Raw genomic sequence first — 144,179 nt, 5'->3', positions numbered from 1 at the left:
TGTATTATGTGTGTTGTGTAGCCCGAAAGCAAGTGACTGTTTGGCACCCTGACATTGTGAACTATGTGAGATGTGGGAATTGTAGTGGGGTAGCAGTTGTGTGTGTGCCTGATGTGGAGGTCTCTGCTGCTTAGGCAGAGTTCATTTACAGCATCTGAGTATGTGTATGTGTGATAATGTGGTTTGCGAGCTGTAGCCAGAGGATATGTGAGACTGATATGTGGTGTGTGTGGTCATCTTAACCACCTGACAGACTATGCCAGTCATGGGTTGAGAGAGTTCAGCACCCTGTATGTCTGTATAGGTGCATCTCACACGTATATCTGGGTTTGTTGTGAGGAGGAGAGTCTTGTCTGTGTACATGAGGCAGACGTGACATTGTGTCTACATCACAATGTTCACCAGCTGGACTGGAGAGTGCACACAAAGCCGACCCATGGACATGTCAGAATATCATCATGACATACACTGTAGCCAGATGACAAAGAATCAGTAGGGTGTTAAGTGTGTAAAGGAGTATATCAGGGATTAGTGCTCAGGTTTGTTGGTGTTCTGTAAAGAGTAGCTGAGAAGGAGTCCAGACTGAATCATGACACCTCTGACAGCTATGTCATATATAGCAATGTACACACATATATGTCATGAGTCAGGGCCAACTGTACCTGACTGACAATGTCAACATCCTGACAGACAGGCCCATATATACATACCCACCTCCCACCGAAGATAGTCCATATCATCATACCAGGAGATATCACATGTAGAATGGATGAACAGCTACCCCCAATGCTAAAAGCATGGCATCAACTGGACTACATTGATTACCAATATGTGTCATGCATAAACAACAGAACAAACAGATCCTGCACCTGAACAGTCAGCTGAACCTCCCCCCCTACACAGGATGTGGAATCGGTGAATGTGTTACAGCAACATATGGCACTCCACACAAGTGTTGGTGCACAACACACCATGGGATGTACAGTCCAGTATGCCTATGAAGTATGATCTGCAAGCCATGGAGTACATCATGGTTGAAGTCATAAACCAAGCTATTGGAAGCTGACATACACACAACCCTACTAACCGTGGTATGTTCATGCGTGGATCATGATACCCAAACATGCTAGACTGTTTGCAAGGCAGCCACACAGGACATACATCACTGAACACAGCTACACATGTTTCACATACACTTTGAATAGCCCTTTATCAACATCCCAGTCACATGTAGAAGCCACAAAACCAACAAGCTATGCATAAATATGTGTTGACATATGAAGGAATGTCGATGTGTCCACAGATAGATCACACAAGGTAAGGATTATGATTTCCTATTCCAGCTGTTGACAACTGACGACCCACATGGACCATTCCTGGAATGGCATAAAACAAAGTGTACACACATTACCATGTCCAGTCTGATGCTGTCAGCACCCTAGAAATACAGACGGAGAAAGGAAACCACCCTGTAAAGCGAATAGTGCGCCATGCTAATGCATCTCTCTGTAGTATCATAACCTAGTTAGGTAGGTGTTTGAATCCTGCAAACACCGACTATGTGTGTGCAATTCTCTATAAAAGGACTAGCCTTTTTGAAAACTGGGAAAACACACTACAGATGTACATTCCTCTTTGGAAAGACTGATGATGTCAGCACCCTAGAAATACAGACGGAGAAAGGAAACCACCCACTAAAGCAAATAGCATGCCATACTAATGTGTCTCTCTGTAGTATAATAACCTAGTTAGGTAGGGGTTTGAATCTTGTAAATGCTGACTGTGTGTATGTGTGTTTCTGTGTGGGGGATGTGTGTGCAATTCTCTATGAAAGGACTGGCCTTTTTGAAGACTGGGAAAACACACTACAGATGTGCATTCCTCTTTGGAAAGACTGATGATGTCAGCACCCTAGAAATGCAGACGGAGAAGGGAAACCACCCAGTAAAGCAAATAGCTCGCTGTGGTAATGCGTCTCTCTCTAGTATCATAACCTAGTGAAGTAGGGGTTTGAATCCTGCAAGTGTAAACTGTGTGTGTGTGTGTGTGTCACTCTTGGTCAATACAGTCTGGGTCTTGCTTTTACTATGTTATGGCATATTATGATTACAACAGTAAGTGCATTGCACACATCAGGTATATGCATTGCAAATATATGTGTACATGTTGCCTTAATCAGTACATAGGTGTGAATCCTGCATACTACATGAATACATTTATTGCCATTGACAGGTTGTGCCGCAGCTTCTCAGATCATAGGTCACATATGTATGTATGTGACAGGCCCATCCACTGTCGTGATCCGTGGCCAAGGTCATCTGTGCCACACACACCAATGACAGTTACTTTACAGTAGTGTGAGTGAGGGTATATGCCTGGGGTATATGTCAGGCATGTTCATACACAACCATGACTGCCAATAATGGACAGTCTTTATAGGTGTACAACCGCCTTGTGTATATGCATCCAGGCCTCCAATGTGTCATCTGACACACCTTGGAACTCCACAATACCTATGGATATGTGGATACCAAGGCACACATGACATAACATGAGACTGTATGTACACATTGGTACCCAACATGCATGTTGAGGGCTACCGCCAATGTGGTACTGATGGGATAGGAAGTATAGTACATGTGGATGACTATGCCATAGTCGGCTTACTGTTATACAGCAAGTATCACATGACAAACATCTGTCTGTATGATACCCTTGTGTAGGATATGTGTCCCATCCAGGGAATGGATTGTAGGCCACTGCATGCATTACCAGATGTGGATGGACACATCCCTAGTGTGTTTGCATCTACCAAAGGGGGCTATATGCCAAACAGGTGTGGACACAGGAATGGATGGCGGTAATTACCACTGGTTAGTGTTATTGTGTAGCACTGGAAGGATACAACTCTTACTGAGTTCCCTATGACTGTGTGTCATTTGTCAGGACAACATCCAATGATTGCTTATAGTCATGCTGTTGAGGTTATGTATACTACCAGACCGCAAATCATTGACAGATACTAACAGTATCACCCACAGCATGGTGTCTACCCATGTCATACACACATGTCTACCCATGTTAGTACATAACTGTAGTAGAATGCATACTGGCCATTGAAAGATACTGTGACATGTTCACTGTGTGTACAACAGGGTATGCCACATGTCCCATGTGTCTACTATGCACGTACATACAGACAGTGCACACCCACCATGTTCACAGATGTACACTTGCTAATCTGTACTGCACACATCACACACATACTGTCCATTCACTAACACATGCTGGCAACACATTACACGTCAGCCAAGTGGCACATGGGTGGACAATACATAGTAAGACCTAACAGTGGTGTAAACAATGCTACATTGACAATCAGAGCTTTGATGAATAATGTCTGCTGAGATATACCTACAAGGATGTCATTACACTTTCCTGTTGACAACTTGCTAATATTGCTACACTGCTATAGTGTCACCCTGTGCATCAGCACCATGTTAGCCTGTTCTTCCATCAATGTTACAGATGACAGGAGGTGACACAGGTATCATCATATGCATGGGGCATTTTGTTGTTTGCCAGAGCCTGACATTGACCCATCCAATCAACATGTCTGTGTGTGTGTATGTGTGTGTGTGTGTGTGTGTGTGTGTGTGTGTGTGTGTGTGTGTGTGTGTGTGTGTGTGTGTGTGTGTGTGTGAGGGACAACAGTACAGCATGGGCCAATGTTGATGTAATGTGTGTGTGTGTATATGTGTGAGCCCTAGTTGTTTGGTTAATGTGTGTGCATCTGCATGCACACAGCTACACCATGTGGCTGCCATATACAGTAGTTTGTGGGACAGCCGCAGACTGTACCTGCTAGGCCATACAGATTACTGTCTCCGGCCATGGACACAGCACCTGTGCCTGGCAGGGGTGCTACAGACAGTATCGGGTACCAACCCTGACTGGGTACTGTCCTCGGATGCAGAGGTGGGATGACTGGACCCATGTCTCTGCTGGGAATGGCCAGAGCCACATGCATGTGGTCTACTGGGATGGTCAATGTACAGGCCAGCTGGGGCTGGTACTGCCACTACGGGAGCGGCTGTGACCTGGGGGCCATCTGCGACCACTGCCAGCTGTTGCTGTTGCTGGCATGCATCCGCGTCGACGTCGCAACAGTCCCGCACGGTCCTGGCTCAAGGATGACATATTGTGGAGGGCATCTATTGTCTCCCCCCAACATCTATCAATGACCTCGGTGTAAGTCCAGATGGCACCGGCAAGGTCACGGATGCTGTCATTGATAGTGGTGCAATGTGCCCTCTGCACCCTATGTCCCTGCTTGGTGTACCGTTCCATATGTGCCTGAGCCTGCATTACAGCCTGGAACATACTGGATGTCATGAGACCAGTGAGGGCACGCCTGCCAGGGGCAATACGACCAGTGGTGCTCCCCCGAGAACCCCTGGACATCCACCTATGTGGTACCATTCCAGGAATATGGCTATGGCTGCTGTGAGGGGATGCAAGTGCCATGGGTACCACACTCTCCTGGTCAGTGCCAACTGTATGCTGTCCCTCGCCTATGGCCATTGGTGGTGAGGGATGTATTGGCAGTATGATCGTGCACATAGATGTGGTTGAACGCTGTGTACTGTTGTTTGGTGGACCAACGACAGACCCTGTCAAACCTCCCTGTGTCAAAATACATGTCTCATACTCAGCACTATTCGTGGCAGTGGCTTCAGGTTCCCTGCTGCATTCGGCCAGCCCTAACTCAGCACCTGTGAGAAGAAGACAGGAAACACACTTTACGGTCTACACATGAACACATGCACCCATGCACACTTGCACACATGCACACATGAACACATGAACACATGCAGACATGAACACATGAACACATGCACACATACACACATGCACGCATGAACAGTAATACACTCCTCACTACAGCACATGCACACACACCAGCAATCCAACACATACTCTATAGTGGGTGAAGGTAGGTGTCAGTATCACAAGGTAAGCAGTCACCACATACGTGTCAGTATGCAGAATATATGTTGCACAAGACCATACAGTGCTAGTGTAGATGACCCAATGTAATGGCAGTACACATGGCTTTGTTGCAACTGTGTCATTGTCCCATGATTGGCTACACCCGGGAACACAATTTGTGCATGGACACCACCCAATGTGTGTCAAGTGACCTATTCACCCACTAGTATTCCAGGACATATATGTGACACTTTGTTCAGATGGCAACTGCTGTGCATATTGTGTATACTGGCATATGTAAGCACACACACAACATGCTATGCATATTGTGTATAGGTGCATATGTTTGCGCACGCACAACATTGAGGTGCAAAGCAATGACTGCTATGAGTATAGCTTGTTTTCATGTACTGCATATGATAAACATGTTCTGTTGTGTACAGCTGTAGCAACTATGCATATCTAAGGTGCAGTACAGTGCTGCCACACTTGTGTCTGCTGCACTGTGCAGTGTATGTGCTTGAGGCAGCTACTGACTTTAATGTGATGATTAATTTCTCACAGCAAACATGGACAGCATGCATTATGCGTAGGTGTGTTACGTGTACATGGTCTACACCTCACCTATGACATGCACATTTCATTACCATTATTAAAGTGTTAACACACTCAGCTGCATGTACCATCTACCCTGCTGTCACACCAGAGGGACCTACAAGAATATGACACAGTTTATCAGTGGCCACAACTGTGGCATTGCTGCCATGAGTGAGTGCGCTAATCTACAGTGGAACAACAGTCAACAGTCACAGGTGTGGAGATACTATTACAAATATCAGTATTGCACGCGAGAGGCAGCACAACTGCTAAACAGACAGTGCACATCTCACATAAGCATATTCTAACAATACAGGTAACAGTAGTCTACAGCTAGGGCATATTACCTGCACGCTCCATGTCATCCTGCTGGGTAGCTCCGGCCTCCATGATGACACATGCATGATGTTGCTGCTGCTGTACACCAGGAGCCACCATGCTTAGGAGCAGCTCCTCCACTCTGGTGAGGGGGGATGTATGGGCGCCCCACCACCTGTGGCAAGCTGTTGCCTATGGATATCAGATGCACACTGCCAGACATGTCTGATTAAATCACTGCAGTGATGGCATACCTGCTCATATGTGTGGAGATGCCTATGTCATTTACCCGGCGTACAAGATCTTGCCACAGTGCAGTGCACTCATGCTGGTGCTGGCTGGCCCTGGAAAAAAGCCGTGCATAGTTTTGATACAGGCTGGTCTGTATGACCTCCTCCTCTGCAGCTGTATACACAGGATTGCAGCGATGAGCCATAACCCTGGAAGACAATTAAACAATATGTGTGAGCAAGTCATGTGGCACACTTAACATTATGAAATACAGATATCACTTAATTGCCAGATATAGCATATGTCTGTCTATCAGAGGATACACACCTTCAATACCACTTATCAGTGCTCAGCCCACAACTGCCTGACAGTGGCTGCCGCACTCCATACAACAAACCAGTATACACCAGTACTTGACACACTGTATTGGATACAATGCACAACCTCACACTGGGGGTATATATCAAGCTAATGCATGACAAATATTGTCATCCAATGCAATGAATGTAATGTACAGTTACAGTATTAACAGTAAACCACCCTAGTCTTTGATGCCATACCCCTACCTAACATATGTGCACAGTTGTTAATATAGCTGGCATACTGCTATAACAGAGTATACATGTTGCTAGGTACACACACATACCCTGTAACACACATGTGATTGCGGCCATGGTACAGGCATCATTACACACACATTAGTCAAACATACAACACACAAATGTATGCCAACACAGATGAGCATTGCCTGTGTACCTTATAGTACTGTGTGCCCCTACTTACAGATACCTATGCCTGAGGAATGTAATCTGTGCAGACTACAGGAAACACACAAGACAGTGATATCAGGGAATGTGAACATACACCATACTGTGGTGTTTAGGCCTACAGCTTCAGGTAGTACAACAGTTCATATGTGACCTGGATTCACCAGCAGTATGACTTACTGAGCATGCATGTACTGCTACAGCCTACAATGGGACACCACAGTCGTACACAAGGTACTATGTCACAATATATGCCATACTACTATGTCTGCATCCCAATAACTGATACATCTTTCTCTGTCCTCACACCTAGGACACAAACTACCATGACAGACACAACCTCACGCTAAGCTATCACACCTTTACAGACCTTGCACACAGTCAGTATCACACTCATTCCACCTCACATAGGTGGTATTGCACTGAGTACATGTGTGTGCGCATTGTGTCATAGGTAGGTACTACACTATTGGCCCAGGGCCTACAGCAGCCTAGCCATATGCTACCCTGCCATTTGACACACATGTAATGTGATTACATTTGCTACTGTCAAACGGATACACAGAGGTGACTCACAGGGCATATTACCTATCTCTCCATAACATTCATCAGGGGTATGTATGACATCTACTAATGATAAGCCATGTTTATTAATGCTGGGTAGTTTAGTCCAGAGTATGGCATATTTGTGTATAGGAACCTGTACCTCCAGCATGTGCTGTTCAGTGCATTGACATGGATTAGGGCCCTAGGTCATGTAGCCCGGAGGGATTGTGAGGTGTTATCATGGTGGTTGGATGACTGCTATGGGTGTGACATACCTCTGTATGTCTGGTAGTGGTAACCTCTGTGTATGATGTATGCAATGCACTCTAGCTGTGATTTTGTGAGTTAGTCTGCATAGGGCATGTGTTTGGGGCAGTGTCACTCTTTGTTAGGTATGTCTGTGGCCTTTCCACTTGCTGTGGTTATCATGTGAGGTACATACCACATGGGGCATTGTGAGGAGTAGGGGGTACACTGACATATATTTCCCTAGATGGCACACCTTTTGTGATGACACGTACCACATAGAGGGATTACAAGGCTAGTGTGGAATTGTGATTATCAGAGTGGAGGCTACTGTACACCATGTCCCATGTTCCCTTCTGACACCTTCAGTGTTGGGCAGGCAATCACCTATCTGGAAGTTAGTGTGTAAAGTGTTTTGGAATGGGGTATGGTACTGCGGTATCAACACTGGTGTTCAGTCAATGCGTTGGTCACCAGGCACCTGTTACAGTATGTCTGACCCCGTGTCTCCCTCTCTCACTCTCTCTCTTTATATATATACATACATACATACATATACATATATATATATATATATATATATATATATATATATATATATATATATATATAATCTCTCTCTATATGTGTATATATATATATATATATATATATATATATATATATATATATATATATATATATATATATATATATATATATATATATATACATACATACATACCTATATATATCCAGATATATCCAGATATATCTGTATATATCTATATATCTCTACATTTATTTATATATGTATATATTTATATATCTACATATATCTATATATCTACATATCTATATATCTATATATCTACATATCTATATATATGTATATATCTATATATATATATATATATATATATATATACATATATATTATACTCTCTCTCTCTCTATATATATGTCTATATATATATACATATATACAGGTATATATACACATACTTGTAAACATTCATTGCTGTACATATACATGCACATACAGGCACATATACTGGCCACCTTTCATGTTGGGAATATGAATCATTAAACAGTTGTGAGACATACAATTTTGTAAAAATATTGCACAGTGTTGTGTAGAATGCATTTTGCTGTCCTCAGGCCATATAGCTGTAGCAAGCCTCACTGTTTCAGTCCCACAGCATTTAACCACCACATGACATATACCTGCACTCCTTGCTGTTTTCAATGCCACACACTACAACCTACATAGATATGCGCACATAGCAACCTTCAACTACATATATATATACATATATACATATATATCTATATATATATATATATATATATATATATATATATATATATATATATATATGTCTAGCCTTCACTAACAGTTGCAGTATGTACCTTGCCCTATGCACATCTGCATTTAAATATATATATGGACTGCATACACATATGGAGGGTTCACAGTATGTACATTACCCTTCATACACATAATTCGCATCCCACCAAATACATATCTGTTACGTACCTTACCTTTGTATTTCTTACCACTGTCTGTTGTACCTGTTGACATTTATTTTTCTTTTTAAATATTTTTTTTTGGTGTCTATAGACACCTCTGTTTGTTTGTTTGTTTATTTGTCTGTCTCTCTCTCGCTTGCTTGCTCTCTCTCTCCATATGCTGCAATGATATAATTGCATGTGTGGACAGCAAGTACAGGCTGCTTTTGTAGGTATCTGCACATGTGCATGTGATGGCCTCTGCATCAATTGGTGCTCACCATTTAGTAATTGCATGCAGCCTGCTGTGTGGTAATTGCAGTTCTCACTGTGATTTCAGGACACTGCTATAAAATGATACGTTAGGTAGGCGTAGGCCTTTCAGTTTTGCAAGGTGGGGACCATGCTTGTTTGCTGTGGACACTGTTGTGTGAGTCAGAAGGTTGGTATATGTCTCATATCTGAAGCTGGGTTGTACCCAGTGAAATGCATGTTGTACTGAAACCTGACTGTTGCTTCTTCCAGTACACTATTCTCAGTGTGTAAGTTTACTCACACCTCCTAATGCTAACACTGGATACATGGGAGTATGTACTTTCTTTTGGAATTAGGAAATTAACTAGCATACAACAGTGGTTATTACAATGTATTGCTCTGGCTTTCCTATATTCCCTTCACATTCACTCCTTGTAATGCATGTTATATTTCTGTCTTGAAATGTATTGCACTGGCTTTCATATTTCCCCTTTACATTCACTCCTTTTAATGCATGTTATATTTCTGTCTTGAAATGTATTGCTCTGGCTTTCGTATTTTCCCTTTACATTCACTCCTTTTAATGCATGTTACATTTCTGTCTGTCTTGAAATGTATTGCTCTGGCTTTCGTAGTTTCCCTTTACATTCACTCCTTGTAATGCATGTTACATTTCTTTCTTGAAATGTATTGCTCTGGCTTTCGTATTTTCCCTTTACATTCACTCCTTTTAATGCATGTTATATTTCTGTATTGAAATGTATTGCTCTGGTTTTCAGATTTTCCCTTTACATTCACTCCTTTTAATGCATATTATATTTATTGCAGCACCAAGTTATTGTATATCTGCTGTGGCTTAGTGGTATGTAATGCAGACTGGTGAGTCCAAGGTGTGGGGTTAGAGACTGATAAGGATATTTTATTTTGCTGCTGAGCAGTACAAGGGCCTTGTCATACAGAGTGACTAAGGCACTTTTAAGCAGTTGTAAGTGGGTTTGCGTGAGTTTGCACAACTCTTAGCTACCCTTATCTACGCTTAGCGAAGCGCACACATGCTTACAACTGCTTATAAGTGCTTACTCCTGCTAACACCCATGCTATTTTCTTTTAAAGAAAAGAAAATGGGGAAATAGGAAAGTGGTGAAAAATGGGGGACAAAGAGGATAGGACAGTAGGAAAACAAGCTCGGGATGTGCAAGAATGATGTAGGGAAGGCCCATAGCTGCCCAATTCTTTACCAGCAACAGCTGTGCATATGTTAGAAATTTAGAGTGAGATTTGAAACCTTCCACCCCTGAGAGAGGAGTGAGGACAACAAAGTATGTTGTTGAGCCAGTTGTAATTATCAGTTTACATGTCCAGCAGACATGTGTGCGAAATTGGCAGCTATGTATGGGGCGTAATTTTTTGTGGGAACAGAGTGCCCTTTTTTTTTTTTCAGGTGAGAGTGGAATGTGAGGTACAGGAAGTAGGTATATTTGGGGAGGTAGGTTGGGGAGGTTAACAGACAAGACAAACAAGACGCATACAGGGGTGGAGTATGACACATGTGGGGGTAAACACAATTGACGGGGATGGATGTTTGGACATCGCAAGTCCATGAGCCCACAGATGGCAACAGTGGAACTGAGATCCCCACCCATGGGCAGTTACCACTGCACCTTCACAGCCCAGACCGGGGCTGTGCTGGGGGCTGGATAGGATGGGCAGGCCCACCCATGAGTGTCACCACTCTCGCCTCAAGCTGGCGTAGGGGATCAGTCACGGAAAGCCTGATCTCACTACGCACCACAGACCAGACCCTTTGGAGGGTGAGTGGAGGCTCTCCTCCGGCCAAGCTTGCAAAGGGGGGGTGAGCCCCATCCCCTGCAGCGCTTCCACCCGAAGGTGGCACAGGGCCACCTGAGGAGGAGGTCCCGGCCTGGGCATTGGTGCCAAGTGCACTCGCCATCTGAGGTGGGAGAGGTGGGTCTGCTGGCACCCTCCTTCCCAGTTGTCCTATGTTTAGCAGTATTTAATGGCATTTTGGGTTAGTAACAAACAACACCATTCCAAATTAGTTGTAACAGCATGCATTAGAATTCCCATTCACCAAACACACATGGATTCCAAAAGTTGAACAGCAAGCATGACACATGCATATTTAGGCCAATAGTGGACATTCCAACAGCATGCAGGGCTGATTAGTGGCAACAGATCATCAGGTTTGGATATGTGAACAGGGCACATGCATCAACGTACATGCAGATGTGTATAAACCAACAGGACAAATGTCCATAGGAATTAATTGTGAATACACTTACCCAGTTTGGTGTGGAATAGCATCATTTGTGAACATAAGGTAGGGTGATAAAATATTACATTAACAACTTAAAATACCTATACGTATACTATACATTCCTACTAGATGCAGCTATATATCCCCTACATGTATTACTACAGTTTCCTGTATGCAACCTTACAAATGTTGGTGATGGAGATGTTACTGCTGCATTAATATACATTCCATTTGTATTCATCCTGCTACATTTGAACAGTTATGTACAGTTCTAGCAACACACTGACATTTGTGGGATCACAAGCACAAGCTGCTCATGTACCGGATTAACATGTACATACTATACATGAAACAGCTGAGGACTATAAATATTCTTCTGACATACTGGCATTCCCATCAGCCAGTTTATATGGGCCTAGACAACTGTGGATGTTCAGCATTTCATACAACCATACTATCTCCATAATACAAGGGTACAACAACATATCCGAAATGTGGGACGGACACCGTCCAGGTATTGTACTTTATTAAAACATTTCACTCTTTGGTTGTGGCTGTCTCATTCATTTCATTATGTTGTGCATGCAGTATACCTTTATTACAGACTTCAAGGTCTTTCTCACACTCTCTCACTTATTTTATATTTACATTTCAGGATGGTACTTAATTCTAGGCTTTATTAACATTTATTACTGGGTTACAACAATCCTTTCCAGCTGACTCACTTATTTCATATGTCAGTATATACAAGGATGTATTCATGACTTGTCTGTCCTTTATTGATAGATTAGAACACTCATTTTCAGGCTGAAGCAGTTATCTGATATTACAATACAGGTGGGAACTGTATTTCAGACTTGTTTATTCTATATTAATGGATTACAATACTCCTTTTCAGGCTGCATCACTTATCTGATCTTGGAATACTAGCAGAAGCTTTATTCTAGGCTTATTTGACCTTTATTACTGGGTTACAACACTGAACTCTTTTACAGGCTGTCTCACTTATATTCTATAATAATACCAGCTGAATAATTACTAACCTGCCTGGTGGTGCAGCCTTACCAGCCTATCAGCATAGGCTTGCTGATTTGCGGAACGAACACCTGCAGCTGTAATATAAATGAAAGGATATTGGAACATACTTATCCATACTATAGGTTAGGATAGCATTTCTTACATACTTAATTACATGTATGCTTACTCAGTAGTGGGGCATTGGGCATTTGACGGGCCTCCTGGATCCATCGGTTCAGTTGGTCCTCCTTTCATCACTTCAGGTCCGCATGGTGGTAAAGGACCTGTTCACCAGTCCTTGGAATGCCTGTGGCACTGGTGAGATCATGTGCCAACTGGTTCCACGCCTCTGCCTTATATGCACCCCATTGAACCTGGCCTTGCATGAGTGGGCCTTCATGATGATGGACTAGGAGCCAAACCATATATTTGGACTCCTCAATGCCCCACCTTTGCACTCTAAAGTGATTTCCCTCTCTGACACCTGCCATCCTGACTGCAAATGGGTACCACAATCAGTTATGGTGTGTATTCCTGCCTATGGAGCTTATATATGCCAGTTTTCATGCACTTATTTGTGATTGGCCGTTTTGGAAATTTCTCAGCTAAGAGCAAACCTGCTTTGTCATGGTTATATTTTCATTCATTCCTATATGTATGGTAATAGATTTCTAGGTACAAGTGTCATGGCTTAGTGGTTCAGTACTTTGACTATGGTGCACAGTATCCTGGGTTCGACCCTTGTCATTGCTTTTTTATTTTACTACTGTCTAGACAGGCTAGGAGGTGTGTCTGTGTAAAGGCAACTTTACTACACGTTGCCCAACGTTGCCCGACGGTAAGCTGGTTGGCGCACTGCGCAGCAACGCGCAAACGGCTTATGCTGGGTAAAGCGTTTTTAGTTATGTGCAGTCATATTAAGCTGGGTTCAGTGCTGTTTGGTTAGGGGCACTCATTTTAAGCTGGGTAAAGCACTGCTTGGCTACGGGCACTCATATTAAGCTAGGTACAGCACTGCTTAGCTATGGGCACTCATATTAAGCTTGTTAAAGTGCTGCTAAGCTACAGGCAATTATGATCCTTTTTATATATACGTAATATAGGTTTTGTTCTCAAATACATGGGCCATTTCATTACATTTTACTTAAATTAAATTTATATATATCGGGGAATTGTTTCATTCTTATGTAAAGAAAAATGGAGGAGGATGTTGTGTGGCTCGAACCATGACTACCTATTCTTTGGGTGACGTCTCTACCGCTATGCTTTTGCTATTTTGCTTAATTTGCATATGTAGATCTTATATGCTTTTCAATGTCATATCTGCTAACTGTAGTTGAGCGAAGGGCATACCCGCGCAAACGAGCGCAAATGCGGGCAAACATATTGGAAATTATAAAAAAAAAAAATGAAATGGTTATTTTACTTTTTAAACACTTTCACTAGGGTTTAGTCTGTGGGGAGGTGTGTTCTCTTTCTTGACATTTCGGCGGACTCGCTCATGGGTGTTTACTATCAGGACTCTAACTCTTCTGGGGGCGTGTCCCTTTGCAGTACTCGGCAATCGGACATGCCCCCTACTTTCCTATACGGACCGTGTTAGACTAGAATATGAGTCAGCATGCCCTCATGAATATGCATGGCATGCTGACATCATACCGTTCAACTGCTGCTTCCGTGTAAGACTTATTTAGTCTTACACAGAGGATTGCTGAATCCAGGGGATTGTTTTAGTCTTTATTAACAGTGAATATAAGTTTTACACATTTTTCCAGCTTTTATTAACAGTGAATATTTTATTAAAATATTACATATTTATTTTTATTTTTATCTAATCTTTATTGAAATAAAAATGTACTGTTAATGTTGTGCATACATAGGAACAAACCATGGTGGTTTGTACATTTCCAGTCTAATGAGACTAATGAGATATGCTGGTTTAACATAAAACATTGTAATGCATTTGAAATTTCTGTCTAATATAGATTTGGCTACAATACTGTCCTGAAACCACTCTAGTCCTTCTGTTATCTTTGTATATAACTACTCATGCTGTAATATATAGTAATGGAATCAGTTAATGACAGAAGACAGCATTTATTACTTGACATTGTTTTTTCCTTAATATTTCTGACATGACTACTACTACTAAGCTGCAACAGTAACAGCAATGCCATGCAGATTAGTACTAGTAGTCATGTCAGAAATATATATATATATTACAGTGTGAGTATATATAGATATATATATTATATATATTAGAGGAATGATATACCTGAAGAAAATACACAGTGTGCTACCAAACACTGCAACATAATTAAGCAAAGCATAATGATTGAAAGTAGAACCTACAGTGAAAGTGCATGGTAAGATACCTACCAATGCCATTCTCCCAAACAGACAAGCTGTGTACACATATACAAGTGTAACAATTTGAAGTAGGATGCACTCCTATTATTTCAACTTGCATGAAAGGAGATATTAGCAGACAATGACAATATTTTTGTACTTCAGCTATGAAGAAATGTTTAGAGAAATAAACAGCTATACTTTTATGCTTGTTTTTATATGTATTGTCGACTTATGTTTTTGATATGTTGTATTACTGTTATTGCTGAAAAACTGAATAAAGAGATTTTGGAAAAAAAACAGCTATATGTGTATTTTTTTCAGGTATATCATTTCTCTAATGGTAGTGCTTAAAACTTATGTAAATTTGGAAAGAAAACTGTATGTCCTTGTATAAAAATGTAGTGATTTACACCATTACTCCTCTATGCATTATCACTGTGACAGTTGACAATTGCCTACAACTTAAAAGCAGTAATACACAAGTATTCAGGCAAACACTAATAAGAAAATTAAAGATCAAAATTTGTATCATGCCAACATCCACTACTGCCACTTCATTCTGTTTTTTGTCTCAAAGGCAACAAATTAATTGTGTATGATAAAATAAAATAACCTGATGTGTAGTGCCTAAACAAAGAACATTGTTAGTTGAAATAACCAATAGTTCAAACTGAGGAAGCATTGTATAGTATAAAAACAATATGATACATTTTCATTCAATTGTGAGGTAAGAAATCATTTCTAATACTGAAGTAACACTTTATGAATTATACTGCTTCAGGACATACAGTATGTTGATACTTAGGAACACTACCTCATCACAATATAATGGGTAAATAGTTAAAAATGTGATTGCTGTTTAAATGATGCCTTACAATATCACTTAACAGGAGTCAGTGAGGAATGAGAAATGACTTTTATGATGAATAATATGAGTACCTGTTCTGAAATAATAAATTATTATTTAAAGATGAGAGATGAACAGTGACAGTAGACCATGCACCACACAGCAGAGAACACAGATATCACTGCATGCATCGGTTATACTCTGTGTTTTATTACAAGAAAGGAAAAAAAATGTAGGAAACACTAACCTGAATGTCAAAGCACTTAGTTTTGGACAAGACTCCACCTCTTTACCTGTACAACTGAAATAGAAGCTGCAGTGGCTGCATGAGTCACTTAATCACCAGCATTATCATGTTGTACAAAATACAACATGCAGTAAATATCCTGCATGCAGTTGTTGGGTCATACTGAACAGCACCCCCAGGCTCATTCAAGCACCTAAAGCAACTCTACAAGAGGCCAAAGACCCTCTCACTGACAGCATTGCTCTGGTACATGGCTATGTTGTCATTTTCTTCAGGAGCTCCACTTCAATTTCTAACCAGTGTCATGATCCATGGCTCTAGATGGATATCCAGTGCTACATGAATAACTTCTTAAATAAATAAAAGCTATATGTCTTTTTCCACTTACCAAGAAGATGACTACTGGGCTTCTTATGATGCAGAAAGAGGTGGTAGAATGAGATAGTTTGCCAGATTACTGCAAGGATGTTAGGTATGTACTAAATGTGGCCCCAATTACAACATGGCTGCATTCTATTGCACTGAGTTCTTCAGAGTACAATGCCACCCCATAAAAGGCACTCACAGTCCAGGCTTGCTGCTGAAGTGACACTAGGAATAGATTTACTGACTGAAATGTGCCAAGAGAACAACCAGGAACTTTTATAGTATTCTCGAGGCAGAAGCCTGTAATATATCAAGCATATCTCCAGTTCATATATTTTGGAGTGTTTGGCGTTTTGGATTATAATAAAAGGCTGTATGATATTTTTTGGTGGCATGGACTGGTCTCTGGAGTGGCGAGTGGTTCCATCCGTTTATCTGCTGACTTTTGAGAGAGTTTTATATCTCCAGTCCTTCCCTAGAAGGTCCTTGTGGCAAGTATAGTGTGAGAACGCATACCTTTGTATCCACAGGGATAGGAATTTCATGCATCACACAAGTGCCTCCATGGAGTTTATACATACTCACTAATTCCCTTGCAATATCCTTGTACTTTCTGAACTTATCAAGTTTCTCTTTGATTGACAAAACTATAGTGAGTTATGCTCTACCTATATTTTCTCCTTCTTGGCCAGTGAGTACCAGTGGATGCAAGCAGTTTTGTCTCAGCCAAGACAAGAGCTCATGCGAGGAAACAGCAAGGCTATCAGAAAGTGATAGCATCATCACAGATTGTAAAGTAGATAGAAAACACACAACTCCACCCTTCTTAAAAATCTGTAGACAGAGCAGAAAAGGGGGAAAGTATGGTTATGAATCACAAATAGTTGGAAGAAGGTCTCATTAGGGTATATCATTTAAATCATTTCTCATTTGCATCTCATTATTACTTAATTTGCTTAAGCCTTTTCATGATCATCATGTGTTAGAGTAACTTGCCTCTATGAATCATGTCATTGCTGTGGAAATGCACGGGCAACATGGATAGCCTTTATGCATCTAAGTATTGACTATGAATACCACCCATAGTGTTCAAGTCATAGATTCTCCTTTCTTTAGGAAATGAATGTTCTTATAATTGCCCCAGTTATGGGAACATTTTAATAGCAATCCCTTTTCTGATGATCATTTTCCAAAGGATTGTTTTCGGATTAATAACTATTTGTATTTACTTCCTTTAGTACAAATACATGAATCATCAAGAGTTTCACAGTCTTAATACATTTTCAAATAATAATAGTGGTGGTGGTGCTGCGGTAGCGTTTGTCGCCTCACAGTAAGACGTCCTGTTCAATTCTCAGCTAGAGCATCTTCTGTGTGGAGACATGTGTGAATGGGCGTACCTTCATTGAAGGTTGTGTGTCAGGGCCAGCAACTCAGCACATAAAAATCTACTGCCAATCATTAGCGGACTGCAGTTCCACCGTGGTGACCCCTAACCAGGAAAAGCCAAAAGACACAACATTAATCCAATTAATAATATATAAAAAGAATTTTAAATTGAGTTCCATCCCTCAAAGCCAAAGTAACAAACACAGCTTTCATTTTCATACCATATAAAAAGAGCAAATCCAGTACTTTTATGCAAAAGGCCAGCGAGGTTACATATTCATATTTTATCTTTTATATTTTCTTCTCTAAAGGGAACTGAAAGATACACTTTTATTTTCAAATGATGATTCTGCAAATTTGCACTTTTATCCTTTCTTACTCCTTTGCTTCTCCCTCCCACCCAGGTTTAAATTTCCCCCTCTACACATCATGATCCAAGATGTTCTACTCTCCATTCATCAGTACGTGCTTGTCCCTATCCAGCCATGTTAAAAATCCTTCTTGTGCTACTTGCTGTATCTTTGTTTCCCTCCTTTCCAGTCATACTCTTCGGTCTCATCAGTTAGAACCAATCAAAATACTGGTTTACATGCATGCCATGTCATTAACTACCCTCTGCCCTCTTGTTATACTTTTCTTCCCCTTTATTAGTTTCAGACTCATAATAACACTCCTAAAAGATATACATATAATAAAAAAGCAAGAAAATGTAACAGCTATATAAGTTCTGAGGTTCATAGCTTGTTATTTAGCTAATGACCACTAGGGCCCTCACATGACAAGCCATATACCACAAACCGTCTGGGTCCAGAGTATCATGCATGTCTATATAGGTGAGGTTCTTGTTAGTAGAGAGGTAACTAAGGATTTGTGGGGGGTAGTATTAGTTAGGATAACACTTTTCTTATTATTTGTATTTGTCCAGAAGGGAGATGGGGCCAGTCTGGGGGTAGAGTTACAATTTTTCATCTAATTGTCAAGTTTTTGTTTAAATAGGGTCAGAGATGAACTCTGTTTTACATGTATGGGGAGGCTATTCCATAGTGTGGGGATCCTTTGGGACACATATCTGTCTTTCCAGCATGTTCTGTTTATGTCATAAGTAAAGTTAAGATTCCTAGATCTACTGTTTCTGGGGCTGTTTGTTTTGTGCATGTATGACATATCCATCAGGGCAGCATCTGAAGAAGCCATATAAGCCAGGCAAATATCACCTCACAGGAGCCTGTAGGATAGTGAATACAGAGGCAGCACCTTTAGGTGATCAGTGTAGGACAGGATATTCATGGCCTGAATTCTCCTTGTGAGAAACCTCTGTGGATGTTCCAACTGTTGCAAGGGTCTGGTTAGATACATGACAAAGGGGGCATTGTATTCAATGATAGGTCTGATAAGGACTGAGTGAAGTGGTGCTATAACTTTCTTGGACCTGTATGCTTTATCCTCACCAATAAGTTGGACAAAAATGAATGATTTTCTTACGATCTAAGCATTATGCTGGTCAAACACCAGGTTGCTCTCTACATATGTTCCCAGATCCCTTAGTAATGGGTTGACTCTTAGACTCATGACTTATATATTCACTCATTAATCCTGTGTCCACATCAAAATAGAGAATATAACAAGCTTTGAGTCTTACATTCTTATCTCTTACCTCAAGTAAGGCAGCATCTTTGGCCCAGTTCATAACACCTTTCTGTTTAAACTTTATTTCTTCAGTTTAAGAGTTATAATGCACCAGGTAATATTAAAGTCATTCCCTGTTCTCATATAAATGTTTTGCATAAAACATGGGGACATCCATAAGCCAAAATAATACATAGAAAACTGCTTTTTCACATTTTTGCCCCATATATTTTGCCTGTGAGATTGGAAGGAGTCTTTCTGTAGAATATTCCATGTTGTACAAACTTAAGGCTTTATTGCTTCAAACAAGCTGGGTTTGTTGATTAGTCTTTAAATAATGCAGCTCTGAGCAATGTCCAAGACTTACAATTAAAATACATCAAGGCTGCCTTCCAAAAAGTACAAAGTTGGTTATTTATTTCATTTTTTTTTTATTTTTTTATTTATATTGTTTAGTGGGGTACATCACTGATTAGAGAACGATAATTTGCAGGTTCAACCCCGGCTATAAACAAGCAATAACTACAAAGAACAGGTAAAATAAACAAAAATACGCTGCAAATCCAATGAAACATTGTGCATGCTAGGGACGGTGTAACAACTGAATATTGTAAGGTAAAAGGTAGTATCAAAGACTGAGAAATAGATAATACATTGTAAGCACATATTTATACTAAGGAGACTCTATCAAATAACAAAGAAGAATTTAGATAGCTGTAGTGGGAGATGAACGGCATAACATTATGGCAGGGCTGTGTTGCTTTAATGACATGCCCTGCAATCTGGCAGTTACAATAGTGTTGTTGCCTTTGGAATTATTTAATTTGAGGTCCAAAATTAGAGTAGTTTGTATTGCTATTGAGATCTGTGGTTGGAGAATGCCAGGGGTTGAGGGCAAGTGTATTGAAACTGTGGTCAGTGCTATGTAGACTAGTAGAGAGGGCTTGGAGAATAGAGGGCCTGTGACTTAGCTTCTGAGGTTGTATGCAGAGGTGGCTGCTGTGACTTTGTGAGGAGCAAAGGGGTGTCTTGTTAAAGCAGTCTGAAAAGTATGGATCCAAGTAGAGCATTGGCTCTAGCCTAAAGTTGTAACTAATTTGCATTGGAGAGAGTAAGGCAGTGATTTTTGTTTTGGGGTACGTCAAGGTGTGAATCTGCCATTGTTTAAGATGGTGTGTAAAACTGTAATGTTTTATTAGAGGAGGTGGCAAACAGTGGAAATCATATTCAAGTAGACCAAGTAAGGCACCCTTATCTATAGCTGCCCTGACTGGTTGTGATAGCAGCTGAGAAACTCTGAACCAAGAATAGAAAGTAGTTAATTTTGAATCCATCTTTTTGAATGTGTTCTACCTATGTGAGGGATTGATTCAGCCAAATACATTGGCATTTAAATTAAGTGGTTGCATTGCTTTTGGTATGGTCCTGGCCCACTATGGTAAGGGAATTGGGTTCTTTGGTGGGTCTTTTCTTAGAAACCACACTAAGCAAACTTTTGTTTTTCTTTTTCTTTCCATTTTTGTAGAGGGGTTGAGAAGAAGCTTTGTGGAGAATACCCACATATTAAGTTTTAGGGGGTCTAATTGTAGTTGGCTTTAGATGGCATAATATGCAGGATTTGATCTAAAAATTGTCATGTCATCAGCATGTAGGAGAAATTGAAGCACACAAGGAAAAAGCCAGTCTTGACTGTGATGGATCTGTCTCAAGGGAAGTCCTTGAATCAATCAGTGGCTTTTCGGTTGATATGTACAACAAGGAGTTGACTGGACATTTTACTATTCCCAAAGCTCTTGTTAGCTGAATGAGCATGACTCCATTTAGATATTCATTGCCAATATTCATCATCCATCAAAAGCAAGGGTCTAGGCAGACTTCAGGGTGTTATTTTTAGCCCTAAAGTTATGTTGTTGTTTGTATAAGAGTAGGAGGTATTTGTCTAGGTAACTAATAAGGCAGATTTGTTTTTCAAAGATTTTTACCAAGAGCAGAGATTATGGATATGAGGCAGAAATGACTGACAAATAATGGTTTGGGATCTTTAGACAATGGTCTAACAAAGGCAGACTTTCAAACTATGGGCACAAGGTTTGTAATAAAGCAAATGTTATCAATATCCCTGCCGTGATAAATTAGCAAATCCAGTTGGAGAGTCAAATTCTTCTGGTAAAGGTTCAATTTGCTTGCCTATGGTTTTAAAGAAGTAGGATAGAGGAGTGCATTCAGGGATGAGTTAAGATCATGGGAAAAACAAAGGTTGTGGTTAGAAGAAGTTAGAGAATTCTTTCAGGAAGTCATTTGGTGAAAGGAACCAGTTTGATTTGGAATTATTTTTCCTTTTTTTGTTATTGTTCTTTGGTGAATCTTATCAGAGATAAGACTCATTTCTTGCTATAACTATTTGGCAAATGTTGAACAGAAGTTTATGTGAATTCGATATGTTTGTTTGTTTATACTGACTACTTATTTAGTGACATTATACAACTTCAGTCATGAGAAGAATGCAAGAAGGGTCTTTTTTCCAGGCTCTACAAGCTTTATCACAAAGCTTCATTAGTATCTTTAGATAGTTTGTAAACCATTCTTGTATTTGTATGTAAAGTATGCCATCCTTTAATGGCATAAAACTATGTTAATACCCTATTTTTGCATATGGTTGTGGGACTGATTTGTTCATGAGGGTACCTGTAGTGTGAATAAATTAAAAGTTGCCATTTGGATGAAATATGAATTAACACCACTCTGTCATGGCATATAACTATTAAACTACAACTTCTGTGTTGTGTCCTTTTCTGTTTTTCTGTTTTTTTTTTTATTTATCTGTTTCAAACTGTTTTGTTATGATGCAGATAAACACACACACACACTCGCGCGCACACACACACACACACACACACACACACACACACACACACACACACACACGCACGCGCACACACACACCCACACACACTCTGTTTCGCAGGTTTAAGTATTTTTTGCATTTTAACATGTAGATTACTCTGCTAATTTTGCCACTCTAAACTATGCTAAACTATATGAACAAATTGTTATTTTAGAAGGACAGTGCATGGACAAAAAGCATATAACATTATTCTTGTACATCTGTTTTATATAACATTTTTAATAATAGACATACTTTTTTATTTTTGTACATATAGTAGTCTTAATTTTTTTTCACTTTCTTCATTTATTCTTTATATCATATGATATAGCTTAATTCCCCTTTATATCATAATATTATTTCTGAAATTGTGTCCTTACTTTCAAATAATAATTGCATTGCAGTAAAGAATGTTAATATTAATGTTGTTTGTTGTTGCATTGTTTTTCATTCTTTGGATAGGCTAGAGACTTTACAATGCATGGCCATGCCTTTAAATTTGGTGATTTTTTTTTAGTACGTTGGAAATGTATGGCTTGAGCCGCAGTACGAGTGGTTGTCATAATTAATATAAAGGACTGTGATAAGGTCTTCAATCATAACTGGCTTATTATGCATTTGAAACATAGATGCCAAACTTCAACTCAAGATTGAAGCTTGAGAGGTGGATTTTGGCACTGATGCTGATAATACATAATAAGCCAGTTATGATCGAAGACCCGATAATAATTCTTTGTATTGCTTGGAGCTTTATTGGCTCCATGTATTACTAGTTACAACAGAAAAAAAGCTCTAAGTATTTTCCAGCTTTCAAATCCATAAAGTACTTAGTGAGCAATTTCTTATTTAATGAAAGCCAGGGACAGATTACTGGTACTGGCAGGCAGAAAGAAACCTGTTTTTAATTCTGCCACTGCCATTTGCCATCAATTACTAGCATAGTAACTGCCTATCTTGAATACCCAGTCTTAACAATACAAATAAAGCAGGGCTGATTAACAATTGCTAAGTTTTGGCCTCACTCTATAGAAGCGCTTAACTGGTTTGTCTTTTTTTGTGATATTAGAGCATATTCACCATGACCCATGTATTATATAAATGTTATAACTTTATTTGAAAAGAAAAAAAATGACAGATTTGGCCTTAAGCCCATTTGTGAAACTATGCATCATGGCTGAATTACACAAGTATTGAAAATCTTTGCTGTCAATAAAGTCAGATTTGCAGTTAAAACTCTCATTAGATGTGTTATTTTTTATTTCAGCTAATTGTCTCATTTACTTTGTATAATATATTTCACATTATGAATGGAGGGTGATATACTTCTGCTGTTGAAAGTGAAAGTTACCTTGCCTATTTTGTCCTCAGAAGTTTTTAGCTTTTGTACAGTGCAGTTCTTAAAGTCGTAATATCATTATGACATTTCGAATACAGCACACATAAACAAAAACAAAAAAGAGAAAACTACTTTTAGCAGCAAAATGTTTACTCAACTAATCAAATTTTTACTCTGGGTGGCTTTTAAAATCAAAGTGTTTAGTTGTTAAAGTTTGCGAAAGTGAAAAGTTTTGCTCTTACAGCAGTTTTCTGTTTTTTTTTTTTTTTTATCATTATGATATTTGCAGAACAGTAGGTGGAACAACTTTCAGCTAATGCCATATACTCAGAGGTCAAGGAAGGTGGAACAGGAGGCAAATGAAATGCATTACCAGGATTAAAAATAACTTGTGCATTCATTTATTCATTCATTTTCTAGAAATATCAAGCCAGATATTATTGCAGCAATGCATTTTTAATATGATCAATTTCGCACATCTGACTGTTTAAGCTGTTGCATAAATGTAATTAAAAAGACATAAGAAGCATTAAGGCTGCCATATCTTGAACCATTTTAATATTAGAAGTCATCTTCAGGCATACTTTCAGGAATTATTTAATGATCTATTGCTAAAAAAAACCCCTCATTGGCAGATAACCTGCTCATATACTTAACCATTTGAACAATGTAATTAAATAGCTGCCTGAATTAAGAAGTTTCCAAAATGCTGTCATTGTTTTAATGTCCTGCTGCATGCAATACATTGCCAGCTAAATGTCTTAAAGCACTGACGTAGTTTCAAGCCTGTATCACAATACATCACAATCTGAGATTCAATACTTCATTTTCAGAAAAGATGCATGCACAAACACACACATATACACACAGTCACATACACTCATAAACACAGTACTTGCATTTATTTTCTCAAATACTCCTTTAGAATGGTATGTCTACGTCTGCTTATTTATTATGCACATGCAAGACAAACTGATTTACTAAAACTGAAGTACGCTATAAAAGCAATCAGACAGTGATTATCATGAATGCTAAATTAATATTTGGAAACACAGGCTCATTTACTAATTCAGAGTAACTGTTTCCAATGCACATCCATCCTGGTATATATATATATATATATATATATATATATATATATATATATATATATATATGTGTGTGTGTGTGTACTTCTTTGAGGCACTAAACATTACTGAAGTAATAAACACAAAGCACATACATTTAAATGAAAGTGGTTATACATATTTCAGTTTGATGACTTAAAAAAGTTAACCATGTTTGAAATGAGCCTTAAATTGTCTTACTGTGTGGCAATGTTGTAGCTATAGTGCAATGAATGATTAAAGTTAGTAAACCTTGACATGCTGCCATTGCTATAAACATCTGTCAAAGTTAATCCCACATGTGGCTTCCTATACACATGCTTTGCAACATAACAAGTTCTTGGAGGTCTTTTGCAACAGTTTCTTTAAACTGTTTCCCAGGTGCACAGAAACTGTGATACGTTTTGGAAAAGGTTGTTATGTTGAAGCTAGAGATAAGCTACACCAGACTTAAACCTCATGTTGGTCATAATATATATCATGAGTTACACCTGGTAATATTTTTGTTGCTTGATGCAGCAATGAAATGTTTGCTTTGCATCCTATTTATGGAAAAGCATTCATATTATCCCTCATGCTTTCTATACTGCACTTTGGTGTATATATTATTCAACATGGTGATTGTACATTGAAAATCAGGCCATGTGAAGATAATTGGAGGTAATGAAACTGGAACTCAGTTTCTAAGCTTCTCTGCACAGATTGTAGAAATAAGCCATGCTTAAATGAAGCATGATTTATCGTTATCATATACACTCCTGTCAACAAATAGGAGCACAGAGAATATATTTTAAAGAGTAAAAATTACTTTTAGTAAGTGCAACTTTGGCATATCAGTGGTCACATAATGATTCAGATAAACGTTATATATATTACTTTTCAAGGTATTTCTCAAGTAAACCAAATACTCCCTGCAGTTTTGGGATGTGTGTTATTTTCTTTTCCTTCCTTTTTTCATTAGAACAATTGATTGCACTGTAGATAAGAACCAGATGGGCCACAAAGATCCTATTTTCTTAACAGTTTATTTTTATAAAAATATATTTTCTGTTTCGTCATTGGGATGTCAAGCTAGGTTTTGCCTATTTTCAGTGGAAGTCCAATGACAGAAAAGCTCCTACCTAGAAAGAAAGTTAAATTTTACACTTGTAAAGTCAAAACCATACTAAAACCCATTGTCTAGAAAATGACCTTATGCCTATCTTATGCATGTTTAAATCTCTTATTGTTTCTACTTTACTAGATCTTTATGAAAAACTCTCCACCCTTTCTGTAAAATCATGCCTATTCATTCCTTTCTGATTTGCCCACATTGCATACATATGTGAATCTCTTGTTTTGAAATATTGCACCAGAATAGGCTCTATGGACTCCAGTGAGGTACTCAACATTTTCTATCCTGTCTCTTCTTCCAGTTTTCCTTAAACCCTCTATGTTAAACGTTTTAATCATGCATTACACAGATATATTTTATGAGCCATACTGATGTAATGATTTGAAATATGTTTATCTTGTGTTAGTCATTATACTGAAGAGATCTCCAGAACTGTTTTGTAGTATCAGAAGCGGTCTTTCCTAACAGTGTACAAAAGCAATTACAAATATTTGCTCAGTACCACTGGCCATACGTCCTGCACAGTCCAGTAATTTGTCATCCTAGATATCCTGAGTCCTTAAACTCTCTACTAACTCTTATGTCACTTGATGTGACTATTCTTGCCTAGTTTCTCTTTCTCTGTCAGTTTGATCACACAAACTATTATGCTATTTAATGCTATTTAAGTTATTTTATTTTTTTATTCCTGTGAGAAGGCGTTCTCTGCACAAACCTGTGTTCATTTCTCTTCTGTTTTCAGTCTCCATTATGAAACTGAATGTCATGTCGCCTTCATGCTTACATATGTGCTCTGTTGTATTTTTCTCTTCTGCTACAAATAAAGTTGCATGTCTTCCCTTTTGCCTACTTACTCCATTAATGGTATATCTTAATATGTTTCCTGAATTGAATATAGCAAAAAGGAGTATCTGACTAAGCTGCTCAGGTGAGAAAAACAACATAGTCTGCTTCTCAGAGATAAAAAGAAAAACAGGAAAGGCAGGGTGGTGTAAGAGCTCACAGAGAAGAGAAGCAGAATGAAAACAATATATTTGGATAAACTGTCTTCTCCCAAATTACTAGCAAGACATACACAAAAGTAAAATGTTGTATCTACTATTAAACTGATATGATCCTTAATTTACATACTTCCTGCCCAGTGTGGGGTCAAGGAGAAGTGTCTGTCTTGGGCGCTCAAACACACACACACACACACACACACACACACACACACACACACACACACACACACACACACACACACAAACAAGAATTTATGAACTCAAGAACTCTTTAAAATGAACGGAGGATGGGCCAGTGATATATGTCATGTAAGCCATGATATCTTATCACCCACTATAATGCTTTTTCACTGTCATTAATTTCTTTCGGTAGCTTTTTTATAATACAAGAAAAAAATGTGCTTGGGTATAAGGACAGTTGCACCAAATTTAGTCAGTTTGCAAGAGCATGCATATAAAGAATCAGAAGAAAGCAAGGTGTGATGGGCAGGGTAAAGGAGAAGATACATGTATCTATCTACAGTGAAAACACTGGGTTGTAAAGATAAACCATGCGGGAATGGAAATAAAGGAAGTGACATCAGAAGGGAGCTAGAAGACGAGGAAGAGAGTGAAGTGATCCAAAAACATAAAAAAGTGGAGATGAGGGTGGCCTAATGGTTAAGTTGTTTACCTTATAGACACAAGGTGCAGGGTTTGATTCTCACATGGGGTAATTGGCTAGACTTAAAATGACCCACAAATGCAGTTAGCCTAGTAGTAACCTATGAGATGAGGAACTAACAGTGACTTATTTAGAAGGATAGCTGGATGAAGCAGGTTATTCAGGCAGTAGATACAGAATTGGGAAGGGAGATTAAAGGAGAGAGAAAGCAAATATTTAGGGGAAAAAGCAAAGATGCAACCAAGAGACACAAGGAGGATGCGAATGAAAGAATATCCACAAGTAGAAGTCAAGAAATTAGAGGACAAGGGGCAGGGTGGTGGACACCACTCAGAAAAAGTTTAATAATTAAAAAATGACAGAGAAGCACAATGCAGTAAGAATAGCCTACACTCGAATAACTATAGCTACAGCAAGCATTGTTCTGTCACATTTTTTTAATATGGTTGGCCAAAATTACATACACTTAAACTGTGTTAGACAACTGTACGTTGTAGTGGAGTTTTGTACTTTTTTGTATTGTTGTTCAACTACGGAGTTTGTATAAGTAAAAAAGGAAGTCTACCAGGTGAATTGTTTCATGTGGATGGTGTACGGGAGGATATGCATGGTTGTTTTTACTGCAGTTTCAAGGTAATTTTTCTGTAAATGGAAAAATTGAGAAAGTATAACACTCAGTGTGTACTGATTCAAATTTACACAAGTAAAGCAAAGCTTATTATTATTTTAATAATTAAGAAGTGGATGAACAACTGAAATGCAAGAAAATAAACTTGTCAAAATAAACTAGCTCATAATAACGAGAAGTGATAAAAAAGTGGAAAAGAGAGGGAAATAAAATCAGCAGAAATTAAGAACAGGAAATGAGACTGTTAAACTGACAGACATGAATGGAAAAACATATAGAAATAAGGCAGATCAAAAAAGTAGTTGGTCCTGGTTTCTTGCACTAAAACATGGGAGTAAACAGAGAATATCAAGACAGAAGAAATAACAATGTCTGATCACATTCCAATGACAAAAAGGGAAAAGACATTTAGTATTGAAGCAGTCATACATAAAAGCAGAATACCGAGACAGGGGAAAAAGAAATAGGGAAGCAAAGGGAGAACGTGAAAGCTTAGGGATGGAGCCACAAAAAACAGAGAAATAACTGAAGTCGACATGTGAAAGTAGAATGGGGAAATGTAATGAAAGTGGAAGTTTGTATGTTTGAGTCATGACAGAAGAATTCTAGAGAAACAGAATGAAGGTTGAGAAAACAGTAACGTTTCTAGGAGAATGGTTGCTTAAGATCCAAAAGAAGTAAAATTAGTTTATGGATGACAAGGAATCGAGTGTGCATAAGTTGTGACTTAAATGTGAAATGTAATTTATAAAAAACACTTAGCTTGAGGTGGAGTATCGATGTGGACAGGAACAAAAAAGCTACTTCTATCTTGTAAAATAAAGGAAAGTGGGTACAACTGTAGCTTTAGATAGTGAAAAGAGCAGGTGAAATAAGGTACATTAAGAATTACACAAACACTGTTTACACTGTAGATCACAATTTGTTTGTTTTTCTTTTGGCTTTTCCCAGTTAGGGGTCGTCGCAGCAGCACTCTGGTCTGCTAATGATTGGCAGTTGATTTTTACAGTGCCGAGGTGCCAGCCCAACACCCAACCTTTAACGAAGGCGTGCCTATTCATGCATGTCTTTTGAACAGAGGGAGGACATGCAGACTCCACACAGAGGGCACTACCACCGAAAATCTAATGGGAGAACCTGTTTCTCTGAGGCAACAATGCTACCGCTGTACCACCGCGGCTTTGTAATTTACAAAGTACAAATGTGGCACATTATGGGTGGAAATGAGAGAGAACAAAGGAAAAAAAAGAGAGAATGGCCTGAAAATAGACATATCAAAAGGAAGAATAAGCAAAGCTTTAAAGAATAGATGGACTTCAAGCACAGTATGATAAAATAGTGGATGAAGAGGCCAAAATAGATGTGTAAAAAGGAAAAAAAAATAGACAACCATCAAGATGCTTTATTTTGAATGAATGTATCTAGCTGCTTTTAGGCCTGTATAATTAATAAACTTCTGTGTCACACATTTAGGCAAAATACTGGCAAACACATATAGAAAGTGCTTCCATACTACATTTAGAAATTGATGCAGTATTTTTAGATGAGGAATGTCAGTTGATAATTAATGGTACCCACTACCATTCATGAACAGACACAAGGAATTAAGGAGGGATATAATAGGGCTTGAGGCGAAAAAAAACATTTTACTCAGGGGGGTCTAAGTATCTTCTGAGAATCTTGGGATCTTAGGGATGGGAAAATATTATGTAGAGAGTATGTGGTCATGGAACTAGGCCTCAGGTTCAGTTCTGTTGATAAAGAGACTGCTGTAGTTAAGATGCAATGAGGTACCAGGCATGAAGGCCCACTGTCTCCAATGTTATTAATAATCTTAATGGAAGTACTAGCATGAAGGGATAGAGAGAACTTAGAGAATATGGAGAAGGGTAAGGCCCATTTTACCTGGGTTGCAGATTATTGCATACTGATGGTGGACAATATCAAGAGGTAGAAAAGTAACTAACATATTTTGACAGGTTCACGGGGGATGTGAGGTAGGAATGCAAGTAGAATACAACTATAGGAAATGTATGCCGTTACATATTATATTCATCAGTGGATAAGGGGAAGGTTGAAAATAAGTTTAGAATTGATAAAATGTAATAGAAAAGAAGAGGGAATGAGGACAGAAAATAAGGAAATGCTGCAAATGGAGCATGACAGCATAGAATGGTTAAAAAAGACAGGAATTATAGGATGAGAATTACAATTAGAAGAAAACGTGGAAAAAAGAATAAAAATGGAGGAATGGCTCAATATTTACTTATTGATAACTAATTTAATGCAGCCCAAATGTCTGATGTTTCTGCCTGATGTTTCCAACTGACTGATACTGAAGTAAATGTGTTTTAAAATTGACTTTGTATGGTGGTTGTGGTATATGATGGTTGTGGACACTGTACTTCATTATTAAGATAATCTGACTTTTGGACTTTCTTTCAGGCAAGGAACATATGAAGAATGTTTGAGAAGAGCTTCCTCTCCTTCCAAAATTAAAGTGATGATTTTGATGCAACATGATCAAAACTGTCAGTATAGATACATCTTTGATGTCTGGAGAGAGCCCAACATTTGCAGTGTGCACAATGACAAGCTTGTGCATGAGCTATGCAGCTGCATTCAAGATGGGTATTTATTTATTGTCAATGATCTTTAACACAACAAATAACCAGAATACAGGAGGAACTTTGTAGAGATTAGTAGATCTTTGCCTTCTATTTAATTATATGTAAGTAGTTGTAAAATGTCTCAACACATAAAGAGAACATCTTGGATGTGGTGTTGTTTAAGGATCTCATTATTTTAACAGGTTGTTCAAAGTTTTTTTAACATTGGTAATTTAGATCATTAAGGTATGGGATGGAATTTTTGTTGTCAGTTTGAGCTCTCTAGAAAACCATGTGTTGCATTAAAAATGTTATCAGGGTAATTGCCTTCTTATGGAGTATGACATAACTAGAAATGTGTAGAAATAATATGTGGGAATTTTATTTCAGAAAAATGGAACATATTTTTATGATGCTGTTGATTTCCTAATTGACATAGTTATTCTTGTAGAATTAGGTCACAAAAACATATATATATATATATATATATATATATATATATATATATATATGTATATATATTACCCCCAAAGTGACCACACCCACTTCAAAAACATCTAAATAAGTATTTTTTTTAGACAATGAGCAGTAAATTTCCACCTCAGAAGTAAAAAAATAAAATAAAGCCTCAAAAATCTACAAAAAAAATCTGATAAAAAAATATATTAGAAGACAATGTTTTATGAAAAGAAAGGAACATTGTGAAGTATTCTTTAAACCTATTCACCATTTTTATGGGTAGTCTAGCAATAGTGAGTTATTGGTGGATAATTCAATGGTTGTTAACTTCACCAATGTTTTACATAGTCTGTGTAACTATTTTTACTATATTTAATCCAAAAAGCAATATAATATATAGGAATATGGATAGTAATATTTCAGCCTATTCTGGCATTCAGGTGGAAGTACATCATCCCTTAGATTCCATTTATAGACATTGTTTTATATGAATCTATTAACCCAGTTGAAGTACAAGCTTTATTTGTAGACCTTAAACTAAAATACATCTTGGTTACTGGGATGTCAAAACTACTAAAAGTGTAATTGATCTTGGAAAGTCTCATTTAGGGACTTTTCAAAGCTTTATTTAGTAAAGAGAATATTTTAAAAACAAAACTGACTATTATGTCTCTGTTTGCCTTTTTAGCAAAGATAGTGTAATTATCTCTACAGGATTTGCTGAGATTGTAGCTATTTGGTTTACAGTAGGAGATACAGTAGATAGTTTGCAAATTAGTAAGGGACAAAAATGACTCTGGAGAATGTATTAAAAACAAAGATTTATTAGCAGTGTTACTGTATTGTGGAAGGGTCATTGCATTATGCACTCTTTCTTTATATTAACTGGGAAGATTAATGGATCGCATTTAAAGAAAAATATATGTCAGATATTTAATTTTGGAAAATTAGCAGGTGAATTAAAGTATAATATGCTTTCTGGTTATATAACAACATTGAATAAAATGCTCTACAGCATTTATCTTTAAAAAATATAGTCTGAGTGTGATAGAATAAAGGTCATATTGCAATGTCAGATATTTAAAACACAAGACTGGAAAGAATGTGTCTCACCATTTCTATGAACATCTTTCTATTTGAATACACAGGTCATGATTAGTACAAATGGGTTTGTCTTGCATGTTTACAGAAGATTTATTACTTCTGTTGGAAACAACTGGCAACAAAGTAGTGATATACAATGATAATTGACCTTTTAAAACATTAAATGTAAACCAGCAGGCACAAATGAATACATACCGTACGGCTCCAGGAAGCCTAAGGGCTGGTTAGTGTTAGCCTCACTGACCAGTTGACCACCAACTTTTGATTCACATTCTGCAAACTTTCTCTCTAGATTCTAAAGCCCTTCAATGGTTTAAATCCTACCTAAATGGGAGACAGCAGCCTGTTCTCTGGCAGAACAAGCTCTCTATCTTACTACCTAACACCCTTGGAGTACCACAAGGCTCTATACTAGGGCCCCTACTGTTTTTCATCTTTATTAATGACTTGTATACTGCCATCCTAAATGTTAGCTGTATCCAATATGCTGATGACTCCACCCTGATTTGTTCTGCTACATCTCCTACTGATTTGTGGTCTGCTACCCAGTCCACCTTTAATGCTATTGAAAACTGGCTCTCTGAACGTCAATTGTTACTAAATCCCAAAATATCTAAAATGCTGTTATTTTCACCAACACAACGGTCTGCTTCTTTTACCTTTACCATAAAGGCAAATGATGGCACAATAATCTCCCCCAACCCCTCTACAAAACTATTAGGCATCATTATTGATAATAACCTAAAATTCAACCTACATGTAAGCCAATTGATCAAAACCATAAATAAAAAAACTAGGGTCACTGTACAGAATAAAAGCCTTCCTAACCCCTCTAGCCAAAGTTGGTATAGCCGGCTCTCACCTACTTTCAACACTTCTATATGCATTCCCCTATTCTCTAATCTAAACAAGACTGTACTTAATATTCTGTCAACCTGTTATAATCACATTGCCAGGTCTGCCACTGACCTGCCTTTCAGGACACACCACTACATCACCCTTAACCAGCTTGGGTGGCTTGAACTTCCCAGTATAATCCAATATAACCTTCTGATTATGGCTAATAAAATCCTTTATAATACAGTTAATACTCCAGCACTCAAAAATATTATCACCCCCTATAACAATCCAAGACTGCTTCGATCCTTAACTAGACTACTAATTCAGACAATCAAAATTAACAATTCAGGTGGTGACTCCCTCTTTGCAAATTCTGCAGGCAGAGTCTGAAACTCACTTCTAGCTGATATTACTTTGCTCTCCTCCCTACACCAATTTAAAACTAGACTCAAACAACATCTGGCATAAAACTGGCTTTGCCACTCCAACAAGCCTGGATAACTCTCATCAAGAATGTGAACAATCTATTAATCAAATTATTGTTTAATATATCCCTGACTGTCACCAGGGAATAACTCTAACCTGTTGAACTTCTATTCATGCTTTCTTATGTATTCTTTGTCAATACCATATTTTTAATATGTTTTCATTGTTTTTTTGTATCTGTTACCTTGGAGCTTTTCTCCTTGGGCCTCCGCTGAAATTGGACATGGATCCAGTCGGACTATTCCAGTCAACAAACGTAAAATAAAATAAATAAAAAATGTTCCAGTTACTTTATCAGAATTGCATGAGTCACCATTGCAGCCCCCAGGGTTCTGTGCTGGGACATCTCCTGTTTGGCATCTACTTTTCTTAAGTAAATAGTAATAACAAAGAATCTTGCTAACTAAGTCTGCAGATGACTGCAAGCTAGGAGCAGTCATTGAATCCCCAAATGATGTCAACATCCTACAGGAAGGTTTACCTCAAATTGATAACTGGTGTCAAAATCATGGCTTGGAATTACAGACTACTAAGAGGGTATCTCTGTCTGGCATACAAAGTACTTTCTGATTCATTACTGATGGATGTACTGCACATCAACAAGTAAAATTACATCAGAAATCCTCAGTCTAGGGATCTAAACCTTTTCTACCACATCAACAGAATGGTTTAGAGGGACAGACATATTTTGTAGAAGACACTGCTGCTATGGAACATACTCCATATCTACATAAAACAAAGTTCATCATATTTTCAAGCACAACTTAGATCTATGGAAGGAAAACAGGAAATTTACCCATGACTGCCCAGTGCAATACTAATGGCTAAATCAGCTCCTAAATGCTTTATCCCATGCATGATTTCCCTCAAATTATCTATGGTATGATTCCATTTATTCTCATTAGGGTTAATATATAATTATCAGTAATAGGATGGGTAAGCCCAATCTAGAACCAAATGGTATTGGTTATTATTGTGTGGTGCTGAAAAGTTTTTTAAGGTTTTTATAATGTAATTTATCTACTGTCTTTATTCTGTCAAGCTAACTATGATATTCACTTAGTATATAATATAGGTATATATTGCATTTTTCCATTCACGCTGTGTATAATGTCATGTAATTATTGTATTTTCCCTGGACTGAGACTGAAATAGTTCCAGTGGGATATGTGCTGTACCCTTGTTAACAAATTCAAAATAAAAATAAGTAAGTTTATAACGTTCATCATCTTTCTACTTTGAACACTTTAAAAGCATATTGTATGGCAAATATAATATATATATATATATATATATATATACATATATATATATATATATATATATGAGATCCTCACTTTAAAAAAGTAGTAAACAGATGGTTTGGGTTATCAATTTCTATTAAGAAAGGTTTTAGTAGTATTATTTTCATACTAATAATAAGTGCCATGATGTCTAAAGAGCCTAGGGCTTATGACTTTGTAATGTGTGAGATATGAAAGACATTGCATATAGGCTACCATATAAATCAATTTACTCTTAGTCACTGAAGACAGTTTAGGTATGCAAAGAGAAATCTTTCCTATGAGTAAAATTTAAAATTTGTTGTTTTATGTCTTAGAGAAAAGTAAACGAGCAACAATTAGGATGAGATGAAGAAACTGGGGATTTTGTTTATCAAAATTATACATTGAGGTCCTAAGAATTAGATTTGGGACTTAAGAATGTGGTATACTGCACTAGAAAAATTATTATGTGCTATTTGTAATATGTGTTGCATCTGGCAAACTCTTAAACTTACCTGCAGTTATTCTAGGAAAAGTAGCATAATAAGAAAGTACATATTTCCAGCATCTAAACAAAAGTATGATGTATCATTCCTATTTATATGGGGCTCTTATTTGAATCCTACACAATGAGGTATAGTTAATAATGAAAAGGAAGACACACATTAGCCATGCAGTCAATTTATGTTCTTTGAATTTATTTAACATTCTAAAAGTCTGGACAGTGTATTGCTTGGCTTACTACAAAAACTGAGAGGGTTTGAAAGTGTCACAAAACTCCACAAAAATAAAAAAAGTAGTCAGGAATGATTATTTTTAGAATATTATCAAAAACAATTAATGGAAGACTATTGTTCACACATTATGTAACAGTAACACATTATGGTAAAAATGAATGATGACTACGTATTTATTTATTTTATTTATTTTACATTTGCTTACTGGGAAAGTCCAACTGGACAGAGCCCATTTTCAGTGGAGGGTCGGGGAGAAAAGCTCCAGCATAGTAACAAGTACACAAGAAAATACATTATAGTGAGTATACTATTACACAATTTCATATAGTAAGAATGCTTACACAATAGTAAGAAAAAAACTACATGGCAGAAATCACATCATTTAAACAACTTCAGTAGCATAAGAACTGGATAATAGTTTGCTTAGTAATATATGGGGTAGATCAGAAGAACTTGTAGCAACACCTGATTTTCTCCTGCTTACGCATATACATACACATATGCATTGCTGTAGGGTGTAGACTATTAGTTGTGAATACTTATTACAGTTAAAGGCAGGAGTTACATTACACACATTTATGTCAGTTGAATTAGAGTCAAGTGGTTTAGTAAAAAAGTGAAACAGTTGAGGGAGGGAGTGAAAGACAGAATGAGTGATATGGAGAAGAGGGGACCTTAGATAAGGCATTGTTGTTTAGTGATCAGGCAGAGAGAGGCAGAAGAAAGATGAAATGATTTAGAGAGAGAAATGCATGATAGTTGGTTTGAGAGCTATTTTTTTGTTTTCTTTGTATATCACATAAGCAAGCCTGGAGTATGATAAATAGTGTTTGAGCTGGTTTGTGACCCATGATTAACTGTTGTAAGTCAGGAGAAGTGTAAATTCTAGTCATGATAGTTTTCACCATAGTGTGTCCTATGTGAAGAATCTGTGGCAAAGTTTGCTATTTTACTGTAGCATATTTCTAGTTTGTCTAGGTCTATCTTTTTCAGGTTGGTAAGGATGGGAGAGGCATAGAGGGAGAGTTGATAGAAGACTATGGAACTGTCCATTAGAAATTTTTTGTTTCTGTGTAGAGTTCCCATCTTTTTATATAGTTTCTTAACTGTTTGTGAAATGTGTAGATCAATTCTCAGTTTATTATCAATTTTGTAGAATGGTGTGCATGTGTTGTACCTTTAAGAAGTGTTTCAAGGATCGCACATGCATATAAATAGCAAGCACATGCTAGCTTCAGTGCCATTTTGAGAGTGTAGCCAGAGAGTGAGCATGCATGAGTGTGATAGCTAGTTTGTTTATAGGTTTATCCAAGTTAAAGTTATTAAGCCTTGACCTGATCTATTTGAACATAATCAAGTTGCTTGAACAGATCCCACAGAAGTCTGTCTGTTTTATCCAGACCAGGCAAGTGACATGGTGTCACGACCGGGATTCCAGAGACTGCTATCCAAAGATATGAGGTGCAGAGTAAAGAGTGAAGGTGACCAAGTACAAAAAAAAAAAGCCAGAAACAAACGAGAGGTAAAACTTGCACAAATGATTTATTTATTAAAAAAGATAAAAATGGAGCAATACAAGTGCACAGAATGCATTATTAAGCAAGCAAAAGTCACAACAGTTTTATTAATTAAACAAAATGCTTAAAATTAAGATATTTGATAAACAATTATCAGAAAAGCACATAAGGGGTTTGGAATTACCTAGGAATTGGAATACGAGCAAGTTTAGAGTAAAACGAGCACAGAAAAAGTATAATGGGCATGAAAAAAGATTAAACAGGTAAAACGAATATAATAAATTGCACATTAAGCATAAATGAAGCAAGGCAACTGCATATTTTTTAGCTAGGTACTGTGTTTTGGCATAAACTACTGTTTCACATTGATTGAAGCTATTCTGGACATAACTAGAGTTATTTGAAGTATCTCAAAGAAGTGTATAAAAGTGCTTACAGTGTGTGCTTATTACTGTGCATTTATTTCAAAGAGTTTATTTTTGCACAAACTGCAACTATTTTATAAAGTGCAGTCAAAATACAGCCATTTTGAAAAGTTTCTTGTGCTGGGTGTATCTATTCGCACAGTGCCACCATTACAGAGTTGTTTCTTGCACTGTACATAGATATTTAGCAACGTACAGCCATTTTAGGAAAGTTTCACTGTGTTGTGTACTGTTTATTTGAAAAGTGCAATTAATTTAAAATGTTTTTTACTCTGACCTTCTTCTGCCCAGTTTATTTGCACAGTGCAGTTATTTTGAAATGTTGTTTACACTGATGAGATGATTTCTTACAGTACAGTGATTTCAAGAGTATTCATGTGCCCAGGAGACTTATTTCACAAAAGTTCATTATTCAGAGTCTTACTGTGTTATTGGGCATAGTTACAAATACTGGCACACATTTCTGGCATGTATAAGTGTACATGTTTATATAGTTACCAGTGGACTTGGGTTGCATTGTATTTTATTGTAATTTGTTGGCATGGCAGACAGATTTAGAAAACCATCTCCACTTGTATTTGATCAGAATATTGTAGAGAACTGGAGGAAATGTGAGCAAGCATATGATATTTTTATACAAGCAGCTTATTCTGACAAAGATGCATGCACCAGGGCATTCATTTTGCTAAACCTAGCTGGGTCAGAGGCCATTGAAAGAGAGCCTTCATTTGTGTATGTACCAACAGTATATGAAGCAGAAGGGGAAAACTGTCATATTATTGTACAGGCTGAATCAAGGGAGGAAGCCAAGTGTTTGAAATGCAAATTCAGGGAAATGTGTAACCCCCAGACAAATATTATATTAGAGAGCCATTTGTTTTACACAAGAGTTCAAAAGCAAGGATAAACGTTTGCAGCTTATATTACTGACCTGAGAAACAAAGCTAAAATGTGCAGGTTTGGTGACTTAAAAGATGAGTTAATAAAGTACAGGCTTGTGTGTGGTATTAATAGTGCTGCAGTGAGAAAGATTTTGCTTCATGACAGTGATTTAATGCTGAGCAAAGCTATTGAGATTTGTCAAATCCATGAAGTTACAGAAAGGCACACAAATATGCTTGCTAGTGATAAGAGCATGGTCTCAGCAAGCTCCAGAGCAAATGCAGACAGCATGCAACAGAAGCAGGTCTAAGCACATGGCAGCTGTAAACCCTCCGAGTGTGGCAGGTAAATCCATAGTTTTCCAGCAAGTTCTAAGAATAGTTCAGTGGAAAGAACATGCTCAGTGCAGTACAAGGATGAGTCAGCAAATCCCAAATCAAGATTTATTGTTAACTATCGCAATTGTGGTACCAGTCATGAGTCTAAAAGTGAAAAGTGCTTAGCATTTGGTCAGCAATGCCACAAGTGTAAAAAATTGAACCATTTTCAAAAGTTTTGCAAATCAGTTAAACCCAACAAAGTTATAAAGAAGTGTCACTTAGAAAAGCAAGTTGATCATATAGAGAACTGCAACTCTATTTTCTACATAGATGGTATATCAGTAATTGGTGAAAAGGTTGATGCAGTAGATTGTTGACAAAGAATGAAGTATTTTGTACTGTCCAGATCAATGGTAAATCCACCGAGCTCAGAGTAGACACTGACTCAAAGTGTAATATTATGTCAGCAGACACATTTGCTAAGGTGAGAGCTGGTGAGCAACTTAATGTGTCCAGTTGTGCGAAACTTGTTGCTTATGAAGGTGAAAAATTTCAAACAGAAGGCTCAGTAGTGCTTTCATGTTATTTGGCTAGGAACTGCTACAGCTTACTATTCTATGTAGTCTGAAGACCTGTGCAGTCATTACTGGATCTCAGAGTCAGTTTGATAATAAATCTGCTTTCCTTTACCAAATAAGTTCATCATATAAGCATGTGTTCTAGTTGCAATTTTACTGAAGCTATTTTCTCTAAGTATGATAATGTTTTCTATGACAGTTGTATATTCCAGTTGTATATTCTATGAAATTAGACCCAGAGGTCAGTCCAGTCATCAGACCAATAAGAAACGTTTTAATAGCTATGCAGGATAAAGTCAAAGTTCAGTTAGATAAAATGGTGCAGCAAGGTATAATTTGTCCAGTTACAGAACCAACTGAATGGGTATTGCCCATGGCAGCAGCCCACAAAAAAGGCTCAGATGAAATCAGAATATGCATTGACCCAAGAGATTTGAACAAAGCATTACGCCACAGCCCTAATACCAAATGCCACTGATTTTCTGTCTTGGATGCAAAAAGGTCATTTTAGCAAATGAAGCTTGATCACAAATCTTAATTACTGACTACTTTCAGTACCCCATTTGGATGATATAGATCCCTCATGATACCATTTGGAATAAATTCTGCAAGTGAAGTCTTTCGGCATGGAATGGAGCAAATTTTTTTTTGGTTATTCTTGTGCCATAATAGTAGATGATTTATTGGTTGGAGGCAATAGTGAAGCAGAGCATGACAGAAATTTAAGAACGTTCTAGACAGAGCATGTGAAGTAAACCTGAAGCTAAATCATCTGAAGTCCAAATTTAGACTACCAGAAGTTACATATGTAGGTCATTTATTTACCAGCCCTGGTTTGCAACCAGACCTGTCCAAGCAAGCAGACATTCTAGAGATGCCTGCACCGGATAATGTTCAAGCTCTGCAACATTTCCTTGGTGTGGTCAACTATTTAGACAAGTTTATACCAGATGTCAGTGAGTTGGCAGCACTTTTGAGAGAGCTAAGGCACAAAAATGTTACATGATCATGGCTGGAACAGCATCAGAGAGCAATTGAAGACCTTAAGCAGAAAATTGCTACTCCACCTACATTAAGATGCTATGATGTTAATAAACTCTTTCCTGTGATGCTTCAAAATTTGGTATTGGTGCAGTTATTCTTCAGTAGGGCAACCAGTAGCCTATGCAACTAGAACTCTTACCCAAACTTGAAACACAATATGCTCAAATCGAGAAATAACTTTTGGCAATAGCATTTAGATGTTCAAAGTTTCATGATGTATTTATGGTCAGGCTATTCAGATTGAAACTGATCACCGACCTCTAAAGAAGCCTATGCATTTCACTCCAGCAAGATTACAATGAATGATGCTCAAATTGCAAAAGTACAACTTCAAAATGGTCTATACAGAAGGCAAATTTCTTTATCTACTGATAACTTATCTAGATCACTCAGAAATGCAATGGAACTACTTAAAGCCGATAAGTTTGACTTTGTTGTAATGGAACTGTGCATTTTTCTACCACAAGACTTGATGACCTGAGAGATCATACAAAGACTGATCCAGTTTTGCAAAAACTCAACCACTACATTAATGTTGGATGGCCATCAAAGCAATCTAGTGTACCACCTGAAGTGCAAACTTATTTTTCTTACAGAGATGAGATGTTGATGGAAGGTGGCATTATTTTCAAAGGTCCTAAAATTGTTGTTCCTGCTTCCTTACAATGTCAATATTTCCAGATTTTGCATTGTGATCACCCAGGTTCTGAATCTACCAAAAGAAGGGTGAGAGGACTAGTATTTTGACCTTCTCTAGAAAAAGACAATGAGGAAGTACTTTCTTCTTGTTCAGTATGGAACAGCACTAAACCGTATTTGCAAAAAGAACCACTTCAGTTAAGTCAAGTACCTGAACTACCTTAGTCAACAGTAGCCACTGATACAATTGAGTTTGGTCACCCTTCTCCTCAGCAGAGATCTGGCAGCAGCAGCACTTAAGCCTGTTGCATATGCACATGCAGATTAATGATGACAGCAGCAAGTTCTAAGAAACATTTTTAAGTTTTCAAATGTCATCATGACTGCTTCTAAACAGTTTTGGATTTCAAATAAAAAGGGACTAGTGAGTGTTATATGTACACATAGTACACATGCTATATGTGCCTGAATAGCTCCACCATGTTGGATTGGTTAAGTAGCATGTAATTCAGCTACTTATGCTTTCATTAGCATAATGTGCAGTTTACCTTTGTTTTGTGGGAGTACACAAAACATAGACCTGTTTAATGAATACCAAATAAAGCCAGACACAATAGCAGCACTAAGTGCAGGCATTCATGAATCTGGTGCAATATATTAAACATGCATTATGGTTTACACAAACAGTTAAAAAAACACATGTGAAATGAATTTTATTGATATGAAAAATACCAGATTTTTTTTTGAGTGTGTATTGTTAAGGGAGGATGTTGTGTGGCAAGATGTCTGCTGTAATGTTTGATAGTCCAGAATACCCACAATCAAATGGACTAGCTGAGCATGCAGTACAGATTGCAAAGCAATTACTAGAGAAGTCAAAGCATGATAATACTGATGTCTTTTTGAAGATCATCTCAGAAACATACCCCATGATGATATACTTCTCTTGCCTGCTCACAGACGTATATCTAGGCAAACCAGAACAGCATTGCCTATCAGTCCCAATTTATTGAGGCCTAAAGCTAAGAACAGAACAATCAAAGCCCAACTATTCAGAAAGCATTCTTTCCAGAAGTCCACCTATAATAGATTGAGCAGATTTCTTTGTCCATTGAAAGAAGGAGAGACAGTGAGGATACAAACAATGAAAGGTTTTGACTGGATTTTTTATATTTATTTTATTTAACATTTGCTTACTGGGAAAGTCTGACTTGGATCAAAGCCAATTTTCAGTAGAGGCTTGGGGAGAAATACTTCAGATGCATGTCTTTGAAATTGGATGGTCAAGTAACAGGTACATGCGCCAGGCTGAGATCCTATTTTGTAGAATCAGAGGGTGTGGAGTTCAGGAGAAATTGTAGACATCTTCTTCCAATGTTGATATTTCAGCATTGCTCCTGTGATGCAGAATCTAGATCTCAAAGGAATTCAGACAATGTTCCAGTTGCAGAACGTATCTTAACTTCTACTTTCATTCCTGATGATGATCCTGATGTCCCCAAAGTTGAACATTCATCAGAGATAGTCACAGCTGCTAGACCTAGTTCTAATTTCTATGTCACATGATTTGGTCATATTTCCAGACGTAGTGTGAAATACATAGCAACCTGGACATAATTGTCTATATGTATTTAGTTCTGTATAATTGCATGACTATTTCTCAGAGAGGGAGGATTTAGAATAGTGTGTGTGTTGCACCTTTAAGAAACATTTCAGGGATAGCACTTGCATATAAATAGCAAACACATGCTAGCTTCAGTACCATTTTGAGAGTGCAGCCAGAGAGTGAGCATGTATGAGTGGCAACAGCTAGTTTGTTTATATGTTTATCTAAGTTAAAGTTATTAAGCCTCAATCCTGATGTGTTTGTACATAATAATAAAGCTGCTTGAACAGAACCCACAGAAGTTTGTCTGTTTTATCCTCAACAGAGTAGTGACAAACTTGAATTCCAAGTAGTTTTGTTTGTGGTTCTGGGGTTATTATTGCATTGTCCAAGACAGTGATGTAGAATGTGGGGGGGGGGGGGAGTTCTGGTAGGATAAAAGATACTTATTATTATATTGACTCCTGGGACTCATTGACTATAGTGGAGAGACAAGGAATAATATCCAGACAAAAACATTTTCTTTGTGTGTGGGAATGTACTGATTTTCTTTGGGATTTATTATTTGATAAGCTAGTAGCTGAAAAAGAAATAAAGTATAAGAAGACAGGCTTTGTATATAATGTGATGTAGAAGAGACTATATCATGTTTTTTTTTTTGTTTTTTTTGTTAGAATGTAATAGAGTGACAGATGCTTAATCAGTAACAGCAAAAGATGTGAGCATACCTCATTTGTCATCTATAATGATGTATTCAATTTGATTGGGTACCTATCATGTTTTATTTCATTAGATGACAGATTTTGTATTCAGAATATGTGTGTCAATAATATGGTTTATTTGAAAGGGAAGGAACAAAGAAAATTTGTATAATAAAAGATAAGAAAGATACTATTAAGAAAATCAGACATTGTTTGTGGTTGAAAGGATGGGGGTAGTTTGCAACAAATTTATTTCTAATTGTTTTCTTTTTTATTTTTGCAAATTTAAATATAATGAAAGTTGCACTCTATAAAATTTTGTTTGATGTCATTTGACTTCATATGTAAATTATTTGATTGCATTTTTTGCAAATATGTAAGACCTCTTTCTGGTAAGTGCGATGGGTTCTTTTACATACAACTGAACTACCAATAACTCATGCAGATGGTACCTTGGTTTAATTTATCATCCTGAGTTCCTATTATGTAAGCAAATGCTTAAAGTTGCAAACACCATTTAATTGAATGTGTTTACCCGAAATGGCGAAATACCGAAAGCACGAAACTGCAATTTTTTTTTTCCCAGGTAAAAAAATCACTGTGCCATTTTTGAGACTTTGCCATTTCCTCCACTGTGGTGTGAGCTCGGAGTTGCTATATTTAAGTAGGGGGTGTGGAGGAACAGCCACCCACATCGGGGTGTGGAGGGTGAAGCCCCCGACTTTCTTCTGTGTTTGTTTCTTTTGTTTTTTTTTAACGGATCAGTGATTTTTTTTCCCCTGGGAAAAAAAATCGCTGATCTGTGTGTTTGGCATTTTGGATTTTTAAAGTGTTTGGGTCGATTATACAGCGTTCACAATTTCAAGCATTTGTTGATATAATATAGACCCATCATCCCAAGAACAGCACATTCAGGAGTGCAGTGTCCCATAAGCTGCAAGCAATGTAACTAATGAATCTGACCATCTGGGGTGAGAATAAAACCCACAGCCTTCTGCTTTCTATCACAAATGATGAGTATTCTACCTACTGGTCCATTGATGTTGCTGCTAATATAGGATTAAATAACCAGAACAAAGAAAGATGGTACAGATGATGAGGTGAAACCAAAAATAAGAAAAATGATAACTCAAGCTACACATGAGAGTATTTGCTTTCTTGTACCATCAGAACGATTTAGAGAAAATGTGGAGTGTCAGAAAGTAAAGCATTTTATCAAACATATCACTGACAACATATGTCCCACAAGTCTCCTTGTAAATAAAAAGATGAAAAGTTTGTAGCTTCTGCAAACATGGTGCTAGAGTACAATGAAAAAGCCCTCCAGCAGATACCTTCCCTAATAAATCCAACAGGATCAAATTTAAGGGATGATCTGACATCTCCCCAAATCAGTGGATTCTAGCTATGAGTATTGTTGGCCACAGAAAAGTCTGATAGACTAGACAAATCAAACAAAGAGAACAAGGGACATTTGACACCTATATGGACCTAGAGTAGTATAAATGCATAATGTGTAAATTAATGTAATCTATATATTTGTTGTTAAAACAGATTCAGAATGTTTTTCAACTTTTAGTATATTTCACCTATACTGAAATAATCGGTATCTGTTTTTCATGAGGGTTTTAGATAGTGCAGTGTGTTGTATTGTTGTGTTGGTTGGACAAGTGTTTACTTTCCCTAGGAAAACTTACGCGGTTCAGGATTTTAAGGTTCGTGATTCTCATCTCTGTGTATTCGTCTTTAGGATTCTGACATTAGGGGATTTCATTTGGGGCAGTTTTGAATTATATATTGTATTTAATTTGGGTAGTGTATCTTTACCAGTTACTGTACTGCTAAATATTTATGTATTAACATTGTGCTGTGTTGTAGCCTTGGAATAGTTAGCTGCTTAAGTAAGTTAAGTGAAATAAATGCTCCTGTTATTATTTGTATGTGACAATAATTGAGGACAGTTAAATAAACACAGGTATAAAAAAAAACTGTGTACTGGTCAATGTAAATAATTGAGTTAAAAATCTAGTTGCTGAAAAAAATTGGCAAATGTTTTGTGTGTTCCAATCAGTAGTGGCAGTGTGTAGAGTACTGTAAGGCAAGTTAAAGGTATATGCCCTTTCCCCACTGTAATGTGATCCTGGAGTTAGTATCTATAATTGGAAGGTGTTGGGGGCACAGCCCCCCACATCAGGTGGTGTGGTGGGTATAGCCCCCCACCTAGTTTGGTTGCACATTGCCCAATTTCTTTTAAAAGGGTTACTAAGTAGTTTTTAAGTTTTGGAAAGGGTTAGTGATTAGTGTTTTAGTGTGCTTGTCTATGGCTTAAGATTTAGTATGTTGAAATTCAGCATTGTAAGCTGTCGGTGAAATGGGAGTCATTCAAATGAGTTGTCAGTCAAATGAAATTTAAGTCAATTGTGTGTCAGTCAAATGAATTTTAGATCAAGTGAAGTAGAGACCCATATATATATATATATATATATATATATATATATATATATATATATATATATATATATATAGGATCTATATTAGAACATCGAAGTCTTGAAACTTCAAATGTTCTAATATCGACCCCTATTCAGTGAACACTGAAATCAGCGAAGCTGCAGACCACTGAATTTTATCCTAGGGAAAGAATTCGGTTGGCAATTTATGTGGCTTTTCTATTTTCAGCACTGTGGTGGAAAGTTACGGTTCAGGTTCAGGTAAGTGTGCGATTGTGTGGATGTGAGGATGTGAGGGTTAGGGCTCGGGTTAGGTGAGTTAGGGTTAGAGCGTGGGTCAGGTAAGTATGCGATTGTGACAGACGTTAGGGTAGGGCGGGGTATGTGAGTAAGGGTTAGGGCGCGAGTAAGGTGATTGTGCGATAGTGACGGACCTTAGGGTTAGGGTTTGGGTTATGGTAAGTGGATAGAAAGTAGTGTATGTATAGTTTAATGTAGGGTTAGATGTAGGATTTTAAGTATATGTGTGTGGAATGCTGTTTTTTTGGTGTGTTTGTGTTGTGTGTATGTGTTTCGGAACAGCAATTTTTTTCCCTGGGATAAAATTTGCTGTTCGGCATGTTCGATATTTTAAGCGTTCACTGAATAGGGGTCGATATTAGAACATTCGAAGTTTTAAAACTTCGGTGTTCTAATATAGAATATATATATATATATATATATATATATATATATATATATATATATATATATATATATATATATATATCATATTTATGAGTGTGTGTGTGTGTGTGTGTGTGTGTGTGTGTGTTTAGAATTATAAATTTATAATTGAAATCTTGATGTAAGCAACCTAATGTACAGTTTATTATATTTTACCCTCATAACATTTTTATTGAAGAAATTTTTTTTAAATACATATTACCTATTACCTATTGTTAAACAGGAAAAAACTGAATATCCAGAACAGCTGAATCCTAGAAAACACCAAACTATTTATAAGGTTGCACAGTAAGATAAACGTGCTTTATTTTACAGTTTAGAAGTATAAATCAAATGGTATTAGTCATTTTTTTTTCAAATATCTCCACAACTTTCTTCCAGAAGTTGAAATAGCAAGTAATTCTTTCAGTTCTTGTCTTGACTGTAGCAATATCCATTTGCGATACATGTTCTTGAGTTCTATAAAGGGGAGAGAAATCTCACAATTCCAGTTAGAAGTAATAGTTTTGTGAGCAATAGCTAATAGAATCCAAAGTAAAGATTATTTATATTTAGGGACACATTTAGGAACTGGGGCATTAAACAAAATCAAGGATTTGGTCAACTGAAAATTATCATTGAAAATGGTTTGTAAAAAATAATTATTTTTCCTCAAAATGTTTTAAGTAAGTTACACTTGTAAAACATATGTTGCCAATTAGCAGTCACCTTTAACTTGCATCTCCAGCATCCTAATTCTTGATTGGATATTAATTCCAGTTTATGTGGAGTAAAAATCATTTTATTTTATTTGTATTTAACATTTGTTGACCGGGAGAGTCCGACTGGATACTTGTCCATTTTCAGTGGAGGCCAGTGGAGAAAAGTTCTTCAGATTAAATAGCATAGCATGCAAATAACATTGGTAAATGATGTTAAATTGATGAATACATTTCTATGAGAACACTCTCCATTGTAAAGATAAAGAGGTTTTCACTGAAGAAATTAAGATGAGTTTTTTTTGTCATCTTGAGAAGGAGGTTGATTATTAATGGTTTTATAATGATTCCATTAATTTTCTTTAAAATAAGATTTCATGTTTCTAATTGGTTTATACAATTTAAAAAGATGACCTTTTCCTTGAACAGTTTGAGTACTCATAATAATTAATTTAAGAATGTGGAATGTTTTCCCCATATGGTGTATATATTAAGTTGATTTTGGCTATAAAATGATTTCTTATTTCAGGAAATGGCAACCGTTGCTCATTATTTATATTATATTTGTTCATAAGTTTTCATACGTTCTTTTATATTAAGTATATTTCCAGATTCCATCAGTTGCTACCAGAATATTATTTTTTTCCTTCTGAGAATATTCATATTATTAGTGTTAAAAGTGTCTAAAATATTGGGTGTGTAAGCAATTGGGAACAATAGGAAAGACCGGTCTTAAATATCAGAATTTTTATTTATAAAGGTTTTAAAAGAAGATGATGCCTTAGATACAAATTTTAAAGGAATAGATTTATATTTGTTACCTAGAGTAAAGTTTTTCACTATCCAGTAAAGTCCATTGGTCAAAATGTTTGTATATTGAGGGATAAAAAACGAAATTTGATTTTAACCATATTTGTTCTTGAAATTATTTCCATCTTGCCGAGTATGAAAAGTTTAAGAAATAGATGCTAGGACATACATATCAAAGTCTGGAAGGTTAATTCATCCTGCCTCCCAATCTCTTAAATGATTATTTAATACAATTCTTGGTTTTTAGGGTGCCATAAAAATTTAGCATAAGTTTATTAAATTTTTGAATATACAATTTAGGAGGAAGTAATGAAATGGCTTAAATATAATACAATAATTTTGGGAAGATAATCATTTTAATTAGGAAATATCTATCCTCCATAAAAAAAAAAAAAAAAAAAAACTTATTCCATTTCTCAATGAAGAGTTTAATCTTACTTAGGATATCACTAAAATTAACATTAAGAATATAATCTAAATTATCGGTTAAGATAATACCCAAATGTTTCATTTTATTTGTAGCTATATATATTTAGTAAACTGTTTATGTCATGCGTATTAGAATTTATAAGTAGAATTTTAGTTTTATTTTCATTGACTTTAAACCCAGAAATTTTCTTGATGTGATCTATACGATCCATTAAAGATTGCAAAGCATTATTATGATCATTCAATGTTAATAAAATTTCATTAGCAAATAATTGAATATTTGACACTAAAGTGCCTGTGAAATGAATTCCTTTAATGTTTGGATTCATTCTAACACAATTTGAAAATGCCACAATGACTAAAGAAAATAACAGAGGTAATAAAGGTCAACACTGTTTTTACCCCTAGTAATTTTAGTTGATGTAGAAGTACATGACCGTATTTTCATACAGGAGTTAAATTAATTGGATAAATTAATGTGAAAATCCATATTCATCCAAAGCCTGAAACAAATAATCCCAGGAGACTGAATCAAACGCGCTATTTATATCTAAATGTACTAAATTAATTTCATATTGTTTACAATTAATATAATCAAGTAAGGTGATGATTATTTTAATATTATATGTGCGCTTATCTTTTATAAATCCAGGTTGGTCTTCATCAATTAATAAAGGGATCATATGTTTAATTCTATTAGCATATATGGCCATAAACATTTTGTAGTCAATGTTTAAAAGAGATATTGGTCTATATGAGAAGCATTCTTCAGGATCATTGTCTGATTTTAAAATTGGATGTACAAGGGTATATCTCCAGAAAGGAGAAGCATTATTATTTTCTTTAACCAAGTTATATACTTTTAAAATTAAATTTAAAGCTTCACTGAGTAATAACTTGTATATTTCTGGAATAATATTATCAATTCCAGGTGCCTTATTTAATGTTAATTTATTGATTTGTGACTAAATATCTAATATTATAACTGATGTATCAATTAAATTTATATGTTCTTCCATTAATTTACTTGTAATGCATTTTTTAAAGAAAATTTTTACTACCATTTCTAGTTGATTTTCTATAATGTATTAATTAAGGTAAAGTGTTCTCTCAAAGATTCTAAAATACCTTCTATATCAAAGACGTTTTTCTTAGTACCAGGGAAATATAATGCCATAATCTGATTAGAATGTATAATATATTTTGTTCTATTTGCTGTTGGACTTTGATTTATGGGGTTAATGGAGTAAGAAATTAATTTAATTTGTTCTAAGTTAATCATAGTTTTGTGACGTCGTATCTGTAAATAACGTTTATTTATTTCATCATATTCCTTTTGCAAACTAGTGTCTCCTTTTTGGACATCAAGCTTTACTCCATCCGATTTCAGTTGTAAATCTTCATGTTCTTTATCCCCATGTTTTTTCTAATTTATAAACCAAGCTAGTATTCTACCATACAAATAAATCTTCGATCGATCTCACACAAATATTTCTGATGTATCAGTGGCATGATTATTTTCAAAAAAGTTTGAATTTGCTTAGCATAAAATTCCTTGAAATCTTTTATATTAGTTATATAAGCTGGGATTCTTGTAATATTTTAGACATTGTTTGGGATTCATTATTAAATCAAATGTGATTGCATTATGATCAGATAGGGCATGCAAATACTTTAACTATATCAATTTTAGAAAAAATGTTTCTAGAAATATAAACCCTATCTATTCTTGAATGAGTAACATGGCAATGAGAATAATATGCAAAAAATAGTCAGTCAGCAAAATCAGTAACGTCTATAATATTAATAGTATTGATAAAGTCTAATAGTGTTTTGATGTGGCTGATTTTCTACATGTATTCATTCCATTAGTATCTTCATTAGATAGAATGCAGTTAAACTCTCCTGCAAGTATTATATTCCCCTTAAAGTATTGTATAATAGCTTCTAAATTATGCTTGACCATTTTAACTCCTAATCCAGGAATTCAGTATTAGTTAATTAATCTGTAAAGTTTCCATTTATTTTCAAGGATACTAAACATAATATGCCAGAATTATCATGATAAGTGTTTATAATTTTAGGCATTAACCCAGAATTTCTCCAAAGAATTGCTACCCCTCTTTTTACTTACTAAAAACAAATAGAGTTATGTTTGTCTATATGTCCCTGTAATAAATATGTTTCCTGAAGGAAAACAACTTGAGCATTAAATAACTTTAGCTATTTAAATAGACTTCTCCCTTATGACTGTTATTTAGACCATTAACATTAATGGAGGTATATTTGTTACATATATTCTGATTAGTAACATATTTAACCATATGTATCAAGAAATGAAAAAATAAATATCATAAAGAAGAAAAAAAAACAATTGTACTCTTCTTCTAGTATTTTAAAAACAATCATAGACAGCCATAAGCAAACATTAAAATAAAAAAATAATATCAAAATAAAATAAAGTAAATACAACATGAGGTGTAAATCACCACACTTGAATAGTGCTACTATTCAAGTGTACCTTCTAACTCAGTCACAAGACTATTTCTTAGCTTTATCTAAAATGGTTTTAGAAATTAAATTAAAATTATAGTGAAGATTAATATGAATATAAAACTTGTCTGGATTTTTAGCTACAGTTATTATGAAATTAAAAAAAGAATAATCATATTTATATTTAACTACAAGATAGAAATAAATATCAAATGATCCAACAAGGAGCTTACAGAATATAAACTTTAAAGCACCTAAGGAAATTGAGAAGTAAAACATCATACTAAAACAATGAGTGAGAAGGTTACTGAAAAACCTATCACTAAAAACAAAATGAAAACTCCAGCAAAGCTAGAACTTCTACTGAGTGACCTCTCAAACCTCTTGTATCAGAGGCACATGGGATATATGCAAATGATCCTTATGAGCATCAGGTGTTTCAGCTAATTGGCAATTCTGAATGCACATGACTTGTTTCATCATTTTGATGAAGAATTTTAGGCCAATAAAGCCAAACCCCACTAGCTGTGGATATGCATATTTCAGCCTTGTTATGACCTCATCAGTACAGCACAAGCAGAATGTTTGACTAAGCATTTAATGGCCTGAAATTGTCCATTTTTAGTAGAAATTAGTATAGCAAAAAATAATTAGTTTATGTATAATAAAGGTGGCAGATGTACAAATAAAAAGTTTGTCTTTTAATTTCTTCTTTTTCTTGGATTCAATAATTTTCCAGTCATTCATCTCAGCCTGTCTCTTCATTGAACTGAAGGTCCAATCTATGCCTTCTGATTGTTCTAAAATGTTGCTAGATGTTAAAAAATATAGATGAGTCTAATTTATCAAATATCTTAGTTCAATGAGGTATAAAAAAATTTAAGTCTGGATGGAAACAACAGATGATTTTACCTTGTTTCTTTTTTAACTTCTTTATGACAGGGATGAACTCTTTTCTTCTTGAAATAACTATAGAGAAATAATCATTGTCAAATCTTATTACATGGTCCTTATATTTGACAGAAGAGTTTGATCAGGCTGTCTTTTAAACAAGTTATTTGTCTTGGGAAAAGAAAAATCCTACTGCTATAGATCTTAGTTTATTGCTTGGTTTGGTGGAAGACAGGGGGGATGCTAAAGACCTGTGTGCTCTTTCAATTTCTGCTTTTACAGTTATAGCTGTTCTGGTCAATGCCCAGTGAAAGATATAGAGTGTACACAATTATACCTAGTTGTGCAAAAACCTGGGTCTCCACACATTAGCTGTAAGATATTAGCAGTTTTGTCTTAGGAAGGGCAATCACTCTATGCTGAATTATGCTAGCTATTTTGATTAGTGTTTAGCATCCCTAAACCAGAAATTTAGTTATGTGCTTTTATCTTCTCAATATTAGTGTTTAGTGTTCTTTGTTTGGCATAAAATGAAGCTATATTGTTGTCTAGCAACTGTTCTGCAGTGTGTACAAATGATCTGCATAGTGCTTGGAGTGGTGACTAAGTGTTAGTTTTGTGAAATTATCAGTACTTTATACAATACAGCCTAATCTTATCTCTGCAATAAGTACTTCTAAGTTAGCTACTATCTAACTTAAGAAAATAGTATTACTAGCAACATGGCTCTGTGATTGTATAATAAAATATCGAACACTTCAAAGAGCAAATGTAAAAAAAAACAGTGCCCGGGATTCATGAAGCTTGCGCCAGGTGCAGGCGTAGCTTCAGCATTCTAACACCAAAGATGGCTGCCGAGTGATTCAGGTACGAGCTGTTTCCACGTGCAGTACCTGCATACACTACACCCACACAACCCCCAAGCCTTGTATGCTAATTACCCCATGTGCAGCAGTGCAGCATGCAAATAAAGGTATGTAGTGATTCAAGAAGTGGTGCAGGTGCAGTGTAAGCATGCAGAAAAGTAAACCGTAGAAAATGGTTTACATTTTAGCAAACATAAAATCGGAGCTACGACAGCTGACCAAACCCATGTATTATATTGTTAATATATGCCAATGGTTAAATATATAGCCATTGGCATAAAAAATATACAAAATATAAAATTAACAATTAATATCTATATATATATATATATATATATATATATATATATATATATAGAGTCACACTATCGTGACGTGTAAGTGCAGGGCAGCAGTGTGCAAATGGGATTGCAAGGAATATAGAAACATATAGAATAAAACTGCAATGAAACACATATCATGATTTCCCAATAATAATTAATGGCAGGCATGCTACACCATACTTATGGCGCAAGGGTTGCTAAGGGGCAGCGACAGGGTTATGGGCAGTAGCTAGGAATTAGTAGGTAATGCCATGCAAATGAGAGGAGTAATAGTGAATCGCAGATTTCCTGCTGGTGTAAGGATGCACCTCACAGCATAGCGTTATAATACCGAGGTGTGCCCTTGAGATAAAGATGACATCAAGAGAAGGGTGTTTTACCATTGCTGTAAGTACATTGGAGCATTGCGAAACCGATCTGCCCCTAGCTAGGCAAAGCTGCAGGATAGGGGTGTGTTGAATATGCCATAGCTATGCTTAGATGGGAGTACACAAGGTAACCGAATATGCATGTGAAAGGAGATGAAAACACACGTAAACCCGGTAAATGGGTATGCGTGGCACGCACTGCAGCTGAAACAGGAAGGATATACGAAAGAAATAAGGAAATGCTGCAGCAGTGAAATTGGAGTACAAATGATTAATTAACACCAAGGAGCCCACAGTGGGCCATTGACAACAGCTAACAAGGCTGCAAGCAGAGCAGGGAAGGGGAGGGGCTGTACTGCAAAGAAAACAGTAAACTGTCAAAGCAGAACAAAGCTGATATGCAGTATATCAGCTACAAGGCACATTTTGCCATGACTTGGTAGGGAAAGTACAAAACAAGAAAGACAGCAGGTGGATGCATGCCTGATAAAGGGAGGGGATCCATGTCTAAAAGTGAATTAAAGAGCAACAGATTAATCAAGGAAGGCAGGTAGATCTCCACAGTAAAGGCCCCGCACTTGGAATAGCTCATACACACCCACTGACATCAGCAGCATCCATAGCACAATACTATAAAGTGTGAAAGCGCCTCACACACATTTGTGTATTCCCATACACTCTGCACCAGTCATGTATACAGACGGGGAACTTTTATTAAGTACATGTTAGGGGCTGCCATAGCTTTGATCCACCAGCATGTATTGGAGACTAAAGGTAGTGAGGAGAATGATTCACACGACCACCTCAGGCAGCAGAGGAGGAGGAGAGTGTTCAGACCCAGGGTAACCTACCAGGGGCTATATAATCTGGAGATAGTAGAGCATTACAGGGTGGACAGGGACATCCTACAGCAACTTGTGGAGCTGTGCCGGCCACACCTCAGAGCCAGAACAAACAAAGGGGAACCCAACCTAGTGGATATGAAGGTATGTGTAAGCCTGAGAATACTAGCTACAGGTACCTTTCAAAGACCAACTGGGGATATCATGGGGGTCTCACAGGCATCAGCATCCAGGGTACTACACCAGTTCATAGATGCCATGTTACCACATGCCAATGAGCACATATACTTTCCCCGAACGCAGGAGGAGTTGGCCAGCAATATGCATCTCTTCCACCATGTGGCAGAATACCCGGAGGTACTGGGTGCAATAGACTGCACGCACATACACATCAAGTCATCACCCAATGAGCAGGGTAGGTGCTACATAAACTGCAAGGGATACCCTTCCATCAACTGCCAGGTTGTGTGCAATGCCCAATGCATTATCATGGATGTGTGTGCTGGCAGCCCTGGAAGCTATCACGACTCCCACATCTGACATGCCTCACAGCTGTATCATTTATTTGCCAGGGGGGACATCCCAAATGGCCACCTGATGGGGGATGCTGGCTATGCACTGCAACCGTGGAAGATGACTCCCATCAGAAATGCACACACACACCCATGTAGGAATGCCATAATGAAGCACACATGGGCATATCTGATGGAGCCTTGCAGTACTCTCCAGGCACATGTGCCCACATCTTCATAGTGTGTGCCATGCTACACAATATGGTCCTGTGCAAACAGCTGCAGCAGGGACAGAATGGTGAAGGCCCTCACAGCCCACCATCATTGCCAAGGGCCCCACAGGCACAGAGGTACTTGGACCACGAACACCCTGAGCCAGCCCCAGTAGGCAGACGGAGTCGTGCCCAGTATGCCCATGCCTTGGCAAAGAGGGAACGTAAAGCACGCACACTGAGTGTAGGCACCTAGGGACTGACAACTTTCTCCACCTGCACACACAGTAAAAATGGATGGCACACACACAAGACTAACTGTAAATTGCCATGTATAGGCAGTCTACTGTGTGCATCCAACATAGGCAGCCCTCAACTATTGCACACACACAACTGCAAATGGCACAAGGTAAGTCAACACCTGAACAGTAAATTAAGCTATCAGCATATGCAGATACTGTATGTATAGAATCATAGGTAGGTACTTGGCCAACTGCCAGAGGCTATTCATACGCCCAGCCAAAATGTGTCAGCTTTTGCCACATCCCTGGGGTGCATCTACTGTTCCTCATCCACTCTTCAAGGTTTCTCTTGTAGAGTGTTAGTGAGAGGCTCTATATAATGTAGTTAGGGATGTTGTTCCAAAGTATGGAGAGTGTCTGTGACAGGAACCTGTCCCTCCAGCATCTTCCAGTTATTGTTGTGGCAAGGTTCAGCTCACTGCAGTGTGTGGCTCACTGTGACATGGATTCCCATAGGTGGAGCATATCCATCAAGCCTGAGTTTGACATAGCTGTGCTGGCCAATGGAGATCATCTCTGGGTAAACGAGATGCCACTGAGTATAGCAGGAGTTTATTCAGTCTGGCTGCATAGGCCATATGTTGGAGGCCAGTATTCCCCTTGGCGAGGTACATTCGTGGACCCCCCAGCTGTTGGAAGTGTCTTCTGAGGTACATCCCACATGGGTTATTATACCCTATGATGGGACTGATGAGTGATGAGTAAAGGGGCACTATATCCCCAGTGTGTCTAGATGGGCATCCTTTAGTAATCAGATGGCCTACATAGAAGGATGTCCTAACTACTATGGAAATATGATTGTCAAAGGAGAGATCGTTATCTACCTTAGTCCCCAGATACCCCATTATCTCATCCATATTAAAGTGGCTGCCACTCATGTGTTAATATATGGGTGCCAATTCCACAATGGAATGACCATGCAGTCAGTGGCACTTGGCTGGAGGCCGTGTCGTTGACACCCTATGACATTCCCTGTGAGCCCCCTTGAGGGACGACTGTGTCAGGTGGACTATCAGTCATGGCTCCCAGTTTGCAGTCATTGCCAAACATGGTCTGCTGTACTCCACCTGTTTTTGCCTGTACCTCTGAGATGTATATGCCAAACAGTAGTGCCCCGAGGACTGAGTCCTGTGGGACACCAGTCGTGACTGGTCAAGAGATGGACCTGGAGACCGCTAGTCATACCATGTGGGTTCTGTGTGTAAGCCTATTGGCAACCCAACCAGTGATGTATGGGTGTATGTACAGGCTGGTGTGTTTATCAATAATGCCTGAGTGAGGCATGCTGTCAAAAGCCTTGGAGAGGTCCATGTAGTATGTGTGAACCACCTTCCCATCATCTAACATCTTGGTGACTGTATATAAGACATCAAACAGGTTCAGTAGGCATGAACTGCACTCAACCAAGCTGACCTGGGTTGGGTCAGGTGTTCGGAGGTTACCAATATCTTTGTTAATGAGTGCCATGAGGATGCGGACCATACCATAGCAGACCAGGCTAGTCAGGCTTATGGGGTGGTAGTTACCCTGGTCAGTTGTGATTCCACCTTGATGGATATGATAACCGTTGCCACGTGCCATTGCATGGGCATGTAGCCTGTGGAGAGGCTGAGGTAGGAAAGCTTAATTAGGTGGGGGCAGGTTGTCTTGTACAGTTTGCAAGATGCAGTCTGGGACAACATCTGCCTCCACTGACACTGTGTTCTGCTGTTAGACAGGGCCATTTCCACCTGTGTGTCTCTGATGTGTGGGATACTGTACCTTTTGGGTAGTGTTGTGGGCTCTTTAGGGGGTGAAGTATGCACTGAATGCATCTGCAAGGATGTTGGCGATATCAGTAGGGTCAGCATGTTTTGTGCTATATTTCACCGGCACAGTGCAAATCTGTGTGTCACCACGCAGATCCTTGACATAGCCAAAGAAGGCTTTGTGGTTATCTTCTGAATCCTTGTGTATTCTCCCACTTATGTTAGCCTTGGATGATGTCATGAGGGACCTACGTATCATACTAATCGTGGTCATGGATGTCTGCCCATCGTGGAATTTACTGTGTGTCTGGAACACTGTCCTACTTCTGTAGTATAGCCTGTTTAATGCAGAGGTCCACCAGACTGGTGTCCTTGTCTAGGAGGAGTGAGTCTTGGTTTACCAGTGATGGCAGGATCCATACATCCATGTAGGTGCTTATAGACTGCATTTGTAAATCTGTCTGTATCTTGAGCAGTGTTTCCCCTTAGCATGGGGGCTGTGAAACCCCCCATCCCTGTCAGTAGTAGTGTAAATTTAGCTGTAGGAAAGGTATACACTGTGGTATCCATGGGTGGGGGAGATGCTTGGGTGTGGAAACAATGAATAGTTCATGGTCAGATCTAACAAGTGACCGGTTAACCTCTGCTGTGGTGCACCTGTTGCCCATGTTGGTGTTGACCACTTCTAGTAGTTTTGACCCCACATTAGGGAGGTTACCACCTGATACAGGGCATATGAGGTGATAAATTCCAGGAAGCGCTGGGCCTGGAAGTAAGTACCGCAGTAAGTTTCCCAGTTAATGGTATGGTAGTTGACATCGACCAATGCCAGGGTGTGCATTAAAACTGTCATGTTCTCCACTGTCTCCAGGTTGGTGGAATGGAGGTCCTGGGTCATGGAGGGTGATCTGTAGCAGGCCACAGTTTACACTGCAGTTGTGGCTGATGTTAGCTGCACATGGATAATCTCAGAGGTATCATTCTGCCCCACTAACCTGGAGGTGTAGGTATCCCTGATGAATATGGATACAGCCCCTCCATGTCTGTCAGTCCATGTTCTGTGGCTGAAATGTGTGGTATGGGTTATAGTCTGGTAGTGCTGGTGTGTTCTCAGGAGCCTTAAGACAGATGTCAGTTACTACACAGATGTTGATGTTGTCCATCCTGAGGAGTGCTGTGATTGCATGCATGTTGTGATCACAGCTCCTGGTGTTGAGTAGCATAACCCTCATTGAATCTGCTATTGTGCTGTTTATAGAGCTGGTATTCATCTTCGAGACTCTCCTAAATAAGGCACCATGGGGGTGCCAATAGCCAAGGCTAGTGGTCCAAAGCCTAAGGCTGACACATAAGCCGGCATGATATCATTGCATGCATGTTCCCCATCTGTGCTTGTTTTTCATCTCCCCTGTAGTTAACCTACTGCTAAGCAATAGAAAGCCTTAAACGTATATGTCTTCTAGCTTCCAAGATAGGCTTTTGGAGTGACTAAGTATCAGTGTTCTGTATGTTCTTGCTGTACTTAACTGTTTCCTGACTACATGGTGATTTCTCACTGTATATTTATTATTTATTTATTTTACATTTGTTGACTGGGCTGGTCCAACTGGATATATGTCCATTTTCAGTGGAGGCCTGGGGAGAAAAGCTCCTCACTTCAGAATAGTATATACAAGACATAGTTACATTGTAAATTTTTGTCTATTACACAGTTACTTTCCTTTTGACATATGAGTATCATGATTCCTATTAAAAGAGAGCTAAGGATGTAGGTACAAAGATGACTAAAATGTAGGACAATATTAATAGTACAGTAAACAGTAAATGTTTAAAACAATATAAGCAAAAAGCACACTAACTGAGCAATAAAGTCACACACACATTATTTGCTAGTAAACTATGTAAGCTAAAAGTACACTATTGAGCAATAAAGTCACAAATATGTTGTTTGCTAGTATACAATAGTTATTTAAAATAGAACATTATTAGTAAGTATAGTGACATGCACAGTATTGTTAGTATAAGATTAACTAGCTTATGCTGGTATGTAGAGAAATGTCTGGATGCAAATATAGTAGTTAGTCTGGATTAGCACAGGGGCATAACCAGTGAGATTTAAGATATGTTTTAAGTTTGGTTTTAAATAAGGGAGCTGAGGATATGGAGGTTAGGTGATCAGGGAGGGTGTTCCAGGTTTTTCCTACTGTGTTAGAGAACAGAGAGTCGCCAGCCAGATTGTTGGTTTTGAACTAGTAATTTGTATGATGAGCACAGGGACTTTAGATTATTGTAGGGGGAGATTAGGTTAGTGAGTATTGGAGTATTTGAAGGTTGGTACAGTATCTTTTGGGCCACTGTGAGTTGGTTCAGTAAAATTAGATTTGACAGTTCTAACCAGCCTAGTTGTTTAAGATTGTTGCAGTGATGGATTCTGTAGACTGACCCAGTTGCAAATCTTGCAATATTACTGTAGGAGATGGAAAGCTTGTTCATATTGCTTTTACATAGTTTAGTATAGATAGAGGATGCATATGTAAGAGTTGAGATTAAATGGGTACGGGCAATAGTGGTCCTGGCTATAGGGGTCAGAAAGGGTTTGATTCTATAGAGGGATCCTAGTTTTTTGTTAACTGTTTTATAGTGTTGTTAATATGGGGCTCAAAGGAGAGGTTATTATCAATTAGTACCCCAAGAAATTTTGTGGTAGGATCAGGAGATATAATGGTACCATTAGTTGATGTAACATTAAAGTTAAGTGGGGAGGTTCTACGTGTGGGTGTGAATAATAGCATTTTTGTTTTTTTTTTGGATTCAGAATGAGACCGATCAAGGAGCTATTTCTCAACTATGCTAAACACGTTTTGGGTAAGAGACTAGTTGTGATGGTGATGTGGCTGAGCATATTAATGTGGAATCATCTGCATAGTGAATACAAGTGGCTTGAGGTATTACAGAGTGTAGGTCATTTGTGAAGATAGAGAAGAGGAGAGGACCAAGTATGGAGCCTTGAGGGACTCCGAGGGTAGTTAGGAGGTGGGAAGACAGGCTATTCTGCCATGGTACGGCTTGTTGCCTGTTTTTTAGGTAGGATTGAAACCACTGTATAGCAGGAGGAGTTAGTGACAAGTTTTTAAGTAAGTTTATGAGTAGCTGGTGGTTGACCATGTCAAAAGCTTTTGACAGATCAATAAAGAGAGCTGAGGATAGTGAATCATTATTACGATTTTTATTGATGCAGTCGGTGAAGGATAAGAGAGCAGAGGTGGTGCTGTGAAATGGTCTGAAGCCATGTTGACAGATAGCTAGCAAGTTGATATCTAGTAAGTGGTTTAACAGCTGCTTATGAATGCACCTCTCCATGATTTTTGCCAGAGGGGATAATATGGCTATGGGCCTGTAGTTAGATAAATCAATGGAGTTACCACCTTTGTGCAGGGGGATAATATGTGATATTTTCCAGAGTGATGGAATGGTTCCCTCAGAGATAATTCTGTTGATAAGGATAGTTATGGGGTAGGCTATGGCTTTAGCAGCTTTTTGTAGATATTCTGCAGGTAGGAGGTCTGCAGCGAGAGTGGTGGGTTTAAGTTTTTGTATTAGGGTGCGGACAAGGGATGTAGGAACAGGTTGAAATTGAAATAGTGGTGGATTGTTAGTGTTATGGGAGGAAGAAGATGTTGTGCCCCGGGACAGCTGATTGGCCAGAGATTGAATGGTCTCTGTAAAAAAAGTACTGAAAGAATTGGCAATTTGGTTGGGGCTATTGTCTTGAGAGCCTGAGGGGTTGGGTGTGACTGAGTGACCTGGGTGTATCAGTTTATTGATGCCAGGCCAGAATTTTTGAGGTTTATTTTGGTGGGTTTGTTGAAGGTGACAGTAAAAGTTTATTTTATCATATAGAATGACTATTTTGATTTCATTTCTTAATTGTCTATACTTTAATTGATCTGTGGGGCATTTAGTAGTCAGCCAGGTGGTCCTGAGTTTGTTTCTTTGGAGGATTTTTTGTTTGGTAGTTTTGGAAAGCCATGGGGTTGGTTTTGATCTACATCTGATTGCAAAAGCTGGGGCATGATAGTCAAGTATGGTTAAGAATTTGGAATTAAAGTATTTGACTGCTTCTTCTAATGGTAGGCATTTCAGGGGTGACCAGTCACAAGCTATGAGTTCTTGTTGAAAGCTGTAGAGATTAACATTTTTGTTAGACCTTATACCCTTATAAATGGTTGTGTTTGGAATTTCACTCTTATACCTGATTAGGAATGTGAGTGAGTGGTCGCTTAGGTCTTCAGGGAGGGTCCCTACTTTGTATGATTGTTGATTACTACTTGTAAGGATCCAGTCTAGTGTGCTGTCATTGTTATTAAGTTTATTAAATCTAGTGGGAGATGTAATGGTTTGAGAAAAACCATGTAGGTTGATGTGGGTAGAAGGCTGCTCAGATGTACAGCACCTCCAGTTTATGTTAAGGTCTCCAAGTACTATCATTTATTGAGGGTAGGTGGTGGATAGCCAGCTTAGGATAGCCTCTAAGGTGCTGATACTGTTGCCTGGAGGGAGATAGATACAGATAATATATATAGATTTCCATTTGTTGAGTTGAATCTTGGAAATAAGTACCTCTGCATTACTAGTTAAGGGAGGTTCTGAGTCTATTGAGGTTACCTGTAGTCCAGTTTTATATAGAATGGCTACACCATTATTACAGTCTAGTCATAGTATACTATAACCGGGAGGAATAACCTCACTGTCTTGTATTGATGGCTTGAGCCATGTTTCAGTGAGGCAGTGGATGTCAAATGAATGTACATCCATGAGGGCATGCAGGGGGGCAACTTTGTTATTTATACTTCGAATATTGAGATGGGCTATCAGGAGAGAGTTGTGAGGTCTTGTAGTCAAGTTTGTATAGCTAGTAGTTGGGGATTTGGGCTCTGTGGCAGGGGTGAAGTTTGGGCCAGGATTATGATGAAATGTCCCCATCTATTAGGGATTGTACTTGTGTTTGTAGAATGAGTTTTAAAAGTTTACATGTTAGACTTTGAGATTTTCTGGCTCTAGAGCTGTAGTATGTGATGTGGGTAAGTCTATGAAATTTGGCTGATTAGTACTTTGGTGTACAGGATGTGTGGTTTTGGCTATGCGGGATTATTAGAGTTATGGAAGTTTGCTTTCTGGGGTTGCTGAAGTCTAGGGAATTAAGGTGCTCATAGAAGGTAATTAGGTGAGGTACAGTTAGGACAGGAATGAGTAAGAGTGTTTTAGAGTAGTAATGCGTGGCATTGTAGTTGTGTAGTGTTCAGGCTGCTATGCAGGGATGTTTTCAGTTGTGTTGATTAGGCAGAAGTTGAGAGCGAGGTTGGATTAACCAATTAACAGGTTTTGAGTATGGGGTTGGTTAATTGAAGGAGGGGGTGTGGTTAGAATGTATAAATATAGACACACTGGGGGAGGTTGAGAATTGGGGGCAGAGTAGGGGAGTGGAGTGAGCCTGCAGGGTGAACGGAGCGGGTAGAGCTACTGTAGGAGTGAATCCTAGGAGTACAATCAGTGGGAAGCTGATTGCTAAGGTAAGTTTGGGTAGAGAGGGTGAGGGGTAGGAGGCTAGATAGTAGGGATAGTGGGCAGAATAGAGTAAGAGGACAGAAGGGTAAAGTCGAACTGTATTCAACAAGTTGCGAATACTGTGTACCTGTGAGTTAAGTTTAGAGATAGAGGGAAAACATTAGGAGCAAAAAACAGGTGCCACCTAGTGGCTAAAGGTTGTATAGAAACAGTAGGGTCTCAAGAGGTAGCAGGGCTAGAAATATGAGGAGGGAGGGAAATAAGTTAGTTCTAAAGGGTATGGGGGGAATGTTATGCTAGTAAGCAGGAGAAGAAAGGGTTTGGCTGCTGGCCGCCCTAGCTGAGTGCCTAACAGGTACGTATGCAGTGGTATTGCAATAGACAGAAGTACTACACATACTTTCTCCTTTTATATTGTCCTTGAGGGGCTTTTGCACAGGGCAAGAAAGATTCCATTCCTTAGCTTAGGGTGAGGATGGCAGGATTTGGGTTGGTTTAAGATGCAGGGCAGTTCCTCAGCTTTAGTATCCTTAAGGCAGGTATGGTCGCTAGTTTCATAAAGGGAGAGAGTAACAAAGTGATAAAATAAGTAAGATGAAAAGCACAGTTACCAGTGAGATAAAAAGCAATAACTAGCATTAACACCAACTGAAAATTGCCTTTGGACTGAAAGAGCTAGTCCATCTTTATATAGCAAACATCATGTACAGTAGCACTTAAATACAGACAAGGCAATACAGTTTATAGCCTAGGGCTAGGTATTCAAACTGGTAGAAAGTGTAATAACACCTTGAATTGTTTCATTTAGTTATGTCACAGTTTCTAGGCACCAAGTAAGTTCTATTGATACACTAGGAACAGTCAGGTCTTTTATACCTTACATTTAACGCTTGCTGTATAACTAACATACTACTGTGAAGCTTAGAACTTGTTCAGTGTCCCCGCTCATTACAGATAGCGATTGCTGTGTGGTAAGTACTCTACTGCCATTTTCTGCATTTTACTGACTGTATTAAGAAGCCTAGGGTTTAGTTTGGACTCACGCTCCTTACAATTGGCGTTTCCTGCTTAAAAAAATAAGCTGTATACACCTTAAGCTCCCAGTCAAATGTCCTGCAGGTAGCTACAGCTAAGTAGTATGGGGGCAGGATATGTTCTAATTAATTTAACAGCTGGGCTCCCTCCGTGTAGTAGCAGAATTTGAATTTGTATTCCGTTCCAGGTGCTGAAAGTGATTACAGTTTGCCGGACCCGGCAATTATTATCAAAAATATACTCTGATTATGTTACATGCTGTTTCTGGGTGTCGGACACAATATCAGCATTATATAAGTAGTGCCTAGCAGTTTGTAAAAGAAATCAGTCAAATGCAACAACAGTCACTACCTATAAATCGCAATTGCACTCCAATTATACTAACTTCGGTCTCTGGGTGTCGGACACACTTATAGCTTACTATATGTAATGCCTAACAGTTTGTGAAAGAAATCAGACAACTATGAGCAACATCTCTACTTTTGAGTTGCAGATGCACTCCAGTTATATTAAATACTCTCTCTAGGTGTCGGACACACTTTTCAGCAGACTATAAGTAATGCCTAGCAATTTGTGACAGAAGTTAAACAAGTGTGAGCAACAAATGCTGCCTATGAGTCGCAAGTGCATTCTGGTTATATTAAATGTCACTGGGTGTCGGACACACTGTTAAGGTTAATCTATGTAATGCCTAGCTGTTTTGTGAAAATAATTAGACAACTGCTGGCAACAATTTCTACCTTTAAGTCACCAATGCACTTTGGTAATTTTAATTGCTATCACTGGGTGACGAACGTTCTTTTCAAGCTTGTTATATGTGAAGACAAGCAGTTTGTACAAAAAGTTAGACAATTTGCAAGCAACAATCGCTTCCTATGAGTCACAAATGCTCTTCTGGCTGTATTCAATGCTGTCTATGAGTGTCGGACACACTTACAGGCAAAATGTAAATAATGCCTAGTAGTTTGTAAAGAATAATAGACAAATGCGGCTTGCAATCGCTACCTATGAGTCACGTTTCCCATGTAAAAATATATAATGCGTAGCTGGTTTGTGAAATAGGCGGGCAAACACGAGCAGCAATTACTATCTATGAGGAGGAAAAACACTATGACTCTACAGCACTACAACAACATTCTGCATAGCAGGCAATAAGTATTACAAAGCACATGCAACAAACAGTACCACAGTTAGCCGGTAACAAAGTTATTAATCAACAGTATTGACCAGGTTTCACCTCTTCTTAAAATAATACCATTATAAACAACATCATATGAAAAATGCTTATTTGGCAGTTGAGGTATTAACAGTCACAACTTACACAAGCTGGTCACCGGAGCTGGGGTAGCACAGCAGCCAAGAGCAAATGCGTGGTGAAAAGATGGCGGCACATGGGATGGGGTATATTTATAAGGTTAATGAGGTCTTAAGTGAGAAAGGGGAGGGGAGAGATAGGTGGGGGCAGGTAGAGATCAGATTTGAGTAGCACGTCACAGCAGATAATGAGGGCAGTTAGGTGCTTCTTAATATAGCCTGTGGAGGACAACCACACTTGAGAAGAAGGGAGGAATGTGCAAAAAGAGAGAGAGTTAAGAGGCAAAGGGAAAGGGCAAGAATCAAAGTAGTGGTGGCCACAGGGAGCAGGAGAAATGTTTACAGAGATAGGGAAATAGAGTTAGAGCCACTGTAGGAGTGAATCCTAGGAGTACAATCAGTGGGAAGCTGATTGCTAAGGTAAGTTTGGGTAGAGAGGGTGAGGGGTAGGAGGCTAGATAGTAGGGATAGTGGGCAGAATAGAGTAAGAGGACAGAAGGGTAAAGTCGAACTGTATTCAACAAGTTGCGAATACTGTGTACCTGTGAGTTAAGTTTAGAGATAGAGGGAAAATATTAGGAGCAAAAAACAGGTGCCACCTAGTGGCTAAATGTTGTATAGCAACAGTAGGGTCTCAAGAGGTAGCAGGGCTAGAAATATGAGGAGGGAGGGAAATAAGTTAGTTCTAAAGGGTACAGGGGGGAATGTTATGCTAGTAAGCAGGAGAAGAAAGGGTTTGGCTGCTGGCCACCCTAGCTGAGTGCCTAACAGGTACTTATGCAGTGGTATTGCAATAGACAGAAGTTGTACTACACATACTTTCTCCTTTTATATTGTCCTTGAGAGGCTTTTGCACAGGGCAAGAAAGATTCCGTTCCTTAGCTTAGGGTGAGGATGGCAGGATTTGGGTTGGTTTAAAGATGCAGGGCAGTTCCTCAGCTTTAGTATCCTTAAGGCAGGTATGGTCGCTAGTTTCATAAAGGGAGAGAGTAACAAAGTGACAAAATAAGTAAGATGAAAAGCACAGTTACCAGTGAGATAAAAAGCAATAACTAGCATTAACACCAACTGAAAATTGCCTTTGGACTGAAAGAGCTAGTCCATCTTTATCTAAAAAACATCATGTACAGTAGCACTTAAATACAGACAAGGCAATACAGTTTATAGCCTAGGGCTATGTATTCAAACTGGCAGAAAGTGTAATAACACCTTGAATTATTTCATTTAGTTATTGCACAGTTTCTAGGCACCAAGTAAGTTCTATTGATACACTAGGAACAGTTAGGTCTTTTATACCTTACATTTAATGCTTGCTGTATAACTAATACACTACTGTGAAGCTTAGAGCTTGTTCAGTGTCCCTGCTCATTACAGATAGCGATTGCTGTGTGCTAAGTACTCTAATGCCATTTTCTGTGTTTTGCTGACTGTAGTAAGAAGCCTGGGCTTAGTTTGGGCTCACGCTCCTTACAATTGGCATTTCCTGCTTAAAAAAATAAGCTGTATACACCTTAAGCTCCCAGTCAAATGTCCTGCAGGTAGCTACAGCTACGTAGTATGGGGGCAGGATATCTTCTAATTAATTTAACAGCTGGGCTCCCTCCATGTAGTAGCAGAATTTGTATTTCTATTCCATTCCAGGTGCTGAAAGTGATTACAGTTTGCCAGCCCCGGCAATTATAATCGCAAATATACTCTGGTTATGTTACATGCTGTCTCTGCATGTCGGACACACTATCAGCATTATATAAGTAGTGCCTAGCAGTTTGTAAAAGAAATCAGTCAAATGTGAGCAACAATCACTACCTATAAGTCGCAATTGCACTGCAATTATACTAACTTCTGTCTCTGGGTGTCGGACACACTTACAGCTTACTATATGTAATGCCTAACAGTTTGTGAAAAAAATCAGACAGATGTGAGCAACATCTCTACTTATGAGTCGCAAATATACTCCAGTTATATTAAATACTCCCTCTAGGTGTCAGACACACTTTTCAGCAGACTATAAGTAATGCCTAGCAATTTGTGACAGAAGTTAAACAAGTGTGAGCAACAAATGCTTTCTATGAGTCACAAGTGCACTCTGGTTATATTAAATGCTGTCACTGGGTGTCGGACACACTGTTAAGGTTAATCTATGTAATGCCTAGCTGTTTTGTGAAAATAATTAGACAACTGCTGGCAACAATTTCTACCTTTAAGTCACCAATGCACTTTGGTAATTTTAATTGCTATCACTGGGTGACGAACGTTCTTTTCAAGCTTGTTATATGTGAAGACAAGCAGTTTGTACAAACAGTTAGACAATTTGCAAGCAACAATCACTTCCTATGAGTCACGAATGCTCTAATGGCTGTATTCAATGCTGTCTATGAGTGTCGGATACACTTACAGGCAAAATGTAAATAATGCCTAGTAATATGTAAAGAGTAATAGACAAATGTGGCTTGCAATCGCTACCTATGAGTCACGTTTCCCATGTAAATATATATAATGCGTAGCTGGTTTGTGAAATAGGCGGGCAAACACAAGCAGCAATCACTATCTATGAGTAGGAAAAACACTATGACTCTACAGCACTACAACAACATTCTGCGTAGCAGGCAATAAGTATTACAAAGCACGTGCAACAAACAGTACCACAGTTAGCCGGTAACAAAGTTATTAGGCAACAATATTGACCAGGTTTCAACTCTTCTTAAAATAATATCATTATAAACAACATCATATGAAAAATGCTTATTTGGCAGTTGAGGTATTAACAGTCACAACTTACACAAGCTGGTCTCTGGAGCAGGGGTAGCACAGCAGCCAAGAGCAACTGTGTGGTGAAAAGATGGCGGCACATGGGATGGGGTATATTTATAAGGTTAATGAGGTCTTAAGTGAGAAAGGGGAGGGGAGAGATAGGTGGGGGTAGGTAGAGATCAGATTTGAGTAGCACGTCACAGCAGATAATGAGGGCAGTTAGGTGCTTCTTATATAGCCTGTGGTGGACAACCACACTTGAGAAGAAGGAAGGAATGTGCAAAAAGAGAGAGAGTTAAGAGGCAATGGGAAAGGGCAAGAATCAAAGTAGTGGTGGCCACAGGGAGCAGGAGAAATGTTTACAGAGATAAGGAAATAGAGTAAGAGCCACTGTAGGAGTGAATCCTAGGAGTACAATCAGTGGGAAGCTGATTGCTAAGGTAAGTTTGGGTAGAGAGGGTGAGGGGTAGGAGGCTAGATAGTAGGGATAGTGGGCAGAATAGAGTAGGAGGACAGAAGGGTAAAGTCGAACTGTATTCAACAAGTTGTGAATACTGTGTACCTGTGAGTAAAGTTTAGAGATAGAGGGAAAATATTAGGAGCAAAAAACAGGTGCCACCTAGTGGCTAAAGGTTGTATAGCAACAGTAGAGTCTCAATAAGAGGTAGCAGGGCTAGAAATATGAGGAGGGAGGGAAATAATTTAGTTCTAAAGGGTACAGGGGGGAATTTTATGCTAGTAAGCAGGAAAAGAAAGGGTTTGGCTGCTGGCCGCCCTGTCTGAGTGCCTATAGGGTACTTATGCAGTGGTATTGCAATAGACAGAAGTTATACTACACATACTTTCTCCTTTTATATTGTCTTGAGGGGCTTTTGCACAGGGCAAGAAAGATTCCGTTCCTTAGCTTAGGGTGAGATTGGCAGGATTTGGTTTGGTTTAAAGATGCAGGGCAGTTCCTCAGCTTTAGTATCCTTAAGGCAGGTAGGGTTGTTTTTCCTTTTATATTGTCCTTGAGGGGCTTTTGCACAGAGCAAGAAAGATTCCAGTCCTTAGCTTAGGGTGAGGCTGGCAGGATTTGGTTGGTTTAAAGATGCAGGGCAGTTTTTCAGCTTTAGTATCCTTAAGGCAGGTAGGGTCGACAAGCTGGTCACTGGAGCTGGGGTAGCACAGCAGCCAAGAGCAAATGCGTGGTGGTGAAAAGATATTGTATCTGATTTCAATATTTGAAAGTATATTGTGATCTGAACGTCTGTTTATTTATATATTATGGCTGTGATGGCCTGTACGTTAGTTGTTCACAGATAGCCTATTAACTATCTGCCCAAGGGCAATTAGAAGCATAGCTCCAGTGTGTTGGCTTTCCCCGCACCGTTGATGAAGTAACTGAACCTCTGTCAAGCATAGCCAATGATGCAATTCCAGGCAGAGTTGCTGATAGCTGTTGCAGACTGGGGTTGTGGAGGGTTCATAGGTTCATAGGTTAATACTAGGCTACCTGCCTTTGCGAGCCATTTTAAGCCTAGCCAATTATCCCTTGTGAGACTCAAATGTAACACCTTGTGTTTGCAAGGCAAACACCTTAACCATTAGGCCATAGGGGCACTTAGTGATCTGAATAGGGCATGTTAATATGGCAATTCAACACCATTCAATTCCCCCAACAGGTCTTGCAGCTATCATACTGGACAGGCTCCCCCACCACCTGGCTGTACGGTTGTGGGACACATGATCCCAGGGGTGTATAGTCTGTTACCCATTCACACAACAAGGTTTCACTTGAAGTGTGTCATTGAGGGGCTATGCCTAATGTAGTTAGAAATGTAATGTATTGTCTCACAGTACATTTGTTATATGTTGTTATTTCAAGAGTACGTGAAGCTCAGTGAGTTTGGGGGCCTCCGCCCTTTGCTTAACCTAGCTTACACATAGAAATCATCTAGATAGGTACTAGGTGGAAGCAACTTTAATGTCAACAGTGTAATGGTTACAGCATCTGCATAGTATCTGTGAATTCCAGGTTACAATCCCGATAAAGGCAGGGATGTTTATCATGTGCAAAAGTATACCTTAACCACAGTTGCATATATAGGTAGTACTCATCTGTATAATTAACATTCAAAACACCCATATAAACCCTTGTGTTCTGGAGAGTACAATCAACAGAGAATATAATGTTATGTCAGCACATAGTGAGATATTACTTCACTGACATGTATATATCCTGAGTAGTTAGCGGATGTGGCCGTGTTTGTGCGCACAGGTTATATGTTACAAAGTTTTTTAACAGTCTTTAACCGCTGCTATAATTTTACACAAACATTTTTAATCATGCTTACAACTGCTTAAATGAGCCTTATTCAGCAGTAAAAAAACATTTGCAAGGCATCGCAGGTGCCGAACCCTGGACCATGCACACTATAGTCATGGGACTTACCACTAAGCCATCCGAAGTGTATACATGTTTCGTGGTCTTGAGACTACACCTTATACCATATGCATTTCACTGTAATGATCACAAATGGGACAGTCACTTTGTGTACATTTGTGCAGCACATTGTAATGTACTGTAGTTTATGAATCAACACATTCCAGTTTACATATGTATTACTTTTACAAACTACTATATATATATATATATATATATATATATTTATATAGATATATGCATGTCAGTGATGTTTGCACATATATATATATAAATATATATATATATATATATATATATATATATATATATATATATATATATATACACATATTATACAGTTACATTAATAGCCATATATATGAACATCTATGAACACATTTCGTGACTCAGAAGCACTCCATAGGAATTCGAGTGTACACAAAACACATGCGGCTCTGGTATTATAACAATTGATATTAACCTAATTCACCATAGAAGGGGTGGTTGTTGTGTATGTGAAGATTGGGGTGAGGAGGAATGATGGTTAATGCAATCATGCATCAAGGAGAGCCTGGGTCGGATGTCCAATAAGTGAACTGGAGGGGTATACATGGAGTATGGGGACAATATAAAAAAGGACACAAAGCAAGAACCTTTCTCATTCATAATACACCCTGTCATGTCACATTGCAACACCTAATTTCACAAACATATGAATATTAACATGTATCAGACATATGTACACCAACTGACTGTCACATTTGTTATCAGTAGTGAGGAATGTCTGTAGTACAATGTATATTCTAAAAACCATAAAATTTGTACATATCTCAGATGCCTTAGTGCTAAAGCCAGTGACTGTGGTGTTCATGGTCCTGGGTTCAAGGGCTGTTAGGTTATTTTGAGGGCCAGAATAAGGGCTGTTGGATGCAGGTCGAGTAAAGCACTCGTAAGCAGTTGTAAGCAGGTTTCCACGGGTTTGCATGACAGTAAGCGGCACTGAAACACGGTAAACAGAGAAGCGCTTCACAGGTTTAACCTTTGCTTAACGTCGCGCAGACCATGGGCAAACCTGCTTACAACCGCATAAATGTGCATTATTCACACTTTCCCTACCAGTGCCTACTCTGAGAGGTAAAATAATAACACCTTCCAGGAGTAGAACCCACAACCATGTACTCCATCCTCAGAGTAACATAACACTAAACTACCTGGGATGTACCTATCCCAGTTATGTATGCAGACAGGTTAAAACACAAAAGGGAGGAATGTGTTGAAATAGGACAACCCTCCATGTACCCAATTAAAGGTGTATGCTCATATATAAATATATAGAGATATAGATATATATATATATATATATATATATATATATATATATATATATATATGGGCACAGTCAACAAAACAACTGCAATGATTGCAAATATCCATGACAAAAATACACAGACAGCTTTCATTTTGCAAAACTTTATTACATTCCAATGTATTGCCAAAAGGATTCAAGGACTAACAGTACCTGCATGCTATACAGGAAGCATTTAATAGTGCCTTAATGAATCATCCTGCAATTACCATAGTATTAGTCCACTAAGGGATAGGTGTTCACATAGGGAAAGAACACCCACACACATATAGACATTGTATAAAAGGGGTTCCTACACACCTGCATGTGTTATGTACACCCACCACCATCTACCCCACAACCAAAATAATTACATCAATACATACTGTCATACCATAACCAATTATTCAACTACTGTACAACATCTGCTGAAACCTTAACATACCTGGTCACAGACACACTAACATGGCCCTATGTGAAATAGTTGCTGTTATACAATTGAACAGCTGCTGATGTAACAGGGTTTGCATGAACTAATCCTGTTTCAGAGGGTTGAAAGGTTTGTACACCAAGAAGTGTTACCGAGTACTGATTATCAGCACAGTATAATACACAGTAACACCAAACTAAATATGTCTGGTAAGCACACTGTAACCCCCTAACATTATATGCATAGCTATGCAGCCTTGAGCTGGTCAAACAACCTGGCCAGACTGAAACATATGCAGAAGTATTAGGTACAGACAAACCCTGCACAAGTAGCAATGTTCAGAAATATAACAGCAGTACTCACATTTAGACCAAATCCTCTAGGCATTACACACAATATATTACTGCTCATCTCCATACAGCTGTTGCAATAGATTCCAAACAACACTTCCACACTGTCTTCCTCACAAGTAAGGCAAAGGGACAACGCCCAAGTGGAGTACTCAGTTATACTCCACTGTAGCCATGGTATTGGCTAAGGCAGTAGCAGCACAGCTGATGTGCATGTAATTAGCTACTTAGGAACACCAATTGGCCATCAGGATAGCACATGTTACTGATCTGTAACTATAAAAGGTTGCCTTGTTGCACATTCAAACCATCTGTATCTACCTGTAGGACAGTACAAAACACTGAAAGACGAACTGAAAACAAGTATATTACTAGTCAATAACACCTCCGATTACTAAGAAAGTATGTATAACATGTAGTATGTCTGTGTATGTACTACCTGTACTGTAAGAATTACAGTGTAATCAATGCATATAGCAGAAATAGCTATCTTGTAATGATGTATTGTTGAGCAGTAGTAATGCTTGTAGTATTCTATGTATGTACTGCTGTAGGTCACACAGCAAACTCCGCATACACCACAAGTGATGATATGGGCTTGGAACCTACCAATTTGCTTCCAGCCACTGTCAGTGTCAGGATTGGTCCAACAATTATGTGATATAACGGGATAGTATATGTCGATATATTGTAACAGTCGACATATGTATGGGTGTATAAGTAAGATGAACATGTTAAAGGTGGGCTTACCGTGCAAATATAGTGTGCATTGTGGGATATTGTGCCAATAACTGTGTAATGTACAGTATTCCAGGCAGATCTGTATGCTATTCTACATAGCACTTCTGTTATTTTATGCAAACAGCAGTTATGTCTATTGGCAATCACAATACTCAGTGACAGGATACAAATCATTTGTATTCATCTGACAGTTTAGCAGCATGATAGCAAAGATAATTGGAAGAGCCAGGTAACTATCCATGCACATAACACATGTAATATCCACCTTTCTTGTATCGTTTGCAATCAATAACAGCTGTGTATGTGTACATGTTATGCAAATGTGTAGTGACCCTTGTTACAGGGCTGGACCTCTCTAGTATCGCTTGCAAGCAATAACAGCTGTGCATGTGTACATGTTATGCAAATGTGTAGTGACCCTTGTTACAGTGCTGGACCTCTCTAGTATCACTTGCAAGCAATAACAGCTGTGCTTCTGTACATGTTATGCAAATGTGTAGTGACCCTTGTTACAGGGATGGACCATTCTAGTATTGTTTGCAAGCAATAACAGCTGTGCATGTGTACATGTTATGCAAATGTGTAGTGACCCTTGTTACAGGGCTGGGCCAAATGACTATGTGCACACCTACATAGAGTGGATATTGAGAGTACAGACATACTGGTTGAACTACCAGGTTTGTGTAGCCCAACCTCTCATTGCCAACCTAACAGCCGCTTGCACATACTGTATGTAAGGTAGTGCACAGCAATGGTAATGAAACAGGTTGCATATCATCTTTTAACTCCAGTGTAACATCTGCAGTAGGAGTGTAAGATGTAGGAGACAGCTGCCCATGTGTAATAGCCACTTCATAGGTGATGGCTCACACTATCTGATTATATCCTGCTCATGTTGATAGTGGCATCATGGTCTACTGATACATGACTCTGTTTGGAGAGTGGGTGTCTGTGCCCAACAGAGCTCATGGTCCTGGTGGATATGTGAGTATATACCCAGAGAAGGAAACAGACCTGTAGACACTTGCATCATCTGTAATCAACTAACAGGATGTGATGTGCTCCTGAGAGGAGGAATGCTACTAAAGGCAGCTACAATGCTTCCATAAGAGCCAGTTTTGTCATGTCCATAACACAAATATTTACATGTGAGCATCACTGTCTGAAACATCTTCATAAGCAATACATAAACTAAATACAGTACTTGGTACTTGTAGTACTGACTGCTCATACAGGCATGTCCACTAGTCAGCTACTGGTGTTTCCTAATGTCAGTTTTGTGTATGTGGTCATCCTGGGGGAATGTAATCTCTATGCCATGTACACTGCCAAACCCACCTAACACCACACCCCACACATTGTTTGGGATGCAGCTACAGGGGTAAGCTGGAAGGCAGCCCAATCTACAGCCATGACTGGACTATACAGTCATGAGGTGTATGTTAACACATGCAGCTCATCAACACAACCAACACATACCCTTACCAGAACACAGTAAGGACACCCACACACCATTCACAGACACATCTAAGTATCTGGCCAAACAAGTGACGCCCCAGCAGGAAGAGACAGACACTGAAATACACAAACTGTATGACATAGTTTGCATAATTGTGCCACACCTCAGAACACGTGACTGGAAACATGCCCAACAGTACTCATTTGTGAATGCAAACTCTAGCACTATGTTACACACCAACCTATACGAGGACATACATACTGTCAGCTGCCTGTCTGCCATGATTAGCCACATTACCATACACTCAAACCACCTTTTGAACTATACACATGGCTCTGGCTTATTCCATGTTGTTGTGCAGGACCTGTGATGCAGTAGCCTGGACTTTATGGAAACACATGTAGGAACTGTCAGGTCTTGTAGCCCATGCAGGTATGTCCCAAGGCCTGGATAGCATTCTACCATTGGCCAGAATGATACTGCAGTACAGGGACAAAAGGATTGTATTCCACAATTGTCTAGTGTAGTGGTGCAAGTCAAAGGGTATCCAGTATCTGTCATCATGGGATAACATGGTTGACAGACAATGATGCTTTACCATACAGGGCCTGTACCTGTCACCCATGGGAATCTGGACACTGCCTAGGGCTCATGCTTCCCCTATAGTGCCTTCATCATGCACGGTTCAAGTGAAGGTCCACTGCTGTTATAGGTACAGCCAAGCAATAAACTGCAGGTCTCGCTACACAATGATATATGTCAGAAACACTATACGGACACACATGTCAATCCCTAACATAGAGAACATATCTGTGCAGTGGCTGAGACATGTTTCAACACTCCAGAGAGCACACCTGCATGATCATGTTATAACACGTACCTCACCTTTTGCCCATTATCCTTTATTGGAACACACCAGCCGCGGGTGTGTCCATATTCCTGAAGGAAATGTACACCACCCACGCTAGTTGCATTTGCATAACTTCAGATGCATTATGCTGAGCAACTGACTTGCCAAAATGGAATTCAAAATGCACCTTGAGACAGATCACCCACCAAGCCGTGGACTTCCCAACTGTCATAATGTGCCATAATGAGGAAGATTATGTCTGAGACAGAACCATAATAATGGCTACTCTCAACTATTCCACTATGAACTGGGAAGACTCCTCATGTACCAACACCTGCGCTCAATGCATGTTGGATTCCATCGAACCCACTGACCTGGATCACAATAGTCACACAAACAGGGCTAACAGTATGCTACACATAGTTAGTCTCCAGTGCCAATGTTATGTTTCCTAAGAGCAGAGTGGTGACTGTCATGGCACCCATGCAGATGGACAATGCATGTGCAAATGCTGGATCCTACACAAATGAACCTTAAGCAGTCACATATGTGCAGTGATTGTGCCATTGAAACAGAACCAGGATTCAACCCAACACAAACAAGAAGGTAAACTGGTGGTATCATGCTTTAAACTGTATCACAGAATGTAGTAACTGTTGTAAAAGTGAACACACATGAGTGTAGGTGATCCCTGGTCAGTATCAGTAAGATGCACATACACCATATAAAACCACACAAAGCTAGTGAAACTAATCAGCCACATATTATGAGGCCATGCACAGAGCATTCTATAGCTGTGTCATTAATTGTAATGGCAATGACAAGACCTGCCGTGCTGCACAGCACCACGGCATGGGAAGTACTGCACCTACAGAAGTAGCACCCATTCATCTAGATATGGTTTTGGAGAACCTAAACCCACTCCCATCTCTCCCCCCCAACAGGTACACTTAGTAATATATCCATGTACTCATAAACAAAGACATAGGGGACTTGCAGACATTGGACCCGACCCAGTTTGGCTTTGTCAAGGGCAGATCATGCCTTTTGAACTTGGTCGACTTCTTCGAAACAGTCACCAAGGCCATTGATGAGGGAAAGGCAGTCCATACAGCCTACCTTGACCTTGCAAAAGCTTTCGACACAATACCCCACTCAGGTATTATAGAGAAACTTACCAGCTTAAATGTAAACCCATATGTCACAAAATGGGTTGCAATCTGGCTAAAGGACAGAACCCACAGGGTTAGAGTTGCTGGCACCATGTCAGACTCCAAGCCGGTCACAAGTGGTGTCCCACAGGGCTCAGTCCTTGGCCCCTGTTGTTCGGCATCTACTTCTCAGAAGTACAGGCAAACATAGGAGGACTATGGCTGACAAAGTTTGCAGATGACTGCAAACTGGGCGCCATAGTGGAAAGTACATCGGACACAGATATCCTTCAGAGGGGTCTCATGGAAACTGATAGCTGGTGCCAGAGCCATGGCCTGAAGTTAAATGCCAAAAAATGTATAGTCATACCCTTCGGGAAAAACAAGGTAACCCCAAGCTACCATATAGGTGGCAATCCACTAAGCACAGAAGAGGTTATCAGGGACCTGGGGACCCAGGTTGACAGTGGCCTTTCTTTTGACACTCACATTGCTAAAGTGGTTAGAAAGACCTTCTACATTGCCCACCTGATCATGAAGGGATTCACATCCAGATCAAGTGAGGTCATTGTTCCCCTGTACTCTTCACTTATCAGACCAATGATCGAGTACAATGCCCCATTCGGGATGTATCTCACCCGACACCTGCAGCAGTTGGAGAGACCCCAAAAGTTCCTCACCAAAAGGATAAAGGGATTCCAAAATCTGTCATATGCTGCCAGACTGTAGAAACTCCAGCTCTATTCAGTCGCATACCGTCTGCTCAGAGGTGACCTGTGCCTGACATACAAGGCCATGTCCAACCCGGAATTAATGGACATGCTCCACCTCAAAAAATCCAAATCTACCAGATCCACTAGAGCAAGCTACTTAAACCTTAGCACGGATATAAATAAGACATGCTTGAGGGATAGATTTGTCACTCAGAGACTCCCTATGCTGTGGAATAAAATCCTGGTCCATGTGAGGCAGAGCACCTCAATGGCTCTGTTCAAGAGAAATCTTGACCGGTGGATGGGAGATTGTAGGTTTTCCCCGGGAATCATCTCTGTGTCACTGCTGGACAGAGGCACAACAAACTAATGGGCACAATATTTTTTAACATAAGGGGTGGCGTAAGCCACAAAACTTTGGGCTAGGCTTATAAATGCCTTAGGGCAGATAGCCTAGTATAAACCTATGAACCTATGAACCTATGTACACTACAGGGCCCCTGTACTAATGACTATGCAGGTACAAGCTGCACTCTTGAAAGCCATATGTACAGCTTTCATGGGACCCTGTCAACATCCCAGGGTGTATCCTACACAAATGTAGGAACATTCATCTATCCACATACACATCGTGTTCAATCATAGCTCCATGTCAGGCTGTGTACACACCGAATGGTGCACAGCAACAGTTATCACACCCCACAAAGGGGGAGACACCCTTGATAATGGGAAATAGTGCATAAGTACCCTGATGAGTCTGGTCTGTATGGCCATGAATCGTGATCAACAAATTTGATGTACTCGGTACAGATGTAGATGACAGTAGGGTTGATTCACACTGCATATCATGACCTTGCCAGGTCGTAGGACACCATCAACCATACTGCGTTCAAACTACACTCAGTAAACTAGGTGTATATTCCTATGTCACAGGAGTGGTTGGAAACTGGACTGCTGGCAGAACCAACACTACAGAAGGTGTCTGAATAATACACGCACATCAAACCAGTGTCAGCCACAGTAATACAGGGGTCAATCCTGGTCCTCCCTGTTTTTGTTATCTATACCACACAGACTAACACAGAATGCATCAGCCTATTGATGTTTGCAAATGACTATGAACTAGGAGCAATAGTTGACTCAATGTGTGCTGGGTTCAACATACAGAAGGGCATTAGTGTGTCAGATATGTGGTGTGTGACATGTGGCCACAATCTGACAGCTAAATATTGCATTGTCATCCCCTGTGTTACAAACCCTGTACCCATTAATTACCACCTAGGCAGTGGTCAACATAATGGCAACTGTGTATATGGGATGCAGCTGGACAGTACTTTCCATTGATAAGTATTTCACCACGCTAGACAAGTTGTTGTATGTGACACCCCTAATCATGACAGGGTGCCATCCTGGAATATAGAGATAATTGCTCAGCCGTACTCAACACCCATGTGATCCATAATAGATCACATATTTCCTTTAAGGGTTATTGCCCATGTGTAGATGGCCTACACTGCCCTTCCCAATCCCTAGCTGCACTATGAAGCATGCAGCCTATCCTGAATAAAGCCATGTCCAACCCAGAGGTGTTGGACATGCTACACTTAACACATCCTGATCCCAAATAAACACATACATCATGGACATCCACCTTTCTAGTACAAGGATCACAACATGCCTGACAGACCACTGTGCCATATACTTAACATACTCTTGCCATACTATGCATCCCTTTCCAGTGAAGCTGCACATCGCCCCTCTCTGTGACGTGGTGTGATGACCGAATGCCAAATATATCATTAACCCTGTGCTTAAGTTCTGTAGCACTGTAGGGACAGGTACTACATATCAGCATTACACATGTTGGGAATACGACACCATTACCGTACTGTAGATTGGAAAGGACACCATTTTGTTACACATGTAAGCATGTCATTCAACACATCAGCAGAAGACATGTCATACTACATGTGGTTGGCAAGGTCTTACGCCACACAGCAGGCTGGTGTACTGTAAACCTGTGCTAGTCTGTGGCACCATTGCCAAGTAGAGACAACCATGTCAAACATGTGTGTACAGCCACATGCACAATGTCTAGACTCAGCTCAGGGGTAGGCAGAATAATGTTGAACAGACATGCACTGCTTTGGGGGAGATATGCAAGCTAGGGCTCAGACAAACATAGTATGCAGTCAACATACCCTACTGCTCATGTCCTCACAAATAGGGGTGATGGCCAATACAAAGCATCGGTGGCAGATGTACAAAGGTCAGCGATGGTCTGTTAACATGTGGTGTATGTTGCAAACATCTTGGCAGTTTGGTGTAATGGTGCAAAGTGCATGCATTGTGTTGCAGGTGTGGGGCATAGGCTACTAACACAAATGGTACAATACAGGTATGTATGCTAACCACCACTATAATTATGTAAGGTGCATGCCATCTGCTATAACACATGCATGCTGTTGTGTGCAACTCTGGGATGTATAACTATCACTATAATTGTCTAAGCTTAAACTATAATTGTCTAAGCTGAATGGCATCTGCCATATCACCTGTATGTAGCATGTGTGCCTGTGTATCTGTGTGACTGTGTATCTCTGTTTGTGTGTCTCTGTCTGTGTGTCTCTGTCTGTGTGTCTCGGTCTCTGTCTGTCTCTGTCTCTGTCTGTCTATCTTTCTCTGTCTGTCTGGTATAACTTGTAATGTACAGTTCTTGTCTTCCCCTCACAGGTGTTGATGTAGGTGTGTTGCCCTCCTGCAGTCCACCTGATGTTAGTGTCCCCACAGACTCTAGTAGTGATGATGATAGTATGTTTGAGGCACAGGCAGGGTTGTCAGGGGCTGAATCTTTGCCATTGGTTGCCATTCCACCTGTCTCCCCCTCATCCTCACACACAGTTCCCCTGCCTGCACATACCCCATCACCACTGGCCATAGAGGAAGGACAGTCGGTGGGTGGTAGCATGGAACAGGGAAGTGTGGAGACTATGGAAGGTGTGGCTGTGCACCATGATCCCAGTCAACAGACTGGTGATGTTCCACACAGGCATGTGCTCAGTGCTGCTCGTAGGAGGACCACTGGCCAAAATGCCCATGCAAGACAAAGCACATCCGCTGGAGTCACCAGATGCATGTTTCAGGCTGTAATGGAGGCACAGGCATGTGCTGAATGGCACAACAGAGAAGGTCTGGGGCTTCAGAGGGCTGCTGTCTGTTCATTAACTGACAACATCCAGGCACTTGCAAATGTTCACCATCATCTTGCAGATGTTTTGGATAGATGATTGGGTGACATGGTGGGAGTCCTTGCCCATGGCATGTCAACCTTTGAGCATGGAATGCCTGTGCTGGAGCATCTGGTGGGAGTGAGGTGTTGGGCACATGGGCGTAGGTCAGCTACATCACCTGTTGAAGGTCTACGAGAACATGCTATTGCACATGCCTGCTCCCATAGTGTCGGTAGCAGCAGCAGTGCAGCTGGTGCTGTGCAGTCCACACCAGGACACAGGAGGCCATGTGCCTATGTTCCTGGATGGTCCCAACAGGGACACGATTCCAGTGGACATGTGTCATCAGACAGTACCCAATCTGGACCTCTGCCTGGTAGTGCCTGTGCAACCCCTGGCAGGCGTAGGTCACGTGGCCATGGCCGGACATCACGAACTGTGACACCTGCCTTGTACAGTCTGCAGCTGTCAATAATACCCCTGTGTTGGCCGGCCACATGCCAGACCTGTGTGCATGCATACACACACACTGGAAACAAATGTAAGGCACCTCAACACACACACACACACACACACACACACACACACACACACACACACACACACACACACACACACACACCCAATGATATCACAGGCCCTGGCACACACACACACACACACACACGCACACACACACACACACATACACATGATGTCATCCAATGGCACAGCCTAGGCCTCTGGCAAACATTATCACCCTGTGCATATGATGATGCCTGTGCCACATCCCTGTCAACCACACCATCAGTGCAGGGACATGTTCACATGGTCTGATGCACAGGGTGAACATACTACGTAGACTATTGTAGATTAATATTGTTGAGTAGTGTTGACAGGCAGCAGACATACCATGTATTACAGTTTTAGAATGCATTTTGTATGTTTGACAGTACATATCATGTGTAACAAAACTAACAGCATGTTGATCTTGACATTTTACCTTCCTCTTTAGGGTGTAGTTGCATGTGCCGGGGGATGTCGGTGTTTGCGGATAGTGTCCCATATGTACATATTGACTACCCACAGGTCAGTATGACAATACCTGCATGCACTTTGTAGCTTCCACATCACAGTTATTTTCTCCCATGTTTCAATTGTGTTTACTGTTCTATTGATCCAAGAGCATGATAGCTGTGTAGTAAGCTACTGTGTTCAGAGCCGTCACATCCATAGTGGGTGACTTCACAGGTATAGATATAGTTAGATATAGGAGGTAAAAGAGTAGTATACCGGATGACAAGGGTAAAGGCCGGTGTAAATAGTGGCTTGTCATTGGGAAGCAGTAATACCCACTGCCATGACAGCATGCAAACACAGACCTCACACACTCAGGGATTCACAGACACAGTAACACACACACTGACACACACACACACACACACACACACACACACACACACACACACACACACACACACACATTTGCCAGTGTTCAGATGAGAACCCCTGCCTATGTGCATATCATCATTATAGTACTACGCAATTACAAGATGCACCACAGAGATTACACATGTACAGGTAGTTAGAATGGCTTAAGATCGAGGACATCGACAGGGCTACTAAAGTGCAGTGAGTATATGTGGGGAGGGGGGTCCATCAGTTGGCTATGTAACAACAGATCACACCCCAGGGTGTACATGTTAACAGGTGGTTAGAATGCCCGTCTACAATTGATGATATCAATAGGGATGCTAGATTACATTGAGTGGATGGGGGGTGGGGGCATTAACATTTCAATATGGTAAAATACAGCCTCACTCCAGGGACCGGACAGCCATACACACACACACACACACACACACACACACACACACACACACACACACACACACACACACACACACACATACACACTGTGGCATTCACAGAGATATACACCTATGTCACACACATACAGACACTTTACATGTGTGAGGTTTAACCACATACCTATGCCTTTCTTTTCACACTTCACTCTGTAGTGATGTCTACAGCAGTGTTCAGGAGAGTGATAACATGTGGGATGTATTCCCAACCATACATGACATATATGGACACACACACCCACACGTGCCAGTACTGTGAATCAAACACCTGCCTATCTCATGATGGGTACTACAGAAGTACAGCACTATCACATCTGGTACAATACTTACTGACTCGTTCCTTTGCCAACTGTGCTGATATATGCACAATATATGCACAGGAGGAGTATTACTGTTACAGGTGTCATGAGGTTTGCCTTCAGTGTCACCCTTACAGCATTCTAAATTGTCTGTCTTCCACTTCAATTAACAAAACCTGACCTTAGCAGTTACACAAGTTATTGTAGGACTGGTTGTAACACACCAGTGAGCTGTCCTCAGTAATTATTCATCTGCAAAGAAGTCCCACCACTTAGTAGTCATGTCCAAACATCTGTCCATACCTCATGTACGGCTTACTGTACTTAGAGCATATCACCATATACAGTTGGCAATGTTGAGGCTGTACTGCAACAGCATGATGTACTAAGACAACAGTCACCTTCAGACATCAGACACTGCACACACATGGAATCTACACAAACATCAATACATGTATACATATGCAGCATACATCAGTACGTTCACTAGCAGGTCAAGAGGATACATTCCACACCTTCCCCACACCATGTGTGAAACACAGATGATCATTACACCATAATGGATGTTATATTCTTGTACTGGTAGGACACCACCACCTTCAAAGAGTAGCCAAGTGTACATATATGACACCGGCACATATCAGCGAGACACACACAGCATTATTCCATGTCATGCCCCTACAAACTGTTACTTGACAGTGCCATGGTAAAGCCAGGGCACTGTAATGGTCAACAGTGAGCACATCATATCTGCCACACACACCTCATGTTTACCTGAAGAGTGCCAGAAATGTGCTCTGTTAGAGCTAGGCAGTACACTCATTCAAGCATGTGTGAAGTCTGTGGCTTCTAAATATCTCACCCCAGCATGTACTGGCTATTGCGGTACTAAGGCTAATGTCCAGACAGCACACAGCATGCATGGCTTGCAATTGCTGACATGGTGTATATGTAGGAGTTGTGACCACACATGACTGTACATGTCATGAACATATCACCTGTGACTACTCAGGAACATACAGAGCAGAGCTGGATTTTCCTGAGTATGTCAATACAGAACTTGTGTAGGTCCTATGGTCCTGTTATTTGGGTATGTTTGCAGGCATTGCATAGGTGGACATGTCTAAAGACATACATGCCACATGGGGTGTTGTATGATATGATAGGTGTCATGGGTGACCAGTAGAGAAGGAATACTACCTCTGTTAACATAGATATCAAACCTTATGTACTGTTAGCATGCTATCTGCCATGTGCATGTGTGTAATGACTGTAGCCACCTGTATGTAGAAAGGATAATGAAAGCTATGGTAATGTCATTTATGTTGTATGAGTGTGGGATGTATATATCCAGGGCAGGTACAGTTAGGTCATATCCAACCATGAGGGTGTTGTTTACTGGTGTACAGAAACAGTCAACCGTGTTAATGCTGACAACATCTGAGGGACCCTGGTATATGTACAACTGAGCTGGTTACAAACAGTGGTATTATTGCATTGCATAACGCATTATGCAGCTGTGTCTGTACATGGGTACTTTGCACAGTTGATGTAGGCCTAGGTACAGTCCAGCAATCGAGGGTCATCAGGTGGTCTTCCATACTATGTCATACCACATATGGATGTGTGTTGGTAGTCTGGGGACAAGGTAGTGGATGTATATGAGGATACAACCTAGAATGCAACATTTGCCACTGTCACCTGTACCTAATTCATCTGTGATGCGTTATGTTGGAGTAGTGGTCTTTACATGTGAGTAGCCTTTATGAATATGTGTACACCACCACCTGGAATGGTCCATACCACTGTTATGGCCCACATGTCTGGATCTGAGTTATATGGTAGCAGTGAAATTGTGCACTACAGAGCCTTCAGCCATGTGTTCCTCACTACACAGATGTCGGTATTCCCCATTTTAGGATCTACATTGAGCAAATGCCACACATCTAGTACTAGCCCGGAATGACAGACACTGGACAACCTCATAATAACAGCAGGACATTGGCTCATTGTTTTGGTCTAGCAGTTGCCACTCATACCATGACATCACTGCGAGTGGCATTAATGTGCGTGGTAGCAAATGCCTCATGTAAGGTGATGGACAGCAGCAGAACATGTGTATATGACCAATGTGAGATATACTTAGGGTAGCAGTCCTGCTAATAATTACAACTACTAACACAGGCGGGAGAGGTAATCTTGACACCTGCACCTCAGTACCATTACACAAGGTGGCTTACACATTATGCTTGCATATGCCACAGTTCCACGGATAATGCCACTGTCCATAACCTGCTATCAATGTACACCTTTCAGGGCATCAAGGTGTGTGAAACATGCTGTAGGTAGCAGCTGCCTGTGTGAACCAGGTAACATATTGTCTGTCACCCAGGTAACCTATTGTCTGTCACGTTCACACATGCATTAATGTGTATACTTAACATATATATGTCAGTACTTCATGTACATGTATGCATGTATATCACACAGCACGGACACAGATGCAGGTATCAGGTAGTAAACCAGTATAATGTGCATATATACTGACAGGTAAGATTTACCTAGCTGTAAACCTGTGTGTTTGCAATAGGAGTCCATTACAACATGTTCTGTGTATGAGCATGCACACTGTGGCCTTCAGTGGTTAGAATTGGAGTGCATCCAAAACAACCCTGTGCTACTAAGTGTATGAGCATACCCACTGCCACCTTGTGTAATTTGAGTCAGTGCATCCAACAAGCCCTTTGTTACTAAGTGTATGAGCATGCCCAGTATAACCTTGTGTAGTTGTAGTAATAGTGCATCCCAAATGGCCCCGTGCTACTAAGTGTATGAGCATGCCCATTGTAACCCTGTATACTGATAGTAGTTGTCCATTCCACAGATGGCCATACTCCAGTTTAGGTTCCTGTTGTGCTACCACTATACCTCTCAGGCTTACCTGCAGATGATGTGTCTTGTTTGTGCATACAGGTTGTAATGTACACCTACTTTAAACAAACAAGTTTACAGCTATGTACTTCATGACGGTCAGTCTCCCTGTTGTTGTCCTCTGTCTTAGAAGGGCAATCTGACTGCCTTGGAATGTGTAATCTCTGTGGCGCATCTTGTAACTGCATAGTACTGTAATAGTGATCTGTAGATAGGCAGAAGTTCTGATACCAGTACTGGTAACTGTGTGTTTATGTGTGTGACAGCAAATGGCTTAGTGTGTTTGTGTGTGTCTCAGCAAATTCCTGAGTGTGTGTGTCATCAACTGCCTGATTGTGGTTGTGTGTGTGTATTTGTGTTTGCATCCTGTCATGACAGTGGTTTTGCTGCATTCCAAAGAGATACCTCCTTTTGCACTGGCCTTTATCCTTGTCAGCTGCTAAACCTCTCTCTGCCCTAATCCCCACTGCAAGTAATCGGTCCTGTGATGTCACCCAGTTCAGAAGTGTAATCAGAGTAAGTGTAATTGTATGTGTTCTGTGACACATACCCAACTGCATACCACTGTACTAGTTACCTTTACATAGGCAAGACATGTATGCACAATACTGGCAAGTGTGTGTGTGTTTGTGTATGTGACTACCCTGTAGCCAGGCATGCACGTGTAATGTATTTTAGCACACAATGGTAGCCATCTGTGATGGCCGGTGTCTACAACGTATTACATAGTTATAAATGGCAAAGAATACACAGTCAAGCACGACTACAGTTGGGTATGTTATTTTCCTATGCCACTGTCGAGCAGTGACACAGAAGTAGTCACTGGAGTTTAGGTCCATACCCATCATTAGGGTCATAGGTTCATAGGTTTATACTAGGCTATCTGCCCTAAGGCATTTATAAGCCTAGCCCAAAGTTTTGTGGCTTACGCCACCCCTTATGTTAAAAAATACTGTGCCCATTAGTTTGTTGTGTGTCTGTCCAGCAGTGACACAGAGATGATTCCCGGGGTAAACCTATAATCTCCCATCCACCGGTCAAGATTTCTCTTGAACAGAGCCAGTGAGGTGCTCTGCCCCACATGGACCGGGACTCTATTCCACAGCATAGGGAGTCTCTGGGTGACAAATCTATCCCTCCAGCATGTCCTATTTATATCCGTGCTAAGGTTTAAGTCGCTTGCTCTAGTGGATCTGGTAGATTTGGATTTTTTGAGGTGGAGCATGTCCATTAATTCCGGGTTGGACATGGCCTTGTATGTCAGGCACAGGTCACCTCTGAGCAGGCGGTATGCGACTGAATAGAGATGGAGTTTCTTCAGTCTGGCAGCATATGACAGATTTTGGAGTCCCTTTATCCTTTTGGTGAGGAACTTTTGGGGTCTCTCCAATTGCTGCAGGTGTCGGGTGAGATACATCCCGAATGGGGCATTGTACTCGATCATTGGTCTGATAAGTGAAGAGTACAGGGGAACAATGACCTCACTTGATCTGGATGTGAATCCCTTCATGATCAGGTGGGCAATGTAGAAGGTCTTTCTAACCACATTAGCAATGTGAGTGTCAAAAGAAAGGCCACTGTCAACCTGGGTCCCCAGGTCCCTGATAACCTCTTCTGTGCTTAATGGATTGCCACCTATATGGTAGCTTGGGATTACCTTGTTTTTCCAAGGGTATGACTATACATTTTTGGCATTTAACTTCAGGCCATGGCTCTGGCACCAGTTATCAGTTTCCGTGAGACCCTCTAAAGGATATCTGTGTCCGATGTACTTTCCACTATGGCCCAGTTTGCAGTCATCTGCAAACTTTGTCAGCCATAGTCCTCCTATGTTTGCCTGTACTTGAGAAGTAAATGCCGAACAACAGGGGTCAAGGACTGAGCCCTGTGGGACACCACTTGTGACCGGCTTGAGTCTGACATGGCGCCAGCAACTCTAACCCTGTAGGTTCTGTCCTTTAGCCAGTTTGCAACCCATCTTGTGACATAAGGGTTTACATTTAAGCTGGTAAGTTTCTCTATAATACCCGAGTGGGTATTGTGTCGAAAGCTTTTGCAAGGTCAAGGTAGGCTGTATGGACTGCCTTTCCTCATCAATGGCCTTGGTGACTGTTTCAAGAAGTCGACCAAGTTCAAAAGGCATGATCTGCCCTGACAAAGCCAAACTGGGTCGGGTCCAATGTCTGCAAGTCCCTATGTCTTTGTTTATGAGTTCCATTATGATCCTCTCCATAGCTTTGCAGACCAGGCTTGTTAAGCTTATGGGGCAGTAATTTCCAGGGTCCGTGAGGTACCACCTTTGTGGAGTGGGACCACAGTTGCCGCACGCCACCTTGGGCATATCCTGTGGTAAGGCTAAGATTAAACAGCTGCCTTATATGCAGGTTTAGTTCCTCGTTGAGTTCGTAGCACACAGCCGGGACACCATCCGTCCCATTGATGCTGTGTTTTTAGCTTTAGAGAGCAGCTTTCACCTGCACATTTGAGATGTCTGGGAGGCTACACTCCGCTGGGATAGTTATCTCTCCTTTGGGGAGGGGTGAAGTTTGCATTGAACCTGTCTGCCAGTATGTTGGCAATGTCTGTGGGTTCAGTGATTTTTGTATCATTTTGGACTAATTCTGCACATATCTGGGAGTTTCCACCCAGGTTTCTAACATAGCTGAAGAATGCCTTATGATTGTCTTTTGAATCTATTGCAATTTTTCTCTCAAAGTTGGCCTTGGATGATTTTATGAGTGCTCATATTTTTTTACTAATAATGATCAAGGGTGTCTTCTCTTTTATGGATTTTGCTCTATCATGTAACAGCTTTCTCCTCTTATTGTAAAGTTTGTTTATGGCTGGGGTCCACCAGACTGGACATTTGCCCTTGGTGGAAAGAGTCTTGGTTTTATTAGGGATTGCATGATCCATGCAGTCCTGGAGGTGTTCGTAGAAGGCGTTTGTAAGGGCTTCCACAGCTTGGGTTGTGGTTTCCACTGGCTCGGGGGCCTTGAAGGATACCACACCAGTCTTGAGTAGTGTGAAGTTTGCTTTAGAGAAGTTCTTCACTGTGGTCTTTTTTGTTTGGGGTGGGGGCGGGATGTGGATTTACAGTGAGATAAGTTTGTGATCTGATCTCACCAATGAGGGATATACTTCCGGTGTGGAGCATTTTGTCCCCATGTTTGTGATGATGAGATTTAGTATATTTTCTCCTCTTTTGGGAACGGTGACTAGTTGTTCCATGGCATTTGAATTTATGAACTCCAGGAACCTTTGGGCTAAAAAGTTGGGGCTTGAGTAATGTTCCCAGTCTATATTCGGGTAGTTGAAGTCACCCAATATAATGGTGCTTGGAGATAGATTTATACCCTCCAGTGTCTTCAGGAAGGCTGTGTGGGGTTCCTGAGTTTGAGAGGGTGACCTGTAGCATGATACAAATTGTAGAGCAGTTTCGCCTATGGTTAATTGCACCTGGATGGTTTCCGATGCTTCGTGCGTTGCCACCACCGTGGAGGTGTGGGTATCCTTGATGAATATGGATACACCCCCTACTTTTGTGGTGTGGTCCGGGTTTTGGGGCCAGAACGCATGATATGAGGTAAAACCTGATAGTGCTGGGGTGCTCTCAGGATCCTTGAACCAGGTTTCAGTCACAGCACAGACATCAATGTTCTCCATACTGAGAAGGGCCTCGAGTGCGTGCATTTTGAGATTTAGACTTCTGGCATTGAGCAGCATTACCCTTAGTTTCTTCCCATTTTTGTTTTCTAGGGTGGTAGGTTTAGAATTTGAGCCTTGACTAAAAAAGGCACTATGGGGGTGGCAAGAGCCTTAGCCAATATCCGGAATCCCAGGGGTGACAGGTGCAAGCCGTCCCTTGCGAAGCAGCGTGGCTTGTCAAGCATGTCATCCCAGGCAGACAGACACTGGATCCCCTTTGAATGACACCAGAAATTAAGCCAATTGTTAAAGCTGATCATCTTGTCTCTATGCTGTGGCATCATTCTTGGTGAAGGAAGGATACTGCTCAGGGTCAGGGTCATACCTGCCTGGGCTACATAATCAGAAAGCTCCTCTATGTCTCTTTTCATGTAGTCCAGGGAGGTACGTCTCAGGTCGTTCAAACCAGCATGGACAATGACTGTGTCATATTTGTACTTGCTGTGGAGTGACCCGAGTGCTTGTGTTATGTGGTGGATTCTAGCGCCCGATAGGCAGCTTACTGTGACCCCCTCCTTGTTCAGCCTGGTGAGTGGGACGTCAGTGTGTCTGACTATGGAGTCACCTATGACAAGTATTTTTGGTGTTGTATTTGGCCTTAAGGGCTGTGACTGCCTTGCACACTGATTTTGTGGTTTATGTGTTGCCAGTGGTGTGTCATGAGGTGGCAGTTGCTTGGATGTCTGCTTTGGAGGCCTCTGCTGTTTAGGTAAATTTTTGCTCAGAGCCTCCGAGTATGACTTTGTGTGTTTATGTGTTTGATTCATTGTTGTGATAGCTTTATGTGAGACTGGTTTTGTGGTGTGTGTAGTTACCTTCTCCTCCTGTCTGATCTTGCTAGTCCTGAGTTGAGAGAGCTCAGCCTCCAGTTTGGCTAAATAGCTGCATCTCTCGCAAGTATTTGTGTTATGTGGGAGGAGGAGAAGGTTGTCAGTGTACATGAGGCAATTGTAACATTGCCTCAATATTCCCAAATTCACCAACTGGACAGGAGAGGATGCCAGCATCTGGCCCTTTAACATGCTAGAGAAATTTAGAAGTTAGGGGTGTAACTGAATAAGAGAGGACTTAGTAATGAAGTGGGTACTCCTGGGGGGGGGGTTTGCTAGTGAGGGACTTTGTATAATACAGAAGTGCTAAACCTGAAAAGAAGATGCTTTGAAGACAAGTAAAAGCTTATAGGAACAAGTGCTGTGCTTTTTAGTTAAGGGATATACTGTTTAGATTACTAGTAGAGCAGTTCTAAGGGAAAAAATGAAGAACAGACTTTATGGAGCCAGAAAAAGTTTAACCTTGTTAAACCAGCGCTGCCCGATGCTGCTCTATTGGCAACTCCACGCTAAATCACGCTAAAGCACTCTAAAGTGTGCTTGATAGCAGGGGCTGGAAAGAGCCAGGAATTGACCCAAAACGGCCAATAAAACTACAGTTTCAAGTCAGTAACCACTCCCACAGGGGGCAGGGAAGCAGCTCAATGTTTTTCACTGCCACTGATCAACAGAGAGACTTTCCTTTAGCCCAAGCAAAAATGGCCTCACAGAAACTTACAAAACAGTTCAAGAACAGCAAGCCTGTAACTTGATCTTTTTTAAATCTCAGAAAAGTGGGAAAAAAGCAAGATTTTTTTTTTGTTTTTGTTTACTCAGAGATAGCAGAGGTTCACAAGTAATATCAAGTTATAACAGTGCAGTAAAAGACCCCACACAAGAGTGCTAGGTCAAAGACAGAAAATATGCAAGTTTTGAGAAAAAAACGATTTTAAAATTCCCCCACCCTAACTACACAATCTCTGGGGTAGATTACATTAGCAATCATTCCCCACCCCAAACGTCACATAAACAGCAACCATCCCTTCTCTGGTGAACTGATTAAGATTTAAATGTTATAACACAAGAGATGACTCTGTTTTGTGTAGACGTCAGATCCTATGGAACCCTTCTGTGTCATAAAGGATGTTCAGATGCGTATATAAATATATATATATATATATATATATATATATATATATATATATAGAGAGAGAGAGAGAGAGAGAGAGAGAGCTATGGCTGTGTCTGTGTATCTGTATATATATATATATATATATATATATATATATATATATATATATATATATATATATGTAGTTGCACAGATGTAGACCTGTCTTTGTTGTTTCACAGAGTACAGTACCTTCAAAGGTACTGTACATATGTAGACAAAGTGACTGTCCCATTTGTTTTCAGTACTGTGGAATACCTGTAGTAAGATGTGCATTATAGACTCCATGCAACCTATATACGACCCAGCTGGCTTAGTGGTACATCCAGTGACCTCAGTGTGCATGGTCCAGGGTTCAGGACCTGCAAGCCTTGGTGATACTGTCAATTAGGACTGTATAAGGCAGTTGTAAGCAGGTGTAAATGTGTTTTCGTGACAGTAAGCAGTGGGTACACGCAGGTAACAGACATGTACAACTTGCAGTACACTTGACCTGCCCTTCTTTGGCAATCAACATATGTCATTTTTGTGTGCTGTTTCCTATCATAGCTGTATATCTGTGTATATCTATGCACACACACACACACACACACACACACACACACACACACACACACACATATATATATGTCTGCAATTATATATATATATATATATATATATATATATATATATATATATATATATATATATATATATATATATATATATATATATATATATATATATATATATATATATATATATATATATATATATATATATATATATATTTATATATATATATATATATATATATATATATATATATATATATATATATATATACATATATGTGTGTTTGTGTGTGCGTGTGTGTGTGTGCCTTTAAAGCAATCCATACCCCGCGCAAACGCACTTACACATGCTTACTGGTGTTTATATATGCTTAAACCTGCTTACTAGTGCCTTATTTATTATGACACTGACACTTCGCTCCAGTTAACTTTTAATTGTTATTTTGCAGGTTATACAGCAGACAGATGTTGCAATATGTTCATGTACAGATTACCGATAGTAAATGGTATGTGATACAGTGGGATTCGGTATGGGAATGTCTGTTCATTAGGCGGTTGCTCTAACCAATACACTATTGCTGTGCTGCTTCATTTGCATATATACCCATATACCCATAGCTCCTGATTCCCCAAACACACACCCCAATGCCCCCCTAACACTGCAGTCATCCATTCTCCAGTTGGATTCGTGGTGTATCCACAGCAATACACATTGGCCACTCCCTACTCCTATAGACCCATCCCATCAGTTGACTCACTCTGTGTATCCTCAGAACTCCCAAACTTGTAGTCCACAAACATCGGTGACATGAGAAACCAAAAGAATACTATTCGCAATTTTTCGGTTGTCCCACATGGTTTATGTTAAGATTAGACTCTATACTTCATTACATCCTTACTCCCGTTATTTATTTATTTATTTATTTATTGCAGTTGGTTTACCAGGATAGTCCATTGGGCCTCGAAGAACCCGTTTTCAATGGAGTCCTGGGGAGAAAAGCTCCAAAACAGAAATAAATGTACATTAACATTTGACAATAATTTCTAGGTACATTGTAGTAAAAGAACATAAGCAAAATATAAATGTTCATTAAAATTTGATAGTAACAGCCTTGGTACATGCTATAGAAGCAACAAACACAAACATAGAAGCAGATTAATGAGCAAACATAGAAGATGAAAACAGTAGGTTATGGTATTAAAGGGCATGTAGTAGAGTTGGTTATATAGTAGAGTAGGTTATGAGGGGTGGGTGCATGAGCACTCCCATAGAGATGCTAGGTGTGAGAAAAGAGATTTCTTGAAGGTAGAGTGGTTAGTGGTAATGCGGATGTTAGGTGGTAGAGAGTTCCAGAGGCGAGTGAGGCTGAAGGAAAGAAGGTTTTTGCCTGGGGGATGAGTGGGTTTGTGCACTTCTAGTAGATTCTGATTATTAGACCTTAGAACTCTGTTTGGTAGGTGCATTTTAAGGGCAGAAGAAAGGGAGGGACAGTTGGAGGGATTTAGAATCAGCTTGTGGGCTAGAGTTAGTTGAGTGTAAGTGAGATAGTTGGGAAGTTCTAGCCATTTTAGTTTATGGAGGGAGATACAGTGGTGAGTGGAAGACCTATGAGAGGTGGCAAATTTAGCAATTTTGTTATAGCATGAGGAGAGCAGTTTTTTTTAATGAGGACTGAAGATTAGTAAGTAGAGGGGCACCATAGAGATGGGAGGGGATAAGAAAAGAAGTAGCTAGAGTGGTTTTAGTGGTGGATGTAAGATAGGCATTTTGTCTATACAGCATGCCAAGTTTTTGATGTGTTTTTTTGATGTTTTTTTGTAGGTGGGAATTAAATTTTAGTTGGTTGTCGATCTGGACCCCGAGTAGTTTGGTGTCTGACACTATTTCGAGAGGTAAGTTATTTTGACTAGTAACTAAGAAAGAGTTAATGTTGGGGTGAGTGAGTTTAGAGGGAGTAAATAGCATTAATTTGGTCTTGGTGGCATTGAGAGCTAGATGATTGCTTAGCATCCATTGCTCTGTGGAAGAAAAGGCATCTTGAGTAAGTTTTTGTAGTGTGGGGATAGAAGAGGCAGAGCAGATGATAGTAGAATCATCAGCATATTGGATGATGCTCGAGAGGGGGATAGATTTGTAGAAGTCATTAATAAAGATATTGAAAAGTAGAGGACCCAGTATGGAGCCTTGTGGAACTCCAGTAGGGGTAGTTAGGTAAGAGGAAGTTGCTTTTTTCCATTTAACAGCTTGATATCTGTTTGATAGATAGCTAGAGAACCAGTTCAAAGAGGAGGTAGAGAGGTAGAGTTTGGAGAGTTTTGTTAGGAGCAGACTGTGAGAGATAGTATTGAAGGCTTTTGAAAGATCAAGGAGTACGGTGGAAACAATTTGACCTGAGTCACGGGCTTTGTTGACGATTTCAAGAAAGGAGAGAAGGGCAGTCATGGTGCTATTATTAGGACTGAAACCGTGTTGTGTGGGGGTGATAAGTTTGTTGTCTAGGAGATGAGGAAGGAGTTGGAGTTGTACACATTTTTCAAGGATTTTTTAAATGGGGGACAGGATGGCTATGGGACGGAAGTTATTAATGCTGTTATTGTTAACACCTTTGTGCAATGGTATGATAAATGCTTGTTTCCAAATTTGGGGAACTGTGCCTTCTTGTAGGGAGCAATTAATTAAGATGCTGATGGGATAGGCAAGGCTTTCAGCAGCAATACTGAGAAAGTAAGATGGGATATTATCAGGAGCATTGGTACATGGTTTCAATTTCTGAAGGAATTTTTTAATGGTAGCAGTAGGAATGAGATTTAAAGTGAAGAGAGTGCAGTCAGGGGGTGTTGAATTCTGGGGTGGTAAAGATGAGGGTGGAATTTGTGTAGAATAGGGGATAGTGGGATTAGTGGGTGGTGAGTATGGAGTGGATGCAGAGATAATGGGGGTGGGTGAAGGGGTGTTAGGTGTTGGGGAGGAGATAGAGAAAGAGGAGGTAAGTTTATAAATAGAGTCAATGAAGAAGGAATTAAATTGGGTGGCTAAGTCTAGTTCTGGAGCATTTGGGTCTGGGGTGGGAGTATCTGGTTTGCTGGGGTGGAGGAGAGAGGAGATTCCTATCCAGAATTTTTGAGGGTTGTTTTTGTTATGGTTTTGGAGTGTAGAGTAATAGATCCGTCGATCACAAGAGATATGTTTCTTAACTTTATTGCGAAGCATTTTGTATTCGTTAAGGAGTGGGGTTGCCTTATGTTTTTGGAAGCGTGCCCATGCTTTGTCTCTTTGCTTCATGGTAGAAAGAGTAGTTTTAGATAGCCAAGGGGCTGATTGAGCTTTTATTCTCTTAGTCCGTAGGGGAGCTTGGGAGTCAAGTACTTTTAAGAATGTTGAGTTAAAGTATGAGACAGCATTGTCTAGAGGTAGTGTTTTTAGACAGGTCCAATTTACTGCTTTAAGTGAGTTAGAAAAGGTTTTGGGTTGAAGTTTTTTTGGTCACGGATAGTAATGATGTTGTGGGTCTGTTGAAGGATAGTGGGAAATCGGTGGGTAAAGGTGGGTAGGTGGTCACCTAGTGGGTCAGGAAGGATACCACTGTTGGTGAAATAGTGGGGATGAGAGACTAGAATCCAATCCAATATACTCCCATTTGAGGGGTTATTGGCTGGGTAGGTGGGCAAGTTGATTAGTTGTGAGAAATTGTAGAGGTTGATATTGTTGGTGTTTGCAGGAGCCTGGATAGAGGCCCAGTTAATGTTTACATCTCCAAGGATTATGGTTTCATTGCTAATGTTACTGGATAGCCAAGAGAGTATAAGTTCAAGTGTAGAGATGTTATCCCCTGGGGGGATATAGAGGGAAGCTATATATATGTGTTTGTGATTATTGATTTGTAGAAGAGTAAGGAGAAGTTCAGCGTTGTTAAAATGTGGGATAGGTTTGTTGTAGGGAGAAACTACTAGGGAGGAGGAATATATAAGTGCTACTCCTCCACCCTTTCTGAGAGGTCTATCCTTTCTTATGATGGAGTAGTTAGGGGGAGCTATTTCAGAGTCCTTAATATGAGGTTTTAGCCAGGTTTCAGAAATAGTCAAGATGTCAGGTTTTTTGTGTATAAGCCAAGCATGAAGGTTTGGGACTTTGTTAACAATACTTTGCCCAAGAACAGAAGAGGAGCGAGAGACTATCAGAGGAACAGTATTATTAAGTGTAAGTAGTACAAGGTTAAGAGGAGAGGGTCTGGACAAGGTGTGAGCAGTGGGCTGAAGGTAATAGGTGAAGAGTGAGGGACAGAGATGTGGAAATTGTGAGACAAGGAGAGAGTTTTCAGGTTTACTTCTTGTCCTTAGCACAAGGAGAGTTGTAATTTAAAGTTCTAAGCTCAAAATCACCGTTAAAATGACACTACAATAAATTAATAAGTATGACTATGTGGTAATGCACACTTTACACATGAGAGCCTAATTATGTACTTGTTCAGATTATTTCTTTTACAAATAGACCGGTTTAGTAATTGGCGTTGCCGTAGCAGGCAGATCACAGGAGTGATTCCATGTGTGGGAAAGTCCACACATTTGATTTTTTTCAGCACAGCACTGACTTTGGACATTGTACACACTTCTGCGTTTTAGCAGTTTCGCCCATTCCCTCTTATGCACAATCTGTTATTCTATCTACTGTCGAGGTTTGTAAGGGCACATTCATGTTATTTATGTCTGCAAATGGAATGAATGTGGTACAGAGAATGTACTTCTACATACTGATGTCTGCATGTGTGTATGCATATATACTTATAACAAACTCGCTGACCTCCATGGGGCGGTACAAATAGAATCAGCCCATCCAACCCTGGCACATATGGCTCCATAATTTCATACCCATAATTCCGCCACCCCACCCGTATTCAACATACATGCATAACATCCATTGTCCACTTGTTATCGCAGCCATAACACACCTACACACATTGCCCTCTCCCGAGCGTTAGGGGCTCTACACGTTTGTTGTCCCAACCCACGTATTCTCAGGCTCTCCCACCATTTAGTCCTTGAACATACCTGCCCTTGCTTGTGTAATGGTGGGATGGCCAAATAGCCTATCAATTTTTGGGTAGTCCCACCAGGGACTACCCTCTGTATGTAAAGTAGACTTAGCAGATCAACAATGTTACTCCCACTTGTAATATCCTGCCTGTCGTGTGAGTAGCAGTGCTTTGCTCACTCCTGCCCAGCTTGATATGACATACGCTGACAGTGCTATATGATACTTGGGTTGCTGTTGATTCCCTTCTTATTCCTTTTGTATGCTTTATTGTTAATTTGTTCTTTCTTCATAGATATATATGTCTGTAGATATATATATATATATATATATATATATATATATATATATATATATATATATATATATATATATATATATATATATATATATATATATATATATATATATATAATGTGTGTGTGTATATATATATATATATATATATGTACATATATATATATATGTAGGTTCATAGGTTGGTACTAGGCTATTGGCCCTAGGGCCTATGCAAGGCTCGCCATAACAATTCCCTGGATATCTCTTCCCACAATATTTACTTCTCTGGACCCCTGTCAAGCAGGGCGACTGACATGATCCCCAGGCTGAATCTCCTATCTCCCATCCAATCATCAAGGTTCCTTTTGAAGAGGACCAATGAGTTGCTCTGCTTGACATGTATGGGCAGTCTATTCCAGAGTATGGGGAGTCTCTGGGTCAGGAACCTATCCCTCCAGCATGTTTTGTTCATTGTGATGACAAAGTTTAGATCCCTGGAGCGTGTGGCTATGAGGGATTTTTTAAGTGGAGCATGTCCAGCAGCTAATGGCTTGACATGGCCTTGTATGTTAAGCAGAGATCACCGCTGAGTCGATGATATGCCACAGAATATAGCTGGAGTTTTTTAAGACGGTCAGCATATGGCATCTGCTTTAGGCCTGTGATTCTTTTAGTGTGGTATTTCTGTGGCCTTTCCAGGTGTTGCAGATGTCTTGTGAGGTACATACCAAACTGGGAATTATACTGTATAATGGGTCTATTGAGGGATGAGTACAGTGGGACAATGACCTCCTTTTTTTCTGGATGAAAAGCCCTTAGTGATGAGGTGTGCCACATAGAAGGATTTCCTTACTGTTGTGGTGGTGTGGTTATCGAAAGTGAGACCACTGTCCACCTGTGTCCCTAAGTATCTCATCACACTTTCAATGTTTAGTGTCCTGCCACCTATGTGGTAATTCATGGGTACATGTTTTTTTTCAAAAGTGGATAACTATACATTTCTTGGCATTAAGCTTGAGCCCATGGCTCTGGCACCAGACATCTGTTTCTGTAAGGCCCTTTTGTAGAATATCCACATCATTACGGGATTCAATAATGGCTCCCAGTTTGCAGCCATCTGCGAACCTTGTTAGCCAGAGTCCCTTAGTGTTGGCCTGTACTTCAGAGAAGTAGATGCAAAACAAGAGTGGTCCGAGGACTGAACCCTGAGGTACCCCACTTGTCACTTGTCTGGAGCTGGATTTGGAGTCGGCTACTTTTACAGTCTGGGTTCTGTCAGTAAGCCAGTTGGCAACCCATCGAGTGACGTAGAGATTTATGCCCAGCTTAGTAAGTTTATCTATGATTCCAGAGTGAGGTATGGTGTTGAAGGCCTTGGTTGAGGTCCAGATAGGCTGTGTGGACTGCCTTTCCCTCATCCACAGCTCTGGAGACTGATTCAAAAAAGGCAATCAGATTAAGGAGACAAGATCGGCCCTTCACAAACCCAAACTGGGTGGGGTCCAGTGTTTGAAGGTTGCCAATGTCTTTGTTTATAAGTTCCATGTTTATGCATTCCATGCCCTTGCAGATCAAGCTTGTCAGACTGATGGGATGGTAGCTCCCAGGATCCAAGGCGGATCCCCCCTTGTGGAGTGGGATAACTGTAGCTGTGCGCCATTCAAATATTATATATCTGTACATACTTATATACATTTCCTATGCTAGGTACAACCCCGGCAAGCGCACTCAGACTTGGTTATTAGTACTTATATATGTTTACTGCTGCTTATTTGTGCTTACACCTGCTTACTAGTGCCATATTCATTATGACAGTGCCACTTTGCTTGAATGATATTTAAGTTAAATATCTCATGTGATACTCTTATGTCGGTTTTACAGCAAAACGACATTCATTCTACATGGAAAATGATATGTGCTATTGTTGGGCTTGAACTGTTAATGCCTGTTTGTTAGGCTGATGCTCTAAACACTACACTATTGACATTTACGTTCATTCCACATGTTTTTCTTTATTTGAATGAATTTGATGTGTAAGCTATGCTCGGTGGAGGGCAGCGACGCGCAAACACACTGCGCTTTGCTTACACCTTCGATACTGCAGCAATTCAAAGGTATAATAGGGACGCAGGAAATCTAATTGTGAGAGCTCTAGGGACAGGGCTCAATATTCCACTATGTGCTTGTGTATTTACTACTTTGATTTTATTTCACTGTTCGTGTACACTCTTGTATGCTTAGCATACATTTCGGTATTAACAGACATTGAATTACTGACTTACTATTAGAGGTGGGCTCTACTAGTAGGCATAGTTTTGCAACTGCCGGGACATGTTTACGCCTCTGTAGAGCACTTATACATGCCCCCTGCACTTGCACATGTTTCCTGTGCATGTCGAGGGTGTGGCGGCGTGCCCTCATACATATTCATATGGTACTGCTGTGCCTTCTGTTGTGAGGACGCTTGGTGCAAGGTTAACCCATCCTTGTGCCAAGCTTCTTGAATCCTGAGGAGTGATCATTTAAGTGTGAATCTAAAATGATCTAATAGCACATAAAACAAAAATAATATGTTGTCCAACCCCCCCTGCTAATTATATATCCCGAGTCTGAGATTGCATAACAGTGGGGTAATGGCACAAATCCTAACCCTACTGCAATTAAATCTTGTGCAGAAAGCAGCCTACAGGCTGAAAAATAAAGAAACAGACCATTTTCTTCAGTCTGTTTAATCTTTTAAACTCTGACAAAGAGCATCTGCTATCAAGTGTATACAGATCCACAGGCTGCTTTCATTCCATCTGTGTCCAGTCTGATTGCATTAGGTGTTTAGTGGCAGTGCAATGGCTGCATTATTCTTACCAATTGACTGACTTTTCACTGGCTATATCAATTGATAGTTAACCTGTGAAAAATGTAAATATTTAAGCAACATGGAGGAAAATCTCTTGCATCAGCTCGCTGTTCAGGTGCACTATATGTCCACAATACCACATCAAATATAATAGACTACTAAGTTCATACCTTAAGCTGAGATGGTGAAAATAATATTTGGAAAGCCTCTGAGAACCTGAAAGATTCCATTCTTAGGCTTACAAGACAACACTTACTTCCTCTCCATTCACATGAACTAAAAATCAACATACATTACTCAGGAATCCACGTAGTACAAATCTACATAATTACTCAAGAATCCATGTAGTACAAATTCACATACCTTAAATTATCAAAAGAAAAGCAAGCTTTGTGCCAATGTGAACATATAAAAAATACTAGGCAAGCAATCACAGGGACCATAAGAAACCTTTCTACATACACACTTTTAATGGCACACTACATCTGCTCTAAACAGGGAAATGTTTTAGTCTATTGTTGATTCTATAGCAGACCAAAAAGATGCTACTCTTACCAGACTGGACAAGAACAGGGAAAGTCTAAGCTGTTTGACCCGTGCTAGGATCTGTGATAGCAGAAGGACTCTAAGGTCCTTTAAATCAGAAAAATATGGCAATGACCTAATGGTGATATATACAAGATTAAATGACTTGAAGTGCTCTACTAAGGGAGACAGTGATGACTATCAGGAACTGGTTTGTCAGTTGTTACTTAATGCTAGTGTTCCACCAGGTCTGCATGAACAGATCTCCCTTGCCCTGAGTTTGAAAATGAGAGTAGCAAAGCTGTAAGAGTGACTTACATTGTTTTGTGATTTAAATTGTTTCTAGTTTTGTAATATGTTTTTTGCTTTAATAGGTTTTTCAGGAAAATGGACTTTTCTAAAAAATATTCTTGACTCTTTTGGATATGGTAATATTCTTAGATTACATTTTTTTAATTTATGAGTGGTATATTGTATCCAATACAATAGAAAATAGTGGTCTGTCACTTTAAGATTTTAGAGGGAAAGTAACAGGATGTGATGTAAAAGTTTTGCTTTAATGAGTTACTTTGAATTCTATATAAATACTGGTTTTAGAAATGTATTTGTTATTCTGAAGAAGTCTTATTTTAAGATGAAAGTGTTTAATGACTGTAATAACCTTTCCTGGTTACTTTTTCCTCTGAGTGCTCTGTGACATGTTTTGGTACCATAGCAGAGTCATTGCTTTGTGGTTACTAGTTTTGTTTGTGCTTCTGCCTTGCCAACTTTCTTTGTTGTCCTTGAAGATTGATTGGTTAGATACATTCTCCATAATTGTTTGCTTAGTATCATTTCTATGTTTGTATATGCTCCTTGTGAGCACAGGTAATTATTATTTCTGATTAAAATGTACATCAAAAGCAATGAAAACAATTAATAAAAAATAGCACATTGTACTGCATCATACCTCTCAATCTGTAAACATAAAAAATGTGGACAAAGGCCCATGAAAAATAGGTACAACTCTGTACCCTGATTAACATAAAATTTGCATACATACTTATGTAACCCTGCCTACTCCAATGAAATTGTGGGATACCAACTTTCAAATACAAACTGAAGAACAGACAACCCGAATATGGACCCCCAGACCCTGTAGTAAATGGTAACCACTTTGTTTTAAAATGTGTAGCAATGATGTTCACTGGGAAGGGAGAAGATGATGTACCTTAGGCTTTTGTTTTTGGTGACTTGCACTATGTGGGTTTTGTGGTTAAAGTAGGGTATTTACTGCTAGGCAATATTCTAATCTTAGCAAAAGAATATTATAGTTTACTAAGACATCCAAAAGTCATTCTCCATGGCCTACTGATCAGTGGCATAGCTAGAGTTTGTGCCACCCGGGGCTGTCATTGAGTTTGCCACCATTGGCCCTTCATAAAATCATGGTCGAATGTGACCCCCCCCCCATACACAGTCTGCACCCCTGCAGCCATTTGAATGTCCCATTACTTGGCTATTTCACCTCATTTACCATAAATACTGTAATGTGCATACATCTTTACTTCTACAATGATTACATGGATTTAATTTAAAACTTTTATTTTACATTTTACAGCACAAACACTAATAGACTTCTGCTAAACAAAGCAATAGAGTCTCATAATGAAAATAGACTTAGCATTAAAACTTATCTGCCATTGAAACTCAAATTCATTGAAACAGCATTGAAACCCACATTAAAAAAAATGCATCTGGCCAGTGGCAGATAAAGATTAACTTTGGGCTGTTTTCAAATCATAGGCCCCTTGCACATGAAACATACATGTGTTCTTTGATACACCTTCCTGAGTGCATTAAATTATATTCCTTGTATAATACAGCACACTTGTTAGAGCACGTTTTACATTTCTTTTGAATATTTTTCCAGTAAGCAATGAAATAAAATGCATGAACCAATAATGACAAAACTGTCCAATTCGAACCAATAATGACAAAACTGCCCAATTCATAACATTTCCATCAGAAAAGTCTACACACACTTCTACAATCCACCAGTATAAGTAAATATGCACAGTCTCTGCAGAAGAAAAAGTCATCTAAATAATTCCACATTAAAGAGATCTGTAACTAATAAAGAGGTTGCTGCTAACAAACAACTTTATATTTCACAGTTTCATCTACAAATAGTGTCTGTTGCCCTTGAGGAATAAATTGCATATGTTACATTAAAAAATCATAAGCTAGTAATATTGCAATATGGAAAACTGATAACAGGTTCATAGTTGCTAGGTATCTGTGCCAAATAGGACATTCTCAGGACTGCAGCATCCACCCCTTTAAAAGTACAAATATTCTACCTGTTGTGCTACTAAAACAAGGAAAACAAACTGGCCATAAGCAGCAGTAAACTTCTCTCCCCCTGAAGAACTATGCAGCACAAAAAAATCTGAAAAAAGCCAAAATGTATGGGGGGGGGGTAAAGCCCAAAACCAGGGACACATTTTAAACATTGCTTGTATAATTTTAGAAAAGTTGATAGAATAAAATGTTTTGTATTACCATGCATTCCCTGAAAGATAGGATGGCTGAAACTTAAATGGCTATCATTATTTAGTGAATTCAGTTTTCACTGACTTGCCAGAAAAACACAAATTTTAAGAGGAACAGACCACAAGAATGACATAAACATTGCAGACATTCTGTAAAACTTTAGACGTAACTCTTTGAATCACAAATGGTGGTGGTATGGGTAGATAATTTAAGCTCTTACTCCTTGTACCTAAGGTATAGGGTTTGAGTCTGAGTAGGTCTAATTACCAGTTATACCTAACTGGGGCACACACACATAAGCAGCACATTTCTCCTTAGCAATGAAACTACATTGAGCAGCAGCAAAAAGCTAGTAGCTACCCTTGGCACACACATACAAATGAGCAGCATCTCCTTAGCAGCAGCAGCAAAAAAAAAAAAACATAATACATATGGAATGCAGAACTAGTATATCCTGCAGCACTAATGGACCATCAGCATGCACATACAAATGAGCAACATCTCTTTAGCAGCAGCAAAAAAAAATACATACGGAATGCAGAACTAGTATCTCCTGCAGCACTAATGGACACTTGGCATACACACGCACACCTCCTTACATGCAGAACTACATAACAGACTCTCAGCATTTCAGAAGAACTTACTGTAGTTTAAATTGGGTGGGTGGGTGGACTGCAACTGGAATAATGATTTGATTGAAAGTTTTATTTTGTTAATTGATTGTTTTATTTTGTATTAAATACATTGCTGTATGGAAATAAACAAACCCAGTAGTACACACCCCCTCCAGCCCTCGGCCAAATTTAGATAGGCTGGCAGTCTGCTCATGAAGCTGACATCATTGTTTGCCCCATGTGCGTGATAACATCAGCAAAAATGCACAAAAATAAAAAGTTTGAAAAAAAACAGAAAATTCAGAAATTAAAGGGGCCACATGGGAATTTGTGGCACCCCATTATTTTCATCTCAAAACTGGTAAACACCAAGGAATTCAGTATGGTTGAGAGGTCTGTGCAGCATAAGTTACAATGGAGAGAAACAGCACACAGGATGTTAATTCAGAAACTAGATGGCACTGCATGTAAGAGTCATGCAGTGCATGCCACTGATAACATTCATACATGAATGTGAGGAATTCAGTGCCATTGAACTATATAGTGTAGACTAACAGTATGATTCAAAATAGTGGGCAGACAGAATAACATTTAAACAGCTGGTTGTGCTGCAGCACAACTCTGATTTTCACAATGAGAATCACGGTGTTCATGAGGAGGTAGTGAAGTTTAGAGCAGTATCAGCTGCTATAGCCTAGGAGTGTGTGTGTGTGTTAACTGCCACACTTTCAACCTCTGCACCAAAGAAGGAAGTACAGACAGACCCTGCTATACCATCACATAAATGACCAGTAGATTACAGACCACTTATCTGTGAACAGGGAAACTGTGTAGGACTTTGCAAGACTGCATCACTTACAAACAGAAACAAGGGTGATGTATGGTGTATAGTATCCTATGTCACTCACAAAGAGAACAGAATGTAATGTATGACATGCCATTCCTGTGAACACTATGCTGTGTGAGGAATTAGCCATCTTAACCACATTGACCTTCCAGTGATCTGATGGGGACACATATTGAAACAGGAGAAGAGTGAATTTTGAAAATCCCTGTTCTCCTTTAAACTTTTTTTTGCAGGGAGGAGACACCACCCACCTTTGAACACACACACACACACACATATATATATATATATATATATATACTAACTCTGAGATCACCATAGTTAGCGGAAAAGTGAATATTATCTCGGACTTTGTTTATGTAAGTTTGTTCTTTAGGATAGTCAGTCTCCTTATTTCAGGACTTGCTCTCATGGGTCCCAGCATTTCAAATGGTTACCCAAAAGTATTCATTTCAAAAATTCTGAAATAGTTCCTTGACTTTACACTGCAGCATGCTGAGGATCTTATATGGCTCCTTGGAGTTTTGAGTAGAGAACCACCACCACTCTACAAGTATTTTTTGACATTGCTCACATCCCTTTAATCTTGGGAGTCATTGTTTGTTCCCACATTGCAGTCAAGTCCTCAGTTGATCCAGTGGGTCTGTAATACTTCAGTAAGAAATGCTTCCACTCTATAAATGGCATGTGGTCTGTAAGCCACAAGGCATTATTTATAATATGTCTGTGCACCATCTGGACAGTTCCATGATTCTTACATCTGGCATACATACTGCCTGTTTCAATGGTTCTTTTAATAGGACTTTATATAGTGTCATTTAGTTGGTGGATGCACTAACTACCTAGATGGCTAGCTTTCTGTATATAGGTAGCATGCAGACATGTAGCACACCATATATATGTGGTATGTTGTGTACTAGATATGCCCTAGAGTTGTGTTTGTTCTCTTCTTCAACAACCACCAGATCAGGGAGGACATGGAGTACAACACATGTTGGTGCATGTAATACAGTAAAACAGGTGTTTAGCCTACATAAGGGAGGCTTCCATTTCTTAATAACATCAGGAGGAGCATTACAATACAGTCCTGAATTTGGCAGGATTTTTTATTTTTTTTGCATATAATGTTACACAACTTGGGATTGCACAAGCATGTAGAGTGATAAACAAAAACTAGGCATGATCTTCCCTATCAGTTGTCCAAACAGTAGAAGGACAGGGTAGAGATTCACATGAGGTGTAAGCAAAACCAAAAACATTGCAGCTGACCCAGTGACAGGAGCAATATTCTGCAAAAATGGCAAGGAGGTGGTCATGTTCCACAACCAGGTCATGTGACACTGACAACACAGAATAAAATGTTGCACATATTATTATATCCATATAATAGCTATATTATGCCTCATTGCAATCATGAGTGCACACTGGCCTTTCTTCCTTGTCCTGTACATCATCTCAGCAATGTCTACTACTGTAGTGATGCCCCTGTCATAATGCAGCAGAGCACTGCTTTTCCCATGAGCACTGCTTTGCTCTTTATTTACAAAGTCCCTGGGATTCACATATGCTCCATGGAAGAAGAAGCTCTTCTTGCATGGAGAGTTCCGTGTCTGTGTAGAGCAGCAGCGCACCTTTAATATTAATGAAGGCGCATTGCTGTAATGTTACACAGACATGGATCTGTGTACAAGTGCAGGGAGGGGGGGTCTGAGAGCAGAGCTCTCACAATATACACACCCCCTGCACGGAAGTCTGCTGCAGCAAGAGTTTTTTTTTATCTGTGGACACTACGTTAATGTCTGTGATAAAAGAGAAAGACATGTTTGCACAAGCACATACACGCACAAGTCCCCTAGTATGTAAGCAAATATGCAAACACTCTCCTATTTGTGCCCCCAGCATCACATGCTACCCCAGATTGTGTGCAGGGCAAAGTCAATGCAAAGCCTTTGTCAGTCGCCTAATGTTCACACAGCCCCCCACAGATAATGGTGCAGAAAGAATGTCCATACCCCTAGCAAAATAATTAAAACACACATGTTAAATTTATTTTATATTAGTCCACATCTGCAATAAAGTATAAAGTGTAACAACAAACTAAACAGCCCTTATAGGTCTTGAACCCAGGACTCCATACTGCATAGTCACAAGTACTTAATCACTAAGCCATTACAAATGTATCACATTCTGATGTTTACCTAACATATCATGCACTCTGGTTACTTAAAATTAGTGGAAAAAAAGTATCAGTCACCAGACTTGAACTCAGGACCCCATACACCATCGTCAAAGCACTTAACCATTAAGCAATATCAGACATACAATTTAATGATGTTTTTCCTAACATATCGTGCAGTCTGGTTATTAAACATTAATGGAAAAAATGTCAGTCCCAAGTGTTTAACCCAGGAGCCCATACAACATAGTTAAAGCAATTAACCACTAAGCTAAATAAGATGTAGAACTTCACAATGTTTTCCTAACATATCATGCAGCCTGGTTGTTAAACATTAATGGAAAAAAATGTCAGTCCCAAGTGTTTAACCCAGACGCCCATACAACATAGTCAAAGAACGTAACCACTAAACTATGTGAGACATAGAGTTTTATGATGTTTTCCTAACATATCATGCAGTCTGGTTATTAAACATTAATGGAAATAAAACCATCAGTCCTAACTGTTTAACAGACATAGAGTTTTATGATGTTTTCCTAACATATCATGCAGTCTGGTTATTAAAGATTAATGGAAATAAAACCATCAGCCCCAAGTGTTTAACCCAGGAGCCCATACACCATAGTCAAAGCACTTAACCACTAAGCTATGTGAGGTGGAAATGCTATGACATTTCCCTAACATATCATGCAGTCAGATTATTTAAAAATAATGGAAAAAAACTGTCACTCCAAAATCAATAACCCAGGAACCTGTACACCACAGTCACAGCCCCATACCAGAACACCATCTGAGCTGTGCAAGTCACTGTTGCTCTTTCAAAGTTATCATGCAATACAGGTATACCACCACCATGTGAAAGCTCTGTAGGATCAATCATGTGTTGCATATAGACATATATATGGAAACGTACATACCTAAAATACATATACATATATAAATATATGACCTAAGGCATATATATATATATATATATATATATATATATATATCTATATCTATCTATCTATATATATATATATATATATATATATATATATATATATATATATATATACACACACACACACACACACACACACACACACACACACACACACACACACACACACACACACACACACACACATACACACACACATATATATATATATATATATATATATATATGTATATATTACAAAATATATATGCGTACTCACAATGCATGCAGTGCATAACCCAGACATATAACTATCAATGTCTAACCAAAAGAAATATGTACAAAATATCTGTACAAAAAGAGAGAAATGGGTCACATATAGGGACATATGTAGAAAATAGATGTCAGAACTAAACAGTTGTACAGCAAAAGGGTGCCTGTCAGCAAAACCGTCTGAAGGATATGTGGCTGGGAAATGACCTGTTATGTCATTATTCACTGACATAAATCCTGGATCAACACAGTGATTTAGCAGTCACATACAAATAAACTGTGGAACTGAACCAATGTATGAGCCATGCACCTGGGCATGGCATGTGGCAAACAGCCTGGCAGTGGAGAGGTATGCTCATAGCCCTTTAATGCAATGAATCTCCCTTTAGTTAAATGAATCTGAAACAAGCCAGACAAAGTGTGTGGACAAAGGCATGACAATACAGAGATATCCAAATAATGTGAGTAGATAAGCTGAGGAAGTTGTTGTTAAAATACTGTTACTGCTAACATAGTTCGAGACAAATATCACAAGTCTGGGACGCATGTTCTCTGTATAATGTAGTGACCCCGATACTCACATCATCCCATTGATGTGTCAGGAATACACAACAGTGATGGTGACCACATGTAAGGTATTGGCCAGAAAGGGTAACATTCCCCAATCACAAATTATAGAAACACGCATTGAGCTAGGCCCCAATACCTATATCACTATTTGGGCTGCAAACTGTCTCACAGATAGAAACGACAGTGTGAAAGTAGCTGTCTCCAAGTCAGACTGGTGAACAGTCATGAATGGAGTCCCACAGGGTTCAGTCCTGGGTCCTCTCCTGTTTGGTATCTACTACTCTGACGTCCAGACCAACATGAAGGCAGTGTGGCTGACACAGTTTGCTGACAAATGCAAGTTTGGGGCTATAATTAACTCCCCAAGTGATGTTGACATCATATAGAAATGCCTCAATGAGACCAATGACTGGTATCAGAACCATGGCCTGAAGCTCAATGCCAAATAATGTGTCGTCATCCCCCTAGGTAAAATCACAGTTCCCTTGAAATACCACATTGATGGTAGTACACTGAACACAGACAGTGTTATAATAGATCTGGGAACCCCCACATTGTCACTGTTGTCAGAAAGTCCTGCTATGCGGCACATCTCATTACTAAGGATTTTGCATCCAGGAAGTAAGAGGTCATTGTTTCCCTCTACTCTCCTCTCATTAGGCCAATCATTGAGTATAATGCCCCATTTGGCATGTACCTCACTAGACACCTGCAACAACCAGAGAGGCCACAAATGCACCTATCAAAGAGGACCCTAGTCCTAAACACTTGTCCCATATGGACAGACTCAAACAATCCAATAAGTCTCTGTCTCATATTGCCTACTTGGACGTGATCACAGCTTGACATACAAAGCCATGTGTGACCCAGCTCTGTTAGAAATTCTAGTTCTAAAGAAATCCCAATCCCTCCACACCACCCGCTCCAGAGACCTTAACCTCATTACCACAATCAACATCACATGCAGTAGGGACAGGTTCATAGCCCAGAGACTGCCCATGCTATGGATCAGACTTTCCATATATGTCAAGCAAAGCAAAGCACCTCACTGGCCCTCTTCAAGAGAAATCTAGATGACTGGAGGGGAAATAGGATATTTACCCTGTGGATCACTCCAGTGGCTCTACTCGACAGAGGCACTAGGAACTAAGGTTGGGTGGCATGATGCCAGGGTAATCCTATGGGCTAGGCTTATAAAGGCTCCAGGCCCATTAACCTAGTACACACCTATGCCTCTCTCTCTCTCTCTCTACATATATATACATATATATATATATATATATATATATATATATATATATATATATATATATATATATATATATATATATATATATATATATATATATATATACATATATATATAAATTATGGGAGATACAGAAATATATACATTTTATTTTATTTATTTATTTATTTTACATTTGTTGACCGGGCTAGTCTAGCTGGATATATTGCCATTTTCAGTAGAGACCCGTGGAGAAAAGCTCCACACAGATATACAAAAGTACAGAAATATTGTTACACAGTAAATAAAGGATTAATAAACAAAATAAAACAGGTAGTTATTACATTCTAGAGATAAAAACACTTGAGAAAAGTAACAGTAAACATAATATTGCTTAAGAAAGCTAAAACAGATGTAATACAGTAAGAGTTATGTACAATTGTTCACATCAGATAGAAGGATTTAAACAATAAGTTGATTAGAGTTTAAATAGTGTCAGTCTTATTTACAAGACTAGGCATTTAAATGTTTGGAAGTTTGGTTAGAAGAGGAAGAAACAGAGGTGAAGAGGGTGGTTAGTCAGGGTTAATACAAGGGCATAGCCAGTGCATTTGGAGGTGTTTTTTTTAAGTTTTGTTTAAAGAGTGGCAAGGATGTAATTAGAATTAGTTCATTGGGTAACAGGTTTCAGTTTTTTCCTGCTGTGATGGTAAACAGAGAGTCACCAGCTGTATTATTAGACTTTCTTAAGCTAGCATGGAGTTTGCTAGAAGAATGTAGGGAGTTCAGATTATTATATGGGATTAAGAGCTTTGAGAGTATAGGGGTATTATTGGGTTGGTAAAATATTTTGTGGGCAATTGTGACTTGGGGAATTATCAGATGGTTTTGGAATTCCAGCCAGTCTAGTTGCCTAAGATTAGAACAGTGGTGGGTTCTGAAGGGATTGCCAGTAGCAAATCTGGCAATGTTATTATAGGAAGTTGCTACTTTGTTAAAGTTAGTTTTCTTAAGGTTGGTAAATATAGGTGAAGCATACAGAAGGGTTGAGATTAGATGGGAGTGAGCGATCCTGGCTCTGGCTTTTGAGGTTACAAAAGGTTTTATTCTATATAAGGAGCCTGTTTTTCTATAGACTATTTTAATGGTGTTATTTATATTGTAATCAAATGAGAGATTATTGTCAATGGTTATTCCTAAAAGTTTAGTGGTAGAGTCTGGGAAAATAACAGTGCCATTATTTGAAGAGATTGAGAAATCTAAGGGGGAGGTCCTAGTAGTGGGTGTAAAGAGAAGGAGTTTTGTTTTTTTGGCATTAAGAAGGAGGCAACGTTTGGTAAACCATGTTTCTACAGTGTTGAAAACATTTTGAGTAAGAGAATGTAGTTCAGATGGAGAGGTTGCTGAGGTTGTGTGGAGTCATCTGCATATTGAATACAGGTGGCTTGAGGAATTGCTACATGGAGATCATTAGTAAATAATGAGAAAAGAAGTGGTCCAAGAATGGAGCCCTGATATATATATATATATATATATATATATATATATATATATATATATATATATATATATATATATATATATATATATATACATCTATATATATATACAGGGTGGCTCGTGCTATTGGGCTGCAGTACTGCAACCCCCCCCAGCTGTAAAACAAAGAAAAAATAAATTAAAATCATGTATGCACATATATTGATATATATATATATATATATATATATATATATATATATATATATATATATATTATATTTTTATATATATATATATATATATATATATATATATATATATATTTATATATGGGGTGGCTCGTGCTATTGGCCTGCAGGACTGCAACCCCCCAGCTGTAAAACAAAGAAAAAAATAAAATAAAAACCATGCTTGCACATCATTTCCCAATATCCGACTGCTGGTGAACCAGTCTGGAGCATGCACAGTCCAGATTAGGAAGAAATGGAACTGCAATGGATATTACTAAGGAACATTTGGTGTGTGTGTGAAATGCCCCAGTTGCTATATGCTGGTGGGTAGAGAATAACACAGGCCTGGACCCTGTAATTTGGACCCAGGTGGCAAGAGCCTCAATTCCCTACCCACCACCACTGGTAAAAAATTTGCAGATTTTTGCCTCATATTTGTTCTGTTCTGTTTATTGGCCATTTTGGGCTAATTTCTATCTCTTTCATTTCCCTGCTATAAAAAACACATTTGCCTGGTTTTGCGCTCCGGGCAGCACCGGTTAGCTAGGTTATAACTATTTCCAGCTCCACCAAGTCTCCTTTTCAATTTTTCCCTTGGAACTAGTCAAACTTTCAACTTAAGCACTCAAGCCATTCATTTCTCAGCCTAGCACTTGCACAAAACTCATAGCAAGCACTTATAAACCCTAGCACTACAGAAGGACAAGGCTGTCTATGCAACCTTACCAGCTATTCAGTAAAACAGTTTACTGTACCTATCCAGGCACGTCCATAGGGCAGTTTCAGGTGTACTCTCCAGTTCAACTGGTGAATCTGGGCATTTTGAGGGACTGTAACAACTGCCTCATGTACACAGACAACCCTTTCCTCCTACCACCAACACTAATACATGTGAGAGATGCAATTAAACAGCCAAACTGGAGGCTAAGCTCTCTCAACCCAAGACTGGATCAGACAGTCAAGAGAAGAAGGGAAATACTGGCATCACACCACCAGTCTCACATAGACCCATTAAACCAGCACCAGTAAAAACAACATGTAAATACATGAAAACATACTCGTAGGCTCTAAATAAATATCTGCAAAAGCAACAGAGCCCTCCAAAGCAGACATCCAAGCAACCACCACCCCCCAACACAATCCATGAAACACATACTTCACAAAACCAGAGTGCCACGCAATCACAGCCCTCAAGGCAAAATAACATACCCAACATACTAGTAATAGGTGACTCTATAGTCAAGCACACTGATGTCCCACTCACTAGGCTGAATAAGGAGAAGGTTACTGTTAGCTGCCTGTCGCGTGCCAGGATCTGCCACATAACACAAGCACTCAGGTCACTCCAGAGCAAGTACAAATTCTACTCTGTCATTGCCCATGTTGGTGTGAAAGACCTGAGCCGTACCTCCCTGGACTACATGAAAAGAGACATGAAAGAGCTCTCTGATCATGTAGACCAGGCCGGTATGACCCTGACAATGAGTAGCATCCTGCCCTCACCAAGAATGATACCACAGTATAAAAAAAAAAATTATCAATTTCAACAATTGGCTAAGTTTCTGGTGTAATTCAAAGGGGATCCAGTGTCTTTCTGCCTGGGATGACATGCTCGACATGCCACACTGCTTCACTAGAGATGAATTGCACTTGTCACCCTTAGACTTCCGCATACTGGCCAAGGCTCTTGCCACTCCCATATTGCCTTTTTTAGGCAAGGCTCATAAGATAAACCCACCACGGTAAATAGCACAAGTAAAAAAAATTGCAGGTAATCCTACTCAATGCCAGAAGTCTAAACCTCAACATGCACACACTCGAGGCACTCCTTTGTATGGAGAAAATCAATATATGTGCAGTAACAGAAACCTTTTTTAAGGCTCCAGAGAGCACCCCAGCACTACCAGGCTACAACTCATATCATACATTTCGGCCACAAAACCCGGACTGAAATACAAAAGGTGGGGGAGTATCCCTATTCATCAAGGATACCCACACCTCTAGCTTAGTGGCACAGCACGATGCTTCAGAGATTATCCACATGCAACTAACAATGGGCAAAACTGCAATTCAAAGTTTCAAAGCACCCATGCTAAAGGATAATGCTGTCCAAGCTGCAAAATCCTTTACTAATGCATTCTATGGGCACCTACAAGAATGCATGGATTTTGCTATCCCAAGCAAAACCAAGGCTCACTCCTCCAAGAAAAGAAAATGAGTCTGATGGACCCCTGCCATAAATAAGCTATACAATAGAAGGAGGAAACTAGTACAGAAAAGAGTAAAATCCCAAGAAGGGAAGACATCCCTAATCAGTATCAGCAAGAAACTACAATCCCTCATAAAATCATCCAAAGCAATCTTTGAAAGAAAACTTTCCAAGGACTCCAAAGATAACCACAAGTCATTCTTTAGCTATGTCAAGAATTTAAGTGGCAATGCTCAGATCTGCTCGGAGTTAGTGCAGAATGGCACAAAATACCCTGAACCAACCGATATTGCCAACATCCTGGCAGACAGGTTCAGTGCAAACTTCACCCCCTCTCACCCCCAAAAGGGCCCATAACCATACCAGAAGAATGTAGAGCCCCTGAAATCACAGACACTCAGGTTAAAATAGCCCTGTCCAAAGCCAAAAACACAGCATCAGTGGGACCGGACAGTGTCCCAGGCTGCATCCTACACAAGCTCAAAGACAAATTAACCCCTCACCTAAACACACTGTTCAGACTCAGCCTCTCCACAGGCTATGTACCCATAGAGTGGTGCACAGCAACTGTTATTCTGCTCCACAAAGATGGAGCCACAACAGACCCCGGGAACTATCGCCATATAAGCCTAACTAGCTTGGTCTACAAGGCTATGGAGCGCATCATCATGGAACTCATTAACAGAGAAATTGGGAACCTCCAAACACTGGACCCTAGTCAGTTCTGCTTTGTTAAGGGAAGATCATGCCTCCTAAACCTGGTAGACTTCATTGAGACAGTTACCAAGGCTATAGATGATGGAAAGGTGGTACACACAGCCTACCTAGACCTCGCATAGATAAGCTCACCAGCCTGAACATAAACCCCTATGTCACAAGATGGGTTGCCAATTGCTCACAGACAGAACCCACATGGTGAGTGTTGTAGGAGCTAGGTCTGACTCTAAACCAGTTACAAGTAACATTCCCCAGGGCTCAGTCCTAGGACCCCTCCTGTTCGGCATATACTTCTCAGGGGTACAGACAAGCAGAGGAGGACTATGGCTGACCATTTTAATGGACAACTGCAAACTAGGGGCTATAATTGACTCACCGGCTGACACAGACATACTCCAAAAGGGTCTCACTGAGATGGTTACCTAGTGTCAAAATCATGGCCTCAAGCTAAATGCCAAAAAGTGCATAGTTATTCCCTTTGGAAATAACAAAGTACCCTCAAACTACCACATAGTTGGTAGTCTCCTAAATGCAGAAAACGTAATAAGGGATCTGGGGACCCAAGTAGATAGTAATCTCTCCTTTGATAATCACATTGCCAAAGTGGTTAGAAAATCTTTCTATGTGGCCCACCTAATCACAAAAGGGTTTGCATCCAGATCAAAAGAGGTCATTGTGCCCCTCTACTCATCACTCATCAGACCCATCATAGAGTAAAATGCCCCATTTGGGATGTACCTTACAAGACACCTGCAACAGCTGGAAAGACCACAGAAGTACCTCACCAAGAGGATCACTTGCCTTAAACAGATGCCCTATGCAGCTTGACTGAAGAAACTCCAGCTGTACTCAGTTGTATACCACCTGCTCAGAGATCTGCCTGACATATAAGGCCATGTCCAACCCAGAATTGATGGACATACTTCACCTAAAGAAAACCTTATCCCCTCGAGCCACACGTTCTAGGGATCTAAACCTTACCACAACAATAAATAGGATGTGCTGGAGGGATAGATTCCTGTCCCAGAGACTTCCCATGCTTTGGAACATGATTCCAATCTACATTAGTCAGAGCTCCTCACTAGCACTTTTCAAGAGAAACCCTGACGAGTGGATGGGAAACAGAAAGTTTACCCTGGGGATCACTTCAGTGGATCTGCTGGACAGAGACACAGGGAAATACTCTAAGGGGGCGGCGAAAGCCAACACATTCTGGCTAGGCTTATAAATGCCTTTGGGCAGATAGCCTAGTACCTACCTATGAACCCATGAATCTATGTTCCTCATTAAATCTGTGGTTTCTGTATTTTTGTGTTGTTATACAGTCTGTAGTGCAGTGATGTAGTGGTAGCATTGTTGCTTACCAGCTACATGTTCTCTGGTTTGATTCTTGGCTGGGGTGTATTCTGCGTGGAGTTTGCATGTCATCCATGGGTTTGCTCTGGTTGTCCTTCCATCTAACAAAGACTTGTGTCTGGAGTGTTTCTCTTTAGGCCTCTGCTGAAAATTGGCTTTTGTTCCAAATCAGACATTCCTGGTTAACAAATGTTAAATAAATAAAAATGACAAGCATTTGAATTTCAGATTTCATATTCTTCAGAAAGTACATAGTAACACAAAACCTTTTATTCTAGCAATTTTCTAAGTTTATACAATGGATATTTGAAATTTGTCCCTATTTTTGGGACTGTTTTCCCCCATTATTGGCTTCATCCAGGTTTTTTTTGCTAAGGTTGAGAGCTATGGTAAGAACTGAATTCACTGAATATGTTTGGGGGCTGTATTCCCCCATTACTGGCTTTGTCCATGTGTATTTTTGCTAAGAGGTTGAGAGCTATGGTGAGAACTGAATTCACTGAATATGTTTGGGAGCTGTATTACCCAATTATTGGCTTTGTTCAGGTGGTTTGTGCTAAGAGGTTGACAGCTATGGTGAGAACTGAATTCACTAAATGGTAACCATTTAAGTTTCAGTCTTCTGCTCTTTCACAAAACAGCTGATATGGCATAGTGGTATGTTGCTCTGTCTGCTTTGCACAGGGTCCTGGATTCAAATCTTAGCAGTGGAATGCAACACAAGGTAACACAGTATTTTATCTAGCAACTTTCCAACATTATACAAACAATGTTTAAAATGTGTCCCTGTTTTTTGGGCTTTTGTTCCTCCCAATAAATTTTGGCTTTTTCCAGATTTCTTGTGCTGCCAAGTTCAGAGATACAGCTGAGTGTTGAGTAGATTTTACAAGGAGCTGAAAGCTGCAGGGGAGCAAAGGTTTAGTGCTGCTTATGCATGGTCTGCTTGCATTGTTAATAGCACAGCAGGTAATATACTTGCTTTTGATGCAGATGGCTGTGGGTTCTCCTCCCACAATAGGCAGATGCATTGCTGATACTGTACTGTGTTACAAGGGAGGTGGATACTGCAGTCCTTTTTGGTGAAGATACCTAGTAACTATGAACCTGTTATCAGTTTGCCATCCATTCTCTATTGCAATATTACTAGCTTATCATTTTTTAGTGTAACATAGGCAATTTATTCCTCAAGGGCAACAGGCACTTTATTTGTAGATGAAACAATGAAATATAAAGTTGTTTGCTAGCAGCAACCTGTTCATTAGTTACAGATCTCTTTAATGTGAAATTATTTAGATGACTTTCACTTCTTCACAGATTGTGCGTATTTACTGATACTGGTGGACTGTAGAAGTTTGAGTAGAGTTTTATGATAGAAATGTTCTGAATTGGGCAGTTTTGTCGTTATTGGTGCATGCATTTTGTTTCATTGTTTACTGGAAAAATGTTCAAAACAATAAATTTAAAACACTCTCTAAAACTGTACTGTATTGTACAAGGAATATAATTTAATACAACCAGGAAGTTGTATCAAAGAGCATGTGCATGTTTTGTGTGCAAGGGGCCTGTGATTTGAAAACAGCCCAAAGTTAATCTTTATCTGCCACTGGCAAAATGTATTTTCTTTGAATATGGGTTTCAATGCTGGTTGCAATGAATGGGAGTTTCAAGGGCAGAGAAGTTTTAATGCTAAGTCTGTTTTCATTGTGAGACTGCATTGCTTTGTTTAGTAGATATCTATTAGTGTTTGTGCTGTAAAATGCAAAATAAAACTTTCAAATGAAATCCAAATCATTGCAGAAGCAAAGCAATATGCACATTAGTGTATATGGTAAATGGGGTGAAATAGCCAAGTAATGGTTCATTGGAATGGCTGCAGGGGTGAGGCTCCATTCGGCCATGATTTTGTGAGGGGGGGGTGGCAAACTCAAAGATAGCCCCAGCTGAACTATACCTCTCAGCTGTCCAGATTTTTGCAGAATTAATAGATGTTTGCTTCTTATTTTTGGTTTGTTCCTCATAAAAGTTCTGGTTTTAAATCATTTAGGAATTAAGTCACTAAATAATGACAGACACTGAGTTTCAGACTTCATTACCTTCAGATAAATGCATGCTAAAACAAGACCTGTTATTCTATCAACTGTCTCAGTTTATACAAGAGCAATTTTTAGTACTGTTTATATGTTCCCCCAATATATTTGGCCTTGTCCAGATTTCCTGATTAATAGGTTGAGAGGTATGTGCAAATAAATTGCTTTATAGAATTAGGTATACCCAAACCTCTCAACTGTCCCCAATTATGGCTCTAAATGTTGCTCTTTCCCTAATAATCCCTCCACAAAATGGCAATTTTGGAAGAAAATGTGGAGTGTTTACAATCAATAAATAACTGTAATATTCAGAGTTATAGATTACTTTTATTTCAGAAATGCATGTAGATTCTTTTATTTTGTCAGCTGCTCAAGTTATCAGTACTAATATTAAAAAAGTGTCCCTTCTTTGAAAGGTTCTCAGCTGTATTGTGTGGCTATTTTATATTTTTGCATCACATTTTTTGTACGTTTTTCATAAAATTGTGTTTTTTTGGCAAATTAGTGGCAAATCATTAAAGACTGAAGTTAGAAAATAATGACAGACATTCATAATTCAAAGATGGCTGCCGTTCTCTGAGCACTGCTGAACTGCAGCTCTCCATTTAACCTGAGGAAATCTAAACCCTGAGTGGATAGTATAAAGATTTTAACATCAAATATTTGATAAAATAACTTCAACTACATTTTACTATCCTGTATTAAGAAGAAAAAATGGAAAAAAGGAATATATTTCACTGGATTACATCAGATTAGCTGGCTCTGCAGAGAGAAGTAAACAAAGGAACCGTGTGCTTTCTATACTGCAAGTTTTTGTGTTTTAACAACATGTCAAAAGAGGAAACAAACATGGATATAACCACTACCAAAACAAAACTTTCAGAATTACAGTCACCAGAAAAAGATGTGATTTCTAAATGACAGAAAATTACTAAAATACAGGAACAACAGAAACCAGGGATTAAAACTGAACCTGAGCAAGCATTAAACATGGAAGACATCAGAAATGCTCTACTACCCATACAAGAAGCTCTGAAGGAACTTTCTTGTCAAATACAAACATTTGGAAATTCATGTACTCAGTTGCTGGAAAGAATGGATAAGACAGAAGCTCGAATTTCTGAAAATGAGGATAAACTAACTTTACTCGAAAAAAAAACGAATCTACATGATGTGGATATACAGGCTATGCAAAGCCAACTTATGGACTTAGAAGCAAGATCCAGGAGAAACAACATTATTATCAGAGGGATTCCAGAATCTATTCAGTATAATGAATTAATTCCATCCATACTACAAATATTTGCAGTGCTTCTAAATGACTCTGATATGGTAAAACAAATTATTATTGAAAGAGCACACAGAGCTCTGAGAGAGTTACAAGCATCTAACTTTCCTAGACCTGTATATGTGAAAATACTTAATTATCAAGATGTAAACAGAATACTTACTACTGCAAAACAAAGTGGAGGCTATATCATGTGGAAAAATAATAAAATATCCCTGACACAGGATCTACCTATACAGGTCAGACAAGCTAGACAGTCTTTGTCTCCATACTGCAAATTTCTTATTGACAAACAAATTAAGTTTCAAATGAAATACCCTAATATGCTTATATTTACAATGGATGGGACTAAACATGCTATTTCCACCAAAAATGAGGCAAGAAATCTGTTTCTAAAAGTTTTCAAGGCTTTACCTGCATCAGAGATTTGAATTGAACTCTTGTTGGGATTGGCATGCTGCTGAGGTTGGATCCATCATTTACTGTGCCTCGAGGACTGGGTAATCCTTTGTTTTAATTTGTAAAGCTTTAGGCCTTTTCCTGAGTAATAAAACTGTTTGTTTTTGCTTATCTTGTTTATCTGCGCTCATTTCCCAATGTTTTATGGCTTCTACGAACTGTTTTCGATGAGAAGAAAGACAGGAAATGCCTTTAATGCTATAGTGGGTGTAGATTTCACTGCGACACTTCCGGGAGTCTGTCTGTAATAGCGGTCCCCCATCGCAAATATTTCACAGGGTTTCCAGGCTTGGGAAACCGAAGAGAACTGTTTTAAACACTTGTTTTGCTTATTTAACATTAAAGTAACACTGTTGTATGGTAAATTAAGCACATAGGCACATTTTACATACTTCCCTTATAAATGTTTATTTAGAATCTTGTAGTTATATTATATAGAGAGGGTGCAGGGTTTAGTAATGTTTGTATAACTATACTTGTCATTATAGTCTTTAATGTACTGTGTAGAGATGATAATCTATTATATTAATTAGTTAGTAGCTTGCTTTAATATAAAACTATAATAGTGTGAATTTGTAACCAGGGATATTAGTAGTTAGTAGTTAGCTGTATACTTATTTTAGTATAGGGTTATATTCTAGCATGTTTTTTTTTTTTTTCTCTAGGTTATATTTGTAGTAAAATGATAACTTTATTTACACATGAAGTCTTTTTTATAGGTTATTTCTTTTTTTTTTTTTTTGCATGCGGTTTATGTATAGATAGCTAATCCAATTATTAAAACTTTCTTTTTTCGCTTTATTTTTTATATGTACTGTAATATTATATTTTCAATATTGATTTGCTTAAATAATAGTTAACCAAGGAGCTGTAGATTATGACAGCGCTTGTTAGGGAATGTTTAGTTTAGGCTTTATCGTAGTTAAGTTAGATTATATAGGTCTTAACTGTGGAACATGTTTGATATTTTCTAATATGGTGTTTTTATATTTGTTTCTTCTCTCAAACCTTTTGTTATTCCATGTTATTCAAGATCTATACATGTCCTGGTCCGGGGTTATAGTGGGTAAGCACTGGTGTAGAACGGGATATAAGGGTTGCTTCCAGACTATGTATGGTTGTGAATGTACTTTATTTTTCTTTTATGTTTTCTCTCCAATACCTTCATTGTATAGCCAACCTTGGAAATGTGGGAATTAGACTCATGGAACGTTAAAGGGCTCCAGAACTTAAAGAAGAGGAAATTATTGTTACATGTTTTATTGCAGGCTAAGGCGTGGTTTATTTTACTTCAAGAAATGCATTTAATGAATGATCAATGGGTTGATATTAAAAAAAAGAAGTGGATCAGAGAAGTAGTAGCATCAGAAGGTAAGTCAAATAGTGCTGGGGTAGCTATTATTATTAAAGATCAATACAAGGAAAACATTTTGGATTCTAACACAGATAAAGATGGGTGATGGTGCTACGCTATTCTTGCATCTACCCTATTTGATAAACCTATTTTACTTTTAAATATTTATGCGCCCTGTAATGATCAACAAATATTTATAACATCATTATACTCAATTCTAACACAATTTGATAGGTATTATGTAATTATTGGAGGTGATTGGAATGCTTACCAAAATCCGAAGTTGGATAGATATTGCCCACAAAGAACATTTAATAAGCAGGCTGCATTAGCACTGAATGATATTAAAGAGGATTTTCAACTTTATGACCCTTTTCACTATTTGAACAATGTTAATAGCACAAATAATTTTACATTTTATTCCCCATGTCATAAAATGTGGTCCAGAATAGATTTCTTTCTGATTTCAAGAACATTGATTAATCTAGAACCTATAGTTGTTATAAATGCATGTTATCTGACAGATCACTCGAAAATCTCACTGAGTTTTGCTAAGGAGGTAAAGGATACCTTGCGACAAAGAGGTTATACTTGGTCGCTTAACCCAAATTTGCTGAATAAGGAAGAAATAATACAAGAAATTACAAATTACCTTAAAGATTTATTGGCTGGCCTAAAGAAACAACAATATACTCCGGATATTGAATGGGTGACAGTTAAAACACAAATAAGAGGGATCCTTTTGCAAAAAGCTTCTTATTATAAAAAATACTAAACAGGGATATTAAACATTTAGAAACAAAGATTAAACTACTTGATCAAGAACTGATTCGGAATTTTAATGAACAAACAGAGAAGGAACTGCTTAAATGTCAAAAGGATCTCTTCTTAATTCAAAAAAGTAGAGTAACATTTCAAGAATATAATATGCTGGTGAGGTACGCTAATCTTGTTCAAACACCATCAAGAGCGTTAGCTAGAATCATTAATCAATCGAAAACAACAGTGCAGATTTCAGAAATACAATTTAATAATATTATATATTCTAAAACAGAGGATATCATTAATATTTTTGAGGGAATATATACTAGTATTTATGATGGGCAAAAAGATATGTCCTCACACAGAATTTATGAAAAATTTTTACAATCAATTAAGTTTCCATAAATAGGAGAGGATATTCAAAATGACTTGTTCAAACCGATATCCGAAGAAGTAGTATATATAATCCAACATATGAAATCACATAAATCACCAGGTCCTGATGGGTTGACAGTGGAGTTTTATAAAAAGTTTGCAGATACTTTCAGTAAGATACTTTCAGTTGTATTTAACTACATAATTAGGAATAAAATTAGTGATCCTCATCTTAACGCTTCAAAAACTATTTTTATACATAAAGCCAATTCAGATCCCAAAAACCCTGATAATTATAGACCAATATCATTAATAAATGTAGATATAAAAATTTTAACCTCTATTATAGCATCTAGACAGAAGAAAATCATGACTCATATAATATCCAAAGAACAGGCTGGATTTATGGCAGGTAGACAAACCAGTGACAATACACGTACATTACATACTATGATAACACATGCTAAACAAAATAATCTTAATGTTTATGCCCTTATAATTGATGCACAGAAGGCCTTTGATAGGGTTGATACAAATTTTTTGTTTGATCTTTTACCTTATTTTAATATTTCCCATGAGTTTTTTCAAATGTTACAAATATTATATAGTAATCCCTATACTACACTGTATATTAATAAAAATTTCTCTAAAAGAATACAGATTAAGACTGGAACAAGCCAGGGCTGCCCTTTGTCCCCTTTACTATTTAATCTTTATCTTGAACCTTTGTTCTTATATGTTAAGCAGAATATCTATCATAATGTCCCAATAATTTATGGAACCAAACTATTAATGGCAGCTTTTGCTGATGATCTTAACATTTATTGTGCATCTCCAATATCAGATACTGAAAAATTATTGAAGGCTGTTAATGACTTTTCAGAAGTCTCTAACTATAAAATTAACTTGAAAAAAAACAATATCTTCCCTTTAAAAACACCTAAACCTTTTTCACTATTACCTTTGGTTGGGCAGGTAACATTTAAAGAAAATATTAAATACTTAGGTATTGACTTTTCTACAGATAATAAAGACTTCTACAATAATAATATTAAAACAATTTGGGACCAAATAATTTCTGATTTTGGGAGGTGGAAAAATTTACGACTGCCAGTATTAGCAAAAGTTTCATTTGTTAAAATGAATGTATTACCACGGATATTATATATTTTCAGGTCAGCCCAAATAAAACTTTCGAAGACATTTTTTAAGCAAATTCATAAAGAATTGGATAAATTCATTTGGGAACCAAAAAAAAAAAACAGGATTTCTTATGATAAATTAATGACCCCCAAAAATAGAGGAGGACTGGAGTTGCCTAATTTTGAAATGTATTATTTAATCATAAACTCTAATAGAATTCTAAGACTTGCCAACTATGATATCACTAGTACTAAGTGGACACCAATTTGGGTGATCTTGAATTATAAATATATTTCAAAGTTGAATATTAATCCAAAAGCAATATCTTTTTTAGGTAAAGATACTTTGAAATTATATGGGATTATTGAACACATTAAAACGGACATAATTTCTTTACAAGACTTATTTCAAGCATTAGATCTGGTTCAGTATATAATGGTTTTTCAACCCTTTCATAGGAATCCTAATTTAAAATTGAATAACCAATTAATTGATCTTAAAAAGTTTCCATTAATAGTTAATTTAACTTTGATTGATATATATAAATATCTTGAATTTCCGGGCAACCAAATAAGACAAGAATTTAACCTACCTAAAAATGATCCTGTTATTATGAGACAAACTGGAGAACTTGCTATAAGTTACTTTAAAAATTTTAAACCTGAAGATGAGACTGTGAATAAATGCTCTGATTTGTGGCAAGCTCTCCAATAGGATATTAAATATATAACAACAACAAATAAATTAATTAAGGAATTTAGATTTCATGAGAATGTTTTGTTATCAAAGTATTGGGAAGAGAAAATCCTATGGACAGACAAAAGTATTATGTTAAAAGCAATTGACTTGACTATCAAATCTACTTCTCTTCAGAAATTGATATATACCCAGATGATGATATGGAATAATGCATATTATACAAGCCTTACCCTGCATAAATTTAACTCTAAAAACTCTCCAACCTGTCCATATTGTAAGAATCAACTGGCTGATCTTCTTCATATATTCTGGAGCTGTAAATGCATATACAAGCAGGGACGTCGGGAGGCATACGCACTGTACTGATTTCAGTACAACTTATGTAGAAGGGGGGTAACGTTTTAAATTTGTTTTTTTTGCGCTTTACTGCACGATGACGTCAGCGCACTTTAGGCAGCCAGTCAGAATGGAGCGCTCACCGCACATGTGTGCTTTAGGCAGCCAGTCAGAATGGAGCTCCAAATGCTTCGTTATGTTGGTCCGAGCGGGAATACACGTTATGTTGGTGGTCTCAGTTCATGGGAATGCAGGAGGAGGATTTGTTATGTTGGTCCAAGCATTCCCGAGCTGGGCTCTCTTCATGGAGGGTTGGTGAGTAATATGAAGTGTGTGTTAGTCCGAGGATTCCCGAGCTGGTCTCACTTCAGTGTGTGTGTGTGTGTGTGTGTGTGTGTGTGTGTGTGTGTGTGAAAATACCCCAGGTGAGATGTACTGGTGTGATTACTCATGGTGGTGTGGTAGGGAATACCTCAGGCTTGAACCCTGTACCTTGTATGCAGGTGTTAAAGACCTGAATTCCCTGCACACCACCATTTGTAAAATAAATTGCAGATTTTTGCCTCATATTTGATCTGATCAATATCTGTATGTATCTGTGTTTTTTAAATATTGCAATGCTTGAAATTTGATGGTGCAGTGGTAGCAACGTAGCATTGATGCCTCACAGCTGTAGGTTCTTGGGTTTGGTTCTTGGCTGGGGTGCCTTCTTTGTGTGGGGGGGATCTGTATCTTCTCCCTGTGTTTGTGTGGGTTTGCTTTTGTGTCCTCCCATGTTACAAAGACATGTCTGCATTATTTTTTTCCTGGGCCTCTGCTAAGAATTGTGTTTTTTTTTTGTTCCAAGTCAGACTGTCCTGATTAACAAATTGACAGGCATTTAAATTTCAGACTTCAGGTTTCTGAATGTTTACTTCCTTACATATTTGATGGTGCAGTGGCAGTATTGTTGCCTCACAGCAGTAGGTTTTCTGGTTTGATTCTTGGGGGGGGGTCTGTATCTTCTCCCTGTGTTTGTGTGGGTTTGCTTTTGTGTCCTCCCATGTCACAAAGACATGTCTGCATTATTTTTTCCTGGGCCTCTGCTGAGAATTGTGTTTTTTTTTTGTTCCAAGTCAGACTGTCCTGATTAACAAATTGACAGGCATTTAAATTTCAGACTTCAGGTTTCTGAATGTTTACTTCCTTACAATTTGATGGTGCAGTGGCAGTATTGCTGCCTCACAGCTGTAGGTTTTCTGGTTTGATTCTTGGCTGGGGTGCCTTCTATGTGGAGTCTGCATCTTATCCCTGTGTTTTTGACATAGTAAAACAACTTTTTATTCTAGCAATAAATATATACTAACACAACCTTTTTTATAGCAAATTTTTTAAGTTTATGACTATTTGAAATTTTCTTTATTTTTGGGACTGTAATACCCTGTTATTGGCTTTGTCCAGGTTTTTTGTGCTAAGGTTGACAGCTATGGCAAGAACTGAATTCACTGAATATGTTTGAGGGCTGTATTCCCTCATTACTGGGTTTGTCCAGGTGTTGTGTGCTAAGAGGTTGACAGCTATGTTGAGAACTGAATTCATTAAATGATAGCCATTTAAGTTTCAGTCTTCCTCTCTTTCACAAAGCAGGTGATTTGGCATAGTGGTATGTTGTTCTGACTATTTTGCACAGTGACCTTGGCAGTAAAATGTATGATGGTAACACAGCATTTTATTCTACCAGCTTTTCAAGATTATACAAGCAATGTTTAATGTGTTCCTGTTTTTTGCCCTTTTGACCCACCCCAATAAATTTGGCTTTTTCCAGACTTCTTGTGCTGCAAAGTTGAGATGTAGTTGAGTATTACGTAGATTTTACAAGGAACTGAGAGCTGCAGGGGAAGATAAGTTTAGTGCTGATTATGCTAAGTCGGCTCACATTGCTAGTAGCACAAAATGTTGTGCACTTGCTTTTAATGCAGAAGGTTGTTGGTTCTACTCCCATAAGGGGTGAATGCTGCTGTACTGAAAGTTAAGACACTAACTATGAGCCTATTATCAGTTTGCCATCCATTTCCTATTGCAATATTACTAGCTTATTATTAATGTATTTTAGGCAATTTATTCCTCAGGGGCATCAGACACTATTTTTCGGTGAAGTCATGAAATATAAAGGTGATTGCTATCAGCAACCTCTTCATTAGTTAGATTTATTTAACGTGGAATTATTTAGATGACTTTTTTTACTACTTCAGAGATTGTGCATATTATTTACTGATAATGGTGGACTGTAGAAGTTTGACTAGACTTTTATGATGGAAATGTTCTGAATTGGGCAGTTTTGTTTCATTGTTTACTGGAAAAATGTTCAAAGCAATAGGAAGGTGTATCAAAGAGCACATGTATGTTTCATATGCAAGGGACCTATGATTTAAAAGCAGCCCAGAATTAATTTTTATCTGCCACGGGTAAAATGTATTTTTCTTTGAATGTGGGTTTTAATGTTGTTTCAATGAATGTGAGTTTCAAGGGCAGAGAAGTTTTAATGCCAAGTTTGTTTAGCAGATGTCTTAGTGTTTGTGCTGTAAAATGCAAAATAAAACTTTCAAATGAAGTTCAAATCATCATAGAAGTAAATCAGTATGCACATTAGTGTTTATGGTAAATGGAGTGAAATAGCAAAGTAATGGATCATTGGAATGGCTGCAGGGGGAGGCTCCATTCGACCATGGTTTTATGAGGGGGAAGGGCGGCAAACTTAGACAGCCCCAGCTGAACTATATCTCCCAACTGTCCAGATTTTCAAAGAATGAATAGATTTTTTGCTTCTTATTTTTGGTTTGTTCCTCAATTTGTGGTTTTCTGGAAAATGATTTAGGAATTAAGTCACTAAATAATGACACACTCGTTTCAGACTTTATAACCTACAGAAAAATGCATGCTAAAATAAGACCTGTTCTATCAACTGTCCCAGTTTATACAAGAGCAATTTTTAGTACTGTTTATATGTTCCCTCAATATATTTGGCCTTGTCCAGATTTATTGCATTAACAGGTTGAGAGGTACATGCAAATTGCTTTATAGAATTAAGCATAGCCAAACCTCAACTGTCCCTGATTTTGGCTCAAAATGTTGCTCTTCCCCTAATGATCCCTCCACAAAATATCAATTTTGGAAGAAAACATAGAGGGTTTACTTTACTTTTATAAATAACTGTAATGATCAGAGTTATACATTACTTTTATTTCAGAAATGCATGTAGATTCTCCAATTTTGTCAGCTGCTCTAAGTTAACTGTGCTCATATTAAAATGGCATCCCTCCTTTGACAGGTTCCCAGCTGTATTGTCTGGCAATTTTATATTTTTGCATCACATTTTTGGTCCGTTTTTCATAAAATTGCAGTTTTCTGGCAAATTAGTGGCAAATTGTTAAAGACTGAAGTTAGAAAATAATGCAGACATTTCAGTTTCAGACTTCATACCTTTCAAAAAATTTGTACTGATGCAAGACCTACTACTATTCTATTATCTTTCTAAGTTTATAAGAGCAATATTTTAAAAAAAATTCCTTATTTTTGGGCCTTTGCCTCAGTTTTATTTATGAGTTTGTTGCTGTAAGAGGTTGAGAGGTTGTGTGTGTGTGTGTGTGTGTGTGTGTGTGTGTGTGTGTGTGTGTGTGTGTGGTAGGTAGCATACCTCTCAACTGTCCAAATTTTGCAGAATGTCCAGATTTTTGCCCCATATTTTTTGTCTGTTCCTCATAAATTTTGTGATTTTCTAGAAAATCATTGAAGGCTGAAATTGCTAAATAATGACAGACATTTGAGCTTCAGACTTCATGTCCTTTAGAAAAATTCATACTAGCACAGATCCTGTTATTCTAGCAACTTCCTAAGTTCACGAGAACATTATTTAATATCTGTCCCTGTTTATTTTAGGCTTTGTCCATATTTCTTGCACTAAGAGGTAGGTAGGGATGTGTGTGTGAATGAAACATCCTAGTTAGTGGTAGCAGGTGGTTAGTAATTTACTCAAGCTCAAAACCTGTACCTTAGTTACAGAAAACAAAAGCATAAAGTCTCTACCCCAACTACCATGCTGCATTTTTCAAAGAACTGACATTTCAGGTTAATTTTCAATTCGAGGAACCGAGTTTGAGTGAATTTATATTATATTACTGAAGAGGCATTACAGCGAATGCCTCTTCATCGACACTAAAAGAGCAAACCGTGAATTACGAGAATGGCCGTAGCTTGGCTGGGGAGGGGGGTAGCAGTTTGAGAGCTGTCAGTACAAATTTGAAAATCCTAGCTACACCCCTGTATACAAGCTTTGGAATTCCTTTAAGATTCAACTTCAGAAGATGGGTTACCAAAGCACAATGTTGTCATGGAAATTTATGATTTTGCATATTACCCTGAAAAAATTCCCTAGATCACAAAGTATTATATATATTAATATTTTTTTATTAATGAAGCTTTATATAGCCATGAATTGGTTAGGCCCTTCTAAAACATCATGGGTAAACTTTAGAGTTTTGGCAACAAGGCATATATTAGCTCATAAACTACTTTTAAATCCGCATAATAAAAATATTAATAATCCAAAAATTTGGGAACAGATATTTAATATTATACTAGCATAATACTTTTAACTTGAAGGTATTAACAATTATTTATATGTTTGGAGAGAATTTTGTAATCAAACTGTCTATTACTTGAAATGTTATTAATTACTCTTTGTTTTTCTTCTATTATTAATGTTTCACATGGAAGCATTATTGTAAATATTGTATATTTGTTTGGTGTAATTGTTAGTGATATTAGTTAGTAGTTTTTTTTTTTTTTTTAATTTTTGTTCTTGTTTTTAATGATGTATTAAAATAATATAATAATAAAGATTTATTATGGAAAAAAAAATAATGACAGACATTTGAGTTTCAGATTTCATACCCTTCAGAAAATTCATACTAATACAAGACCTACTATTCTATTGTCTTTCTAAGTTTATAAGAGCAATATTTAAAAATTGTCCTTATTTTTGGGCCTCTGTCCCACTTCTGTTTATGAATTTGTCCAGGTTTCTTGCTCTGAGGTTGAGAGGTATGACAAATGTGTCAGGGCCATCACCATCATTCCAGAGACATTTCAAATTGTGACATACTTGTTGCACCCCACTCCCCCATGTAGTGACTCTGGATGTGTCCAAGCAAGGCAAGGAGCAGTTATGCAGTGTAAATGTGCAGAGTATGCCTCCAGCCAAGGTAGACAGAAATACTACAGTGACTTTTCATCTGTCCTTGATTTTGTAGAATGTTCTGGTTTCTGTCATATTTTTATACTGTTGATTTATGCTTATTATTATTCTTCAGAAAGTGTCTGTTGCACTGTGTTTAAGTAGCAATGCTTTAATGACCATCAGGTAAGCTTGTCTGAGATTATAAGATGCAAATAAGGTTTAATAAGCATACTGTTAAAGAACTGCCTTTCTGTTGTTGCCATGCAGAGAATACTTACATAACTAGATAACATATAAGCTTTGGGTACTGAAATACATATGACAGTATCTGTAATAAAGGACAGGATTGCATTATTTTAAGAAGCTCATTACATTTGTTGGAGACTTGCAGTCATCTTTGCAGGCTTTACCTGTAAACTAAACAGAATGGCAATCTATCATGTGTGGTCCATAACCTGTGCAGTAATCCTTTAAGCAATGTATCTTGAGCTATTTTCTTGTTTGCTTTTCATTTTTTATTTTGATCACATTTTCCCCATGAGACAAGTAGATGGTTGTTGTCAGGCAGCAGGTCTTTTTTGGATAAGAAACATTTTTACAAGTGGGGTTATCACAGAGACTGCTACTTTTAGCATGTTAGTTGGTACTTTAATGAAGCTGAATATAAATTATAATTAGAACTGCAGTGCAAAGAGAAGTGGTTTGAGTTGAGTGCTGTTTGTTTTTCTTATACTTGATTTTGACTGGCATTCCAGTAATGTATTTAAAAAGTAATTTGTTTTTTCATGCCTCACAACCTTTTAGTTTCCATCTAGATATTAAGTAAGCTGTCAAGCAGCCAATGCAATGAAATATTTTTTTTTCTTCTACACTTCATTTTGTCTTGATTGGACTCTCATAATGACAGTTTGGCACCCAGGGCAACGCATTTAATTAAAGTTACAGTTTTTGTGGTTTTGAGCAAAGCTCCTCCCCATTCTAGTTGGCTGCACCCCTTTCCATTGACCCCACCCATTCAGCTGTCTCCTGCAGTCCGCCTTTGATTTGAAGTCACCAGTTGCCACTGTATATAGGGTTCCTATCATGTAGTCGAACGTTTACAAGTTCGAACCACGTATGGTCAAGACCGTAAGTTCGAATTTGTAAAAGTTTGCACGTTTGAATGGAAATCTCCTTAAGCGGAGAATTCCATTATGTTCAATGTGGTGTGATCTCAAAGTTGGTATATTTAAGTCCCCCTGATTAAAACAAATTATTGTCTTGTATGTTGTTTTTATTTTTTATGTAGTCAAAGTTTTGTAACTTTGAACATAATGGTTCGACCATTAGGTGTTCGGAGTTATGGAACTTTGACTATGTAATATAGACCCTATATATATATATATATATATATATATATATATATATATATATATATATATATATATAAAGAGATATTGCTCCCATAGAGAGAAAGAGATATTGCTCCCAGCCCCAGTTAAGGAAACCACCATAAAGAATGTCTCCAAAGCCAACTTCATGCTACATAAGACTGAAGTGGCTACCTTCATGACACCCAAGTAGATGGTAAATAGAAGTATGACTGCTGAATATTAACACCAATGCACAATATGAACAGATACACAAGTGCATGGATCATGCCATACCAAATAGAACCAAGATGCACTCTGCCAAATAAAGGAAGCTAATCTGGTGGTCCCCTACCATTAAGGAACTGTACAACAGAAGGATGAAACTGTTGAAATACTAGAGTAAACCCCCATGATTGCAAGAACTCCCTTATCATCCTCAGTAAGTAGCTGACATCCTTCATAAAATCCACTAAAGCTGGGTACAAAAACAAGATTGCAACTGATTCTAAATACATTCACAAAGCGTTCTTTAGCTATGTCAAGAATCTCAATGGCAACACTCAGATCTGCCCTGAGTTATAGCACAATGGCAGTAAATATACAGAACAAATTGATATTGCCAACATCCTGGCAGATAGAGTTAGTGTTAACTTCACCACCCTCTCCCCCACTAAAGGGCCCATCTCAATCTGGAAGAATGTAAAGCCCCTGCAATCATGGTCGCACAGGTAAAAAACACATCCTCCAAAGCCAAGAATACAGCATCCATGGTACCAGACAACATCCCAGGCTATGTTCAGCACAAACCACAGAACTAACTGGTACCCCACCTAAGTACCATAGGTTCATAGGTAGGTACTAGGCTATTGGCCGTAGGGCCTATATAAGCCTAGCCAAATGTTACCCTGGCTTTTGCCACCCAGGAAAATTATTTCCCTGTGCCCCTGTCAAGCAGAGCCACAGAAGTGATCCCCGGGGTAAATTTCCTTTCTCTCATCCAAGCATCAAGATTTTTCTTGAATAGTGCTAATGAGGAGCTTTGTTTGGTATAGATAGGTAGTTTGTTCCAGAGTATAGGAATTTTCTAGGACAGGAATCTATCCTTCCAGCATGTTCTGTTTATTGTGGTGACAAGGTTTAGGTCCCAAGAGCATGTAGCTCAGAGGGATTGGGATTTCTTTATGTGGTGCATGTCCAAAAGCTATGAGTTTGACATAGCTTTGTATGTTAGGCAGAGATCACCTCTGAGTAGGCGATATGCGACAGAGTAAAGCTGGAGTCTTTTGAGACGGTCTGCGTAGGGCATCTGTTTGAGGCTGGTAATCCTCTTTGTGAGGTATTTCTGTGGCCTTTCCAGTTGTTGTAGATGTCTTGTGAGGTACATACAAAAAGGGGCGTTGTACTCTATAATGGGTCTAATGAGTGATGAGTAAAGGGGAACAATGGCCTCTTTTTTCCTGGATGAGAAACCTTTTGTGATGTGGTGTGCCACATAGAAGGATTTCCTGACTACTGTGGTGATGTGATTATCAAAGGAGAGACTACTGTTCACCTGTGTCCCAAGATCTCTTATCACACTTTCAGTGTTAAGTAGACTACCGCCTATGTGGTAGTTCATGGGTACAGAGTTTTTACCAAAAGGGATGACAATGCACTTTTTGGTGTTGAGCTTGAGGCCATGGCTTTGACACCAGGCATCTGTCTCAGTGCGGCCCTTTTGTAGGATGTCCACATCATTAGGAGTTTTGATTATGGCTCCTAGTTTGCAGTCATCTGCGAACTTTGTTAGCCAAAGACCTTCTGTGTTAGCCTGTACTTCAGAGAAGTAGATACCAAACAGGAGAGGACCCAGGACTGAACCCTGTGTTATTCCACTTGTCACTGGTATGAAGTTGGATTTAGATTCTGCTACTTTCACATTGTGGGTTCTGTCAGTGAGCCAGTTGGCAACTCATTTTATGACATAGGGTTTTATACCTAGTTTAGTGAGCTTGTCTATAATTCCAGAGTGGGGGACGGTGTTGAAAGCCTTGGAAAGATCTAGATAGGGTGTGTGAACCACCTTACCCTCATCTACGGCTTTGATAACAGCTCCAAAGAAGTCTATCAGTTTAGGAGACATGATCTGCCATTCACAAACCTGAACTGGGTAGGGATCAGAGTTTGGAGATTACCAGTGTCATTGTTTATAAGTTCCATGATGATATGCTCCATAGCCTTGCAGACCTGGTTTGTCAGGCTAATGGGGCAGTAGTTCCCAGGGTCCATGGTGGCTCCCCATTTGTGGAGTGAGATAAACATTACTGTGTGCTATTCAGTGGGCACAAAGCCTGAGGTAAGGCTATAATTGAACATGGTATATTAAACCACCAAGAAGGAAAAATAGTCTAGGAAATGACTCAGCCGGTATATCCAAAGAATTTATTTTATAGTACCAACAATTGATGTTCTCCAGTGCCTCAGCATAAGCCTTTTAACAGAGTATAACAAAACCCATTTCTCATTCCTTTATATAGTAAAAAACTGTTCTAATAAAGCAATTAAAAAAACACTTAATTACAGCAGCCATTTCCAATCAAGCTCTCTATTTAACCCCTTAGGGTGTAGAGTGTCAAATTTTAAAATAAACAGTGCTTCTTTCCATTGTAGTTTATTCTTCAAGCACATACCTTTCACACAATGTACTTTTTCCAAAATTGTGCCTGTTAAATTCTTACCATCACTGTTTTGATATTTTTTAAAATGAAAGCCTAAAGGCTTTCTACCTTTTCATTTTTAATATTTCTCAGATGTTCTAAGAACCTAACTCGAAAACTTGGTACTTAGGTGGGGCACCAGTTCATTCTGTAGTTCATGTAGAATGCAGCCTGGGATGTTGTCAGGTCCCATGGATGCTGTGTTCTTGGCTTTGGAGAGTGTAATTTTTACCTGTTCAGCCGTGATTACAGGAAATTTGCAATCTTCTAGTATAGAGATGGGCCCTTTAGGGGATGAGAGAGGGGTAAAATTAGCACTAAACCTATCTGCTAGGATGTTGGCAATATCAGTTGGTTCTGTATATCTAGTGCCATTGTGCTGTAACTCAGAGCAGATCTGAGTGTTGCCATTGAGATTCTTGACATAGCTGTAGAATGCTTTGTGGTTGTCTTTAGAATCAATGGCGATTTTATTTTCGTAACTAGCTTTGGAGGATTTTATGAGGGATCTCAGCTTCTTACTGAGGCTAACCACGGAGTTCCTCCAACCATGGGATTTTACTCTTTCTTGCAACAGTTTCTTTCTTCTGTTGTAGAATTTGTTTTTAGCAGGGGACCACCAGATTGGTTTCCTTTTTTTGGAGGATAGCATCTTGGTTCTGTTAGGGATTGCACAATCCATGCACTCGTGTAAGTGCTTATAAAGTTAAATTGTGTAGGATTCAGCAGTTGTACCTCTATTGTCCATCAGCATGGGTGTTGTGAAGTTTGCCACTTCTGTGTTAAGAAGCGTGAAGTTGGCTCTGGAGAATTTTTTTGCAGTGGTTTCCCTAATGGGGGGTGGGGGTGGGATGTGGATGTCTAGGGTGATTTGCTTGTGGCCAGATCTGACCAATGAGAAATTGACCTCTGGTGTGGAACACCGGTTGCCCATGTTGGTAATGACCAGGTCTAGGATATTGCTGCCCTTGGTGGATGTGTGTATAAGTTGATCCAAGGCATTGGAATTTATGGATTCCAGAAAACGTTGAGCACAAGAGTTGGTACATGAGTAGTTTTCCCAGTTAATGGTGGGGTAGCTAAAATCGCCCATTAATAGGGTGTTAGTTTGTACCTTAATGTTTTCCAGTGTATCAAGAAATGAGGAGTGGGAATCCTGGGGCATGGTGGGGGATCTGTAGGAATCTACAATTTGCATTGTGGTCTTGCCCAGAGTTAGTTGCACTTGGATAATCTCAGATGCATTATGCTGAGCAACTAGCCTGGAGGTGTGGATATCCTTAATGCATATGAACACACCTCCACCTTTAGTGCTTCAGTCTAGGTTAGGCTGCTGAAAGATGTGGTATGAATTATAGCCTGGTAAAGCAGGGATGCTCTCTGGAGCCTTGAACAAGGTCTCTGTCACTGCACAGGTGTTGATGTTCTCCATTTTAAGGAGTGCCTCGAGTAAGTGAATTTTGAGGTTTAGACTTCTAGCATTAAGTAGAATTACCCTCAGATTTTGCTTGCTTGTACCTGTTATTGTGGTGAATTTGTCATTTGAATCTTGCCTAAAAAAGGCACTATAGGGGTGGAAAGAGCCTTAGCCAGTATCCAGAATCCCAAGGGTGACAGGTGCAGGCCATCTCTGGCAAAGCATTGTGCTTTGTTGATCATGTCATCTCAGGCAGACAGATACTGGATCCCCTTAGAATGACACCAGAAGCTAAGCCAATTGTTGAAGTCAATCATTTTGTCCTTGTACTGTGGTATCATCTGGGTGATGGCAGGATGCTACTCAGGGCTAGGGTCATACCTGCCTGGGCTATAAGATCAGAAAGCTCCTCCATGTCTCTTTTCATGTAGTCCAGGGAGGTACGTCTCACGTCATTCACACCAACATGGACAATGACAGAGTTATATTTGTACTTGCTGTGTGGTGACCTGAGTGCATGCATTATGTGGCGGATCCTGCCACCTGACAGGCAGCTGACAGTAACTTTCTCCTTGTTTTGCCTGGTGAGTGGAACATCAGTGTGCCTGACTATAGAGTCACCCATGACTAGAGTGTTGGGTACGTTGTTATGCCTTATGGGCTGTGGTTGAGTGGCACACTGAGTTTGTGGACTATGTGCCATTTGGGTTGTGTTGGGGGTGGTGGAGGTTGCTTGCGTTTCTGCTTTGGAGGTCCCTGTTGCTTGGGTAGATTTTTTTTGAGAGCTTCTGTGAATGTAGGTGTGTGTTTTGTGTTTCTATGTGTGTGTTTTGGTTGTGTAGGTTTTGAGGGACTATGTGATGAGTGTGGTGTGGTGCAAATGTTTACCTTTTCCTCTTGACTGTCTAGTCCAGTCTTGGGTGAAGAGAGATTTGCTTCCAGTTTGGTTATATAAGTGCATCTCTCACAGGTTGTAGTATTAGGTGGTAGGAGGAGAGGGTTGTCTGTGTACATGAGGCAATTGCTGCATTACCCCAAGATGGCCAGATTCATCAGATAGACAGGAGAAAACACTGGGAGCTGACTCTTGGACATGCCTGGATAGGTGCTTATTTATTAAGTACTAAAAATTGTTTTCCTCTAGACAAGTTTGGAAAGTTGAGTGCTGTAGTAATTTGTAGCTTGTGTAGTGCTTACAATGAGTTCTGAACAAGTGCTGAGCTCAAGGAAACATATTTGAGTGCTGAAACTAGAAAAATGGCTAGTTCTAAAAAACAATATTAAGCTAGAAGACTTCCCTCCAACACAGAAAAGCTTGGGAGCTCAGAAGCTTACAAACAGTGCTGGATACAGCAAATCTGTATCTGGACTAGACAACTTATAGGAAAGGCAGGAAACAAGCTTAGAATTTTTTTTTTAAGTGGAAAGGGGAAAGGAGGTGCAGAAGCTAACTGGGTTGGCCTTCTCAAATGTTCTCCCTGGAATAGGTAGAATGAGGTAATGACACTAGACTGGGAGGAGTGTCCCAGATCAAAATTACAGTAGGGGCGGGCAACTGCAAAGCCACCAAGTATTAAAACACGATACCAAGAGGGAGGGAGGGTGACAAACTGTTAAATAAATTTGTTAGAAACAGACTGTAAAAATCATTGAGTATTCAAAAACAATGTCAATAACAAACAATAATGCAGGAGGACTCAAGTATCTTATACTCTAATGTACATTAGGAGGCAAAAAACCATACACAAACTTGTATAGAATTTTGACTGCTTTATTGACAGAAGACTCCATTTTTTATACATGTCACTATCAGTTTTGCCCACCTCACTGACGTGGTCAGTGACAGGGTCTTTACATCATAGTAACTTATGAAAAAGTGCTGAGATGGTGTTTTTCAAAAAATCTTTTTCCCATGAGAATGTTACAGCCTTGCAAGCACCTGGTCAGTCACAATGACCTCCTGAGGATGTAGCCAATTCAAGGCTCTTAGATTAGTTCGAATACAATGGGTGCAGTTCTTCTTAAAATGCCTTCCTTTGTTCCATGCTCTGCCAGCTGGACACTATCTCTGATAGTGCGCACAAGGCTATTCTTCTGGTGGAAGCAGGAAGAAGATACACATGCAAACAGATTTATTATTTTCTAACTTTGCAAAATAATCTTTACTTGAAAGACATGAGCCAGGCTGTGCTTGAATGCTGCCAAGGCCAAATTTCTGATTACACTGCAGCTTATGCTTCAAGCAATAATATGCAAGTTTATTTCTACTATTATTCTAGTAAAACAGAATTAAATGCATTACATATCATACTACTTTTCAAACTTTGTTCTCTATTATAGATTTAGGTACATTTATTCCTAACTAAAGCACACATTTCTCTATATATTTGACCACACAACTTATATATGTTTGAATGTTTGAATACACATCTTTCTAAGCAGCATACATTGTAAATATATTTTCTAAGCAGCATGTATGTGAATATAGATTTTTCTAACATTCTCCCTCCTGTTAATGCATTTCATTCTATTTGAAACATAAACAGTATTATTTCATTCCTCAGCCTTTCCCTTTCAAGGATTTTCAGCTAAGTAAGTCATTTGTTTTATATTTCAGATAGGCTTTCACTTGGTATCAACAAATTCAACTCCATATCTTGGTACATAGTTTCAGTCACTGATACGTCAACTAGGTCTTTAACTAATTTTTTCACACAGGGTATCCCGCAGCAAACACATGCTCCAATTATGAGCAGTACTACACAAATTGCAATCAGAATGTTCATAAGGACCGACCCCCACCCCCCAAACAGATTCTGGAAAAAGTTCGTCAGTGGGTTTGGGCCTGGTTCTGCCATTGCTGACACCTGCTGTATTACCTCCAAGTGATCATTGATTTCATGCTGGTTGTCTGAATGTACGACAGCATTCTTCTTTGATAAGCCAAGACGCACTACATCTCGCCGCTAGGGTGAAGTCGAGCCATTCGGTTCTGTAATACAACTGTTCTCATTGCATCTATTTCATCAGTCACAAGTTCAAGAGCGAAAAAGTCGCATTGCTCATTACTCGAGGAGTTTTGACAATTCTCAGTTCCCAAATCGATTTGATTGTTCAGAGGCTGGGAATATCCCAGCCCAGGATATAACACTGTCACTCAAGTCCATATGGGTCAACTTTTCTTTGTCCTTCACTGCTGAATGATCCTTCCAGCTTGCTTCAATCTTACCCACTGGATTAGTAGGTTTTCTGACTGTATTTTCGGCTTGCTGAGCTACGTTTCTCACATTACGTATTTTACCCAGGGGCAATTCTGCAGTATGTCTTATGGCTGGAACCAGATAACCCAAAAAACAACTGCCGGACCAATTCTCAGGTAACCATTTGTAGGCTTTTTTCCCACAAACAAAGTAACAGTTTTCTACTTTTGTACTGATGCGGGTTAACCCTGAATGAAACATTTTCTTATCTATAACAGATAATTGTCTATATATTTCAGGAGTTTTTGCACATCTCTCAATGTTGTTTTCACTGCTTAAGTATGAACCATAATTCGTATACAACTAGTACCTTGGTCACAGGTTTTATATAACATTTGTAAGATACAGTTATGTTACAGTTACTCCAACCAACCTGGAGTGTATCATTTTTAACAAAACAAACAATTCCTTTCTGAGTGACAGGCAAATATAATGCCACTTTGTCTTGTGATCTCACAGTACCTGTATCAAATAATAGGTTTTCCCAAGTTTCATTTATCCCCAAGGGGACAGCAGACATCAAAAGTCCTCCATATGCTGTGGTATTGCAGTACAAACCCAGCAATTTGAAACGCTCATAGTCTCTACATAGACTCGTTTCAGCCAGGTATGTGTTAAAGTTTGGGTGCCAGTCTATAGCCAGTCCTTCATCGCTTACTAATTTCACTTCTGTAGTTATATGCAAGAAAACCATAACAACAAAAAGGTTACTACAAACATAGTTAATAAGTGTATGATCAGTAGGCCAGTGAACCAATGTCTTTGGGGTTGTTTCACATTTTTATTCACTCTGCCTCTGGCCATCCTGTTCCTGTGGTATGTCAGTTAAAAGGTGTTTATCCAAGCTAAATTCCTTGACAGGTTTACAGTGTGTCAAATGAACCCAAGATGATCTCTCAGCAATTTTTACTGCAGTAGGTGTTGCCAATAGTACCTGGTACGGACCTTCCCACTTTGGACTCGCCCAGTTCTTTCTTTTGATGACTTTCAGCCAAATCCAGGACCCCGGGGTCAGCACGGCCTCCGGTTTTGCTTCTTGTTTATCTGAAAAAGAGTTCAACTGCAAAACAGTCTTATTTGTTAACAATTTCTTCATATAACTAGCTAATGAGCCATCGGCCTCCAGCTCTGCAGGCATGAGGGCCTTCCATTGTGGCACACAATATGCCCTTCCAAACACTATCTCAAAAGGGGTCAAGCCCTTTACATTTGGAACAGTTCTCATGCTCAGCAGTGCTAAAGGCAGACAGCAAATCCAAGTCTTTTGAGTCTCACTCATTAATTTTCTCAACTTGTTTTTCAAAATTCCATTGTACCTCTCCACCAGTCCTGCTGACTGAGGGTGATAAGCACAATGGTTTTTCAAAGAAATCCCAAAAAATCTCCCAAGTTGTTGAATTGTCTGATTGACAAAATGTGTCCCATTGTCACTATAAATTCTTTCCGGTATGCCAAATCTAGGAATGATTTCTTTCACTAGGGCTTTTGCTACTGTCGCTGCATCCGGATTCCTGGTTGGAAAAGCTTCTACCCATTTTGAAAACATATCTATGATCACTAAACAGTATTTTTTCCCTTCACATTTATTTAGTTCTATGAAATCCATACAAATAGTATGGAACGGATAGGGTGGTGTTGGAAAGCTCCCTCGCCGGGTTTAAATGCTCCTGTGCATGATGTTTGCTACAAATATGACATGTTGCACAAAATTTTTGTGTATAATTCAGAACTGTGATGTTTGAATGTTTTGTTAACTAACTGTACTATCCCCTGTTGAGACATGGCTCTGCCCATGACTCAACAAAGCTGCATATCTAAATAAATTAGATGGCAATATGGGCTTTTTCTCTTTGGAGATGTACAGTCCCTCTTCAAGGATTGCTCCTCGCTTTATCCACTTTGCTTTTCTGCTTTTGTAGCTAATGTCTGCATTGTTCTTAACATTTCTAAATCTAGAGTCTCAGAAGGTTGTAGTTCTTCATTTAAGAGCATTAGTTTCTGGTCTGAGGCAGCTTGCTTTGCAGCTGCATCAGCCCAGCATTCCCTTTGAAATTCTATCTTGTTGTTTGGTATGGGCTGCACATTTACAGATAGCTATTCTAGTGGGTAACTGAATAGAATCTAACAGGTTCAAAATTAGTTGTGCATGATTAATCGGCTTGCCAGTAGATGTTATCATTCCCCTGTTTTTCCATTGTTGTGCAAAGACATGCACTGTAGAGAAAGCATACTGACTGTCAGTATATATGTTAACACATTTGTCTTTCGCTAGAGTGCAAGCACGTGTCAAAGCTATCAATTCTGCTGCTTGAGCTGACAGGTTATGTTGCAAGGGTTGTGCTTCTATGATTTCGTTATCAGTCACTACTGCATAACCCACTAGGTTTTTTCCTGTAGGACCTCGTCTACAGGACCCATCCACAAAAAATGTCACCTCTGCATCGGCTAGAGGTACATCAGTAAGATCCTGTCTGGGTGTGGTTATTTGTTCCATTTCCTGCAGGCAGCTGTGTGGTGTGCCATCCACAGGAATCGGAAGTAATGTCGATGGATTTAATGTCGTGCATCGTTCAATTGTCATATGGGGTTGACTCAATAGTATGGTCATGCAAGAAAGGTGTCTGGCAGGGGATAAAAATGCTATTTTTTCTTGCAGTAAAATTATCGCAACTGCATGAGGTACTTTCAACGTGAGAGGATGAAACAATACCACTGAGGCTGAAGCTTGCACTGCCATAGCTGCTGCGACTACTGCTTGTACACAGGGTGGTAATGATCGTGCCAATCGATCTAACTGTGATGAATAGTAAGCTATGGGGCGTTGCTTCGCCATGTTGTTGCGCCAGTACTGACGCCATATATCCCTGCCTACAATCTACAGTTTGGAAAAATCTCTTATGGTAATTGGAAGCCCTAAAACTAATGATGAAACTATCAGTTGTTTTAGTCTGCAAAAGGCTGCTTCTGCTTCCGGAGTCCAGTGCAGTGTTTTGTGCTGCCATTGGTGCTTTAAATATTAAATCAGCCAATGGAGCCGCTTTAAGGCATTCGCATCCAACTTCGACAAAAGTTAGTCGCTCCCAAGAAGGACATCATTTCCTTTTGGTAGTTGGTCTAGGTGCTTGTAAGATAGCTGTTTTCCTATCTTCATCTAATGTTCTACCTTCTTGATATCACATATCCCAGGTATTTAACCTGTTCTTCCAAAGTTGCAATTTATGTTTATTCACTTTATGCCCTTGCTCAGCTAAGAATTTCAACAATGCTATTGTGTCTTCCTACATTGCTGCTGGGTGGGGCTGCAAGCAAGATGTCATCTACATAAAGTAGTATTTGACTGCCCCTGGTGGAGAAAACCCCGCTAGGTTGCTAGCCATCTCTTGTGCGATATTGTTGGGCTTTCACTATATCCCTGTGGTAGCCGGGTGTACGATACCTTTTGCCCTGAAATGTAAATGCAAACCAATGCTGGCTGTCAGGGTGGATAGGTATTGAGAAAACGCATTGCTAATATCTCCACCATGGTAAAATATTTTGTGCGGCTTCAAATCATTCAACAAGGTATGTGGGTCTGGCACTGTAGGTGCCCTCGATATTACCGCATCATTTACAGCCTGTAAATCTTGTACCATCCGCCATTCCCCGTTTGCTTTTTTACAGGAAATAGAGGAGTATTACATGGTGAATCTAAGGATTCTACCAGTATCCCTTTCTTAAGTAATGCCATTATGATAGGTTTGATTCCCTGTTCCGCATCCTTGCTCAAAGGATATTGTCTTTTCCTGGTCTAAAGGCCGATTTTGGTGTAATAACTACTGGCCCTGCTGTTCGAATAAGTCCTACATCTGATTTCCTGTTGACCAAAGAACATTTGGTATTTCACTCAAAGCTTTTTCTTTCTTCTATCAAGAACGCCAGTCAGCTGTCTTCACTCTGTTGTAAGTGTACAGCTGGGCGTGTTTGCATTAACCAATTTAGTTTTTGTTTCTGTACTCCTAAGTCCGATAACTCTGAGTCAGTTAGTTTCTCCCATTTTGTCACTTTGTCACCCAAGTCTACCCACCCAACATTCTTGTTTTTGGTTAGGCTAACATGCGTAGTTTATTGATTTGTACAATTCCAAGAATTCCTGAGGTAATGAACAACTCATACGCCATTGCCCTCAGTGTCCCAGTATAGAGTCCGCAGTATTAGTCTATTTTGGGATTCCTGAACAATTTTTGTTCATATTCTTTATCAGGTCCTGATGTGCTACAATAATATAGGGTACAATGTAATAAATGTTGCTGATCAATATCGAGGGAAGCACCTTGCTGGTGGCTACATTCATCAGTTCCTTGGTCAACGCCCTCGACCGGTTGTAACCAGATCCTGGCTGTACCAATAATAGGCCTCACCTCCGATCGTATCACAAAAGTATCAGTTTGTCTCTGTGCCTCCATACCGCTCATGGTAGGGACTACCGCTATGCCAAAAGTTGCATAAGATCTCTTCCTAATAAGTTCATGGGGCATTTGGCAGAAAGTACTATTTTACTTTTCTGGGTCATACCGAGACGGGTCAGTTATTGCTATATCATGGGAAAGTGGTTCCCTGTACAGCTGTCCGCTTGTTGCTTTCACTAATATGTAATCAGGTGACTCAGAATGTTCCGTAACTTTGAAGGATGTATCAAAGTTCGTGATGCTCCTGAATCACACAAAATTTGACTTCTCTCCTTCCACCAGAAGTGTAACTTCCGGTTTCGCTGCTAAATAGAGCTCTAAGCTCAGTAATGCCAAGTCCAAAACTTCACTTTCCCCAACTTCTACATCCGTTGCATGTCATTTGTTTCTTCTAAGGTATTTACATTATTCCCTGCTCATTAGTCTCTGGTGACTGCTGAGCAGCATAACTGTCATCTAGTCAATCCTCATCTTCCTTATCCTTTTTCCACAGGTGCCTTGCTCCTGCAATCCCTTGCCAAATGTCCCTTCTACCGCAATTGAAGCACTCACCTCTTTCTTCCTGTCCTCATAAATTTCTGAGTTTCTGTCAGAGCTTGTTACCCTGAGTATTTCGCTACCCTTCTTGGCTGTTTGTACTACAAAAACTTCCGCACTGCTTCAGCTGTGAAGACTCAAGCGCCTTTTTCTTTTTACTGTTAAAATGTTTTTCGGCATGTCTGGCATACTCTAACAAGGCTTGAAACCTACTTGTTCGGTGATCTATCATGTGCTTTGTGATGAAGCTATTGATAGGGGCAATACAACCTTTCAAAAATGCATTCTTTAACTGTTGTTCATATGAGCTATCATTCTTTTGATTTTCGGGAATAGGCATGCCACTATGGTTATTAAAACATTCTAATAATCTACCATAGTATGCATCTACTGTTTCATTATCTTGTACGCATTGGTTAATGCAAGTCCAGTCTGCCCTAGGTTTCCATTTTTCAGTAATGCGGTCTGTAAGACCCTTCAATCTAGCATCTAGTTCTGCGTCACTATGTGGGAGTGGCCTGAGTTGCCACACGGCATTCCAGGCGCCACAAATCATGTGCCAGTCCGGACCTAAAATTTGTCTAACTACTCTTTCCACCTCTTCCCCGTTTAGGTGGTAACTCAATCTCATGCCCTGTAAATCCTGTAAAAATTTCTCAAAGTTAATTTTTGGATGGGGAATTCCTTCTGTAGCTTTTCGGATGTCTTCCGGTGTCCATGGTCTATACACTAAGAGAGTTGAGGCCTGGCCCTCCTGTCCTGCCTGTGGGTTTGGTACTTATTAATGGACAGATTTCTCACTCTCATCTAATAGATTTCGCTTGGTTGAACATCTATAAGCTGCGTGTTCGGGATCTAGTCCCGATAGGTTCTCTTACAAATGGTTGTCTTAATATCCCACTGGGCTAACCACGTAGTTCCTCCAACCATGGGATTTTACTCTTTCTTGCAACAGTTTCTTTCTTCTGTTGTAGAGTTTGGTTTTAGCAGGGGACCACCAGATTGGTTTCCTTTTTTTGGAGGATAGCATCTTGGTTCTGTTAGGGATTGCACAATCCATGC

The sequence above is a fragment of the Protopterus annectens genome, chromosome 5.part0 (assembly GCF_019279795.1).
Source record: "Protopterus annectens isolate FY-2018-M chromosome 5.part0, PAN1.0, whole genome shotgun sequence".
NCBI lineage: Eukaryota > Metazoa > Chordata > Ceratodontiformes > Protopteridae > Protopterus > Protopterus annectens.
The sequence above is the reverse complement of the archived record's forward strand: the minus strand, read 5'-3'. Positions refer to the sequence as shown.